The following is a 144179-nucleotide window of genomic DNA, read 5'->3' on the forward strand; positions in this document are numbered from 1 at the left end:
AAAAAATAAAAAACATATAACATATATAATGTAAATTTTAATTACAATGGAATTAAGATATAAATTTTAATTACTCCAGATTTTTTTACTTTTTTAAAGAAGAGTTTGGTTTTAATTCTTTGTGTAAAATTGGTTGTGTTAAGAGGTGTTTTACAATTTAGTATAAAGATATGTCATGTTAAATCGCTACATTTAAAATTAAAGTGGCCTAGACTCATCTTAACCTCAGACCTATCAAGGGTGGAGAGGGATCAAAGGTGTAAATATTTCCTCAAGTTATTAAAGTGGCCTAGACTCATCTTAACCTTAGACCTTTCGAAGGCGGAGAGGGATCAAATGTGTAAATATTTCCTCAAGTTTTGCACAAAAAAAAACTTCCTCCAACTAGCTATAACATTAAATTATTAATTCCTTAATAAAATACTTAGAGGGATCAAAGGTGGAATTAAGATATAAATTTTAATTCCACTAGATTTTTTTATTTTTTTAAAGAAGAGTTTGGTTTTAATTCTTTGTGTAAAATTGGTCGTGTTAAGAGGTGTTTTACAATTTAGTATAAAGATATGTCATGTTAAATAATTACATTTAAAATTAAAGTGACCTAGACTCATCTTAACCTCAGACCTATTGAGGGTGGAGAGGGATCAAAGGTGTAAATCTTTCCTCAAGTTATTAAAGTGGCCTAGACTCATCTTAACCTACCTATCAAGGGTGGAGAGGGATCAAAGGTGTAAACCTTTCCTCAAGTTATTAAAGTGGCCTAGACTCATCTTAACCTCAGACCTATCGAGGGTGGAGAGGGATCAAAGGTGTAAATATTTCCTCAAGTTTTTCACACAAAAAAACTTCCTCCAACTAGCTATAGCATTAAATTATTAATTCCTTAATAAAATACTTAGAGGGATCAAAGGTGTAAATCTTTCCTCAAGTTTTGCACAAAAATCCATGAGGTTTGAACCCAAAATCTTTAGGGACATAATTCCTCACATTCAAGCAAATTGCCAATCAAGCCACTCCCATACACTATATCAAAATAAATTTAACAACACTATATTTTAATTAGTAGTAACACATAACCTTGTAGATAACTTGTACATAAATGCAATATGATACTTTCCCTAGTTTTGAGAGGTGCATTCACTTGTATTAAAAGTAAAGTATAGCTACTGTTGCATATTTTTTCAATAATATATAATAAATCATATTAGATTTAAAATAATAAATTGTAAATGATTTAAAAAAATTAAAAATAGAATTAGTATTTTAAGAAAATATTTACTCACTTAAAATTTTAAAATTTTAAAATTACATGGCTCAAACTCATAATTTTAAACAATCTAAAAACACAAAATGTTAATGTAGAATAGTTAGATGATACTTGTTAAAAATATAAATGAGAAAAGAAAAATAAGGAGGTAGATAAGGGTGGTAAATAAAAGTCAAAGGATCCAAAATTTGTGCCCATTTCATAGCATGTTCATAAATTGTTGGGAAGTTCACAAATGATGTGAAAGTCTTTCTCTGGAAGCTTACCACTAAAGTTGCATAGAACCTCAAATTCTTTGATGCAGATTCAGTAGTTGGCCCTCCTGATTTAATGGAGAATATCTTCGGCTTAGCAGAGTGTTGGAAAGATCTAACTAAACAGGCGATGGATCGTGTCTAACTTTTATCTGGGAATATATATTCCCATATCAAATTGGAGATCTTGGGGCACAATTGGAATCACAGAACTGCTACTTGTGTTACCAAGTTTATGAATCTTTCAATGCTTTTGTTCTATAACTGGCACTAGAAGAAAGCCTTCGTCCTCAGTTAGGAATATATCGATTTTGTAGGGTTTAATTATTTCCAGTGAACTAAAACAAAGCTTCTCGATTAATGATACTTTTTGTGTAAATTTTTAGAGGGTAAATGATTTAACATTTTGGGAATTATTTTGGGCGTAGTAGTTGCTATGCTTATATTAACTGCAGTGATAGGCATTTGGAACTAGAATACTTTCTCTCGTTTGAAATATTGGGAAAATATTTTTGGAACTGGAGTATTGATATTTGGTAGCTTGGGAGGTACTCCAAGCCCTAGGGTTTGGGGTTTAGAGGTTGGAGCACCACAAAAGTGCTTTGTGGGCTTGGAACTCAAGGTGTGGGCTTTGCACCCAAGCTTGTGGGTGTGAAAACACTCGTGGATTTTGACATGTGATGCTTATAGATGATAGAGGATGTTGACACCTAATCATAGGGATTGGGTGAACAACTGTAATTAGTGTAAATAAATAATAGAGAAGATGGAGAGTCACCGGGAGATGAAATGAACAGTCACTCCCTCATGTATATAATAATGAACAACTTGAATGATTAATATGATTTGATTTGAGGATTTAACTCTTGGTCAGACATGGTATCAGATCCAGCGCCATTTTTTGCTTCCCTCTCTGCTTTGTAACTCCCTCATGTTCTTCCTATTTTGCAGAACTGTCACCTTCTCTGCATTCTATACACCTGTGCCATCGTTTCTCATAATGTTATACCTGCGTTATCTACGCTGCTTTTGTTTAACATTGCATTTGCTCTCGTTCATACATGCGGAGTAGGAATCAGATCCCAAGACTGCACGCCCCAGCCTTTGCCATTATTTTGAACACCTCCAATTGGTTCTTCACACCTTTCTGCGAAACTCTATTGCGACAACTTGGAGGACACCTGCATTGATCACCACATTCATAGACCAAAGCTTTCCGTTTGACAAGATATCCTTTTGAATTGAATGACAGTTCACCTCCATTAAGCTGGATGCAAGGGCATCTGTCGCCAATAGTGCAGGAGTGGTTTCAGCTTGCCAACAGAGTTTGAATACATAACTTTGCTAATGTACTCAAAATGTGGTGGCCCCTTATCATTAACATTGTTCACAAGACAAACAGACCCTAGCTCGGACTAGCCCTCTCCTTACACTCGGCACCAAGGGTAACCATGCTCGGCTTCAGCAAAATGCCTTCGAACATCACATTGTTCTCTGCTAGGTAGAAGAACACCTCTGGTATTCTTCGAACAAATCTGTTTATATATATTTTTTATGAAATATGGTGAATGCCCTTAAAGTCTGAATGGTGCCGTGAGCGTGGATGCATACGTTGTAATGCTAGCCTCCTCCCATAGTCACGCATACCTTTGGTCACTGCGGTTAGCCTTCTCCCATAGTCACGCATGCCTTGGTCAATGAGGGTGGGCCAAGGCAATGGGTCGACTATGTATGGGAGAATAGGTGGCACACCACATCTTCATCGGCAACCCCAGCAGCCTCCACATGGTATTTCAGTTTGAGAATAGGGTCGATTACCTCTTGGGATGCTTTTCAGCAGGCTTTTTTAGACAAGTTTGGTGAATATGTTAGCAACAACATCTTTCTATACTTTCCTTGCATTGGTTTACAATCAAGTTGAAATCAAGGAGGAAAAATTAGTAAGTTCGTGAATTTTTTAGGTAGCTTGAACCAGCCAAGTCTCATAGAAGAGTACTCAAGTATATCTCACACAAAATTTCCATCAGAATTATGTAGGTCCTACATTAGGTTAAAAAACGGGAAATGTAATAGCCTTAGAGGACAAGACTGGCCTAGTAGAATGGAGAGAATTCTACTTTCCATACATGATTTTACAATCAAGTTAAAATCAAGGGGATTGCACTACCATAGATCCATCTTAACCTTAGATCTTAACCTCTCAGCACTATTTTACATATAAAGTCAACCTTTTTTATGCCAGCTAGCCTTTTTTAGGTGTTACACACAAAAGTAATGAACATCTCCCCCCAACCATGCTATAGAGCTTCTCGCTTGCCATAGTGTAAAAGATTTTGATCAACAACTTAAACAAGAAGAATAATGATCCTTCATGAGAATTGTGGAACAAGATCGAATGGATAATAGAGGGCTTGGGAAACCTTGAAGCAATATGCTTCAACCACAACAGAAGATCTGTCAATCAAGTAGCCAATTCGCTGGCAAACAGGGCAGTATCAACTGCAAAAGGCAATCAAGTTTTGAATATTGAGGCCATTACAAACGATCATGGCCTATGATCACAAATATTTGGAATAGGAACGGAGGTAGTGATCATTTTACGATAAACGAAGACTGGAGAACAAAAGAGATTGCCCATTACGTACAACTCAAGTGGATCAATCTCGGAAGAATGATAAATCAGGGGCTGTGATGAAGGACGTAACCTAGAAATAAGCTCAATGAATATACAGGCAGAGATAGTCAGTGTTCTATACTGCAAACACCTATCTGTGGATATTAGCCTTGTTGACCATTTTCAATAAGGGATCAGAGATCTGTCCCCAATTCTTTTGATACAAGACACTGGTTCAACAAATTCATGGATTTCTCGGAGAGGAGGTAGAACTTCTAATCCAAGCAGCTTTGCAGGTCAACGTGAAAGAATTTAAAATGCGAAGGTATATTCAGTGGTGCAGAGGAACTTCAAGCAAGCCAGGTAAATTGAAACATAGATTTTATAACCTGGTGCAGAGGAACTTCAAGCAAGCCAGGTAAATTGAAACATAGATTTTATAACCTGGATTAGATTCTGGCAAATAGTCTATCAAGAATAAGGCCTAGAGTGGTTGAAATAGTTGATATTTGCGAATGGATTGAAAGGAACTCTTTACATAATGTGCTATGGGACTCCAACAACCTGAGGGAGAAAGCCATAAATCAAAGTCATCAGATGAAGCTCAGCCTCCACTGCAGTGATGACTGCAGTCACATCACTGTAAGACCCTACAGCCTGCAAGTTAGATTCTGGATCTACTCTGATATGTTCCATAGAAGTCTCAATTGAATTTTTCAGTCTATATATTATAGTTTCTGTTTAATTTTGTATATTGTTATTAACTAAACTGTTAGAGATTCGTATGTCTAGAAAACATACCCAGAGGCAATTTCGAAATGACTGAAGTAGATATCAAACTAAATATGCCTATAAAAATCCGCCCAGTTAATATCGGTGGCATGTTAAATTATGTGTCTAGAGTGGTGGGCCCGCTTTATGTATTACTGGTAACAATCAATAGGAGGCAAACAAGTTCGAAACAGAGAATCGAGTTTGATGAATTTGAACATTGAAGAGTATGGAATATATGTCTGTTAGAAACACTTACTTGGGCCCAGTACAACCCATGGTTGTTCCCAAACCGCCATTAAGCTTTAACACAAAAAGCTTGTCCAAGAATTCCTTTGTTTCCGATGAATCTGCAAATTTCATAAGAAACTATTTTTAATGCAGAGCTTTTGAAAATGGACCTGAGAATGATATTGTAGAGGCTAGAGAGAGAGAAATTGCCTCGGATTGCAGAGGCTTGCCGTTGGCCATAAATGTAGTTGCTGGAGCGATGAGGTTTAAAAAGACTTAGCATGAGTGGAGCCATGCTTTAAATTTGATGAGAAAGAGAGATGCTTCCGTCCCAACAAATCTCAGGGCCATTGATGCAGAGCTTTATCAGGTGTTAAGATGGACTTACAATGGATTGTCAGAATTCCATCTAAAGATTTTTTTTTTCTAAATTGTGTAGCATTTCTGGAAGATAAAGAAATTGCTGTGGAGACGCTGGTGCAGATGTGGGACGCGGAAGGCTTCCTCAACAAGTCAGGGACACCTTATTTTATGGATGCTAGGCGGCAATGCATTGATGAACTGGTAAGAAGGTGCTTGGTGGAGCGTGTGGAGTATATTGTTGATGGTAGTACTCCACGCTGTCCCCTTCAACTTGTAAGAAGCTAGACCAAATACTGGTAAAGCTATCTTTGGAGAACCCCCAGAATTGCTTATCGAAGTGACAGGAACACTTTTCCCTCCAGTACTTACATGAACACTGCCACCATCTGCCAAAACATCAGTTAGAGATCAAATGTGGAGTGAGAAAATCATAATTCAAACAACATCAACATGCTTTACTGATATGAAAACTATGTGAACAAAGTAGCAATAAGATGGAGGGAAAGAAAATAGAAAACAGATGAATCAAACATTTTAGTGGAGCTGAAAGAGAATGAAAAGTTAGGAAGCAGGCAGCCAGGTCTCGCAAGGTTGGACCTGTTGGTATCCTGTATATCGGGTACCTGTAAGGAAATTCTTGTTTTAATTAGATGGCGGTAGATAATGAAAATTCATCTAGACGTTACTGATCGCATTGAACAAAATCCAATAGAACAGGGATGCTTAATAACTAACTGGCCTCCACACCAACTTAATCAAGGATTGCACAAGTATAATTGATGGCATACCAAGCAATCGATAGCCAATTGATTGGAAACAGATCAATGCTTCTTAAGGTTTTCAGCTGTGGAAAGTCCTTGGCAAGATCTCCAATCTGCAACATCCAATTAACAGATATTAATTTTAACCTCGCAATTGAAACTACACCATGAAATAAAACATTCCTCAAAATAAATGCATAACCGAATCTTACCTTGTCAGCCAGAGGTTCACGACTATATGGAGTTGCTCGCCCAAAATATTGAAATGAAGGGCAACTTCTTCCTTCACCATCATCACTAGAAAAGCCTTTTTGTGCAGTTTTAGAGTGACTTCTATTGCCCCACCATATTTTGAGTCTCACTCTGCTTCATCACTACTACTACTACCTTTACTACCTATATCTCTATAATCATCACTTGCATCACTCTCGTCACCAAAGGACCTGCAAAAAAAAACAGAGCATGTTTAGGACTCAACTGAGCCAGCATGAATCACGTGTCCAAACGTTATCAAGTTTTAAATGATATTGCTCCAATGAAAGACATGTGCATTAACACTGAATTGTGACAGGCAAAATCTTGTCTCAGATATGACACAACTGATATAGAGAGCCGCCGAAGCATGCAATATTTTCATCATTTGGAGCAACATTAGAGCAGAATCGTTTGCAAAGATAGATTTCTCCGAAAAAAAATTGTTAAACAACAGGAGCTAAATTGTTAAAGTTAAAACAACAGGAGCTACGGTGTATATTATGCCTTATTTACCATATTATTATTTTACAAAAGCATTCAGCTGTGGTCAGATTTACAAAATATTAAGGAACCTCCCTTTGACATGACTTGCTATGAAAATAACTAGTGAATTGGATAATCTACCTGGTGCCAATATTAGGTCTAGAAGGGTGAGTGTAAAGTTGAATGGCAGAAAGAGACGGTACATAATACTGCATAACAATGTCGCTTCTATTCAACACTATCGGTACTCCAGCACCATATGCACTCCACTCGTTGAATGACTCCCACAGATCACCAAGACTGAAGAAGGGCATGGATTTGGCTTTAGAATCCCTCCATCCTTTCATGAATGTCTGTGAAACCAAGAATTATTCCTATTATCAATGAAGAGCCAATGACAGAACAGCTAGAAAACATTGTGTTGTTAAAAATACAGGGTTCATAACAAAAGATATCAAAATCCTAAAATGTACATTTAGCTACAAGCCTAACATTACTAGGGATAAAATAAATACACTTGGAATACTAGAAAATTATCGGAAATAGACTGGAGGCTCATCACAATAGGGTTTCAAAGCAAGTACCTTGGGCAGATACTGAAGAGGAACTGTTGGAGTTGTAGATTCCAGACAACGATCCAGATTACAACAGCACGCCTTCCTTCCAGAAGCGGCAGAAACAGGGGAAGACACGGCCCTTGAACAAGCGTCTTGGATGGTTGTTTAATAAAAGACTAACCAACTGCCTTGCCTCTAACAAAGACTTTTTTGGATCTGTTGCACCTTCAAGCTCATCCAAGCCACTGTCATGAAATTGAGTATCTGCAAAAGATTCTAGCAGTTTCAAATCAACCTCAATTCCCATAACAGCATTTGTATTGAACCGCTTTATTTGTGTAGCTTAATTACCGGCTATAACAGCCATTGGAGTTAGTATGAACTTAAATGTAAACTGGAGGCAATATCAGCAATGATCAGGCAGATCAGGCAGAATATGGTGATTTTTGTAAATTTAGGTTAAAACCATTTTTTATTTAAAAAAAAACTTAAAGCTATCTTGATTGAATGAGAGGTCTTCAAATTTAAATTTAGAAGAAACAGGTTAACCCTCTGAGATGCAGTATTAGAAAGCATAACAGCCCTTGATGCTACTATTCAGGCACTCAATTTTGGAGCTTAAATTAATAACATTAGGCCTTTTGGGGGTTTAAATAGAGACCCCTTGTCATCCAAGCTGTTGACCAAGTTTCTAACTGTATTATGTAAGGATCGATTCTCTATCAATTAAAACGGGAAATGCAACTAGTAATTCAGATCTCGGGTCAAATCATCAGTTTTTAGAAAAGCAGTCTACCACAAAATGGAAGACATTGTGGATTGCTACAACATATTCTGAACAGCCAATTAAATAGACTGCCAAAAAATACAAATTCTGTGTAGTATCCTTAGGAACTTATTGAACTGAACTATCCGACCACAACGTCCTGCAATTTTCTAACTGCAATGACATTTCTTCCTCTCTGTGGTGTCATGTTGGTGACTGGAAAAATTAAAGTCCTCTGACATACCATTATTGTTGTTGACCAAGTTAGGTTCACAGGTGAAAATAGTAATTGATTAAACAAGATGTCAGTCATGCAACTACCATGATGTTCTATTGAAAGTGGAAGAAGGAGCATTTTCAAAAGGGAAATAATCCTCATGATTCAGGCCTTATTCATAAAATGCAGGATAAGCATGGAGTTAGTTTGACACCTGACCTTAACCAGCTCTAGCTCAAAATCAATGCACACAAAAAACACCTCCAAGTAGATGGCACACTCAGTGGTTGCAATACTGACTTGAAGATTTAAGGTTTTCATCGGCTGAATAACAGCAAATGATGTGTACCATCCATCAAGGCCTTCGTGAACAGATAAAACCTGGACCACTATGTTTGACAAATTTTGAGCTTCGCTGTTCAGTCTTGTAGTAAAAGCAATTGATTAAGAAGCTTGCTTGATTGAAAAGCATGACATATATTGGACACGGCCCTGAATAAGGAGTCCTATGTCTCGAAATCGAGTTCCAAACTCTTTTTCCTTATGTCTTCAAAAACAGTAGTGGCATCTGCCTGTTTTCCATGACGGCAAAGGTTACTGATTAGAAAATTGTAAGTATCAATACGTGGCACCAACCTATTCTTTAATATAGCATCCAATATTTCAATCTCTCTGCTGAAGTCAACTATATATCAAGTGGGTGTCAAAAGATTCATATAGACAAGCTTACCAAAAAATATAGGGACCAGATGAAACTGCAACCACTGTCATATGATAGCCATATAGGCAACGTTTTCTTGGTAACATCCGGCAATATAACTTTTTGGGTTTATGTTTTGGAGTATGATGGACATATTCAACTAAGAAAATACAACACTTGGCCCTAAGTTCCTTTCTGCTGAGTGTTGCGCTGTTCGAGCATAAGCTCGATAGCCTATCCTTTAAAGCGCTTAACGAAATATAGCAGCCGAGAAATATAATAGCCGTAAGTGTCTAAAATCCTTAAAAATAGCTTGATCTGATCTGCATAGCAAAAGCCGCCATTTTCCAGCCAAATTTCATCGTTGAAATGCTAAATTAATTTGTCCCGGACGCTATTGAATAAGTCACAGACACTTCGAGCTCTAACAAGCCATATATAACCAAAATTCGCTATAGAGAGGCTAAATCTTTGGCTCAAACGATCTCCAGTAACAAATTGAGGGTGAAATGACCCATTTTCCAAACAAATTTTACCAATGAAATCTAAAGTTTTATACCATCTCCAAATTCTTCCAAGAAAAGAATTTACCATTAATAACAAAGCAGTGTATAATAATTCAAGAGCACATACTATCGCAGAAGCGCTTGAGGTTGACCGAGCTGCTCCTTGCAATTCGTTGAATCGACCAGCATAAAAAAGGCATGGAAGAAAAGGAAATTGCTGATGAAACCAATCTCTCTCAAGGCCCTCTCTCTCTGAACTCAAGAAAAGCAATAAATCTTGCAGATTCTTTGAATCTATGGTCTCATCAACACGTCTGAAAGGCCGAACGGCTGCGAAATCCCGAATCCCAAATCCCAACCTCAATCCCTATCCATCAGACAAAGAAATCACCGAGGTCGAACCCACAACATCGCCCTTATAAACAAAGAACACAGGATTTCCTGTAAGATTGGCAGATGAGTTATTGCACCAGTTCGTGGAAGAGCAGAACACGGAAAGCAGTTTTGGTGAGGGAGGATAGTCCGAGAACCTATATTAGATGTCAATTAAACAAGATTCCAATGCTCGCTGAATGTGGACGCCAACACCATCCATATGCTACTTATGGGATATTTAAGGAAAACAATGAATTTACTTTTCAAAAAAAATAAAAATTGGGATGACTATTACAACAAACTATGCTACAATGATTACAATAATACTGCCAGAGTAATAAGCTGTCCAAATTGTCAGCTAGTAAAAACATATTGATAATTGGAAGGCCTGATTTTTTTTTCTAAAAAGTTTTTCAAACTCCTATAACCCCTTCTTCCTTGCCTAAAGCAACCACTACTTTCTTTCAAAAATAAAATAAAATTGGGATGACTATTACAGCAAACTATGCTACAATGATTACAACTAGCAATTGCCCCAAAAGGTGCAAATAGAGGCCGATAGAAATGTTAAATTGAAAGAATTGTATTTTGGTTCAAAATAATAAATATTATAATAATTCAATCATTCAAACTAAACCTAGTCAATAAATTGCCCAAAATAAAATAAATCCTTAATCAAAATTATACAAATTATTATTTTTAGTTTCTACCATTCCATTACAGCTCTAGCACATATATAAAGATACACAAAGTAAAGTATTGAAACATGAATATATTCTCATAATAACTCTGGGTTGAAGATCCTGCCATAATTTGACAACAAGAAATCAATCATCAATATATTCTCATAGTCACTCTGGGTTGGAGATACCGCTACCTCTATTCTATGTTTCTAAAGCAAAATTCCTGCACATTCCACACTATCAGTATAAGTTATTATATTCACAATAGCCCCAAGCAACTTCTTAAAATCTCAATTCACAACTCCAGCAACATAATACTTTTCCTAAACATTTCCTTCAATGAAAAGATACATCCTCCCAAGATATGTCCAAAGTATGACAAATGAACAACACTGAATAATTTCAAATATATATCAAAGCAATAAAAACATAGCAAGCCACTAGGCCCACTACTTCAGCCATATTTACAGTCAACTATGAGAACACTAACCTAACAATAGTTGATCATACAACTCAAAAAAATGAAAATAATGTTCATGCTAAATTCTCATAATTTTTATCTTTTACTTTTTGTTAAAAACTCCCCAGAATAGGACAAATGCAAGTTTCATAATCATTAACTTGTAAGATTGGTCACAAGTTTATTTGAAGCGTAGTCCAGAGGGTTGTAGGGGTCTTTACACTGGGCGACACCGTCATGCACATGGCATCCAGCCATGGACAACGAAGGTGATCTTTAGAACAGAAAGTCTTGATTTAACACGGCCACTTTGATAGTGACAATGTGATCATCCAGTGAAAGAAGAACCAAATCATGCCAAGAGGGGTGACCACGGTTTAATTAAAATGTAATCACAGACCCAATTAGAAAGTTACACCTACTCTATGCCTACGGTATTCCTGAGATGAGAAAGCATGAAATTGGTTATAGATCGAGAATCCATGGGCATCACTCTGAGTTGGAGATACCACATCTATTCTATGTTTCTAAAGCAAAATTCCTGCACATTCCAAACTATCAGTATAATTTATTATATCCACAATAGCCCCAAGCAACTTCTTAAAATCTCAATTCACAACTCCAGCAACATAATACTTTTCCTAAACATTTCCTTGAATGAAAAGATACATCCGCCCAAGGTATGTCCAAAGTATGACAAATGAACAGTATTGAATAATTTCAAATATATGTCAAAGCAATACAAACATAGCAAGCCACTAAGCCCAGTACTTCAACCATCTTTACAGTCAACTATGAGAACACTCACCTAACAATAGTTGATCATACAACTCAAAAAAATGAAAATAATGTTCATGCTAAATTCTCATAATTTTGATCTTTTACTTTTCTTTTTCTACCACCTTGACGTATAACACAATAACAATCATATGATCAACATAAAGCTCTCTCTGCAACTTAGTCATCCCCAATAATTAACTACTGGGAATTTTGAAAACATAATTAGATAACTCACGTCATGGTTTGATCACTATTGGGAAAATATTGATAACTACTTTTCTAATCACGTTGAAGAAAATCAAATCATTCATCAACCAATGGAAGCAAATTGACACAAAATATCTTAATATTGACTCAGAATCAAAGGTTTTCTTTTCATTTTTTTCTTATTTTCTTAATCCGTTAACTCCACAGAGAACCTGATAGGACAAAAGTTGATCCTACACTAGCCACAATTTGTTTTAATGTAGCGAAAATCCCTTGGAGAAAATACTCGAATGCTCTTAACAATTACTCAAAAACCAACGAATGCTCTCACAGTAATAGCAATTGCCACCACCGGGCACGCAGCTTATCAGAAACCACTCTAGACAATATCCATTGTCAGCCCATCATCAATATTCAGTGTTTTCATGTCAAAAGTTTGGATTTAAATTAAATATCTACTCAGGCAGTCTAAATTGGATGATAGTCGTCTGCAACCACATCCACGAACTTTCGTCCCAGAGAACGAGCGTACCTGAATTGAAATCAAAGGAAGAGAAAAAACTGCACGACTTAAATTCAACCTGCAATGGTTTATGGCATTGCCGTGCTGACATAGAGTTTGGAATGCAGGACACTTCATCTCCTTCAGCATTTGCTCTTCCTCCTATTTAACAAATGGCAATTCTTCTTTTCTTTTCACTTTTTTTTTTCCATCAATTTTCTCTTACAGCAGACAAGCCAAAGGGTTACGCAAAAACCCATTCTCTCTTAAATATACCCTTTTGGATTGCCTCTAACAAAGACTTTTTTGGATGTTGCACCTTCAAGCTCATCCAAGCCACTGTCATGAAATTGAGTATCTGCAAAAGATTCTAGCAGTTTCAAATCAACCTCAATTCCCATAACGACATTTGTATTGAACCACTTTATTTGTGTAGCTTAATTACCGGCTATAACAACCATTGGAGTTAGTATGAGCTTAAATGTAAACTGGAGGCAATATCAGCAATGATCAGGCAGAATATGGTGATTTTTGTAAATTTAGGTTAAAATCATTTTTTATTTTAAAGAAAACTTAAAGCTATCTTGATTGAATGAGAGGTCTTCAAATTTAAATTTAGAAGAAACAGGTTAACCCTCTGAGACGCAGTATTAGAAAGCATAACAGCCCTTGATGCTACTATTCAGGCACTCAATTTTGGAGCTTAAATTAATAACATTAGGCCTTTTGGGGGTTTAAATAGAGACCCCTTGTCATCCAAGTTGTTGACCAAGTTTCTAACTGTATTATGTAAGGATTGATTCTCTATCTATTAAAATGGGAACTGCAACTGGTAATTCAGATCTCGGGTCAAATCATCAGTTTTTAGAAAAGTAGTCTACCACAAAATGGAAGACATTATGGATTGCTACAGCATATTCTGAACAGCCAATTAAATAGACTGCCAAAAAATACAAATTCTGTGTAGTATCCTTAGGAACTTATTGAACTGAACTATCACGACCACAACGTCCTGCAATTTTCTAACTGCAATGACATTTCTTCCTCTCTGTGGTGTCATGTTGGTGACTGGAAAAATTGAAGGCCTCTGACATACCATTATTGTTGTTGACCAAGTTAGGTTCACAGGAGAAAATAGTAATTGATTAAACAAGATGTCAGTCATGCAACTACCATGATGTTCTATTGAATGTGGAAGAAGGAGCATTTTCAAAATGGAAATAATCCTCATGATTCAGGCCTTATTCATAAAATGCAAGATAAGCATGGAGTTAGTTTGACACCTGACCTTAACCATCTCTAGCTCAAAATCAATGCACACAAAAACCACCTCCAAGTAGATGGCACACTCAGTGGTTGCAATACTGACTTGAAGATTTAAGGTTTTCATCGGCTGAATAACAGCAAATGATGTGTACCATCCATCAAGGCCTTCGTGAACAGATAAAACCTGGACCACTATGTTTGACAAATTTTGAGCTTCGCTGTTCAGTCTTGCAGTAAAAGCAATTGATTAAGAAGCTTGCTTGACTGAAAAGCATGACATATATTGGACACGGCCCTGAATAAGGGGTCCTGTGTCTCGAAATCGAGTTCCAAACTCTTTTTCCTTGTGTCTTCAAAAACAGTAGTGGCATCTGTCTATTTTCCATGACGACAAAGGTTACTGATTAGAAAATTGTAAGTATCAATACGTGGCACCAACCTATTCTTTAATATAGCATCCAATATTTCAATCTCTCTGCTGAAGTCAACTATTTATCAAGTGGTTGTGAAAATATTCATATAGACAAGCTTACCAAAAAATATAGGGACCAGATGAAACTGCAACCATTGTCATATGATAGCCATATAGGCAACGTTTTCTTGGTAACATCCGGCAATATAACTTTTTGGGTTTATGTTTTGGAGTATGATGGACATATTCAACTAAGAAATAACAACACTTGGCTCTAAGTTCCTTTTTGCTGAGTGCTGCGTTGTTCGAGCATAAGCTCGATATCCTATCCTTTAAAGTGCTTAACGAAATATAGCAGCCGAGAAATATAACAGCCGTAAGTGTCTAAAATCCTTAAAAATAGCTTGATCTGACCTGCATAGCAAAAGCCGCAATTTTCCAGCCAAATTTCATCGTTGAAACGCTAAATTAATTTGTCCCGGACGCTATTGAATAAGTCATAGACACTTCGAGCTCTAACAAGCCATATATAACCAAAATTCGCTATAGAGAGGCTAAATCTTTGGCTCAAACGATCTCCAGTAACAAATTGAGGGTGAAATGACCCATTTTCCAAACAAATTTTACCAATGAAATCTAAAGTTTTATACCATCTCCAAATTCTTCCAAGAAAAGAATTTACCATTAATAACAAAGCAGTGTATAATAATTCAAGAGCACATACTGTCGCAGAAGCGCTTGAGGTTGATCGAGCTGCTCCTTGCAATTCGTTGAATCGACCAGCATAAAAAAGGCATGGAAGAAAAGGAAATTGCTGAAACCAATCTCTCTCAAGGCCCTCTCTCTCTGAACTCAAAAAAAGCAATAAATCTTGCAGATTCTTTGAATCTATGGTCTCATCAACACGTCCGAAAGGCCGAACCGCTGCTAAATCCCGAATCCCAAATCCCAACCTCAATCCCTATCCATCAGACAAAGAAATCACCGAGGTCGAACCCACAACATCGCCCTTATAAACAAAGAACACATGATTTCCTGTAAGATTGGCAGATGAGTTATTGCACCAGGTCATGGAAGAGCAGAACACGGAAAGCAGTTTTGGTGAGGGAGGATAGTCCGAGAACCTATATTAGATGTCAATTAAACAAGATTCCAATGCCCGCTGAATGTGGACGCCAACACCATCCATATGCTACTTATGGGATATTTAAGGAAAACAGTGAATTTACTTTTCAAACAAAATAAAAATTGGGATGACTATTACAGCAAACTATGCTACAATGATTAAAATAATACTGCCAGAGTAATAAGCTGTCCAAATTGTCAGCTAGTAAAAACATATTGATAATTGGAAGGCCTGATTTTTTTTTCTAAAAAGTTTTTCAAACTCCTATAACCCCTTCTTCCTTGCCTAAAGCAAGCGATACCACTTGTAGTGTTGACTGTCGAGCTCTTGCTTCATTTTCCCACCTCTCTGAGGGGTTTTCAACACGGGAAAACAACCTCACAGGTAAATGACGACACACATTAATTCGGTTTTGTTATTATTTTTTGTTATGCGTCCCAATTTTCTATGGTTGGGTCTCTAACTTGCCTTTGTCGTGGTTTCTTACAGGTGGAGGAGCATCGGCCTAGTTCTTTATCTTGCATGCAGACTCAGAACAACAGGGTTTTGTCATGGTGGGTAAAATCTTTGTGCGATTTTGGTTTCAAGTCTTATTAATACCTTTGGTTGCCAATTAACTAAATCTTGGGCATTCCGGTTTCCCTGGTAGGTTACTCAGTAGCTCAACATGTTGCTTGTTAGTCTCCAACCTCTGTTGCTACCTAAAGGGTGGTACCATAGGTGCATTCCTAGTTATAGGGGTAATGTAATGCTCGAATTAGTCTCGATGTTATTATTTGTGTTGTTCTGAAAGCCAAATTTATATTACTATTTTCTTAGGGTTTGAAAGATTGCCTTTCTTTTAAAAGGGGTGATAGCCTCCAATAGTAACTTATTAATGTTTTCCCTCTTTCGTTAATTTTGAGGGCTTCACTTCTACAATGCTTAATAAATTTAAGCTTATAGTTTGTTGAACCTCAAAATTACCTTCCCCTTAACATTTGTTCTCACCTTTTTTTCTTGATTTCTCATAGGACTACAGATCCAATCAATGATAAATGCTAGATTTTGTCTTATGAAAGCATTAAAATGATCACCATATTATATTTTCATGTTCTTGCTATTTTAATAGATTTTTTCAAATTAGCTACAAAACGCAACCTATTCTGCCACTAACTGTGGGTTCCGTAGCTACTCCCATAGTTTGGCAGGTTACAGGTGTCAAATGAAGAACTGGGCTACATGGGCATCTCCAAAATCATCTCAACATGGATTCTATCCTACTCACTTGGTCAAGATTGATAGAAAAGCATGCCTAAAGTCATGGTCAAAGATGGAGTCAAATACGTTATCTAGTAGCAGTAGGAATCTTGATTTTCTCTTTCGTAGTTAATCAGGAGTCTAACAGTTATGTTGAAGAGTAAATGCAGATTAAGCCACTTGTAACTGATCAGAAGTTGAGGAGTTAATGTAGATCAGGCCACCTGTAGCTGTTCAGAAGTGTAACAGTCTTATTACAATGCGGATTAAGTCACTTGTAGCATGTCTTCTTATAAACAATCATGATAGATTCATATCAAGCCACCTGTAACAAGATTTTCTCTTAAACAATTATGTTATTTTTATATAAATATCAGTTAAATGAGATCGAGAAGTAGTGAGAAGCTAGAAGGGATTACAGGTTTTTTGTTAAAAACTCTGTTCAAACCTTGTTTTGTTGATAATACAAACCCTGTTTAGTCAATGGTGGTTTAAAAGTGCATCTTTAATTAGCTATCATCCAGCCACATCAGTTGCAACTGAAGGAGGTTTTTCACTTGTTGTTTTCATTTTAATTTCTAGTACTCTGTTTTCTACAAGTTTGTTTTCTCTAGTTTTGTTTCATTTCAGTTTGTAACCAATAGTGTAAGGATAAAAATCACAACTATGCAAGTCTTATTCTTCTAAGATATTGTATGAGAAATCACTAAATGAAAAATGAAGTAACGAGAATATACAACTGCTTAGCTTCTTACTATTTTTACTCATTTTCTTAGCATAGAACTATCAATTAGTTGTATTAGTAGATGTTCTCAAAACCATTCCGAAATGATGACAATTCTAACTTAATTGGTTGAATATCTAATTCATGCAGTGATTGAGCTTACTCAGCATAATGTCAGTTTTACAATCTGTCATCTTTTCTTTTCTGTTTTGAGGTCATTACTTAGTTGCATCACTTGACATTCCAAAAAATCATTTCAAGGAGATTGATTCTATCATGTTCCAAAGTTGAATGGTTGAATGGCTAAATAAATGCAATTATTGAATTACCTTCTGCATTAGTATTAATTTTGGTTATAAGAATTAGATCCATGGATTAGGACTAAATGGTAGATAAGATAGATGATTTGTTTCTCTTATTAGGTCCTAACTAGTTAAAAATGATTCTTGGTCCACTTTTAGGAGATTAGACTAACTTAGGAACCTATCCTTCCTTTGAAAACTCATTAGATCCATGTAAATCTCTTATAGATTGTATATTCTTAGACATCAAAGAACAGAAGCCCCCAAAACAAACATAAAAATACAAAATAATGAAGTAAGAGAAAAGTTAATTAAGCACATATAGTGCATCACACTTCATCAGTCTACAAACCTCGGTTGATAATTCATGCAAGCAATTTAGGACACTAAATTGATTGAACATAGTCCTTTTTTTCTGCACTAATGCTTTCTCCAGATCTTGAATTCAAAAGTCAGAGCTCTGGATTTTGAGGGTTCCTCTTTCTAGCTATAGTAAGAATTGCCCTCGCCTTGCTCAGACCACCCATTTTTTCCTCCAATTTAGCAGCTGAGAGCCATAGAGGAATGCACCCTGGACAGTTCTTGAGGCCTTGCTCATAGACCTCACGTGCAGCCTCCAAGTTCCCAAGACGATCTTCAAGCTGTCCTCGTATTAGCCACAATTTAAAGAATGCAGGATACTTTTTAAGCCCTTCATCAAGCAGTGACCTCTCCTCCGCAGTGTTTCCCAGCTCTGTTTCAACAATTGCTGAATTCATCCAGACTCTTTCTGTACCACCTCTCTCACAAGCCTTGGCGAGAAGCATCCTTGCTCTCTCAGGCTCATGATTTTCAAATTCCAGCTTGAATGCAGCTAACCAAATCTCCTCTGAGTTGGGTATTGCAGAATAAGCCTCCTGCAAAATTGCTCAAGCGGATGGGACATCCCCTGCAAGCCACTTTTCCTTAGCTCCCATCAGCCATATCACCTCTGCTCTCGGACAATATGTCACTGCTTTTCTCAGTAAGGCATCCAATGATTCTCTAGTTCCATGGCTCTTCTCTAGATGGGCAGCCTTAAGCCAAATACTTTTCTTAGCAACAAACACTGTAAGGGCATGCGCATAGATCGCATGTGCAGTTTCAATTGATCCCCTCTTCTTGCATTCCTCTGCATCTGCAACCCATGTTCTCTTTCTATCTTCCTCTTCAACTCCAATAGAAATTGTGTTGCGAATTATTGCCTGGCAAGTCACACCAGACCCTGCTCGCTCTGCGGCCTCTGCCTCCTTCATCCAAGCTTCTCTGTCAATCACTACTCCTTCCCTCTACAGGGACCTGATTCCCCTCTCAATAATCTTGCCCACCATGGTTGTGTTTCCATTGGCCTCCTCAAGCTTCGCAGCAGTGATCCAGATCGAAGGTTCCTTGGAAAGCTTCTCCCTAGCCTTGTTGAGAACCTTCTTTGCCTGATCGTATGTCTCAAGCCTTGTCAACGCAAGCCACAACTACACATGTAGTGGACAACACTCCACTACCCTGTGAAGCAAAATCCAGGCATCCTCCTCATTTTCCAACTCCACCACAGCCTTCCAAAGCCTCACAGAGTCAGGAATATGCTCCAGCTCCTTCCTCAGCACTCGGCTCTTGTTCGCATCATCATGTTCAAGCTTTGAAGCTTGCATCCACAGCTTCACCGAATTGGGGATCGCCTTTACACCGCACGCAATGACCGCTTTGGCTTCATCCGAACTCGCCAATCTACAAGCCTCCAACCATACATCTTCATTCTTTGGGCATTATTCACAACTTGAAATGTTCAATATAAAGAAACGAATCGTAAAAGCCGAACATTTAAGAAAAAATATTGAAAGGTTTACTGGAATCTGGAATTTGACTCTTAACAAAAAAAGAGGACCCATAATTCATAAAAATACGAAACAGACAACACTTTTGAATCAAATATCCTTCTAAATAAAAAAAATTTGCAGCCTACATAACTAAGAAGTTAAATCACCAAAATCAAATCTCTATAAATATGATGTTCTAATAGAAATGAAACCTTAAAGAGCTGACACTTCTCAACTAAATTTTAACTGAATTCTGATTAAATTCAACTCCCGAATTTGAATTAATAAAAAGGTTCTGCAGGGCAGGAACATACCTTTTTGAATCAAATGTCGTGCAGCCTGTATCTTCCCTGCAACCTCCTCTAGCCTCGCCGATGCAATCCAACCAGGAGGATGCTTCGGGTTAGTCTGCGTAATCGACTTGAGCAACAATCTGGCCTTTTTAATATCCGAAATCTCTGCATCACTGGTAATCTTCATACTCTTGAGATCAGTCAGATACCCCTTGGGATCCACTACAGTCAACCCTGAAACCGAATCAGATAGCCTATCGAGCTTCAAAGACAGCACAGTCCCTCTCCCCTCTCCAACAGCAGTGAGATCAGTCACCAACGTCTGTGCCTAGGGTGTCTCCGTGCCACCGGCAGCCCTGCTTTTCGGATCCAATGCACTGACGTGCTGCTTCTCTTGCCTGGCCTTCTCCAGCAATGTATCCGGAACTGGAACAAAACTCTCAAACCTCTTTTTCTTGTTCCGAAGCGAATAATCCCCAATCTCTGGTATGCTGTCCCACTCCTCGGTGGAGAGCGTATACAATTTCCTCTTAAGGTTTGCAAACTGCTCTGTAATTTTAGGGTTTGAGGCTATGTACTTCTCAATCTCCTGTTTCAGCCTTGCCTCCTGCCGGTCCTTGCGGCGAGAGTCCATTCTTTTATCAATGCTCTCCCAGACGGCATCGGCTTCCTTATCGTCCTCATCGTATTCGGCAGAGGCAAACAAACCCACATCGTTACCCTCAAATTCATCGAACTTCTGGTTCTCATCATGCCCCTTCTCGTTGTCTAATTCTTCCTCCTCTTCGGCACCCGCGGCATCGGCACTGCCCTTGCCTCACCCTCTGCCCGCTGACGCACCTCCTGTGGTAGTGGCGGAGTGGTCCGGCAGGTCCGGGGCGGCCCTCGCAGGCCCGATATCAGACCGCGTGGTGAACCCCGTGGCCCCTCGGCCCAGCCCGGCCACATAGTTCGTTGGGGATTTTGTGTTGAGAAACTCCAGCCGGGGCTGGGGAACAGCGGGCGCCTGCATTCTTCCTGCAACGAGGAGTCGCAAAGGCTGCAGCTAATAGAACAGGTTTCCAAGTGATCACTCTGTCAAGTTGCAGACCCTCTCAGCAGCGTCAACACCTCCCTTCGCCAGACGATTTGATTTCCTGCAGTCGACTGAACCGAAGTGTATCACACCAACACGATTCGTGAACCCCGTCAATTGGAAACAAAAACAGGATCCTGGGAAGGAATAGAGTCCAGACAGGAAGTATTTCCCACCAGAATGCTCATTGGTTGCCCAGACCAGCTATTAGTCGGTATCTAAGATTGTGCCATGACAGTTTGTACATGCAAAGGTTGAGGGCCTCGGGATTGTGATAAAGAGGACCCCGTGAGAATGTGTCTTAATATATATTTTTTTAGTTAAAATTTGATTTGCAACAAGGGAGAGGAGGCATGCTCGTTCTACAAAAAATTTAGGTTTCGTCAATGATGTGGGTGTGGTAAGTTCGTTGGTGCCCATAAGAAGATATATGGATGGATGTTACGTGATAGTACCAGCCTTAAGCTAGGTGTCGGTGGAAGTGAGCAAGGGACTTCATAAGTTAGATGGCGTTTTTTGTGAAGGTGACAAGGGATTTCATGAGTTACATGGTATTTTTAATGCAGTAGTAATGAGGAGGATCCACTAAATCTTCATCATCTTTGGAATTTAGTTGTTATTCACACGGTGCTTTGCTTTTCTTATAAGTGGTGACCAAATATTATGCTAAGGTGGGATTGTCTTTGGAGTAAATTTGTGGAGCTAGATCCATTGGAGATGTGATTCATTGGTTGGTTGTATGGTATTTCTTGTAATTTTTGGTAAGGAAAAGAAACCTTGCAAGGTTTTAAAGTGAAAGAAAAAGAGAATGTCACTAGTAGTTAGGAAGTTTGATAGTCAAACACATTTTAGAGTTATTTGAAAAATACTCCAATTGGTAATTTTATTGGTTGACACATCTCAGAAGACAATCTAAATGAATGGATACAATGCTAGTAGGCTCTAGTTTTTAGGTATGAGCCTATTTTTCATATTCTATCATGAGGGTGGCTAGGGTTTATTTATAGGAGCATTGAGGATGCTACACCAGTTTGGCTAGCAAATGGTTTCAGGTTCTCCATTCCTGTCCCTAGAGCCATGTGACCCTTGTTTTCATCTACGGGCGGAGATTGATATATGTATTCCAATTTGGATCAAGCTAAGAGGTTTGCCTATTGAGATGTGGACATATAGGACCATCACTGACATTGGGAACCTATTGGATAAAATAGTATCGATGGATGAATCCTATAAAACAAACCCTCATTATATTGTGGCTCATATTCATGTAGTGTGAATAAGTTTGTTTCTTAGCCTTTTCCCTCCTTTTGTGCAAAATTAAATGATCTCTCGCTTGGAGCATACTACAACCGAGATATCTTTTAATTTTGCACAAAGGGAGGGGAAAGGCTAAGCAACAAACATATTCACACTACAATGTATCAATCGTTATGTTAATAAAATGCACATCTCCATTGTGGCTATGCCCATTGATAAAAGTTGCATGGTATATTGGAGCTTATATGTTGTTGTGGACCACATCTCGTAACTAACGGGGAATTAATATTTTGTATAGAGAGGTATCTATGTGATATAAACAATTCCAAGGCACACAAATTTTACATGTATTTGACTTAGTAAAGGGCATTTTTGTTGGGAGGGCATGTGAAAGCGATATTGTGAGAGATTTTATTAATTTTGATATAGGAATGGGGAATGTTGAGCAGCAAACATCTTCACACTACAACCAATCAACCATTATGTTAGTAGAAAGCACCACTCCTTGTGGCTACCCATGTTGGCATAATGATCATGGTATATTGGAGCTTATATGTTGTTGTGTTGATGACATTCAATGAAGAATTATTTTTGTATAGAGAGATATTTATGTCGTAAAAGAAATTCCCAAATGCATAGATTTTAGGCATGTCCTACTTAATAATGAGCATTCTTTTAAGGAGGACATGTAAAAGGGGTACTTTTGAACATTACATAGATTTATTTTTTTTAACATATGGGGAGGGGAAAAGGCCAAGTAACAAACATATTCACACTGCAACCAGTCAATGATTATGTCAATAGGAGGCACCACTCCCCCATGGTTATAGATGTTAGCATAAGGATTGTGATATATTTGTTGAAAATTGGCAACAAGAAATTGCTAAAAGTAGAAGTGCTAAAAATAGCAGTTTGGGCATCAGTGCTGGATTGGGCAACGGGGAACAAATAGTGTGGCTCATTACACTTCTATTGACACATAATAACCAGGACTATCTACAAGTTTGCTCTTGAGATGTTTCTATTAATGACAATGTTCCTAATAGGTATTCCAAGCCTCATCAAGACCCAAGCAGCTGCTAAGGTACTCTGTTGTCACTCGTATCTACTAAGGCCTATGCGTGGAATAGGTCACCTGGCCGAAACTAGAATATATCTGTCTTTGTTTCATTCATGAGGAACTCATTGAGGATGGTGCCCTGTTGGTATGTAGTAGGGTAAAGCCACGCATACCGAATGAATGTTTACAATACCCTTGAAAGCAATTCTAGACTCTATATTTTTGTAGGTACAATGGTCTAAATTCGAGTGCAATCATTTGAGTAATTCATAGGCATTGCCTCAAACTGAGGATACATAAAGTTAGTGTGCTTGAGCTTGAAACTCTAGTCCTGGGGACTGTTTTGAGTAACTGTTGTGTGTTAATTTTTTTTACAAAGAGTAGGTAAGCGCAATAAGTAAGAGCAATAGCACCCCTAAGCCCTGGGGAGAACATGGGTTTACTCCTTAGTTAACACTGTTGCCTTCAGTGACCAACACATCACCGGATGATTTAAATGAGAAATTCTTTGTCTTTCCTCGTTGAGTAGAACATGCTGATATGATTTTGAAATACATTAGTCTATTCTATCACTTAACGAAGTGAGTAGAATATACTGATACGTCCTATTTCTTGAATAGCACAGGACTGATATGATAGCAAAGGCATCATTTTGGCAATCATTTTATAAGTCACTAGATATTGTCGGTACAAGCATCTAGGGTCTCCAAATGTAACTGTGTTGCCCAAAGACTCACTCTGCCTCTCCTCAAATTTGTAAACATAGTAGTATGCCAATGCTTCTTTCATTTTGTATGTGTAAGAGAATGTTTCGTCAAACTGCATAATTGTTTTTTAGTTTTATCCATCCCAATTATGTTGTGAATGCACAGGTTTTTGGTTCAACATGGATCTCTTATATCTTTGTACTTTTCCTTTACTAACTATTTCTAGTTACATTTAGAGGTGTCTTTTAAGGGATGAGGGGAATTACTTGGATTCAGTGCTGCCCACTCTCTATAGAGGTTTATAGTAAACTATGACACATTGTGATGTATATCGTTGGGAGTTGGAGCGGCAACAAAATCAGTTTTATGATTCAGTAGGTTTATGCTTCTTGGAAAGCTTTCAGCTGACAAAGAAAAAAAAGGGGAATGAAACACGCAACCAGTCCCTTTCCTTTTATTGGATCAACTGCTTTCTTTTTATGAAAGCATCTACAGGCTAAAGTAACTAGAAGTGGTCAAAAGTGAGTTTGGTTGGTTGGTAAAGTCAAACTGTTCTTAGCCCTCAACAAGGTTCAAATACCTCATAGGCATGTTAACCCCTCCTAGACTGTGCTGCATAATTGGGTTTTTGCAAAATTTTGGGCACTTAGGGTCAGACTCAAGTTTGATGTAATTAGGATTATACTCGAGTCCTGGCCAAATTTGGTAAAATAGATACTCAGCCATAACTGAAAGGCAGTAATATGCAGTGGAGTCATTCTATGAAATGATTCAATTTGGCATGTGAATCTCACATCTAAGGACCATTATAATCCCATGGATGGAGACTGATCAGGATTCAACCTGTCATCATGGAAGGAAACTGACCAGAGTTCAAAATGTTGTTTGCCCTATGACAAGTATCTACTTGAATCAAACACCACAAATAACTATTAGTGGAGTTGGGTATGGCACAACTACAATAACACTGGCAACAATAGCAATAGCAAACTATCTTATGAGATGGAGTTGATGTTCCCTGCCTTGTTGGGAATAATGGTAAGACGTAAGGGTTCTATGCACCTTTATGTATATTTTGCCCATAAACCAGGGTTCAATTGCTTTTAAAGCATCGATTATTAGCAACACCATCCATATGCTACTTATGGGATATTTAAGGAAAACAGTGAATTTACTTTTCAAAAAAAAATAAAAATTGGGATGACTATTATAGCAAACTATGCTACAATGATTACAATAATACTGCCAGAGTAATAAGCTGTCCAAATTGTCAGCTAGTAAAAACATATTGATAATTGGAAGGCCTGATTTTTTTTCTAAAAAGTTTTTCAAACTCCTATAACCCCTTCTTCCTTGCCTAAAGCAACCACTACTTTCTTTAAAATAGATTCAACAGGCAGATGTGAATTTTCAACTGCTTTTGATATAGATGCCCACCGGTCTCCATGCCTTGGTTCTGCAGCAATGCATCTCTTCAGAACATTCTGTTGGATCTCCTCATTTCCACGCTGAAGTTCAAACTTGTAGTATTGGGACCAAAAATCCCCATTGTCTGGTGCAAGAGTGACTGCCCTGTTCAACCAAATCCTGGCCTTATCGACCTTCCTATCATTCCAAAACAGCTTGGCAACAGCTGCAATCACATATGGATCATGATCACATCTCTTGAGTGCATCCATACTCTTGCTCTTTCTCTGAGGCCTTGGAGCCATCTCAATTGATGCTGCCCATAATATGCCACTGGTCGAGCACTCCTGTAACGCCTTAGCCATTAGGATCTCACTCTCTTTCTTATTGCCATGCCTTGATTCAGACCTGATAGCAGAAAGCCAGAGCTCTGGATTTTGAGGGTTCCTCTTTCTAGCTATAGTAAGAATTGCCCTCGCCTTGCTCAGACCACCCATTTTTTCCTCCAATTTAGCAGCTGAGATCCATAGAGGAATGCACCCTGGACAGTTCTTGAGGCCTTACTCATAGACCTCACATGCAGCCTCCAAGTTCCCAAGATGATCTTCAAGCTGTCCTCGCATTAGCCACAATTTAAAGAATGCAGGATACTTTTTAAGCCCTTCATCAAGCAGTGACCTCTCCTCCTCAGTGTTTCCCAGCTCTCTTTCAACAATTGCTGACTTCATCCATACTCTTTCTATACCACCTCTCTCACGAGCCTTGGCGAGAAGCATCCTTGCTCTCTCAGGCTCATGATTTTCAAATTCCAGCTTGAATGCAGCTAACCAAATCTCCTCTGAGTTGGGTATTGCAGCATAAGCCTCTTGCAAAATTGCTCGAGCGGATGGGACATCCCCTGCAAGCCACTTTTCCTTAGCTCCCATCAGCCATAACACCTCTGCTCTCGGACAGTATGTCACTGCTTTTCTCAGTAAGGCATCCAATGATTATCTAGTTCCATGGCTCTTCACGTGAATAGATCGCACGTGCAGTTTCAATTGATCCCCTCTTCTTGCATTCCTCTGCATCTGCAACCCATGTTATCTTTCTATCTTCCTCTTCAACTCCAATAGAAATTGTGTTGCGAATTATTGCCTGGCAAGTCACACCAGACCCTGCTTGCTCTACGGCCTCTGCCTCCTTCATCCAAGCTTCTCTGTCAATCACTACCTGTTCCCTCTGCAGGGACCTGATTCCCCTCTCAATAATCTTGCCCACCATGGTTATGTTTCCATTGGCCTCCTCAAGCTTCGCAGCAGTGATCCAGATCGAAGGTTCCTTGGAAAGCTTCTCCCTAGCCTTGTTGAGAACCTTCTTTGCCTGATCGTATGTCTCAAGCCTTGTCAACGCAAGCCACAACTCCACATGTAGTGGACAACACTCCACTGCCCTGTGAAGCAAATCCTCATTTGCCAACTCCACCACAACCTTCCAAAGCCTCACAGAGTTAGGAATATGCTCCAGCCCCTTCCTCAGCACTCGGCTCTTGTTCGCATCATCATGTTCAAGCTTTGAAGCTTGCATCCACAGCTTCACCGAATTGGGGATCGCCTTTACACCGCGCGCAATGACCGCTTTGGCTTCATCCGGACTCGCCAATCTGCAAGCCTCCAACCATACATCTTTATTCTTTGGGCATTCTTCACAACCTGAAATGTTCAATATAAAGAAACGAATCGTAAAAGCCGAACATTTAAGAAAAAATATTGAAAGGTTTACTGGAATCTGGAATTTGACTCTTAACAAAAAAAGAGGACCCATAATTCATAAAAATACAAAACAGACAACACTTTTGAATCAAATATCCTTCTAAATAAAAAAATCTTGCAGCCTACATAACTGAGAAGTTAAATCACCAAAATCAAATCTCTATAAATAGGATGTTCTAATAGAAATGAAACCTTAAAGAGCTGACACTTCTCAACTAAATTTTAACTGAATTCTGATTAAATTCAACTCCCGAATTTGAATTAATAAAAAGGTTCTGCAGGGCAGGAACATACCTTTTTGAATCAAATGCCGTGCAGCCTGTATCTTCCCTGCAACCTCCTCTAGCCTCGCCGTCGCAATCCAACCAGGAGGATGCTTCGGGTTTGTGAACAACCTTTCACTTTTCACTTTTTTTTCCATCAATTTTCTCTTACAGCAGACAAGCCAAAGGGTTACGCAAAAACCCATTCTCTCTTAAATATACCCTTTTGGTACGAGTTTTGACTCGCATTTTTTCATTTTCTATTGCAGAACTTTTTGAGAATGTTTATATTTTTATCTTTTGACTATATTGAGGAGATCATAGACGAAGATTTGTGAACAACCCTCAACTTGCTTGTTGACACACTCCACTGACTCCTGGTATTTTGCCTTACTAATGGCTATAATAAAAAAAAGCCATTCATAACCCAACTGATTCTTTCGTTTCAACAAAAACCCCATTGTTATGGATGTTCCTAGTTCATCCTCCATATGAAGAACCATGTGAAAGGAAAAAATCATAATCTGGATGTTTCACCTGATGTAATCTCAACGATTGATATACAGGATACCAACAGGTCCAACCTTGCGAGACCTGGCTGCCTGCTCTCTTTCAAGTCAAACTGCATTGATCACTAAGACTTGAAATCACTAATCACATCCTTATTGTAAATAAAAAGTAGCATATCATCTATGTACAAAATGCAACAAGGAAATGACCGCCATTTTGTTTTTAAGACACATAGTGATCCAATTTGGTTCTCTAGAATCCCAAAATTAACATGAAAGGATCAAACTTTTGGTAATAGATTCTTGGTCACTATTCAATCCCAAAATTAACATGAAAGGATCAAACTTTTGGTAATAGATTCTTGGTCACTATTCAAGACCATAGAGAGATTTCTTAATTTGCAAACGAATGACTCTGTCTTTTTCAACATAGTGCTCTATTATTGTTATATAATCTATCTCCTCCTCCAAGCCACCATGCAAGAAGAATGTTTTCACATTCATCTATTCAATATCTAAATCAAAAGCTCTTGCTTTAGAAATAGGGAATCTAATAGATATTAGTTTAGCGACTGTGGAAACAATCTCACCAAAGTTTATGTCCTCAACCTAGGAACATTGAAAGAGGAGCATAAAAATGTAGCTCTTGCAACTCCATAGCAATTGCAGCAATAATCTACCATAAATTAGGGTGGCATAGTAAAGAAAGAGAATAAATACAAAATTGTCTTTAGCCTTAACCTGAGATTCTGCTTGCCACAGTTTTTTCAATTTGGTTCATACCACTTCTAAAACCCTTATATTCTTCATCGGAATCCAAGGAGGCATGCAAGAGAAGGGACAGTTGTTCCAACGTAGCCACATCAGGTTTGGTGACTCTACCCTCCTCAGTATGCTTTCTAAATGACGATCTTCAGTTGCAACAAGTTGTAACTTCCTGAAACGATATGGTTTAGGGTCGATCAACTTCCTCAGACAGTGTCCCAAAACCTCATCACACCAATTTTTGAACCGTGTGACTTCTTCGTCTGAAGATTCTTTACGAACAAACTGTCAAACAACAAATAAAGAAAACAGAGCAACGAGTTTTTCTCTTTCAAGCAGCAAAAAACTAAAACAGAGCAATAGGTTAATGTTAGAATGATTCAAGTACTTACAGGCGATCTCTTAAGTATCTCTTAAGTACATATATTTGTATATCTCGAATAGATTGACACTTTATCTCTATTTGCTTTACAATCAAGTCCAGAAATGTTAGTCCATTTCGTACTTCAATGACGGATCTGCATATTAAATCGAATAGCTTAAATTTTAAGTCAATTTCAAAGAATTGCCAATCATTGCAAGGAAGAAAGTTTGCCCATTTTTTAAGACTGCCACATATATTACATTAGAAATCAACATACATGCACATCAAGATTCAAGATGGGGACCCATCTATGAGCCAAAGGGCATGCAATCCAAATCCCCCTTCGTACATAAGCAATGAAAGCTAGCATATCCACTCAAGATTGCCCTTTTTCTAACATCGTATCGAACTATGCCATAGAATAAGCCCCCACTGTTTTAGAGGTATTCGAAGATGTAATTTGGCCTTCCCATTAGATTAGAGGATTTAAATACAAATTAAAATAGATAGAAGGAAAAGGCAAACTGCTTGAATTTTTTTGGCAGCTTTAACCAAAAAAGTCTCATAGAACAGTACTAAATTATATCACACAAAATTTCCATCACAATTAAATAGGTCCTACAGTAGGCCACAAAAACTGAGAATGTAATAGAAATCTTATATTTTGATGGAGCATCAAACGACAAGCCTAGCCTAGAAGTAGCAGGGAGTTTTTGAAGAGGAAAATATACTTTCCTTGCATTGGTTTACAATCAAGTTGAAATCAAGGAGGAAAAATTAGTAAGTTCGTGAATTTTTTAGGTAGCTTTAACCAGCCAAGTCTCATAGAAGAGTACTCAAGTATATCTCACACAAAATTTCCATCAGAATTATGTAGGTCCTACATTAGGTTAAAAAACGGGAAATGTAATAGCCTTAGAGGACAAGACTGGCCTAGTAGAATGGAGAGAATTCTACTTTCCATACATGATTTTATAATCAAGTTAAAATCAAGGGGATTGCACTACCATAGATCCATCTTAACCTCTCAGCACTATTTTACATATAAAGTCAACCTTTTTTATGCCAGGTAGCCCTTTTAGGTGTTACACACAAAAGTAATGAATATCTCCCCCCAACCATGCTATAGAGCTTCTCGCTTGCCATAGTGTAAAAGATTTTGATCAACAACTTAAACAAGAAGAATAATGATCCTTCATGAGAATTGTGGAACAAGATTGAATGGATAATAGAGGGCTTGGGAAACCTTGAAGCAATATGCTTCAACCACAACAGAAGATCTGTCAATCAAGTAGCCAATTCGCTGGCAAACAGGGCAGTATCAACTGCAAAAGGCAATCAAGTTTTGAATATTGAGGCCATTACAAACGATCATGGCCTATGATCTCAAATATTTGGAATAGGAACGGAGGTAGTGATCATTTTACGATAACCAAAGACTGGAGAACAAAAGAGATTGCCCATTACGTACAACTCAAGTGGATCAATCTCGGAAGAATGATAAATCAGGGGCTGTGATGAAGGACGTAACCTAGAAATAAGCTCAATGAATATACAGGAAGACCAAAGATAGTCAGTGTTCTATACTGCAAACACCTATCTGTGGATATTAGCCTTGTTGACCATTTTCAATAAGGGATCAGAGATCTGTCCCCAATTCTTTTGATACAAGACACTGGTTCAACAAATTCATGGATTTCTCGGAGAGGAGGTAGAACTTCTAATCCAAGCAGCTTTGCAGGTCAACGTGAAAGAATTTAAAATGCGAAGGTATATTCAGTCGTGCAGAGGAACTTCAAGCAAGCCAGGTAAATTGAAACATAGATTTTATAACCTGGTGCAAAGGAACTTCAAGCAAGCCAGGTAAATTGAAACATAGATTTTATAACCTGGATTAGATTATGGCAAATAGTCTATCAAGCATAAGGCCTAGAGTGGTTGAAATAGTTGATATTTGCAAATGGATTGAAAGGAACTCTTTACATAATGTGCTATGGGACTCCAACAACCTGAGGGAGAAAGCCATAAATCAAAGTCATCAGATGAAGCTCAGCCTCCACTGCAGTGATGACTGTAGTCACATCACTGTAAGACCCTACAGCCTGCAAGGTAGATTCTAGATCTACTCTGATATGTTCCATAGAAGTCTCAATTGAATTTTTCAGTCTATATATTATAGTTTCTGTTTAATTTTGCACATTGTTATTAACTAAACTATTAGAGATTCGTATGTCTAGAAAACATACCCAGAGGCAATTTCGAAATGAATGAAGCAGATATCAAACTAAATATGCCTATCAAAATCCGCCCAGTTAATATCGGTGGCATGTTAAATGAAAATTATGTGTCTAGAGTGGTGGGCCCGCTTTATGTATTACTGGTAACAATCAATAGGAGGCAAACAAGTTTGAAACAGAGAATCGAGTTTGATGAATTTGAACATTGAAGAGTATGGAATATATGTCTGTTAGAAACACTTACTTGGGCCCAGTACAACCCATGGTTGTTCCCAAACCGCCATTAAGCTTTAACACAACAAGCTTGTCCAAGAATTCCTTGGTTTCCGATGAATCTGCAAATTTCATAAGAAACTATTTTTAATGCAGAGCTTTTGAAAATGGACCTGAGAATGATATTGTAGAGGCTAGAGCGAGAGAAATTGCCTCAGATTGCAGAGGCTTGCCGTTGGCCATAAATGCAGTTGTTGGAGCGATGAGGTTTAAAAAGACTGAGCATGAGTGGAGCCATGCTTTAAATTTGATGAGAAAGAGAGATGCTTCCGTCCCAACAAATCTCAGGGCCATTGACGCAGAGCTTTATCAGGTGTTAAGATGGCCTTACAATGGATTGTCAGAATTCCATCTAAAGATTTTTTTTTTCTAAATTGTGCAGCATTTCTGGAAGATAAAGAAATTGTCGCGGAGACGCTGGTGCAGATGTGGGACGCGGAAGGCTTCCTCAACAAGTCAGGGACACCTTATTTTATGGATGCTAGGCGGCAATGCATTGATGAACTGGTAAGAAGGTGCTTGGTGGAGCGTGTGGAGTATATTGTTGATGGTAGTACTCCACGCTGTCCCCTTCAACTTGTAAGAAGCTAGACCAAATACTGGTAAAGCTATCTTTGGAGAACCCCCAGAATTGCTTATCGAAGTTGTAGGAATTTACAGGGTAAGTTCCTCAGAAAGAACACCAAAAGGACACCGCTCACAACAAGATCACAGATCAATATGCCAGTGTTTTTGACGTGGTTAAAACCATCAAAGAGGGAAACAGTCCACGGCCTGCGCCAACGTGGCTACTACAGGCAATTTATTAATCAAAGAATGAAAATTTACATAAGCTTCTCTCATATACGGATTACCTGAACAATGACCCTCCATGCGCTTTAAATAGAACTCATGGACCAATCGGGTGTCAAGCCACGGATCAAGTGTCGGTAATACCGAGGAGAGAGTGAACCGTTGGATCACTACATATCGTGACCGTCGGATTGTAAGTTACAAAATGTACAACGGTAAAGAAACACACTTTACCTAACTCTATACCTAACTCTATACTAGACCAAGTTGAACTTAACTATATCCTATGTGTCGGAATATCCTAACATCCCCCCTTAAGAACAACTTGGGATAGGATTGAAGGATTTACAAATATGACACAATAGGAGAAGGAAGGAAGCACTAGAGCCTATCCCCCCTTAGTGACAACTTCCTGAACTCCAAGCATATATCGAAGTTTAGTGAACTTCGCCTCTGTGAGAGCCTTTGTGAAGATGTCTGCAACCTGATCATCTGTTGAACAATATTGCACTTCAAGAACATGGTCATGAATGAGCTTTCTGATGAAGTGCATGTGTAGTTCAATGTGTTTGCTGCGCTGATGCTGGACTGGATCTTTGCATAGCTGAATGGCACTTTGATTATCACACCAAAGTGTGGTTGGATGCTGCTGCTCAAAGCCAAACTCTGATAGGATCTGACGAAGCCACAAGGCTTCCTTACTAGCTTCCACGGCACCACGATACTCTGCTTCTGCTGACGAAAGAGAAATGGCAGCCTGTTTCTTACAAGCCCATGTAATAGGTCCTGAACCAAGAGTGAAGACATAACCGGCAGTAGACTTCCGATCATCAGGGTCACCAGCCCAATCAGAATCAGTGAAACCAACTAATAGAGGAGCTTCTTTGGCACTGTAATGAATCCCAAACTGTACTGTACCTCGAACATAACGAAGTATTCTTTTGGCTGCTTTCCAATGACTTTCACGGGGGTTTTGCATAAAACGAGCAACAAGGCCAATAGCAAAGGAAAGGTCAGGACGAGTATGGGTTAAATACAAGAGTTTTCCTACAAGTTGACGGTATAAGGTAGCATCAACTTCAGGAGAAGTACAAGAGACTGAAAGTTTGACTCCAGACTGAAAGGGAGAAGGGGCTGGCTTACAGTCTTCCATGTGAAAATGACGAAGAATATCACAAGCATACTTGGACTGGGAAAGGGAAATACCCTCCTTGGATTGCAAGACTTGAAGACTGAGAAAATAGTGTAAGTGTCCTAAGTCTGTCATTTCAAATTTCCTTTTGAGGCTAGACTTCACATGGTTTATAAGGTTGGGATCACTACCAGTAAGGATAAGATCATCAACATAAAGAACAAGGATGATAAGAGAGTTGCCCACTTTCTTGGTGTAGACAGTATTGTCAGAATGACACCTAGAAAAGCCAGATTCTAAAAGAAAGCTATCCATTTTGGCATACCAAGCCCGAGGAGCTTGCATGAGACCATAAAGGATTTCTTAAGTCGACAAACAAGGCTGGATTCTGTTTGTATGAAGCCAATGGGTTGTTCCATATAGATTTCTTCCTGCAAGTCCCCATGCAAGAAGGCAGATTTAACATCCATCTGATGGACTTCCCATTTTAAAGAGGCAGCAAGGGAAAGAACAAGGCGGATAGAGTTCATTTTGGCAACAGGGGAGAAGGTTTCAGTGTAGTCAATGCCTTCAACCTGTGAAAAGCCCTTAGCAACAAGACGAGCTTTATGTTTATCAACTTTCCCATCTGGTCCATACTTGGTTCTGTAAACCCATTTACATCTAACAAGTTTGCGTCCCTTTGGTAGAGGAACAAGATCCCATGTATCATTTGTCAACAATGAATGATATTCTTCATTCATAGCTGCTTCCCAATGTGGATGGCCTGAAGCTTCTGCAAAAGTGTTAGGATCATGATTTACTGGAGCTTGAGCCAGTAAAGAAGAGGCTCTTTCAAACTGAGAACGTGTACGTCGCTGATCTGTAGGATCATCGGCAAGATCACCTGCTGCATCCCGAGTAGCACGGACCCATCTCGGAAGTTGAGGATCCTGAGAAGGTGGGGGAGGATTGTCATCCTCACTTTCATCATCTGAAGAAGAAATGTTTTCAAAAGTAGAAGAGATAGGAGGAGGTGGCGCATCCGCCGGACTAGGCTCGCAGGCAGATTTATTTTCATCAAATTTTACATCTCTTCTAATGATAACATTTTTGGACTTAAATGGAATAAGTCTATAACCTTTTACATCTTCAGAATATCCAACAAAAGTACATTTCTCACTCTTAGGTTCTAAAGCTTTATGCTTTTCATCTGGAATATGGGCCCATGCTTCACTTCCAAAAACACGAAAGTGACTTACATCTGGTTTAATGGAACTCCAAGCTTCTTCTGGAGTGATATTCTTTAGAACCTTAGTAGGAGTGCGATTGATTATATAATTTGCACAATTAATTGCTTCGGCCCAAAAACTAAGACTGAGTCCTTTAGATTGCAGCATACAATTAGCCATTTCCTTTAAGGTGCGATTTTTCCTTTCAACTACACCATTTTGTTGTGGAGTGTATGGAACAGTATGTTGCATTTGAATTCCATTTTCGGTGCAAAAGTTGATGAATGTGTTTTTAACATATTCTCCACCATTATCAGTTCTTAACTTAAGAATTTGATGTCCAGATTGTTTTTCAACAAAGGCTTTGAAGGCCAAAAATGTGTTAAATACTTCGCTCTTGAGTTTTAAGAAGTATACCCAAGTGCGTCTGGAGAAATCATCAATGAAAGTTAAGAAATACTTGTAGCCAGAGAATGAAGCAACAGGAAGTGGACCACATAAATCACTGTGCACAAGCTGTAAAGGGGCTGAGGCGTGCCAAGAGGCACGTTTTTCAAAACTGTCCCGATGATGTTTTCCGAGTACACATCCGGAACAAACACCATCTCTGCAAGATACCATAGGAAGACCTGTCACCATATTTTCTTTACATAGATGTTGAAGGGAGCGATAGTTTAAGTGACCAAATCGCTCATGCCAAAGTTTGCTCACTTCATCATTATGAGCAACAAATACTGAGGGAAGATTTGATGACCCAAAGTTGTGAAACTTATACAACCTTGCGGAATCATCAGCAATACCAGTAGCTAGAATCTGTTTAGGATCTCTTAGATCCTTGATTACAACATCATGAGGTGAAAATTCAACAATTTTACCTTCACCTGAATGAGTTATCTGATATACAGATAGAAGGTTGCAGGATAAGGTTGGAACACAGAGATCTATCATCACCAACATATATATTTTTGGTGTTACAATCATTTAAAGAAGAAAACATGGCTTTGTTTTTGGCCATGTGATAAGAGGCTCCAGAATCAATGAGCCACTCATGAGAATGAGAAGAAGAAGATACATTTAATGCATAACCAGACTGAGATGATTGACAACGACATGCAGAAAGTGCCATTCCTGAAGATGAAGTTGAAGTTGAAGTTGAAGTTGAAGTTGAAGAATGCTCCACATGGATGTTATGTTTCTTCATTGCGGCTTCCATCTTCTTAAAGCATTTAGATTCTAAGTGGCCATCTCGATTACAAAAGTTACAATGTCTATCAGTCTTCTTCCATTTGTTTTTATTGGTCCTATCATTTTGCTGAAATGATCTTTCATTTTGAGGCTGAGTTTGCTTAGGACCCTTGTTTGGTTTAGGACCATTCTTTTTAGGATATGACTTCTTAGGATTCTTTGAATTTGGTTACTGCTGGGCGGCTAACGCTTTCTTGGAAGAGTTTCCAAGATTAAGAAGACCAAGGTGTAAGAGTTTTTCTTGTTCTCTTATTAAAGAATCACAAAAAGAGTCAAAGGAAGGGGCCTTGTAGTCTTTTCCTGGACAAATGAAAGCTTCCCTTGTAGAATGGAAGGTGGAAACAAATACAGAGTAGGCTGGTCCCAACTTAGTAAGGATGGAATAAATAAGGTTACTATCTTCTTTCTTAACCTTAACACCTTCCAAAAGATATCTAAGGGTCTTGAATTTGGACAAGAAATCTTCAATGCAAGAAAAATTATTAGGATCCAATGTAAGCAACTCATTTTCAAGTTGATGGGCTCTAATTTCATTTTTAATCCCAAAAACTTTAGTGAGTTGTTCCAATGCTTCATGAGGAGTCTCAAGTTCTGCAATATGGAATCTAAGATCAGGAGAAATAGACATCCCTATCAAACCACGTGCTTGATCTTGTCTATTTTCCCATTTTGCAGCCTTGTCTTCATCTTTTGGTTTCTTCTCTTGGTCTGTGGCTATTATGTAGAGACCTTTACTTCTAAGTAAATCTTCGATGTAGGATATCCATTGGAAGTAGTTAGTGTTGTCAAGAATGACTTGGCATGGACTTTCCATTTTAAAAAAAATTGAAGCTAAAGATGCTGAAAGTAAGTGTTCCAATGGAGAGATCTCGAAAAATTAGGCGGTTTTAAAAAAAACAGCTCTGAAAAAGGCTTCCGGATGAAGAAGTTATGGCTTTTTGAAAAAAAATTGTTGAAGTTGCCGGCAAAGTGCGTGAATGTGCGGAAATGAAAAAATCCGCCCCCACAAAATGGAGACTTGAACCCAAGACCTCTACTCTCTTAAAATAGCTTTGAACCAATTGATCTATACAAAAAATTTGAGAGAGAGAGAGAGAGAGAGAGAGAGAGAGGGGGGCCTTGGTTTGCGTGCTTGCCTTGAGAAAGCTCTTTTTCCCTACAAAACACAAAACACAAAACCCAACACGGACATGCAAAGAAAACGAACCTTATGGCTCGAAGTTAGCTTTAGCCAAAAAACAAGATATTTTAAAAAATGAACCTTGCGGCTCAAAGTTAGCTTTAGCCGAAAAACTAAATATTTTTCTCAATGTTTCTGATTTTCCGAGATCACACTAAGGTGCAGGGAAAAGAGCATACGCATGAGAAAAATCCTTCCTTTCTGTTTCTGATTTGCCCAGATCGCACAGAGTCGCAGGGAAAAGAGCATATGCAGAAATGAAAGGTATAGATCCGGTTAAAAAAAGCTAAATAAACTGAAACCGAAATAAGCAGAGAGAAAATAACAGTAAACTGCAAATAAACACTGTATACCTCCCGATCTGAAAAATGACGCAGCTAGGGCTACCGGAAACCTTTTCGCGTGAAATGAAAGGGGTTCCTCACTGGAACAGATGCTCCGAACGCAACAGAGCAGTCCTCTCGGCCCGAAAGCAGTCAGAAACAGCAGATCTAGGAAACGACAGTCGGATGCAGTTCTACCGGCTTCAGATTTGGATCACCAACGGACGCGGCCCTCAAATAGCTCTGATACCATGTAGGAATTTACAGGGTAAGTTCCTCAGAAAGAACACCAAAAGGACACCGCTCACAACCAGATCACAGATCAATACGCCAGTGTTTTTGACGTGGTTAAAACCCTCAAAGAGGGAAACAGTCCACGGCCTGCGCCAACGTGGCTACTACAGGCAATTTATTAATCAAAGAATGAAAATTTACATAAGCTTCTCTCATGCACGGATTACCCGAACAATGACCCTCCATGCGCTTTAAATAGAACTCATAGACCAATCGGGTGTCAAGCCACGGATCAAGTGTCGGTAATACCGAGGAGAGAGTGAACCGTCGGATCACTACATATCGTGACCGTCGGATTGTAAGTTACAAAATGTACAACGGTAAAGAAACACACTTTACCTAACTCTATACCTAACTCTATACTAGACCAAGTTGAACTTAACTATATCCTATGTGTCGGAATATCCTAACAGAAGTGACAGGAACACTTTTCCCTCCAGTACTTACATGAACACTGCCACCATCTGCCAAAACATCAGTTAGAGATCAAATGCGGAGTGAGAAAATCATAATTCAAACAACATCAACATGCTTTACTGATATGAAAACTATGTGAACAAAGTAGCAACAAGATGGAGGGAAAGAAAATAGAAAACAGACGAATCAAACATTTTAGTGGAGCTGAAAGGGAATGAAAAGTTAGGAAGCAGGCAACCAGGTCTCGCAAGGTTGGACCTGTTGGTATCCTGTATATCGGGTACCTGTAAGGAAATTCTTGTTTTAATTAGATAGCGGTAGATAATGAAAATTCATCTAGACGTTACTGATCGCATTGAACAAAATCCAATAGAACATGAATGCTTAATAACTAACTGGCCTCCACACCAACTTAATCAAGGATTGCACAAGTATAATTGATGGCATACCAAGCAACTGATAGCCAACTGATTGGAAACAGATCAATGCTTCTTAAGGTTTTCAGCTGTGGAAAGTCCTTGGCAAGATCTCCAATCTGCAACATCCAGTTAACAGATATTAATTTTAACCTCGCAATTGAAACTACACCATGAAATAAAACATTCCTAAAAATAAATGCATAACCGAATCTTACCTTGTCAGCCAGAGGTTCACGACTATATGGAGTTGCTCGCCCAAAATATTGAAATGAAGGGCAACTGCTTCCTTCACCATCATCACTAGAAAATCCTTTTTGTGAAGTTTTAGAGTGACTTCTATTGCCCCACCATATTTTGAGTCTCACTCTGCTTCATCACTACTACTACTACCTTTACTACCTGTATCTCTATAATCATCACTTGCATCACTCTCCTCACCAAAGGACGTGCAAAAAAAAACAGAGAATGTTCAGGACTCAACTGAGCCAGCATGAATCACGTGTCCAAACGTTATCAAGTTTTAAATGATATTGCTCCAATGAAAGACATGTACATTAACACTGAAATGTGACAGGAAAAATCTTGTCTCAGATATGACACAAATGATATAGAGAGCCGCCGAAGCATGCAATATTTTCATCGTCTGGAGCAACATTAGAGCAGAATCGTTTGCAAAGATAGATTTCTCCGAAAAAAAATTGTTAAACAACAGGAGCTAAATTGTTAAAGTTAAAACAACAGGAGCTACGGTGTATATTATGCCTTATTTACCATATTATTATTATACAAAAGCATTCAGCTGTGGTCAGTTTTACAAAATATTAAGGAACCTCCCTTTGACATGACTTGCTATGAAAATAACTGGTGAATTGGATAATCTACCTGGTGCCAATATTAGGTCCAGAAGGGTGAGTGTAAAGTTGAATGGAAGCAAGAGACGGTACATAATACTGCATAACAATGTCGCTTCTATTCAACACTATCGGTACTCCAGCACCATATGCACTCCACTTGTTGAATGACTCCCACAGATCACCAAGACTGAAGAAGGGCATGGATTTGGCTTTAGAATCCCTCCATCCTTTCATGAATGTCTGTGAAACCAAGAATTATTCCTATTATCAGAACAACTAGAAAACAGCTAGAAAACAGCTAAAACATTGTGTTGTTAAAGATACAGGGTTCATAACAAAAGATATCAAAATCCTAAAATGTACATTTAGCTACAAGCCTAACATTACTAGGGATAAAATAAATACACTTGGAATACTAGAAAATTATCGGAAATAGACTGGAGGCTCATCACAATAGGGTTTCAAAGCAAGTACCTTGGGCAGATACTGAAGAGGAACTGTTGGAGTTGTAGATTCCAGACAACGATCCAGATTACAACAGCACGCCTTCCTTCCAGAAGCGGCAAAAACAGGAGAAGACAGAGCCCTTGAACAAGTGTCTTGGATGGCTGTTTAATAGAAGACTAACCAACTGCCTTGCCTCTAACAAAGACTTTTTTGGATGTTGCACCTTCAAGCTCATCCAAGCCACTGTCATGAAATTGAGTATCTGCAAAAGATTCTAGCAGTTTCAAATCAACCTCAATTCCCATAACAACATTTGTATTGAACCGCTTTATTTGTGTAGCTTAATGACCAGCTATAACAGCCATTGGATTTAGTATGAACTTAAATGTAAACTAGAGGCAATATCAGCAATGATCAGGCAGAATATGGTGATTTTTGTAAATTTAGGTTAAAATCATTTTTTATTTTAAAGAAAACTTAAAGCTATCTTGATTGAATGAGAGGTCTTCAAATTTAAATTTAGAAGAAACAGGTTAACCCTCTGAGACGTAGTATTAGAAAGCATAACAGCCCTTGATGCTACTATTCAGGCACTCAATTTTGGAGCTTAAATTAATAACATTAGGCCTTTTGGGGGTTTAAATAGAGACCCCTTGTCATCCAAGTTGTTGACCAAGTTTCTAACTGTATTATGTAAGGATTGATTCTCTATCTATTAAAACGGGAACTGCAACTAGTAATTCAGATCTCGGGTCAAATCATCAGTTTTTAGAAAAGCAGTCTACCACAAAATGGAAGACATTGTGGATTGCTACAGCATATTCTGAACAGCCAATTAAATAGACTGCCAAAAAATACAAATTCTGTGTAGTATCCTTAGGAACTTATTGAACTGAACTATCACGACCAAAGCGTCATGCAATTTTCTAACTGCAATGACATTTCTTCCTCTCTGTGGTGTCATGTTGGTGACTGGAAAAATTGAAGGCCTCTGACATACCATTATTGTTGTTGACCAAGTTAGGTTCACAGGTGAAAATAGTAATTGATTAAACAAGATGTCAGTCATGCAACTACCATGATGTTCTATTGAATGTGGAAGAAGGAGCATTTTCAAAAGGGAAATGATCCTCATGATTCAGGCCTTATTCATAAAATGCAGGATAAGCATGGAGTTAGTTTGACACCTGACCTTAACCAGCTCTAGCTCAAAATCAATGCACACAAAAACCACCTCCAAGTAGATGGCACACTCAGTGGTTGCAATACTGACTTGAAAATTTAAGGTTTTCATCGGCTGAATCATAGCAAATGATGTGTACCATCCATCAAGGCCTTCGTGAACAGATAAAACCTGGACCACTATGTTTGAAAAATTTTGAGCTTCGCTGTTCAGTCTTGCAGTAAAAGCAATTGATTAAGAAGCTTGCTTGACTGAAAAGCATGACATATATTGGACACAGCCCTGAATAAGGGGTCCTGTGTCTCGAAATCGAGTTCCAAACTCTTTTTCCTTGTGTCTTCAAAAACAGAAGTGGCATCTGCATGTTTTCCATGACGACAAATGTTACTGATTAGAAAATTGTAAGTATCAATACGTGGCACCAACCTATTCTTTCATATAGCATCCAATATTTCAATCTCTCTGCTGAAGTCAACTATTTATCAAGTGGGTGTCAAAAGATTCATATAGACAAGCTTACCAAAAAATATAGGGACCAGATGAAACTGCAACCACTGTCATATGATAGCCATATAGGCAACGTTTTCTTGGTAACATCCGGCAATATAACTTTTTGGGTTTATGTTTTGGAGTATGATGGACATATTCAACTAAGAAAATACAACACTTGGCCCTAAGTTCCTTTCTGCTGAGTGATGCGCTATTCGAGCATAAGCTCGATAGCCTATCCTTTAAAGCGCTTAACAAAATATAGCAGCCGAGAAATATAACAGCCGTAAGTGTCTAAAATCCTTAAAAATAGCTTGATCTGACCTGCATAGCAAAAGCCGCAATTTTCCAGCCAAATTTCATCGTTGAAATGCTAAATTAATTTTTCCCAGACGCTATTGAATAAGTCACAGACACTTCGAGCTCTAACAATCCATATATAACCAAAATTCGCTATAGAGAGGCTAAATATTTGGCTCAAATGATCTCCAGTAACAAATTGAGGGTGAAATGACCCATTTTCCAAACAAATTTTACCAATGAAATCTAAAGTTTTATACCATCTCCAAATTCTTCCAAGAAAAGAATTTACCATTAATAACAAAGCAGTGTATAATAATTCAAGAGCACATACTGTCGCAGAAGCGCTTGAGGTTGATCGAGCTGCTCCTTGCAATTCGTTGAATTGACCAGCATAAAAAAGGCATGGAAGAAAAGGAAATTGCTGAAACCAGTCTCTCTCAAGGCCCTCTCTCTCTGAACTCAAGAAAAGCAAGAAATCTTGCAGATTCTTTGAATCTATGGTCTCATCAACACCTCCGAAAGGCCGAACGGCTGCTAAATCCCGAATCCCAAATCCCAACCTCAATCCCTATCCATCAGACAAAGAAATCACCGAGGTCGAACCCACAACATCGCCCTTATAAACAAAGAACGCAGGATTTCCTGCAAGATTGGTAGACGAGTTATTCCACCAGGTCGTGGAAGAGCAGAACACGGAAAGCAGTTTTGGTGAGGGAGGATAGTCCGAGAACCTATTTTAGATGTCAATTAAACAAGATTCCAATGCCCGCTGAATGTGGACGCCAACACCATCCATATGCTACTTATGGGATATTTAAGGAAAACAGTGAATTTACTTTTCAAAAAAAATAAAAATTGGGATGACTATTACAGCAAACTATGCTACAATGATTACAATAATACTGCCAGAGTAATAAGCTGTCCAAATTGTCAGCTAGTAAAAACATATTGATAATTGGAAGGCCTGATTTTTTTTTCTAAAAAGTTTTTCAAACTCCTATAACCCCTTCTTCCTTGCCTAAAGCAACCACTACTTTCTTTAAAAAAAAAATAAAAATTGGGATGACTATTACAACAAACTATGCTACAATGATTACAACTAGCAATTGCCCAAAAAGGTGCAAATAGAGGCCGATAGAAATGTTAAATTGAAAGAATTGTATTTTTGTTCAAAATAATAAATATTATAATAATTCAATCATTCAAACTAAACCTAGTCAATAAATTGCCCAAAATAAAATAAATCCTTAATCAAAATTATACAAATTATTATTTTTAGTTTCTACCATTCCATTACAGCTCTAGCAGATATATAAAGATACACAAAGTAAAGTATTGAAACATGAATATATTCTCCTAATAACTCTGGGTTGGAGATCCTCCCATAATTTGACAGCAAGAAATCAATCAGCAATATATTCTCATAGTCACTCTGGGTTGGAGATACCGCTACCTCTATTCTATGTTTCTAAAGCAAAATTCCTGCACATTCCACACTATCAGTATAAGTTATTATATTCACAATAGCCCCAAGCAACTTCTTAAAATCTCAATTCACAACTCCAGCAACATAATACTTTTCCTAAACATTTCCTTCAATGAAAAGATACATCCTCCCAAGATATGTCCAAAGTATGACAAATGAACAACACTGAATAATTTCAAATATATATCAAAGCAATACAAACATAGCAAGCCACTAGGCCCACTACTTCAGCCATCTTTACAGTCAACTATGAGAACACTAACCTAACAATAGTTGATCATACAACTCAAAAAAATGAAAATAATGTTCATGCTAAATTCTCATAATTTTTATCTTTTACTTTTTGTTAAAAACTCCCCAGAATAGGACAAATGCAAGTTTCATAATCATTAACTTGTAAGATTGGTCACAAGTTTATTTGAAGCGTAGTCCAGAGGGTTGTAGGGGTCTTTACACTGGGCGACACCGTCATGCACATGGCATCCAGCCATGGACAACGAAGGTGATCTTTAGAACAGAAAGTCTTGATTTAACACGGCCACTTTGATAGTGACAATGTGATCATCCAGTGAAAGAAGAACCAGATCATGCCAAGAGGGGTGACCACGGTTTAATTAAAATGTAATTACAGACCCAATTAGAAAGTTCCACCTACTCTATGCCTACGGTATTCCTGAGATGAGAAAGCATGAAATTGGTTATAGATCGAGAATCCACGGGCATCACTCTGAGTTGGAGATACCACATCTATTCTATGTTTCTAAAGAAAAATTCCTGCACATTCCAAACTATCAGTATAATTTATTATATCCACAATAGCCCCAAGCAACTTCTTAAAATCTCAATTCACAACTCCAGCAACATAATACTTTTCCTAAACATTTCCTTGAATGAAAAGATATATACGCCCAAGGTATGTCCAAAGTATGACAAATGAACAATACTGAATAATTTCAAATATATGTCAAAGCAATACAAACATAGCAAGCCACTAAGCCCAGTACTTCAACCATCTTTACAGTCAACTATGAGAACACTCACCTAACAATAGTTGATCATACAACTCAAAAAAATGAAAATAATGTTCATGCTAAATTCTCATAATTTTGATCTTTTACTTTTCTTTTTCTACCACCTTGACGTATAACACAATAACAATCATATGATCGACATAAAGCTCTCTCTGCAACTTAGTCATCCCCAATAATTAACTAATAGGAATTTTGAAAAAATAATTAGATAACTCACGTCATGGTTTGACCACTATTGGGAAAATATTGATAACTACTTTTCTAATCACGTGGAAGAAAATCAAATCATTCATCAACCAATGGAAGCAAATTGACACAAAATATCTTAATATTGACTCAGAATCAAAGGTTTTCTTTTCATTTTTTTCTTATTTTCTTAATCCGTTAACTCCACAGAGAACCTGATAGGACAAAAGTTGATCCTACACTAGCCACAATTTGTTTTACTGTAGCGAAAATCCCTTGGAGAAAATACTCGAATGCTCTTAACAATTACTCAAAAACCAACAAATGCTCTCAAAGTAATAGCAATTGCCACCACTGGGCACACAGCTTATCAGAAACCACTCTAGACAATATCCATTGTCAGCCCATCATCACAAATCAGTGTTTTCATGTCAAAAGTTTGGATTTAAATTAAATATCTACTCAGGCAGTCTAAATTGGATGATAGTCGTCTGCAACCACATCCACGAACTTTCGTCCCAGAGAACGAGCATACCTGAATTGAAATCAAAGGAAGAGAAAAAACTGCACGACTTAAATTCAACCTGCAATGGTTTATGGCATTGCTGTGCTGACATAAAGTTTGGAATGCAGGACACTTCATCTCCTTCAGCATTTCCTCTTCCTCCTATTTAACAAATGGCAATTCTTCTTTTCTTTTCACTTTTTTTTTTCCATCAATTTTCTCTTACAGCAGACAAGCCAAAGGTTTACGCAAAAACCCATTCTCTCTTAAATATACGCTTTTGGATTGCCTCTAACAAAGACTTTTTTGGATGTTGCACCTTCAAGCTCTTCCAAGCCACTGTCATGAAATTGAGTATCTGCAAAAGATTCTAGCAGTTTCAAATCAACCTCAATTCCCATAACAACATTTGTATTGAACCGCTTTATTTGTGTAGCTTAATTACCGGCTATAACAACCATTGGAGTTAGTATGAACTTAAATGTAAACTGGAGGCAATATCAGCAATGATCAGGCAGATCAGGCAGAATATGGTGATTTTTGTAAATTTAGGTTAAAATCATTTTTTATTTTAAAGAAAACTTAAAGCTATCTTGATTGAATGAGAGGTCTTCAAATTTAAATTTAGAAGAAACAGGTTAACCCTCTGAGACGCAGTATTAGAAAGAATAACAACCCTTGATGCTACTATTCAGGCACTCAATTTTGGAGCTTAAATTAATAACATTAGGCCTTTTGGGGGTTTAAATAGAGACCCCTTGTCATCCAAGTTGTTGACCAAGTTTCTAACTGTATTATGTAAGGATTGATTCTCTATCTATTAAAACGGGAACTGCAACTGGTAATTCAGATCTCGGGTCAAATCATCAGTTTTTAGAAAAGCAGTCTACCACAAAATGGAAGACATTGTGGATTGCTACAACATATTCTGAACAGCCAATTAAATAGACTGCAAAAAAATACAAATTCTGTGTAGTATCCTTAGGAACTTATTGAACTGAACTATCACGACCACAACGTCCTGCAATTTTCTAACTGCAATGACATTTCTTCCTCTCTGTGGTGTCATGTTGGTGACTGGAAAAATTGAAGGCCTCTGACATACCATTATTGTTGTTGACCAAGTTAGGTTCACAGGTGAAAATAGTAATTGATTAAACAAGATGTCAGTCATGCAACTACCATGATGTTCTATTGAATGTGGAAGAAGGAGCATTTTCAAAAGGGAAATAATCCTCATGATTCAAGCCTTATTCATAAAATGCAGGATAAGCATGGAGTTAGTTTGACACCTGACCTTAACCAGCTCTAGCTCAAAATCAATGCACACAAAAACCACCTCCAAGTAGATGTCACACTCAGTGGTTGCAATACTGACTTGAAGATTTAAGGTTTTCATCGGTTGAATCATAGCAAATGATGTGTACCATCCATCAAGGCCTTCGTGAACAGATAAAACCTGGACCACTATGTTTGACAAATTTTGAGCTTCGCTGTTCGGTCTTGCAGTAAAAGCAATTGATTAAGAAGCTTGCTTGACTGAAAAGCATGACATATATTGGACACGGCCCTGAATAAGGGGTCCTGTGTCTCGAAATCGAGTTCCAAACTCTTTTTCCTTGTGTCTTCAAAAACAGTAGTGGCATCTGCCTGTTTTCCATGACGGCAAAGGTTACTGATTAGAAAATTGTAAGTATCAATACGTGGCACCAACCTATTCTTTAATATAGCATCCAATATTTCAATCTCTCTGCTGAAGTCAACTATTTATCAAGTGGGTGTCAAAAGATTCATATAGACAAGCTTACCAAAAAATATAGGGACTAGATGAAACTGCAACCACTGTCATATGATAACCATATAGGCAACGTTTTCTTGGTAACATCCGGCAATATAACTTTTTGGGTTTATGTTTTGGAGTATGATGGAAATATTCAACTAAGAAATAACAACACTTGGCTCTAAGTTCCTTTCTGCTGAGTGCTGCGCTGTTCGAGCATAAGCTCGATAGCCTATCCTTTAAAGCGCTTAACGAAATATAGCAGCCGAGAAATATAACAGCCGTAAGTGTCTAAAATCCTTAAAAATAGCTTGATCTGACCTGCATAGCAAAAGCCGCAATTTTCCAGCCAAATTTCATCGTTGAAACGCTAAATTAATTTGTCCTGGACGCTATTGAATGAGTCACAGACACTTCGAGCTCTAACAAGCCATATATAACCAAAATTCGCTATAGAGAGGCTAAATCTTTGGCTCAAACGATCTCCAGTAACAAATTGAGGGTGAAATGACCCATTTTCCAAACAAATTTTACCAATGAAATCTAAAGTTTTATACCATCTCCAAATTCTTCCAAGAAAAGAATTTACCATTAATAACAAAGTAGTGTAAAATAATTCAAGAGCACATACTATCGCAGAAGTGCTTGAGGTTGACCGAGCTGCTCCTTGCAATTCGTTGAATCGACCAGCATAAAAAAGGCATGGAAGAAAAGGAAATTGCTGAAACCAATCTCTCTCAAGGCCCTCTCTCTCTGAACTCAAGAAAAGCAAGAAATCTTGCAGATTCTTTGAATCTATGGTCTCATCAACACGTCCGAAAGGCCGAACGGCTGCTAAATCCCGAATCCCAAATCCCAACCTCAATCCCTATCCATCAGACAAAGAAATCACCGAGGTCAAACCCACAACATCGCCCTTATAAAAAAAGAACACAGGATTTCCTGTAAGATTGGTAGACGAGTTATTGCACCAGGTCGTGGAAGAGTAGAACACATAAAGCAGTTTTGGTGAGGGAGGATAGTCCGAGAACCTATATTAGATGTCAATTAAACAAGATTCCAATGCCCACTGAATGTGGACGCCAACACCATCCATATGCTACTTATGGGATATTTAAGGAAAACATGAATTTACTTTTCAAAAAAAATAAAAATTGGGATGACTATTACAGAAAACTATGCTACAATGATTACAATAATACTGCCAGAGTAATAAGCTGTCCAAATTGTCAGCTAGTAAAAACATATTGATAATTGGAAGGCCTGATTTTTTTTTCTAAAAAGTTTTTCAAACTCCTATAACCCCTTCTTCCTTGCCTAAAGCAATCGATACCACTTGTAGTGTTGACTGTCGAGCTCTTGCTTCATTTTCCCACCTCTCCGAGGGGTTTTCAACACTGGAAAACAACCTCACAGGTAAACGACGACACACATTAATTCGGTTTTGTTATTATTTTTTGTTATGCGTCCCAATTTTCTATGGTTGGGTCTCTAACTTGCCTTTGTCGTGGTTTCTTGCAGGTGGAGGAGCATCGGCCTAGTTCTTTATCTTGCATGCAAACTCAGAACAACAGGGTTTTGTCATGGTGGGTAAAATCTTTGTGCGATTTTGGTTTCAAGTCCTATTAATACCTTTGGTTGCCAATTAACTAAATCTTGGGCATTCCGGTTTCCCTGGTAGGTTACTCAGTAGCTCAACATGTTGCTTGTTAGTCTCCAACCTATGTTGCTACATAAAGGGTGGTACCATAGGTGCATTCCTAGTTATAGGGGTAATGTAATGCTTGAATTAGTCTCGATGTTATTATTTTTGTTGTTCTGACAACCAAATTTATATTACTATTTTCTTAGGGTTTGATAGATTGCCTTTCTTTTAAAAGGGGTGATAGCCTCCAATAGTAACTTATTAATGTTTTCCCTCTTTCGTTAATTTTGAGGGCTTCGCTTCTACAATGCTTAATAAATTTAAGCTTATAGTTTGTTGAACCTCAGAATTACCTTCCCCTTAACATTTGTTCTCACCTTTTTTTCTTGATTTCTCATAGGACTACAGATCCAATCAATGATAAATGCTAGATTTTGTCTTAGGAAAGCATTAAAATGATCACCATATTATATTTTCAGGTTCTTGCTATTTTAATAGATTTTTTCAAATTAGCTACAAAACGCAACCTATTCTGCCACTAACTGTGGGTTCCGTAGCTACTCCCATAGTTTGGCAGGTTACAAGTGTCAAATGAAGAACTGGGCTACATGGGCATCTCCAAAATCATCTCAACATGGATTCTATCCTACTCACTTGGTCAAGATTGATAGAAAAGCATGCCTAAAGTCATGGTCAAAGATGGAGTCAAATACGTTATCTAGTAGCAGTAGGACTCTTGATTTTCTCTTTCGTAGTTAATCAGGAGTCTAACAGTTATGTTGAAGAGTTAATGCAGATTAAGCCACTTGTAGCTGATCAGAAGTTGAGGAGTTAATGTAGATCAGGCCACCTGTAGCTGTTCAGAAGTGTAACAGTCTTATTACAATGCGGATTAAGTCACTTGTAGCATGTCTTCTTATAAACAATCATGATAGATTCATATCAAGCCACCTGTAACAAGATTTTCTCTTAAACAATTATGTTATTTTTATATAAATATCAGTTAAATGAGATCGAGAAGTAGTGAGAAGCTAGAAGGGATTACAGGTTTTTTGTTAAAAACTCTGTTCAAACCTTGTTTTGTTGATAATACAAACTCTGTTTAGTCAATGGTGGTTTAAAAGTGCATATTTAATTAGCTATCATCCAGCCACATCAGTTGCAACTGAAGGAGGTTTTTCACTTGTTGTTTTCATTTTAATTTCTAGTACTCTGTTTTCTACAAGTTTGTTTTCTCTAGTTTTGTTTCATTTCAGTTTGTAACCAATAGCGTAAGGATAAAAATCACAACTATTCAAGTCTTATTCTTCTAAGATATTGTATGAGAAATCACTGAATGAAAAATGAAGTAACGAGAATATACAACTGCTTAGCTTCTTACTATTTTTACTCATTTTCTTAGCATAGAACTATCAATTAGTTGTATTAGTAGATGTTCTCAAAACCATTCCGAAATGATGACAATTCTAACTTAATTGGTTGAATATCTAATTCATGCAGTGATTGAGCTTACTCAGCATAATGTCAGTTTTACAATCTGTCATCTTTTCTTTTCTGTTTTGAGGTCATTACTTAGTTGTATCACTTGACATTCCAAAAAATCATTTCAAGGAGATTGATTCTATCATGTTCCAAAGTTGAATGGTTGAATGGCTAAATAAATGCAATTATTGAATTACCTTCTACATTAGTATTAATTTTGGTTATAAGAATTAGATCCATGGATTAGGACTAAATGGTAGATAAGATAGATGATTTGTTTCTCTTATTAGGTCCTAACTAGTTAAAAATGATTCTTGGTCCACTTTTAGGAGATTAGACTAACTTAGGAACCTATCCTTCCTTTGAAAACTCATTAGATCCATGTAAATCTCTTATAGATTGTATATTCTTAGACATCAAAGAACAGAAGCCCCCAAAACAAACATAAAAATACAAAATAATGAAGTAAGAGAAAAGTTAATTAAGCACAAATAGTGCATCACACTTCATCAGTCTACAAACCTCGGTTGATAATTCATGCAAGCAATTTAGGACACTAAATTGATTGAACATAGTTCTTTTTTTCTGCACTAATGCTTTCTCCAGATCTTGAATTCAAAAGTCAGAGCTCTGGATTTTGAGGGTTCCTCTTTCTAGCTATAGTAAGAATTGTCCTCGCCTTGCTCAGACCACCCATTTTTTCCTCCAATTTAGCAGCTGAGAGCCATAGAGGAATGCACCCTGGACAGTTCTTGAGGCCTTGCTCATAGACCTCACGTGCAGCCTCCAAGTTCCCAAGACGATCTTCAAGCTTTCCTCGCATTAGCCACAATTTAAAGAATGCAGGATACTTTTTAAGCCCTTCATCAAGCAGTGACCTCTCCTCCGCAGTGTTTCCCAGCTCTCTTTCAACAATTTCGGACTTCATCCAGACTCTTTCTGTACCACCTCTCTCACGAGCCTTTGCGAGAAGCATCCTTGCTCTCTCAGGCTCATGATTTTCAAACTCCAGCTTGAATGCAGCTAACCAAATCTCCTCTGAGTTGGGTATTGCAGAATAAGCCTCCTGCAAAATTGCTCGAGCAGATGGGATATCCCCTGCAAGCCACTTTTCCTTAGCTCCCATCAGCCATATCACCTCTGCTCTCGGACAGTATGTCACTGCTTTTCTCAGTAAGGAATCCAATGATTCTCTAGTTCCATGGCTCTTCTCTAGATGGGCAGCCTTAAGCCAAATACTTTTCTTAGCAACAAACACTGTAAGGGCATGTGCATAGATCGCATGTGCAGTTTCAATTGATCCCCTCTTCTTGCATTCCTCTGCATCTGCAACCCATGTTCTCTTTCTATCTTCCTCTTCAACTCCAATAGAAATTGTGTTGCGAATTATTGCCTGGAAAGTCACACCAGACCCTGCTCGCTCTGCGGCCTCTGCCTCCTTCATCCAAGCTTCTCTGTCAATCACTACCCCTTCCCTCTGCAGGGACCTGATTCCCCTCTTGTCAGGCGGAAAGAGTCGATAGTGTGGACACAACCAACCTCCCTAGGAGCCTAAGACTCTCTAGTGACAAACAAGACAAACAAGAGCAATCCTTCTCTAAACATGCATTTACTATACGGAAAATCAAGTGTTTAGATCCTACCTGTAGCCCCACGCTGTTGTAGCAGTCCAGCCTCGCTGATCCGGATGAGCTCCTCCTTCACTTTGAAACCTGCATCCACTAACAATCAAACGATTAAATAACACTTGATAATCTCATAGAATAAAACATATTTAACACATAGACCAAGGAGTACATGAAACAACTCATAAATAACAAGTTATTGAGAAGAATGGACTCATTTGCATTAATAGGTAACAAAAGGAACAATTACAACCTGAGCCTTGGTGTTGTGCAAGTCCCTCCCAGGGTCCATCAAGAGTTCTCCTTTACTTTGACAAAGCTCACCCACTTCCAAATAGAACAAGCAAAGATGGCAATCTCTCCTCACAAGCTTCTAAATGAGAGTCCTAATTCCTACAGCATCTACCCTTAGAAATGTTTAGCTTCCAACCTTCCCTCCTTCTGGCCCAATGCCTGTATTTATAGTGCTCAAGAGGAAGTTAATCAGGTCCACCATCAATGGGATAATCCCCTCTTTGGATGGGATAACTCCCTTATTGATGGGATAAGTTCCTCTTTGGTAGGGGTACATGAACCATCTGGAGGCGCTCAATACACGTCGAACAACCTTCTAGAATGCTCTAGAAATGATCACAAGTAACTTTTTAAAGATGAAACTTGCGCATTTTGACCTTTACAGGGGGACGCACCTGCCCCTTTACATACAGAGCGTACAAGGACGCAGCTTTTGTGAACATTGGGTGCGTACCCGCAGGTAAGGTTGAGAGAACCTGCGTACCCAAAGATAAATACATTTATAAAGACTTTCTCTCTTTTTGGAGTTTGACATGGAGAGCAGAGGCATAAGACTTGCCTAAGAGGATAGCATGACTGTTGATAGAGCCATACTAACTGTAAATAGCCATGGTGACATTTTTTAGTGTAACAGATTGCCCCCTAAAGTGCGAAGCCTGTAATAGATTAGGTTTTTGTATTATCTAGGAAGGGTGAAGCGCTTTATCATTTCAAGGATTATCTCGTGGAGAGCCTGGTCAGAGCCTGCAATTTTCAACACAAAATACATGTATAAGATTATATCATCACTGAGGTAGGCATTCCCATACTCAGATCAAAACTTTAACTAACAGACTAACTACTCTGATACAGGAATGATCTTGCAGTACATCATAATCATAGACTTTTGTAGACACATTATGGGCGCAACCATCTATTTATGATTAGTCTACTTAGATAATGAATACAAAACTCCTCACAGCCTGGATGGTGGAAACTAGATCCAGGGTCTTCATTTCTACTTCTCGAATTGGTACGATTCTAGCCATGCGATTAAATGAGTTGATGTCGAACATGGTAGAAACCACTTGATTACCAGTCGATGATGTAAACTGTTAACAAGTGTGAGAGAGACCACTAGTAATGTCAATGGTTCTCAAAGTACCCAGTACAATCCATGAGATGTGAATGAATGAGTTGATGTCGAACATTTCACGGAATCCTTCGATCGAAAGTCAATGATGTAAACTGACGTCAAAGGCGAGAAACCTGCCATTGATGCATGTAGACTTCAAGGTACTGACGATTTCTAAGTCATCTCTCTAGATAATGTGCTGATGTCGATAGAAAGCGACCCGTTGCAGGAAAGCCCACAACACGAAATCATTGTTCAAGTTGAAGAAATGTTGCTGTAAGGACTGACTCAGGGATGGTCAAATGGATGACAAGTATTTTGCAGATGAAAGTTTTGCTTGCAGACCTCTTGAACACATAACGACACGACAAATGGTTTGGTGATGAATGACTCAAAGTTAATCCCCGGAACTCGGCTGAAGACTTTCAAAGTGGTTTGATCAACTGTGAGGTAAAGGATTTCCCAACCCAGGTGAATGAAAAGTGTCGTGTCCAAGAGTGGTAATAAAGTTTCTTCTGAGACAAAAGATAACAAATAGGCTCATTCTTCTCTCTTTTCCCCCACCATTTCTGGCAAGTACCTCTTTATTTTTAACAAGCTTGAGGAGGATAACATATGCTTGATTATAAGCTCATCCCTCGGATGAGTCCAACCTAGTTTTGATTCGAACCCTAGGAAGGAGTGGTTCGTTCCTGTTTGTAATTGAACAGGTCCTTTACTGTGAAATGTTTAACGAGCCCAGTATAGGAGAAACTCGGCGTTTTTCAATTTTAGAGAGTCTGAAAAACTTAAGAAGACTCCAAGTTGAACTTTTTCGTAGATTTGTGTCCCTCAAGCCCGAAAAAGTATAAAATAATACCTGGGGGAACCGCTTGATCTTGCGACCAAGGAGTACTTTCATAATTAGTGCCACTGACCTGAAAAGTAAAAAGCGATCAAGGACACGTCATTTTATTTCCATATCGAGTTTGAAACGACAAAAACCCGGCAATCTTTTCCTGATTTTACAGTCAGAAAAGAGCTATAAGGGGACCGTCTTTTAATTCCGTTTTAACGAGTGTAAAAGAAACGCTCGACAATCTTTTCATATTTTAGGAGTCAGAAAAGGGCTTAAAAGATGACTCTGATATTTTGGTTCGTGAAAAATGACAATTTTCCCTCTAAATCCTTTTGTCTTGCACAAAAACGACACATTACTCATACCTGTTTAAGATAGGCAAAAATACATTGAAAAATATCCTTCCATGGTAAAAAATGAACAAACCTAGCATTCATTCATCCAAAAAACCTATAAAAAGACTTTTTACCATGTCATTTTTACCATTTTACTGTTGAGGTTGAAAAAAGGGCTTTTGGCAAGAAACTTCCCGTGGTCATTGCGGAGAATCCGACCGTCAGAATCGAACGCCGTCTCTTCCAGGTATTTCACAACATCCTCCTCTTTAATTTCATCCGATTAAAATTTTGTTTTAGGTTTTAGTTTTGGTTTTTGGGGGGTTTTAGGTTTTAAAATCCGCTCTGCGGGGGACGCAGGTGCCCTAAGGGTGACCTGCGTCCCCCGACCTTTTCCCACACAGGAAAAAGGTCGGGGTACGCAGCCCACCTTCAGGCCAGCTGCGTCCCGGCGCTCTGTGTCCTAAACGCGGGGTGCATCCCCCGCGAAGGGTGGAATTTGAAACCCCAAACCCCAAAAACAACCATTTAAAATTTCCCAAATAAATTCTAATCTATATTTCTTGGTGTGTAGGGCACTCACCATGTTGGATTGGAGAGAAAGAGAGCACGAGGACATTGATTTAGCCGCAATTAATCACCAACCTTCCATTGATGCCCTAAAAGCATGCGGACTATATAAATACTGGGCCATACCTGGCATGAGGGCTCAGGTGAGATTCTTGGAGTGGCTGGTTGAGAGATGGAACATTCATGAGCAATGCTTTTACATCGGAGGGCACCAGCTCGAGATAGAGCCCTCTGACATATACTTTCTCACTGGCTTGCCAAATAGGGGTGAACAACTCAATCTAGCCGGGACTAGGCCGGGTGGCCAATCCCTTGCTAGTCTCCGGGCAGACTGGTGCATACCCAATCAACAGCATGCGAAAGGCGTAGAAATCAAACACATCTCTCGGCGTGAACTCAAGGTTATAGCTTTCACGGTTACCAGAATTTGCGGTGCAGCCGCTTTACATATTGCCACCGGGTCCCAAATGCGGATGGCGATTGACTGTTTCCGAGGCACCATCTTCAACTGGTGCGATGCTGTGTCGGCCAATATGAAGGGCCAACTGACTAGGGCAAAGAACGGACAACTGAAGACCTTTGGATATGGGCCTCTAGTTGTGAGCTTTGCCTTAGAGAGAGTTCCGATGCTGATCCCTCAGCAACTCACTGTTGATATCTTGGGTCCTCGGGAGCCAAAGTTGATACGATGGGTTACGGTGATGGCCCGGCATCCTGACGAGGGCGCGGCAGTTGTTCGATTCCCTGATGGTTATTTTCACTGGTTAGAGGACCAGGTCTTTTCGATTCAGGACTTTCCGTATGCCGGAGTAGATTTTCGAGGTGATCCGGACATGGTTCTTCCACAGGGAGAACAATGGGACGACAGAGGTACTTTATTTTTCACAAGTTTTCAAATTATATATATTTTTTTGTTTTTTATATATATCGTCTCAAAACTGACAGTAAAAATTTTCAAAATGCAGATGTTGGTCCACAACGCCCAGCCAACCTCCGGCCTTTTGAGAGGAGACATCCAGTTTCACCGGTACCGGCTCCACAGGACACGGCTGCAGAGTCACTAGCTGAGTTGGAGCAGGATCTAGAGCGTCTGACGGTGGATATACCTGAGACTACCATAGATGATATTCCTATCAGACTTCAGCGCTATGTAGTCGCAGTCCCTGGACCATTTAGGAGGTTTTTGTGTAAGGTAGCCTGTGCAATGGTGTCGTATAGGGAGCACCACCAGTGATTGGCTAGTCACTTTTGTAGACACATATGACATTTTTGGCTTTTTGTACTTATCATTTTTGCTGATCATAAGGTGTTTTTCAACCTATGATCGAAGACGATGTATATTTTTTGACACACTCCTATCTATATATATCACTATTACCGGCTTATCTTGTTTAACATATGTGATGAAATGTTTTTAAATTTACTTGCATGATTATTGTAAATGTATGTCCAACATTCGAGAAGCAATTGCATCTGCTAATGTATTTAAAGACCTTGGAATGTGCTGATATTCAATGTAATCAAATTCACATTCCAAGAGACGCACTCTCAAAAACAACCTTAATAACACAGGATTTCTAATGGCATATACTCTATTAAGCTGTAATACAACAAGTTCAGAATCTAACCTCACTATCAAATGTCGAATTCCAAATGAAATAGATTCGGATAATAATTCAACCACTGCACTGTATTCTGCAATGTTGTTCGTCGTTTGACCGAGGCTTACCCCATGCATAGAAACTAACTCGTCAGAGGGCGAATAGATAACCCAAGCTGCGGAAGAGATATTCCGTGTACTACGACAAGCACCATCAGCAAATCCAATGTATGTTTGGAGAGGCGTCGACATCTGCAATATCAAGAGTAAAACCAAGATAAGCCAGAATAACGACGAAAAACACACTCTCTAACTAGGCACACTATCTAAACTAACAAACATACTAGCTAGAAAGAAAACCTAACCTAACTAAAATTCTCCATACCCACCATTTAAGCATAATACCTCTTAAGGTAAAGTCCATTTCTGGGTTTACCCAAAGAGTCCCCATCAAAATCTACTAGCTCATAGGCCCCTTTTGCTAGCTTTCGCTTTACAATGTAGGGTCCATGCCACATAGGAACGAATTTTCCAGCACCTAGCTTATCGTTAGCTTGATCATATAATAGCACTAGGTCTCCCTCCGAAAAACTTCGAGGGGTCACATTTCTATCACACTGAGCTTTCATTCGCTTCGCGTGAGTCTCGATTGCCAATGTAGCGTCACGTCGAGTCTCATCTAATTTAGCTAAGTATAATAAACGTTTCTCCTCTTCGAAAGTAGCTGGAAGTAATTCGACAACCATTTGAAGTGATGGGATTTCGCATTCAATGGGTAACACAGCTTCCAAGCCATAAACTAGCTAGAAAGGAGTGAACCCTGTTGAAGTTTTCACTGAGGTTCGGTATGCCCATAGCGCTGAAAATAACATGTTGTGCCAATTCGACCGATGAATACCAATGGTTCGTCGGATCATGATAACCAGAACTTTGTTGATAGACTCAACCAAACCGTTGGCTTGCGGATAATAAGGAGTAGAGCTATCGTGGCGCAAACCAAGTTGGCTTGTAAGCTCAGTCATCATGATGTTTCGAAAATGGCTCCCATGGTCAGTGATGATTGCTTGTGGGACACCAAACCTAGTTATAATATGATTGAATACGAAAACTGCAGCTGTTTTGCCGCTTGCGTCGAATGTAGGCATCGCCTCGGCCCATTTAGTAAAATAATCAACCGCGAGGATGATATACGCATGCCCCCCGGCCGAGTGAGGGTTACAAGTAATAAAATCGATACCCCATTTGGCGAATGGACCAACGGCAATTATAGGGTGGAGAGGAGCAGGTGGTGCGCGCATCTTGCGATCAAACACTTGACAGTTGTGGCACTTCCGGACTGCAATGATACAATCTTTAAACATAGACGGCCAGAAATAGCCGCGCAGTTAGCTGCGCAGTTCTAATGCGCATGGTTTATGCGCATACGAACATAAGGTGCAGATGTTAATTCCTGGTTCACGGTTGGATTAACAGCGAGAGGAATAATTGGTAACAGAGATTCGGAGAACAACAGTTATCTCTCATACGCTCAAAGGAGCACGGGGTTGTGCTGGCTGAGGTTGAGAGGTCGGTTGGGATCTAAGTTTGAGCAGCGGTCTGAATATATCGTTGCGCAGATTTATGGGTGTTTGGTACGCTCAGGTAATAGTGCAGAAAATTATATATATCCAGCAAGTTGTCTCGGTTGAGGAAGGTTGTGTATATGCAACAGCTTGTCTTGATTATCAGAATTTGGACAAGTAGTTTGGGTATATATAACGCAGGTTATATAAGTGTTTGAAAACGCTCAGATAACAGCGCCGGAAGATTATGCAGCAGGTTATCAGAGTTCGGGCAGCGACCGAATATATGGTTGCGTAGGTTTGTACGAGTGTTGGAGTCCTCAGACAAACACGCAGGAGCTTACATATACGCAGCCGGCTGCCGAACTGGATTAAGCAGATTATCGAAAGGGTTGTCACGTAGGCAGAGACATATAGTAGCGTGCAGGTTGGACTGCGCAGGTATGCCAGAAGACTGACACGTGGACAGCAGTGGATGTATCATTGTGCAGGTTTATGAGAGCGTGGAACGCTTGAATAAACAACACGAAGATTATACAGCAGATTGTCGGAGGACTGACGGAGGTTACAGTATAGCGCAGGTGTACTAGAAGGCTGACACGTGGACAGTAGCACACACGATTGTGTAGGTTTATATGAGCGCTGTCGCGCTTAGTTAAATAGTACAGAAGCTATACGCACGGTAGACTGTCGGGTTCTATCAAAAAAGGATTGGGTGTTGGCCGCGGACTTGCCCGGCAACACACATTGTATGTATATTGTATTATTTGAAAAGGTTCAATAATATATCGTTGGGCGAACTCGGTTGGGAGTTGCCCCTCCCGTATTATGCATGTGCAATTGTTATGGATGTGATTTAATTGCATGTTTATGATGAACGGTTGATTTATGAATGGTTAAACATGTTAATATGGTTTACTTAATTGAAGAAGTATTGAAATTAAGTATGTTGATGATAAAGGCGTAGTCCATAAACGCTTACTTAGTTAAAAGTGGGCGTTCGGTGGTGCCGCACCCCGCCCAAAAGAAAAAAAAAGATTGGGGGCGTGACAGTACACCTTCTGAGCTGTGACATACCCAGACATATGACCGCCACATGCTCCAGAGTGACAATCATTCAAAACCCTCTCAGCCTCTTCGTGAGTTAAACAACGTCGAAAAACTAAGTCTGCCCCCCGGCGATAAAGTGTATCTCCAATAATCTTTTATTGCTGGGATTGAAACCGAATTTTTCGACGTTCCGACTTTGAAGCTTCAGGCTGAAAGGTTTGGGTTTGGAGATAGATGATTATATCCCCGTACCACGAATCTAAAGTACTGATAAGAAACAAAGATTCGTCCGCAATGGACTCCTCTGCCACAGTTTCTGTGTCAGCACGCGGGAAATCACACATCAATTCCGCAAAAACTAAGGATTTCTTAGACTTGGACTTCTCAAACTCCAAGTCGAACTCTTGCAGGATAACGATCCATTTAGAGTACTTTCCCCTAGCAATTGTTTTGTCAAAATATAAATCATAGGGTTGCAATCCGAAATAACTGTAGTTTTACGGAGAAGAATGTAGTGACGAAAACGCTGGACAGCTTGGACGGCTGCCAGGGCCAATTTCTCCACATGCGAATATTTTAGCTCAGTGGGATTTAATGTCCTACTAAGATAATATATCACATGTTCCGCTCCGAATCCATCTTCTTGAACTAACACCATTCCAATAGTGGAATGCGAGGCTGCGAGGTATAAGAAGTAGTCCTGGTTGTAGTTGGGAGGATGCAACAACGGTGCATGGGTCAACGCGTGTTTAAGCACATCAAAATATTGTTGGGAAATCTCGTCCCAAAAGAATTGAGCGTTCTGTTTCAACAACCGTGTAAAACCTTTAGTGACCTCGGCGTAGTTTGGAATGAATCGGCGTAAAAAGTTCGCTTTCCCTTGCAAACTTTGGAGTTGGCGCAAACTCGAAGGAGGAGGAAATTTGATGATAGCTTCGACCTTCGAGGGATCGACGCAAATGCTGGCTTTTGAAACAACAAATCCCAGCAATCGACCCGTCTCTATACAGAACACACACTTGTGGGGATTCAACCGAATTCGATAATGCTTACACCTCATAAAGATTGCTCGTAAGTGGACAGGGTGATCAACTCGGTGTAAAGAATGAGTAGGCAAATCATCGAGGTACGGTTGCACAATGTGCTTGATGTCATAAAATGCGTAAGACATCGCCCGTTGAAAAGTGGCTCCGGCATTCTTAAGTCCAAAAGGTAATTTGCAATAAGCAAATGTCCCCCATGGACAAATGAATGCCGTTTTTGGTTGGTCGGCAGGTAGAATATTGATTTGATTATAGCCCGAAAAACCATCCATGAAGGAAAACATTTCACTTCCGGCACAATCATCAATAATTTGATCGATATAAGGCGTAGGATAATTGTCTTTTGGACAAGATCGATTTATATCCCTATAGTCGATACAGATTCTTATTGTTCCTTGTTTCTTGTTGACCGGAACAATATTCGATACCCAATCCGTTAACGGGATTGGATAAATGAAACCTGCTTTCAACAGCTTTTCGACTTCTGCTTTAATCGCAGCCGCTTTCCGAGGGTGAATTTGACGCAACCGTTGCCGGACGGGTTTAGCGTCCGGGTAGGTGTTTATTTCATGAACAACAATGGCAGGATCGATTCCCGGCATTTCCTCGTAAGACCAGGCAAACACATCGCAAAACTCTTGGAATAGGGCCTTGTAAGTTCGAATTTCATCTTCTGTACATGAGGCACCTATATGAATGTTTTCCTCAATTCCGGGCTTCACTGAAATATCAACGGGAATAGTGCGAGAAATATTCCCTAAATTCAACTCTGAATCAGAATGTTTCGTTGGATTCTGAGCGTCTTTGACATATTCAGTGGTAAAGATAGATGAAAAATCATTTTCAAAAGCATCATCCTTAGGTAAAAACGAAGATCTGTGATGAAGATCTTCCCATGGTAGATCATCTACACTTAGGATTTCGCGAAGTTGTTCGTCAGATGACACGACTTCGGGAAACGCTATCCGTTCTAAGGTTGATGTGAAAAGTGATTCTTCACTGACCACATTCATTTGGTCTATTTGGGTTGAACTCGAGTCGGTAAAAGACATGATGGCTTCATAAGCAATTTCATATGGACTCAAAGGCATAGCATCACCGAATGAGCCTATCTCAGATTCAGATGGGACAATCCAAGGATCATCATAAATAATGTTTTCTGATGTAATCATATGAATTGATGCAAATGAGGGGTCTGCGTTGATTGGAGGGAAAGGAAAAGTTCCCAGTTAAACGGAATCTTTAACTAAACCTACGCCAACGTCCCTATAAGGGATTGTCGTCTTATCGACATGCTGGATACTCTCTGAAGAGGCTGGGTCGGATGAAAAGTATGTCAGCTGATCAATTGTCACGATCTTACCATTATATGGAAACTTTATTACTCTGAAGACCGATGAAACGACTGCTGTCATAGCATATGACCAACTTCGACCCAAAAGAAGGTTGTAGTCTAGAGGGGCATCAACCACTTCCACATCCAGACTAACGGTTTTACCTTCTACCCCTATAGGTAATTCCTATAGAATACCAAACGGACGAAACCCACGGCCATCAAAGGCCTTAAGGATGGTCGGGGATTGGTTCAACGAAGGAGAACCAAACGATCTCCAACATTGAATCGACATAATACACGTAGAAGCTCCCTCATCAATCATAGTCCGATGAATAGGCCTGTTTTTGACTATCACTGGAATTTGGAAAGCCATTTGATGGGGTAGATGCGGTGTACTATTTTCTAGATCGAAGATTATCAGGTTCGGGTCCTGAACATCAACAGCTCTGATAGCCGACAAAAGTAATTTTCGTTGTGCTGGGCATGATTGCAGCACTTCTAAAGCCGACATTGCTGAGCGTGAAACAGCTAAGTCCTCAACAATGTTGTAATTCTGGGCTGCTCTCGCATGTGGATTGAAAGCAGACCTTCGAAGTACACCCTTGGCGGGCGATTTGATTACTAAGTCCGGGTTAGGTTTTTCGATCTGTAGTGGATCGGAACCAGGAGCTGAGGTTGATGGATTAGAATGAGAAGATTCTGCTTCTTTACCATCAAGAGGATTCTTACTACCATAATCTTGCGATCGAGTCGCAATCCTCACATGAGACATCATCAAAATGGGTTCTTCACTGGCAGTCGAGGAAGAACCTATCATCTTATTCTCCTGCTCTGGAAATGGATTTTTTAACACAGCAGGAGTGGGAGAACCTTTGACTATTTTCACAACCTTGGTCGGATGAGGGCAATCTCTCGTAAAATGATCCTCTTCACAAATAAGACAAGGATATCGAGGTTTGCGTTTTTCGTCATTGGTTTCCGACTTTTCCGTTTTCTCCTTCGGAGCCTTGTCTTCTTTAGCCTTCTTCTTTCCTTTCTTCTTTCCACTGTTTTTTGATTTGGCCGTAGATGATTCTACAACGTGAATATCGGCGGAAAGTTCAGGAGAAGACTCTCCTGTCGGAGAATCAGGCAAAGTGATTATAGGAGTAATTGAAGCCTTGGAAGACTTCTTCTTACTCTTTGTATTCACGATACCAATCATACCATCAGCGGCATGAGATCCCGAAGGAGCAGCAACGATTTGATTTGATTTTGGAAGATCTGGAATCTTCTCGTGTAACGTACCCGACTGAGTATAAACTAAGTCAAGGTACTGCGCCTGAGCAATGACTTGCTCCTCAGTAACTACTCCGGTCTTAGCTACATCTTCAGTAATCTTCGGTAATAATGATTTAACAAACCATTCAGCTAAGATTTGGTCCGGAATAAAAACTTTCACTAACCTTCTTCGACGTCTCCACTCATGAATGTGATCAGAAATATAAGTGGACGTTGATGGTTTTAGTGAAGTTAATAGTTCCGTGCTGTTATCGTATCTGACCGGCAACTGAAAATGAGTTAAGAACGAGGTAGCTAACTGGCTGAAATTGTAAAAAGAGGCCCGTGGTAACTCAATGTACCACTTGGCCGCGAGACCAATGAGTGTACGCTGGAAAAGACGTAAGCGGATCGAATCATCCGAGATAGAATTTGAAGCACACCAGAGGTGGTAAGTCATCACATGATTGGACGGATCCTCTCCAGACTTAACTTCGAACTTGGGTATATCACTGGGCAACTTATTTGGCATTGGCGGCCAGAACTGAAGATATTGAATTGGATCATTCGTTAGGCGCGTCAAGTCTGGTAAATCCAAAGTTGTGATAAACGGTAACTGCCGGTTAGGATCTCTAAAACTCTGGGTCACAAGACCAGTCCCAGGAGGAGGATATCCAGGATAACTAGGAACAGGAGTCGCATTAGGGATATTATATCCTCCTGGAAAACCAGGATTAACCGGACCGTACTGGGGTTATTGAGGTTGTTGATAAGTGTACCCAGGATACGGTTGATACTGGTAAACCGGCTGTTGGACAGCTTGCCCATGTTGGTACTGTCCCTGGTACGGTTGTTGAACAAATTGAGGTTGAGTAGTGACAACCGTACGTATACCAGGCTGACCTGTAGGCATCTGGACCGTGGTTTGAATCGTAGATCCAGACAACGGTAAAGATGTCTGAGGCGTGGTTGCAGAGACAGTAGAAACCGGGGCTGTCAATACTCCAGAAGTAAGTATGGTATATGTGGCGGTAGTTGCAGCAGCCGTTTGAGATGGAGTACTAGGTGCAATTGGCGGCTGAGTAACTACCGAAGTTACAGAAGTTTGAACATTTGACTGGACAGGTTGCGGTTGCTGGGGTGGACCAGAAACTACCAACTGTAAGCTTGGCTGCAACATCTGTTGACCTTGTGATGGATCCCACACTAACATTCCGGGGTATTGACCCGTAACAGGTTGAGGATACTGAGATCCATAACCGGATTGAGGATAGGATTGATAATTGAAAGGTGCAGTTCCCATACCTGGAACATATGACTGACCTTGAGGTGGTTGATAACCTTGACTCGAGTATTGACCTTGAGGTTGATAACCTTGAGGTAAATACGGATACTGGGGTTGACCTTGACCTTGAGGTTGATACCCTTGGGGTTGATACCCTTGGGGTTGATACCCTTGAGGTTGCCATCCTTGAGGTTGCCATCCTTGAGGTTGATATTGATACTGAGGTTGACCCTGGGTACATATTGAGGCTGGGGTTGACCTTGAGGCACGTATTGCACCATAGGTACATACTGACCTTGAGGTTGCCCCCCAGACACAATTTGCGTACCTTGAGGTTGCCCCCCAGGCGTTAACTGAGGCTGCCCCTCAGGCGGTAATTGGCCATCTTGAGGTTGGGAAACGGGAACTGAACCTGACATCATGTAAATGTCTCCTACACCCAATGGTATATTACCATTGTTTCCAGCTAATAACCCATGATCAATGGGTTGAGGAGATGCCCCCGCAAAGGTACCAGAAAGTGATTGATACCCGGTGGGAACAGAAGGACTGCCATGTAAGAAAGATTCAGGAGTTTGAGTAAACATGGACGACTGACCAGACATATTTACAGGAGTATAAATACCTCCAGGTGGAAAAGGAGTACGAGGTGTAGAAAAACCTACCCCTGAGTTGTCTAAATAATTGGTTAATGAAAGGTACCAAGTAGTACTTCTCGGAGGACTGTAAAAGATGGATTCACGCTCCCTTAGATCAATAGTAAGTTGATCCTCAAGGTTAGAGACGCCTATTTCTTCCTCTGGAGCAAGTTCTTCAATAGCAATCAGACCAGTAGGAAGATTTTCGGTGATAACTCGTTCTACTCTTGGTGAATCTGGAACACTAGAAGTCGGAGTAACAGGTTCAGATATTTCAGGTTCTTCGCCTGTATCACTAGCAGACGAAAAACTACCAACAAGCTCAGAAACTGTAACAGCTTCGGGATTATAACCTGTCTCTAGACCTTGGTAATCTGAATGGACTACCAAGGAAGATTCTCCTTTTTCAGGTGAACTTACTCTACTGCCACTAGGAGGAGTTACAAGGACCTTTAAACCTTCTAGATTACTGGGGTCGTCTCGAGGAGGTTCACCCCTAAGTCTACGGGATCTTCTCAACAATTCGGCCACAGAAACAACTTCAGGAGACTAGCCCCGAAGTCTACGGGACTGTCTCGGTAATTCCGCCACAGTTAAAAACTTTTAACTACTACACACGAAAACAAAATAAAATCTCAAATCAAACCACCTAAAGTCTCTAAAGAACCAAACAAATTTGAATCACACGCCTAAAGAATCTAGGGCGTCAAACCAAGCACAAACAGTAGCCTTCCAGACCGAAAACGCTAGTTGGAGATGAAACCCAACATCGCCGGATTCAGTACAGAAGTGGCGGGTGGAAAAGTTACCCCGGCAACCTGCTTAATGAATAGACCGGCACAAGTTCCTCCACTTTAACCGTCTCGAGTGAAGTGAACCCCCCGGAAAATCCAAGTGAGTCTAGCCGACGTCTGCTCTAGGTACAGTGGGATCTTCCCTCCACTGTCACCTCGGTAGAATCCTAAAGGTAATGGTCACTAAGGTTACCAATCGCAACAAATGCACCTGGGGGAACAGTCTACACTCCGACAGCACGCAAGGGCAGAGTATCAAGCTCAATCCCCTTGCCGGTTCGTTGACAATAATCCAAGGTTTACCGACAAGTGACCCCTGGCTCCTTGACAATGGTTAATCCGAGGTTTACCGTTTGTAATACGTGCGTGTCTGGCGTCGTTCCCAACGAGGGGGGATTGATCCCCTCACTGGTTCGGACACGAGCTCGTGCTTCTCCTTTAAGAGGAGCTTTCCCAGAGTACAAATGAGACAATTGGATTTATTCTATCACAAGATAAGTTACTTGTTTGGTTTTGTTGTCTTGGAGAGTTAATTACTCTCCTACTCCAAGACACTAGCCTGATCTAAATTGGTGTTTCAGAGCCCTAGTAAATAAAAGTTACTACGTTGATTTTACTTTAAGCGTTAATTTTATGGTTTTTCTTAAAGACAAAAGGTAGCGGAAGTGAAACCAATGGTGTGTAGACTCGACTCAAACCACTACAAAGATGCACCTAAGATGATTTACGCTACTTTTCTCTTTCAATGAAATTCCTAACTAAGAGAGTTGAGAAATGCAAATTTTATAGAAAACAACTTTCTTAGTGAAGACAATCAAAGAAACAATTCTCTTTATCTTTCCAAGCATACAAACATGACCACTCCTTACGTGCACGAAAAACTCTTTTTCTTTCAAAACTCTTCAAAGCTACTTGAAACAAAACTTTTCAAAGGAGATGTTTTTGTATTTTCTCTTATTTAATAAAGCATATAGATCTATTTTAACGAAAATCAATCTCAAAAGCTATAAAATCTATGAAAACTTGACTCACAAGAAAATCAAAAAGAAATTTACACTAAGCAACCTAACGAGGCAAAAGCCTACAAGGATGATTCTAGGTTGTTTTACTTGACCACAATCAAGTCAAGGACCAGCTAATGCAGAATCAAAAGACTAGTCAAAACAAAACTCAAATATTTTTGTTCTTTTTGTAAAATGGAATTCAATACTCAATCAACAAGCACTTCGAAATTTGCCAAAGAGACAACTCAAAGGTAAGTTGCTCTCACAGGTAGACTTTATGACAGGTCTAACTTCTAAGAATGCTGACAAAACCAGAGAGATCTAAGGCTTGACAACTTCTACCGCCAAAGTCACTACAAGACCTACTCAAAAATCAAACCGTAGGGCTTAAACATCTATGAAAACCACTAAAACACTCAATGCTATCGAAACAAGTTCAGGTGAAGATCTTTGACAAGAGACTAATGGATCTGGGCAGTAAAAACTAAGAAAAAGCAAAATCTAAGAGAAAAAATGCAAAAAATGGAATTTTCTTAAATTTTAGCAGGGGACGCAGGCAACTGGTTAAACCAGGTGCGGGCCCGCTCTGTGCACACAGCGACAGTGTGTACAGGGACGCACTGTGCAATACTCAGAGGGTGCGTCCTACTGGAAAATTCAAGAAAAACTAAATTGAATCTAACCCTAAGCTAACCCACCCAAAAACAAAGTCACAGAGCCAAAAACCAGAAAATAAATGACTTTTCTCAGATCAAAGTGGCATACAAAGGAAAAGACTTTCACATCAATGGATTCCCCAGTGGAGTCGCCAATTTGTCAGGTGGAAAGAGTCGATAGTGCGGACACAACCAACCTCCCTAGGAGCCTAAGACTCTATAGTGACAAACAAGACAAACAAGAGCAATCCTTCTCTAAACATGCATTTACTATACGGAAAATCAAGTGTTTGGATCCTACCTGTAGCCCCACGCTGTTGTAGCAGTCCAGCCTCGCTGATCCGGATGAGCTCCTCCTTCACTTTGAAACCTACATCCACTAACAATCAAACGATTAAATAGCACTTGATAATCTCATAGAATAAAACATATTTAACACATAGACCAAGGAGTACATGAAACAACTCATAAATAACAAGTTATTGAGAAGAATGGACTCATTTGCATTAATAGGTAACAAAAGGAACAATTACAACCTGAGCCTTGGTGTTGTGCAAGTCCCTCCCAGGGTGCATCAAGAGTTCTCCTTTACTTTGACAAAGCTCACCCACTTCCAAATAGAACAAGCAAAGATGGCAATCTCTCCTCACAAGCTTCTAAGTGGGAGTCCTAATTCCTGCAGCATCTACCCTTAGAAATGTTTAGCTTCCAACCTCCCTCCTTCTGGCCCAATGCCTGTATTTATAGTGCTCAAGAGGAAGTTAATCAGGTCCACCATCAATGGGATAATCCCCTCTTTGGATGGGATAGCTCCCTTATTGATGGGATAAGTTCCTCTTTGGTAGGGGTACATGAACCATCTGGAGGCGCTCAATACACGTCGAACAACCTTCTAGAATGCTCTAGAAATGACCACAAGTAACTTTTTAAAGATGAAACTTGCGCATTTTGACCTTTACAGGGGGACGCACCTGCCCCTTTACATACAGAGCGTACAAGGACGCAGCTTTTGTGAACATTGGGTGCGTATCCGCAGGTAAGGTTGAGAGAACCTGCGTACCCAGAGATAAATACATTTATAAAGACTTTCTCTCTTTTTGGAGTTTGACATGGAGAGCAGAGGCATAAGACTTGCCTAAGAGGATAGCATGACTGTTGATAGAGCCATACTAACTGTAAATAGCCATGGTGACATTTTTTAGTGTAACACCTCTCAATAATCTTGCCCACCATGGTTGTGTTTCCATTGGCCTACTCAAGCTTCGCAGCAGTGATCCAGATCGAAGGTTCCTTGGAAAGCTTCTCCCTAGGCTTGTTGAGAACCTTCTTTGCCTGATCGTATGTCTCAAGCCTTGTCAACGCAAGCCACAACTCCACATGTAGTGGACAGCACTCCACTGCCCTGTGAAGCAAAATCCGGGCATCCTCCTCATTTGCCAACTCCACCACAGCCTTCCAAAGCCTCACAGAGTCAGGAATATGCTCCAGCCTCTTCCTCAGCACTCGACTCTTCTTCGCATCATCATGTTCAAGCTTTGAAGCTTGCATCCACAGCTTCACCGAATTGGGGATCGCCTTTACACCGCGCGCAATGACCGCTTTGGCTTCATCCGGACTCGCCAATCTGCAAGCCTCCAACCATACATCTTCATTCTTTGGGCATTCTTCACAACTTGAAATGTTCAATATAAAGAAACGAATCGTAAAAGCCGAACATTTAAGAAAAAATATTGAAAGGTTTATTGGAATCTGGAATTTGACTCTTAACAAAAAAAGAGGACCCATAATTCATAAAAATACAAAACAGACAACACTTTTGAATCAAATATCCTTCTAAATAAAAAAAACTTGCAGCCTACATAACTGAGAAGTTAAATCACCAAAATCAAATCTCTATAAATAGGATTTTCTAATAGAAATGAAACCTTAAAGAGCTGACACTTCTCAACTAAATTTTAACTAAATTCTGATTAAATTCAACTCCCGAATTTGAATTAATAAAAAGGTTCTGTAGGGCAGGAACATACCTTTTTGAATCAAATTTCGTGCAACCTGTATCTTCCCTGCAACCTCCTCTAGCCTCGCCGACGCAATCCAACCAGGAGGATGCTTCGGGTTAGTCTGCGTAACCGACTTGAGCAACAATCTGGCCTTTTTAATATCCGAAATCTCCGCATCACTGGTAATCTTCATACTCTTGAAATCAGTCAGATACCCCTTGGGATCCACTACAGTCAACCCTGAAACCGAATCAGATAGCCTATCGAGCTTCAAAGACAGCACAGTCCCTCTCCCCTCTCCAACAGCCGTGAGGTCAGTCACCAGCGTCTGTGCCTAGGGTGTCTCCGTGCCACCGGCAGCCCTGCTTTTCGGATCCAATGCACTGACGTGCTGCTTCTCTTGCCTGGCCTTCTCCAGCAATGTATCCGGAACTGGAAAAAAACTCTCAAACCTCTTTTTCTTGTTCCGATGCGAATAATCCCCAATCTTTGGTATGATGTCCCACTCCTCGGTGGAGAGCGTATACAATTTCCTCTTAAGGTCTGCAAACTGCTCTGTAATTTTAGGGTTTGAGGCTATGTACTTCTCAATCTCCTGTTTCAGCCTTGCCTCCTGCCGGTCCTTGCGGCGAGAGTCCATTCTTTTATCAATGCTCTCCCAGACGGCATCGGCTTCCTTATTGTCCTCATCGTATTCGGCAGAGGCAAACAAACCCACATCATTACCCTCAAATTCATCGAACTTCTGGTTCTCATCATACCCCTTCTCGTCGTCTACTTCTTCCTCCTCTTCGACACCCGCGGCATCGGCACTACCCTTGCCTCACCCTCTGCCCGCTGATGCGCCTCCTATGGTAGTGGCAGAGCGGTCTGGCAGGTCCGGGGCAGCCCTCGCAGGCCCGATATCAGACCGCGTGGTGAACCCCGTGGCCCCTCGGCCTAGCCCGACCACATAGTTCGGTGGGGGTTTTGTGTTGAGAAACTCCAGCCGGGGCCGGGGAACAGCGGGCGCCTGCATTCTTCCTGCAACGAGGAGTCGCAAAGGCGGCAGCTAATAGAACAGGTTTCCAAGTGATCACTCTGTCAAGTTGCAGACCCTCTCAGTGGCGTCAACACCTCCCTTCGCCAGACGATTTGATTTCCTGCAGTCGACTGAATCGAAGTGTATCACACCAACACGATTCGTGAACCCCGTCAATTGGAAACAAAAACAGGATCCTGGGAAGGAATAGAGTCCAGACAGGAAGTATTTCCCACCCGAATGCTGGTTGCCCAGACCAGCTATTAGTCGGTATCTAAGATTGTGCCATGACAGTTTGTACATGCAAAGGTTGAGGGCCTCAGGATTGTGATAAAGAGGACCCCGTGAGAATGTGTCTTAATATATATTTTTTTAGTTAAAATTTGATTTGCAACAAGGGAGACGAGGCATGCTCGTTCTACAAAAAATTTAGGTTTCGTCAATGATGTGGGTGTGGTAAGTTCGTTGGTGCCCATAAGAAGATATATGGATGGATGTTACGTGATAGTACCAGCCTTAAGCTAGGTGTCGGTGGAAGTGAGCAAGGGACTTCATAAGTTAGATGGCGTTTTTTGTGAAGGTGACAAGGGACTTCATGAGTTACATGGTATTTTTAATGCAGTAGTAATGAGGAGGATCCACTAAATCTTCATCATCTTTGGAATTTAGTTGTTATTCACACGGTGCTTTGCTTTTCTTATAAGTGGTGACCAAATATTATGCTAAGGTGGGATTGTCTTTGGAGTAAATTTGTGGAGCTAGATCCATTGGAGATGTGATTCATTGGTTGGTTGTATGGTATTTCTTGTAATTTTTGGTAAGGAAAAGAAACCTTGCAAGGTTTTAAAGTGAAAGAAAAAGAGAATGCCACTAGTAGTTAGAAAGTTTGATAGTCAAACACATTTTAGAGTTATTTGAAAAATACTCCAATTGGTAATTTTATTGGTTGACACATCTCAGTAGACAATCTAAATGAATGGATACAATGCTAGTAGGCTCTAGTTTTTAGGTATGAGCCTATTTTTCATGTTCTATCATGAGGGTGGCTAGGGTTTATTTATAGGAGCATTGAGGATGCTACACCAGGTTTGCTAGCAAATGGTTTCAGGTTCTCCATTCCTGTCCCTAGAGCCATGTGACCCTTGTTTTCATCTACGGGCGGAGATTGATATATGTATTCCAATTTGGATCAAGCTAAGAGGTTTTCCTATTGAGATGTGGACATATAGGACCATCACTAACATTGGGAACCTATTGGATAAAATATTATCGATGGATGAATCCTATAAAAAAAACCCTCATTATATTGTGGCTCATATTCATGTAGTGTGAATAAGTTTGTTTCTTAGCCTTTTCCCTCCTTTTGTGCAAAATTAAATGATCTCTCGCTTGGAGCATACTACAACCGAGATATCTTTTAATTTTGCACAAAGGGAGGGGAAAGGCTAAGCAACAAACATATTCACACTACAATTTATCAATCGTTATGTTAATGAAATGCACATCTCCATTGTGGCTATGCCCATTGATAAAAGTTGCATGGTATATTGGAGCTTATATGTTGTTGTGGACCACATCTCGTAACTAACAGGGAATTAATATTTTGTATAGAGAGGTATCTATGTGATATAAACAATTCCAAGGCACACAAATTTTACATGTATTTGACTTAGTAAAGGGAATTTTTGTTGGGAGGGCATGTGAAAGCGATATTGTGAGAGATTTTATTAATTTTGATATAGGAATGGGGAATGTTGAGCAGCAAACATCTTCACACTACGACCAATCAACCATTATGTTAGTACCAAGCACCACTCCTTGTGGCTACCCATGTTGGCATAATGATCATGGTATATTGGAGCTTATATGTTGTTGTGTTGATGACATTGCTTAACCAATGAAGAATTATTTTTGTATAGAGAGATATTTATGTCGTAAAAAAAATTCCCAAATGCATAGATTTTAGGCATGTCCTACTTAATAATGAGCATTCTTTTAAGGAGGGCATTTAAAAGGGGTACTTTTGAACATTACATAGATTTATTTTTTTTAACATATGGGGAGGGGTAAAGGCCAAGTAACAAACATATTCACACTGCAACCAGTCAATGATTATGTCAATAGGAGGCACCACTCCCCCATGGTTATAGATGTTAGCATAAGGATTGTGATATATTTGTTGAAAATTGGCAACAAGAAATTGCTAAAAATAGAAGTGATAAAAATAGCAGTTTGGACATCAGTGCTGGATTGGGCAACGAGGAACAAATAGTGTGGCTCATTACACTTCTATTGACACATAATAACCAGGACTATTTACAAATTTTCTCTTGAGATGTTTCTATTAATGACAATGTTCCTAACAGGTATTCCAAGCCTCATCAAGACCCAAGCAGCTGCTAAGGTACTCTGTTGTCACTCGTATCTACTAAGGCCTGTGCATGGAATAGCTCACCTGGCCGAAACTAGAATATATCTGTCTTTGTTTCATTCATGAGGACCTCCTTGAGGATGGTGCCCTGTTGGTATGTAGTAGGGTAAAGCCACGCATACCGAATGCATGTTTACAATAGCCTTGAAAGCAATTCTAGACTCTATATTTCTGTAGGTACAATGGTCTAAATTCGAGTGCAATCATTTGAGTAATTCATAGGCGTTGCCTCAAACTGAGGATACATAAAGTTAGTGTGCTTGAGCTTGAAAATCTAGTCCTGGGGACTGTTTTGAGTAACTATTGTGTGTTAATTTTTTTTACCAAGAGTAGGTAAGCGCAATAAGTAAGAGCAATAGCACCCCTAAGCCCTGGGCAGAACATGGGTTTACTCCTTAGTTAACACTATTGCCTTCAGTGACCAACACATCACCGGATGATTTAAATGAGCAATTCTTTCTCTTTCCTCGTTGAGTAGAACATGCTGATATGATTTTGAAATACATTAGTCTATTCTATCACTTAACGAAGTGAGTAGAATATACTGATACGTCCTATTGCTTGAATAGCACAAGACTGATATGATAAGAACAGTCTTTATCTCCAACACACGATTGAACTAATATGTGCAGTTTTGTTTCCTCATTGGGCATAATATTAGCATATGGCTGCTCGTGTTGTTTTGGCTCACCCTCTCTGTTCCTAGCTCATTTCCTTTGTTCATTATACATACTAAATGGCTGTGGATTTGTGTATTATATCGACTATTGATCCATTACTGTTCAGTGTCTTATCTTTGGTGAATGCCTTTGTTTTGAAAGTTTAGGTTTCATAGTAAATTTTTAATGGGCTCTGAAATAAGGCACATTGAAATCTTGGACACTTGTTTCATGCCCAAACCAGTTGTATCTTCAATAAATACACAGTTCTGGCCCACTCTGTATAAATCTGCTTCTCAGACAATATTACATCTCCCTCATTATACAGGTTGTGTTCTTACATGCATAGCAAAGGCATCATTTTGGAAATCATTTCATAAGTCACTAGATATTGTCGGTACAAGGATCTAGGGTCTCCAAATGTAACTGTGTTGCCCAGAGACTCACTCTGCCTCTCCTCAAATTTGTAAACATAGTAGTATGCCAATGCTTCTTTCATTTTGTATGCGTAAGAGAATTTTTCGTCAAACTGCATAATTGTTTTTTAGTTTTATCCATCCCAATTATGTTGTGAATGCACAGGTTTTTGGTTCAACATGGATCTCTTATATCTTTGTACTTTTCCTTTACTAACTATTTCTAGTTACATTTAGAGGTGTCTTTTAAGGGATGAGGGGAATTACTTGGATTCAATGCTGCCCACTCTCTATAGAGGTTTATAGTAAACTATGACACATTGTGATGTATATCGTTGGGAGTTGGAGCGGCAACAAAATCAGTTTTATGATTCAGTAGGTTTATGCTTCTTAGAAAGCTTTCAGCTGACAAAGAAAAAAAAGGGGAATGAAACACGCAACGAGTCCCTTTCCTTTTATTGGATCAACTGCTTTCTTTTTATGAAAGCATCTACAGGCTAAAGTAACTAGAAGTGGTCAAAAGTGAGTTTGGTTGGTTGGTAAAGTCAAACTGTTCTTAGCCCTCAACAAGGTTCAAATACCACATAGGCATGTTAACCCCTCCTAGACTGTGCTGCATAATTGGGTTTTTGCAAAATTTTGGGCACTTAGGGTCAGACTCAAGTTTGATGTAATTAGGATTATACTCGAGTCCTGGCCAAATTTGGTAAAATAGATACTCAGCCATAACTGAAAGGCAGTAATATGCAGTGGAGTCATTCTATGAAATGATTCAATTTGGCATGTGAATCTCACATCTAAGGACCATTAGAATCCCATGGATGGAGACTCATCAGGATTCAACTTGTCATCATGGAAGGAGACTGACCAGAGTTCAAAATGTTGTTTGCCCTATGACAAGTATCTACTTGAGTCAAACACCACAAATAACTATTAGTGGAGTTGGGTATGGCACAACTACAATAACACTGGCAACAATAGCAATAGAAAACTATCTTACGAGATGGAGTTGATGTTCCCTGCCTTGTTGGGAATAATGGTAAGACGTAAGGGTTCTATGCACCTTTATGTATATTTTGCCCATAAACCAGGGTTCAATTGCTTTTAAAGCATCGATTATTAGCAACACCATCCATATGCTACTTATGGGATATTTAAGGAAAACAGTGAATTTACTTTTCAAAAAAAAATAAAAATTGGGAGATTTGGTTAGCTGCATTCAAGCTGGAGTTTGAAAATCATGAGCCTGAGAGAGCAAGGATGCTTCTCTAGCTGGGCAGCCTTAAGCCAAATACTTTTCTTAGCAACAAACACTGTAAAGGCATGTGCATAGATCACACGTGCAGTTTCAATTGATCCCCTCTTCTTGCATTCCTCTGCATCTGCAACCCATGTTATCTTTCTATCTTCCTCTTCAACTCCAATAGAAATTGTGTTGCGAATTATTGCCTGGAAAGTCACACCAGACCCTGCTCACTCTGCGGCCTCTGCCTCCTTCATCCAAACTTCTCTGTCAATCACTACCCCTTCCCTCTGCAGGGACCTGATTCCCCTCTCAATAATCTTGCCCACCATGGTTGTGTTTCCATTGACCTCCTCAAGCTTCGCAGCAGTGATCCAGATCGAAGGTTCCTTGGAAAGCTTCTCCCTAGCCTTGTTGAGAACCTTCTTTGCCTGATCGTATGTCTCAAGCCTTGTCAACGCAAGCCACAACTCCACATGTAGTGGACAGCACTCCACTGCCCTGTGAAGCAAAATCCGTGCATCCTCCTCATTTTCCAACTCCACCACAACCTTCCAAAGCCTCAGAGAGTCAGGTATATGCTCCAGCCCCTTCCTCAGCACTTGGCTCTTGTTCGCATCATCATGTTCAAGCTTTGAAGCTTGCATCCACAGCTTCACCGAATTGGGGATCGCCTTTACACCGCGCGCAATGACCGCTTTGGCTTCATTCGGACTTGCTAATCTGCAAGCCTCCAACCATACATCTTCATTCTTTGGGCATTCTTCACAACCTGAAATGTTCAATATAAAGAAACAAATCGTAAAAGCCGAACATTTAAGAAAAAATATTGAAAGGTTTACTGGAATTTGGAATTTGACTCTTAACAAAAAAAGAGGACCCATAATTCATAAAAATACAAAACAGACAACACTTTTGAATCAAATATCCTTCTAAATAAAAAAACTTGCAGCCTACATAACTGAGAAGTTAAATCACCAAAATCAAATCTCTATAAATAGGATGTTCTAATAGAAATGAAACCTTAAAGAGCTGACACTTCTCAACAAAATTTTAACTGAATTCTGATTAAATTCAACTCCCGAATTTGAATTAATAAAAAGGTTTTGCAGGGCAGGAACATACCTTTTTGAATCAAATGCCGTGCAACCTATATCTTCCCTGCAACCTCCTCTAGCCTCGCCATCGCAATCCAACCAGGAGGATGCTTCGGGTTAGTCTGCGTAACCGACTTGAGCAACAATTTGGCCTTTTTAATGTCCGAAATCTCTGCATCACTAGTAATCTTCATACTCTTGAGATCAGTCAGATACCCCTTGGGATCCACTACAGTCAACCCTGAAACCGAATCAGATAGCCTATCGAGCTTCAAAGACAGCACAGTCCCTCTCCCCTCTCCAACAGCCGTGAGATCAGTCACCGACGTCTGGGCCCAGGTTGTCTCCGTGCCACCGGCAGCCCTGCTTTTCGGATCCAATGCACTGACGTGCTCCTTCTCTTGCCTGGATAAAGATCAGTTGGTGGATAAGCTCTGTACAAGCTGCAAGGTAGCACTGTTGTTGATGGGTGCAATAGTTCTATGGTTCCTCAAAATGGAGTAGAGAATCTAGTGGTCTCTGGAGAGAAGACCATGTTGTGGCATCAAAGGCTTGGACATATTGGAGAGAAGGGCCTTCGAATACTTCATGGTAAAGGTATGGTAGAAGGTATGAATAATAGCTCTCTGGATTTTGATTTCTGTGAAAATTGTGTATATGGGAAGCAGAATCGGGTGAGTTTCCCCTCTGGTGGTAGGAGGACGAAACATATATTAGAGCTTGTGCATAGTGATGTGTTTGGACCTGTGAAGGTTCCATCACTGGGTAAGTCTGTGTACTATGTATCATTCATAAATGACTTCTCAAGGAATACATGGATATATTTTCTTAAGAAGAAATCTGAAGTCTTTGACAGGTTTAAAGAATTTAAGGCTCTGGTGGAAAATCAGACAGAGAAAAAGATAAAGGTGCTAAGGACAGATAATGGTGGAGAATTTTGCAGCAAGGAATTTGAAGAATTTTGTAAGAAGTGTGGTATAGCATGATAGAAGACTACTCCATATACACCTCAGCAAAATGGAGTCGCAGAAAGAATGAACAAGACGTTGATGGAAAGGGCAAGAAGCATGCTCAGTGGTGTCGGGTTAGGATAGGAATTCTGGGCAGAGGCGGTGGATACTGCATGTTACCTGATCAACAGATCACCTTCATCAGCGTTGGAGGATAAGACTCCACAAGAAGTATGGACTGGTAAGAAACCCTCTCTTTCACATCTAAGGGTATTTGGATGTGATGCATATGTACATGTTCCAAAGGAGAAACGAACCAAGTTGGATAGTAAATCTGAAAAGTGCATCTTTATTGGGTATAAGGATGGTTTAAAGGGTTATAAGCTTTGGAACCCAGTCACACAGAAGGTTGTGTACAACCGAGATGTGTTGTTTAGAGAGGTAAAAGATGTTATTCAACATGAAGTCCAACCAAAGGAACCTGAGAAGATAGAGTTTGAGCCAAAGGAGGAAGAATCAGACTCTGCATCAGAGGAGGAATCAGAAGATGAAGAGCCACAAACTCCGGCTGTGAGAAGATCAGTTCGAGAAAGAAGGAAACCAGAAAGGTATAGTCCATCTGCTTTCAGCTCAAATTTTGCTTTGCCTGTTACTGATAATGATCCCAGAACTGTGAAGGAAGCAGTGGATTCAGAGGATGGAAAACTCTGGAAAGAGGCCATGGTCGATGAAATGGCATCTTTGCACAAAAATGAGGCTTGGGATCTGGTGGAGTTGCCAGCTGGAAGGAAACCCATTGGCAGCAAATGGGTGTTCAAGAAGAATACAAATGCAGAAGGAAAGGTGGAGAAATACAAAGCTCGATTGGTAGCAAAAGGTTATTCCCAGGTGCCGGGAATTGATTTTGGTGATATTTTTTTTCCTGTTGCCAAGGTAACTTCTATTAGATTACTTTTATCTGTTGCTGCTGCTTTTGATTTTGAGGTAGAACAGATGGATGTGAAGACATCATTTCTTCATGGGGATTTGGAAGAGGAAATCTACATGAAGCAACCTGAAGGCTTTGCGGTGAAGGGTAAGAAAGAACTGGTATGCAAGTTAAAGAAGTCTCTGTATGGGTTAAAACAGTCACCAAGGATGTGGTATCAGAAATTTGATACATTTATACGGGGACTTGGCTTCACTAGAAGCAAAGCAGATCATTGTGTGTATTTTAAATTAATTGGTGACCGTATTATTTATCTGGTCTTGTAGGTGGATGATATGTTGCTGGTTGGAAATGACAAAGAAATTATCCAGGATTTGAAGACCCAATTGTCCTCCAAATTCGACATGAAAGATCTTGGTGCTGCAAACTATATTTTGGGCATGGAAATTAAAAGAGATCGGTCAAAGAGGAAGCTCTCGTTAAACCAGAGGAAGTATGTCGAGACAATACTCCAGAGGTTTAATATGCAGGATAGTAAACCGGTGAAGGTTCCTATTCCTGTAGGTGTGAGGTTATCTGTTGAACAGTGTCCCAAGACACAAGAAGAGGAAGAGGACATGTCCCGTGTTACATATGCAAGTGCAGTGGGTAGCCTGATGTATGCAATGGTCTGTACTAGACCAGACATTTCACATGCAGTGGGAGTATTGAGCAGGTTTATGTCAAAACCTGGGAAGGAGCACTGGACAGCAGTGAAGCGGGTTTTCAGGTATTTGCGTGGCACTAGTGATTATGGTTTGTGCTACCAAGGAAGACCAGGATTGGACAGAGTGTTGGATATTCATGGCTTTGTTGATGCAGATTGGGCTGGAGATCTGGATCAGAGAAGATCTACAAGTGGGTATGTGTTTAACCTATTTGTAGGTGCAGTCAGTTAGATGAGTAAGAAACAATCTGTAGTGGCACTATCAACTACAGAGGCAGAATACATGGCAGCCACTCATGCAAGCAAGGAAGCAGTTTGGTTGCAGAGATTGTGTTCAAGTATGGGGTTAGTACAGGGAGCTATAAGAATAGACTGTGACAGCCAAAGTGCAATTTTCTTGGCAAAGAACCCTGCTTATCATTCAAGGACAAAGCACATTGATGTTTAGTATCACTTTGTGAGGGACATGATAGAAGACAGAAAGGTGTTGCTAGTAAAGGTGGACACTTTGAAGAATACTGCAGATGCATTGAAAAAATCTGTGAGCTCTGAGAAGTTCTCTTGGTGTAGAGAAGCAATGGGAATCTCAGGGCTGAAAAAATGACTAAGCTCTCCTGTGGCCCCCTGTGGAAAGAAAAAAACAAGTGGGAAATTGTTGGGTTGTGTTATATTCTTTCCACGTAGTTAATAGGGGGTTTGAAGGGCACAGGACTGATATGATAAGAACAGTCTTTATCTCCAACACAGGATTGAACTAATATGTGCAGTTTTGTTTCCTCATTGGGCATAATATTAGCATATGGCTGCTCGTGTTGTTTTGGCTCACCCTCTCTGTTCCTAGCTCATTTCCTTTGTTCATTATACATACTAAATGGCTGTGGATTTGTGTATTATATCGACTGCTGATCCATTACTGTTCAGTGTCTTATCTTTGGTGAATGCCTTTGTTTTGAAAGTTTAGGTTTCATAGTAAATCATTAATGGGCTCTGAAATAAGGCACATTGAAATATTGGACACTTGTTTCATGCCCAAATTAGTTGTATCTTCAATAAATACACAATTTTGGCCCACTATGTATAAATTTGCTTCTCAGACAATATTACATCTCCCTCATTATACAAGTTGTCATCTTACATGCATAGCAAAGGCATCGTTTTGGAAATCATTTTATAAGTCACTAGATATTGTCGGTACAAGGATCTAGGGTCTCCAAATGTAACTGTGTTGCCCAGAGACTCACTCTGCCTCTCCTCAAATTTGTAAACATAGTAGTATGCCAATGCTTCTTTCATTTTGTATGCGTAAGAGAATTTTTCGTCAAACTGCATAATTGTTTTTTAGTTTTATCCATCCCAATTATGTTGTGAATGCACAGGTTTTTGGTTCAACATGGATCTCTTATATCTTTGTACTTTTCCTTTACTAACTATTTCTAGTTACATTTAGAGGTGTCTTTTAAGGGATGAGGGGAATTACTTGGATTCAGTGCTACCCACTCTCTATAGAGGTTTATAGTAAACTATGACACATTGTGATGTATATCGTTGGGAGTTGGAGCGGCAACAAAATCAGTTTTATGATTTAGTAGGTTTATGCTTCTTGGAAAGCTTTTAGCTGACAAAGAAAAAAAAGGGGAATGAAACACGCAACCAGTCCCTTTCCTTTTATTGGATCAACTGCTTTCTTTTTATGAAAGCATCTACAGGCTAAAGTAACTAGAAGTGGTCAAAAGTGAGTTTGGTTGGTTGGTAAAGTCCAACTGTTCTTAGCCCTCAATAAGGTTCAAATACCTCATAGGCATGTTAACCCCTCCTAGACTGTGCTGCATAATTGGGTTTTTGCAAAATTTTGGGCACTTAGGGTTAGACTCAAGTTTGATGTAGTTAGGATTATACTCGAGTCCTGGCGAAATTTGGTAAAATAGATACTTAGCCATAACTGAAAGGCAGTAATATGCAATGGAGTCATTCTATGAAATGATTCAATTTGGCATGTGAATCTCACATCTAAGGACCATTAGAATCCCATGGATGGAACTGATCAGGATTCAACCTGTCATCATGGAAAGAGACTGACCAGAGTTCAAAATGATGTTTGCCCTATGACAAGTATCTACTTGAGTCAAACACCACAAATAACTATTAGTGGAGTTGGGTATGGCACAACTACAATAATACTGGCAACAATAGCAATAGCAAACTATCTTACGAGATGGAGTTGATGTTCCCTGCCTTGTTGGGAATAATGGTAAGACGTAAGGGTTCTATGCACCTTTATGTATATTTTGCCCATAAACCAGGGTTCAATTGCTTTTAAAGCATCGATTATTAGCAACACCATCCATATGCTACTTATGGGATATTTAAGGAAAACAGTGAATTTACTTTTCAAAAAAAATAAAAATTGGGATGACTATTACAACAAACTATGCTACAATGATTACAACTAGCAATTGCCCCAAAAGGTGCAAATAGAGGCCGATAGAAATGTTAAATTGAAAGAATTGTATTTTGGTTCAAAATAATAAATATTATAATAATTCAATCATTCAAACTAAACCTAGTCAATAAATTGCCCAAAATAAAATAAATCCTTAATCAAAATTATACAAATTATTATTTTTAGTTTCTACCATTCCATTACAGCTCTAGCACATATATAAAGATACACAAAGTAAAGTATTGAAACATGAATATATTCTCATAATAACTCTGGGTTGGAGATCCTGCCATAATTTGACAACAAGAAATCAATCAGCAATATATTCTCATAGTCACTCTGGGTTGGAGATACCGCTACCTCTATTCTATGTTTCTAAAGCAAAATTCCTGCACATTCCACACTATCAGTATAAGTTATTATATTCACAATAGCCCCAAGCAACTTCTTAAAATCTCAATTCACAACTCCAGCAACATAATACTTTTCCTAAACATTTCCTTCAATGAAAAGATACATCCTCCCAAGATATGTCCAAAGTATGACAAATGAACAACACTGAATAATTTCAAATATATATCAAAGCAATACAAACATAGCAAGCCACTAGGCCCACTACTTCAGCCATCTTTACAGTCAACTATGAGAACACTAACCTAACAATAGTTGATCATAAAACTCAAAAAAATGAAAATAATGTTCATGCTAAATTCTCATAATTTTTATCTTTTACTTTTTGTTAAAAACTCCCCAGAATAGGACAAATGCAAGTTTCATAATCATTAACTTGTAAGATTGGTCACAAGTTTATTTGAAGCGTAGTCCAGAGGGTTGTAGGGGTCTTTACACTGGGTGACACCGTCATGCACATGGCATCCAACCATGGACAACGAAGGTGATCTTTAGAACAGAAAGTCTTGATTTAACACGGCCACTTTGATAGTGACAATGTGATCATCCAGTGAAAGAAGAACCAAATCATGCCAAGAGGGGTGACCACGGTTTAATTAAAATGTAATTACAGACCCAATTAGAAAGTTCCACCTACTCTATGCCTACGGTATTCCTGAGATGAGAAAGCATGAAATTGGTTATAGATCGAGAATCCACAGGCATCACTCTGAGTTGGAGATACCACATCTATTCTATGTTTCTAAAGCAAAATTCCTGCACATTCCAAACTATCAGTATAATTTATTATATCCACAATAGCCCCAAGCAACTTCTTAAAATCTCAATTCACAACTCCAGCAACATAATACTTTTCCTAAACATTTCCTTGAATGAAAATATACATCCGCCCAAGGTATGTCCAAAGTATGACAAATTAATAGTACTGAATAATTTCAAATATATGTCAAAGCAATACAAACATAGAAAGCCACTAAGCCCAATACTTCAACCATCTTTACAGTCAACTATGAGAACACTCACCTAACAATAGTTGATCATACAACTCAAAAAAATGAAAATAATGTTCATGCTAAATTCTCATAATTTTGATCTTTTACTTTTCTTTTTCTACCACCATGACGTATAACACAATAACAATCATATGATCGACATAGAGCTCTCTCTGCAACTTAGTCATCCCCAATAATTAACTACTGGGAATTTTGAAAAAATAATTAGATAACTCATGTCATGGTTTGATCACTATTGGGAAAATATTGATAACTACTTTTCTAATCACGTTGAAGAAAATCAAATCATTCATCAACCAATGGAAGCAAATTGACACAAAATATCTTAATATTGACTCAGAATCAAAGGTTTTCTTTTCATTTTTTTCTTATTTTCTTAATCCGTTAACTCCACAAAGAACCTGATAGGACAAAAGTTGATCCTACACTAGCCACAATTTGTTTTAATGTAGCGAAAATCCCTTGGAGAAAATACTCGAATGCTCTTAACAATTACTCAAAAACCAACGAATGCTCTCACAGTAATAGCAATTGCCACCATTGGGCACGCAGCTTATCAGAAACCACTCTAGACAATATCCATTGTCAGCCCATCATCACAAATCAATGTTCTCATGTCAAAAGTTTGGATTTAAATTAAATATCTACTCAGGCAGTCTAAATTGGATGATAGTCGTCTGCAACCACATCCACGAAATTTCGTCCCAGAGAACGAGCGTACCTGAATTGAAATCAAAGGAAGAGAAAAAACTGCAGGACTTAAATTCAACCTGCAATGGTTTATGGCATTGCCGTGCTGACATAGAGTTTGGAATGCAGGACACTTCATCTCCTTCAGCATTTCCTCTTCCTCCTATTTAACAAATGGCAATTCTTCTTTTCTTTTCACTTTTTTTTCCATCAATTTTCTCTTACAGCAGACAAGCCAAAGGTTTACTCAAAAACCCATTCTCTCTTAAATATACCCTTTTGGTACGAGTTTTGACTCGCATTTTTTCATTTTCTGTTGTAGAACTTTTTGAGAATGTTTATATTTTTATCTTTTGACTATATTGAGGAGATCATAGACGAAGATTTGTGAACAACCCTCAACTTGCTTGTTGACACACTCCACTGACTCATGGTATTTTTCCTTACTAATGGCTATAATAAAAAAAGCCATTCATAATCCAACTGATTCTTTCGTTTCAACAAAAACCCCATTTTTATGGATGTTCCTAGTTCATCCTCCATATGAAGAACCATGTGAAAGGAAAAAATCATAATCTGGATGTTTCACCTGATGTAATCTCAACCATTGATATACAGGATACCAACAGGTCCAACCTTGCGAGACCTGGCTGCCTGCTCTCTTTCAAGTCAAACTGCATTGATCACTAAGACTTCAAATCACTAATCACATCCTTATTGTAAATAAAAAGTAGCATATCATCTATGTACAAAATGCAACAAGGAAATGACCGCCATTTTGTTTTTAAGACACATAGTGATCCAATTTGGTTCTCTAGAATCCCAAAATTAACATGAAAGGATCAAACTTTTGGTAATAGAGTCTTGGTCACTATTCAATCCCAAAATTAACATGAAAGGATCAAACTTTTGGTAATAGATTCTTGGTCACTATTCAAGACCATAGAGAGATTTCTTAATTTGCAAACCAATGACTCTGTCTTTTTCAACATAGTGCTCTATTATTGTTATATAATCTATCTCCTCCTCCAAGCCACCATGCAAGAAGAATGTTTTCACATTCATCTATTCTATATCTAAATCAAAAGCTCTTGCTTTAGAAATAGGGAATCTAATAGATATTAGTTTAGCGACTGTGGAAACAATCTCACCAAAGTTTATGTCCTCAACCTAGGAACATTGAAAGAGGAGCATAAAAATGTAGCTCTTGCAACTCCATAGCAATTGCAGCAATAATCTACGATAAATTAGGGTGGCAAAGTAAAAAAAGAGAATAAATACAAAATTGTCTTTAGCCTTAACCTGAGATTCTGCTTGCCACAGTTTTTTCAATTTGGTTCATACCACTTCTAAAACCCTTATATTCTTCATCGGAATCCAAGGAGGTAGGCAAGAGAAGGGACAGTTGTTCCAGCGTAGCCACATCAGGTTTGGTGACTCTACCCTCCTCAGTATGTTTTCTAAATGATGATCTTCATTTGCAACAAGTTGTAACTTCCTGAAACGATATGGTTTAGGGTCGATCAACTTCCTCAGACAGTGTCCCAAAACCTCATCACACCAATTTTTGAACCGTGTGACTTCTTCGTCTGATTCTGGTTCCTGAACATGATAGAAATAACTGAGGACATGAACCATCCTAATTCCCGCACCTCGGTTATTACCTGCAGATTCTTTACGAACAAACTGTCAAACAACAAATAAAGAAAACAGAGCAACGAGTTTTTCTCTTTCAAGCAGCAAAAAACTAAAACAGAGCAATAGGTTAATGTTAGAATGATTCAAGTACTTACAGGCGATCTCTTAAGTATCTCTTAAGTACATATATTTGTAAATCTCGAATAGATTGACACTTTATCTCTATTTGCTTTACAATCAAGTCCAGAAATGTTAGGCCATTTCGTACTTCAATGACGGATTTGCATATTAAATCGAATAGCTTAAATTTTAAGTCAATTTCAAAGAATTGCCAATCATTGCAAGGAAGAAAGTTTGCCCATTTTTTAAGACTGCCACATATATTACATTAGAAATCAACATACATGCACATCAAGATTCAAGATGGGGACCCATCTACGAGCCAAAGGGCATGCACACCAAATCCCCCTTCATACATAAGCAATGAAAGCTAGCATATCCACTCAAGATTGCCCTTTTTCTAACATCGTATTGAACTATGCCATAGAATAAGCCCCCATTATTTTAGAGGTATTCGAAGATGTAATTTGGCCTTCCCATTAGATTAGAGGATTTAAATACAAATTAAAATAGATAGAAGGAAAAGGCAAACTGCTTGAATTTTTTTGGCAGCTTTAACCAAAAAAGTCTCATAGAACAGTACTAAATTATATCACACAAAATTTCCATCACAATTAAATAGGTCCTACAGTAGGCCACAAAAACAGAGAATGTAATATAAATCTTATATTTTGATGGAGCATCAAACGGCAAGCCTAGCCTAGAAGTAGCAGGGAGTTTTTGAAGAGGAAAATATACTTTCCTTGCATTGGTTTAACATCTCCCCCCAACCATGCTATAGAGCTTCTCGCTTGCCATAGTGTAGAAGATTTTGATCAACAACTTAAACAAGAAGAATAATGATCCTTCATGAGAATTGTGGAACAAGATCGAATGGATAATAGAGGGCTTGGGAAACCTTGAAGAAATATGCTTCAACCACAACAGAAGATCTGTCAATCAAGTAGCCAATTCGCTGGCAAACAGGGCAGTATCAACTGCAAAAGGCAATCAAGTTTTGAATATTGAGGCCATTACAAACGATCATGGCCTATGATCTCAAATATTTGGAATAGGAATGGAGGTATTGATCATTCTACGATAAATGAAGACTGGAGAACAAAAGAGATTTCCCATTACGTACAACTCAAGTGGATCAATCTCAGAAGAATGATAAATCAGGGGCTGTGATGAAGGACGTAACCCAGAAATAAGCTCAATAAATATACAGGCAGACCAAAGATAGTCAGTGTTCTATACTGCAAACACCTATCTGTGGATATTAGCCTTGTTGACCATTTTCAATAAGGGATCAGAGATCTGTCCCCAATTCTTTTGATACAAGACACTGGTTCAACAAATTCATGGATTTCTCGGAGAGGAGGTAGAACTTCTAATCCAAGTAGCTTTGCAGGTCAACGTGAGAGCTTTGCAGGTCAGCTTTGCAGGGCCATTGACGCAGAGCTTTATCAGGTGTTAAGATGGACTTACAATGGATTGTCAGAATTCCATCTAAAGATTTTTTTTTCTAAATTGTGCAGCATTTCTGGAAGATAAAGAAATTGCTGTGTAGACGCTGGTGCAGATGTGGGACGCGGAAGGCTTCCTCAACAAGCCAGGGACACCTTATTTTATGGATGCTAGGCGGCAATGCATTGATGAACTGGTAAGAAGGTGCTTGGTGGAGCGTGTGGAGTATATTGTTGATGATAGTACTCCACCCTGTCCCCTTCAACTTGTAAGAAGCTAGACCAAATACTGGTAAAGCTATCTTCGGAGAACCCCCAGAATTGCTTATCGAAGTGACAGGAACACTTTTCCCTCCAGTACTTACATGAACACTGCCACCATCTGCCAAAACATCAGTTAGAGATCAAATGCGGAGTGAGAAAATCATAATTCAAACAGCATCAACATGCTTTACTGATATGAAAACTATGTGAACAAAGTAGCAACAAGATGGAGGGAAAGAAAATAGAAAACAGATGAATCAAACATTTTAGTGGAGCTGAAAGGGAATGAAAAGTTAGGAAGCAGGCAGCCAGGTCTCGCAAGGTTGGACCTGTTGGTATCCTGTATATCGGGTACCTGTAAGGAAATTCTTGTTTTAATTAGATAGCGGTAGATAATGAAAATTCATCTAGACGTTACTGATCGCATTGAACAAAATCCAATAGAACAGGAATGCTTAATAACTAACTGGCCTCCACACCAACTTAATCAAGGATTGCACAAGTATAATTGATGGCATACCAAGCAACCGAGAGCCAACTGATTGGCAACAGATCAATGCTTCTTAAGGTTTTCAGTTGTGCAAAGTCCTTGGCAAGATCTCCAATCTGCAACATCCAGTTAACAGATATTAATTTTAACCTCGCAATTGAAACTACACCATGAAATAAAACATTCCTCAAAATAAATGCATAACCGAATCTTACCTTGTCAGCCAGAGGTTCACGACTATATGGAGTTGCTCGCCCAAAATATTGAAATGAAGGGCAACTGCTTCCTTCACCATCATCACTAGAAAAGCCTTTTTGTGCAGTTTTAGAGTGACTTCTATTGCCCCACCATATTTTGAGTCTCACTCTGCTTCATCACTACTACTACTACCTTTACTACCTGTATCTCTATAATCATCACTTGCATCACTCTCCTCACCAAAGGACCTACAAAAAAAAACAGAGCATGTTCAGGACTCAACTGAGCCAGCATGAATCACGTGTCCAAATGTTATCAAGTTTTAAATGATATTGCTCCAATGAAAGACATGTACATTAACACTGAATTGTGACAGGAAAAATCTTGTCTTAGATATGACACAACTGATATAGAGAGTCGCCGAAGCATGCAATATTTTCATCGTCTGGAGCAACATTAGAGCAGAATCGTTTGCAAAGATAGATTTCTCCAAAAAAAAATTGTTAAACAACAGGAGCTAAATTGTTAAAGTTAAAACAACAGAAGCTACGGTGTATATTATGCCTTATTTACCATATTATTATTATACAAAAGCATTCAGCTGTGGTCAGATTTACAAAATATTAAGGAACCTCCCTTTGACATGACTTGCTATGAAAATAACTGGTGAATTGGATAATCTACCTGGTGCCAATATTAGGTCCAGAAGGGTGAGTGTAAAGTTGAATGTCAGCAAGAGACGGTACATAATACTGCATAACAATGTCGCTTCTATTCAACACTATCGGTACTCCAGCACCATATGCACTCCACTCGTTGAATGACTCCCACAGATCACCAAGACTGAAGAAGGGCATGGATTTGGCTTTAGAATCCCTCCATCCTTTCATGAATGTCTGTGAAACCAAGAATTATTCCTATTATCAATGAAGAGCCAATGACAGAACAGCTAGAAAAAATTGTGTTGTTAAAGATACAGGGTTCATAACAAAAGTTATCAAAATCCTAAAATGTACATTTAGCTACAAGCCTAACATTACTAGGGATAAAATAAATACACTTGGAATACTAGAAAATTATCGGAAATAGACTGGAGGCTCATCACAATAGGGTTTCAAAGCAAGTACCTTGGGCAGATACTGAAGAGGAACTGTTGGAGTTGTAGATTCCAGACACCGATCCAGATTACAACAGCATGCCTTCCTTCCAGAAGCAGCAGAAACAGGAGAAGACACAACCCTTGAACAAGCGTCTTGGATGGTTGTTTAATAGAAGACTAACCAACTACCTTGCCTCTAACAAAGACTTTTTTGGATCTGTTGCACCTTCAAGCTCATCCAAGCCACTGTCATGAAATTGAGTATCTGCAAAAGATTCTAGCAGTTTCAAATCAACCTCAATTCCCATAACAACATTTGTATTGAACCGCTTTATTTGTGTAGCTTAATTACCGGCTATAACAGCCATTGGAGTTAGTATGAACTTAAATTTAAAAAGGAGGCAATATCAGCAATGATCAGGCAAAATATGGTGATTTTTGTAAATTTAGGTTAAAATCATTTTTTATTTTAGAGAAAACTTAAAGCTATCTTGATTGAATGAGAGGTCTTCAAATTTAAATTTAGAAGAAACAGGTTAACCCTCTGAGACGCAGTATTAGAAAGCATAACAACCCTTGATGCTACTATTCAGGCACTCAATTTTGGAGCTTAAATTAATAACATTAGGCCTTTTGGGGGTTTAAATAGAGACCCCTTGTCATCCAAGTTGTTGACCAAGTTTCTAACTGTATTATGTAAGGATTGATTCTCTATCTATTAAAACGGGAACTGCAACTGGTAATTCAGATCTCGGGTCAAATCATCAGTTTTTAGAAAAGCAGTCTACCACAAAATGGAAGACATTGTGGATTGCTACAACATATTCTAAACAGCCAATTAAATAGACTGCCAAAAAATACAAATTCTGTGTAGCATCCTTAGGAACTTATTGAACTGAACTATCACGACCACAACGTCCTGCAATTTTCTAACTGCAATGACATTTCTTCCTCTCTGTGGTGTCATGTTGGTGACTGGAAAAATTGAAGGCCTCTGACATACCATTATTGTTGTTGACCAAGTTAGGTTCACAGGTGAAAATAGTAATTGATTAAACAAGATGTCAATCATGCAACTAACATGATGTTCTATTGAATGTGGAAGAAGGAGCATTTTCAAAAGGGAAATAATCCTCATGATTCAGGCCTTATTCATAAAATGTAGGATAAGCATGGAGTTAGTTTGACACCTGACCTTAACCAGCTCTAGCTCAAAATCAATGCACACAAAAACCACCTCCAAGTAGATGGCACACTCAGTGGTTGCAATATTGACTTGAAGATTTAAGGTTTTCATCGGCTGAATCACAGCAAATGATGTGTACCATCCATCAAGGCCTTCGTGAACAGATAAAACCTGGACCACTATGTTTGACAAATTTTGAGCTTTGTTGTTCAGTCTTGCAGTAAAAGCAATTGATTAAGAAGCTTGCTTGATTGAAAAGCATGACATATATTGGACACGGCCTTGAATAAGGGGTCTTGCGTCTCGAAATCGAGTTCCAAACTCTTTTTCCTTGTGTCTTCAAAAACAGTAGTAGCATCTGCCTGTTTTCCATGACGGCAAAGGTTACTGATTAGAAAATTGTAAGTATCAATACGTGGCACCAACCCATTCTTTAAGATAGCATCCAATATTTCAATCTCTCTGCTAAAGTCAACTATTTATCAAGTGGGTGTCAAAAGATTCATATAGACAAGCTTACCAAAAAATATAGGGACCAGATGAAACTGCAACCACTGTCATATGATATCCATATAGGCAACGTTTTCTTGGTAACATCCGGCAATATAACTTTTTGGGTTTATGTTTTGGAGTATGATGGACATATTCAACTAAGAAAATACAGCACTTGGCCCTAAGTTCCTTTCTGCTGAGTGCTGCGCTGTTCGAGCATAAGCTCGATAGCCTATCCTTTAAAGCGCTTAACGAAATATAGCAGCCGAGAAATATAACAGCCGTAAGTGTCTAAAATCCTTAAAAATAGCTTGATCTGATCTACATAGCAAAAGCCGCAATTTTCTAGCCAAATTTCATCGTTGAAACGCTAAATTAATTTGTCCCGGACGCTATTGAATAAGTCACAGACACTTCGAGCTCTACAAGCCATATATAACCAAAATTCACTATAGAGAGGCTAAATCTTTGGCTCAAACGATCTCCAGTAACAAATTGAGGGTGAAATGACCCATTTTCCAAACAAATTTTACCAATGAAATCTAAAGTTTTATACCATCTCCAAATTCTTCCAAGAAAAGAATTTACCATTAATAACAAAGCAGTGTATAATAATTCAAGAGCACATACTGTCGCAGAAGCGCTTGAGGTTGACCGAGCTGCTCCTTGCAATTCGTTGAATCGACCAGCATAAAAAAGGCATGGAAGAAAAGGAAATTGCTGAAACCAATCTCTCTCAAGGCCCTCTCTCTCTGAACTCAAGAAAATCAATAAATCTTGCAGATTCTTTGAATCTATGGTCTCATCAACACGGCCGAAAGGCCGAACGACTGCTAAATCCCGAATCCCAAATCCCAACCTCAATCCCTATCCATCAGACAAAGAAATCACCGAGGTCGAACCCACAACATCGCCCTTATAAACAAAGAACACATGATTTCCTGTAAGATTGGCAGACGAGTTATTGCACCGGGTCGTGGAAGAGAAGAACACGGAAAGCAGTTTTGGTGAGGGAGGATAGTCCGAGAACCTATATTAGATGTCAATTAAACAAGATTCCAATGCCCGCTGAATGTGGACGCCAACACCATCCATATGCTACTTATGGGATATTTAAGGAAAACAGTGAATTTACTTTTCAAAAAAAATAAAAATTGGGATGACTATTACAGCAAACTATGCTACAATGATTACAATAATACTGCCAGAGTAATAAGCTGTCCAAATTGTCAGCTAGTAAAAACATATTGATAATTGGAAGGCCTGATTTTTTTTTCTAAAAAGTTTTTCAAACTCCTATAACCCCTTCTTCCTTGCCCAAAGCAACCACTACTTTCTTTAAAATAACTTCAACAGGCAGATGTGAATTTTCAACTGCTTTTGATATAGATGCCCACCGCTCTCCATGCCTTGGTTCTGCAGCAATGCATCTCTTCAGAACATCCTGTTGGATCTCCTCAGTTCCATGCTGAAGTTCAAACTTGTAGTATTGGGCCCAAAAATCCCCATTGTCTGGTGCAAGAGTGACTTCCCTGTTCAAGCAATTCCTGGCCTTATCAACCTTCCTATCATTCCAGAACAGCTTGGCAATAGCTGCAATCACATATGGATCATGATCACATCTCTTGAGTGCATCCATACTCTTGCTCTTTCTCTGAGGCCTTGGAGCCATCTCAATTGATGCTGCCCATAATATGCCACTGGTCGGGCACTCCTGTAACGCCTTAGCCATCAGGATCTCACTCTCTTTCTTATTGCCATGCCTTGATTCAGACCTGATAGCAGAAAGCCAGAGCTCTGGATTTTGAGGGTTCCTCTTTCTAGCTATAGTAAGAATTGCCCTCGCCTTGCTCAGACCACCCATTTTTTCCTCCAATTTAGCAGCTGAGAGCCATAGAGGAATGCACCCTGGACTATTCTTGAGGCCTTGCTCATAGACCTCACGTGCAGCCTCCAAGTTCCCAAGATGATCTTCAAGCTGTCCTCGCATTAGCCACAATTTAAAGAATGCAGGATACTTTATAATCCCTTCATCAAGCAGTGACCTCTCCTCTGCAGTGTTTCCTAGCTCTCTTTCAACAATTGCTTACTTCATCCAGACTCTTTCTGTACCACCTCTCTCACGAGCCTTGGCGAGAAGCATCCTTGCTCTCTCAGGCTCATGATTTTCAAACTCCAGCTTGAGTGCAGCTAACCAAATCTCCTTTGAGTTGGGTATTGCAGCATAAGCCTCCTGCAAAATTGCTCGAGCGGATGGGACATCCCCTGCAAGCCACTTTTCCTTAGCTCCCATCAGCCATAGCACCTCTGCTCTCGGATAGTATGTCACTGCTTTTCTCAGTAAGGCATCCAATGATTCTCTAGTTCCATGGCTCTTCTCTAGCTGGGCAACCGTAAGCCAAATACTTTTCTTAGCAACAAACACTATAAGGGCATGTGCATAGATCGCACGTGCAGTTTCAATTGATCCCCTCTTCTTGCATTCCTCTGCATCTGCAACCCATGTTCTCTTTCTATCTTCCTCTTCAACTCCAATAGAAATTGTGTTGCGAATTATTTCCTGGCAAGTCACACCAGACCCTGCTCGCTCTGCGGCCTCTGCCTCCTTCATCCAAGCTTCTCTGTCAATCACTACCCATTCCCTCTGCAGGGACCTGATTCCCCTCTCAATAATCTTGCCCACCATGGTTGTGTTTCCATTGGCCTCCTCAAGCTTCGCAGCAGTGATCCAGATCGAAGGTTCCTTGGAAAGCTTCTCCCTAGCCTTGTTGAGAACCTTCTTTTCCTGATCGTATGTCTCAAGCCTTGTCAATGCAAGCCACATCTCCACATGTAGTGGAAAGCACTCCACTGCCCTGTGAAGCAAAATCCGGGCATCCTCCTCATTTGCCAACTCCACCACAGCCTTCCAAAGCCTCACAGAGTCAGGAATATGCTCCAGCCCCTTCCTCAGCACTCAACTCTTGTTCGCATCATCATGTTCAAGCTTTGAAGCTTGCATCCACAACTTCACTGAATTGGGGATCGCCTTTACACCGCGCGTAATGACCGCTTTGGCTTCATCCGGACTCGCCAATCTGGAAGCCTCCAACCATACATCTTCATTCTTTGGGCATTCTTCACAACCTGAAATGTTCAATATAAAGAAACAAATCGTAAAAGCCGAACATGTAAGAAAAAATATTGAAAGGTTTACTAGAATCTGGAATTTGACTCTTAACCAAAAAAGAGGACCCATAATTCATAAAAATACAAAACAGACAACACTTTTGAATCAAATATCCTTCTAAATAAAAAAAACTTGTAGCCTACATAACTAAGAAGTTAAATCACCAAAATCAAATCTCTATAAATAGGATGTTCTAATAGAAATGAAACCTTAAAGAGCTGACACTTCTCAACTAAATTTTAACTGAATTCTGATTAAATTCAACTCCTGAATTTGAATTAATAAAAAGGTTCTGCAGGGCAGGAACATAACCTTTTTGAATCAAATGTCATGCAGCCTGTATCTTCCTTGCAACCTCCTCTAGCCTCGCCGCCACAATCCAACCAGGAGGATGCTTCAGGTTAGTCTGCGTAACCGACTTGAGCAACAATCTGGCCTTTTTAATATCCGAAATCTCCGCGTCACTGGTAATCTTCATACTCTTGAGATCAGTCAGATACCCCTTGGGATCCACTACAGTCAACCCTGAAACCGAATCAAATAGCCTATCGAGCTTCAAAGACAGCACAGTCCCTCTCCCCTCTCCAACAGCCGTGAGATCAGTCACCGGCGTCTGTGCCCAGGGTGTCTCTGTGCCACTGGCAGCCCTGCTTTTCGGATCCAATGCACTGACGTGCTCCTTCTCTTGCCTAGCCTTCTCCAGCAATGTATCCGGAACTAGAACAGAACTCTCAAACCTCTTTTTCTTGTTCCGAAGTGAATAATCCCCAATCTCTAGTATGCTGTCCCACTCCTCGGTGGAGAGTGTTATCACTCAGGTTGTTCCCTTTGACTCCTAAGGGAATACGACCGAGGTAACCACAAACCAACTTTGGATTACAGGTTCTAGCCTACCTGCAATCAGAGAGTGCTCTCTCTTTTGATTTAGCTTTGTTTTTAGGATTTTAGGCTAGTTATGAAGTATAAGGTTTTGTTTGAATTTTGGTTGTCATCTGTTGTTTGAAGAAGGGCTTGCAATGATCAAAGAGGGTATATTCCATTGGGCAAATGGAGTCCATGACTGATTATTACTTAGTGTCTGTGATAAAAGAGTGTTATTGCAGAGCCAGATAGGTATCCATGATACAAACCTTTGATTTGAGAGGAAATAGTATAGAACCACACCATGAAAGGCAACAAAGATTTCTTTCTTGGTGATACAGAACATAAAAGGCTAAATCTTATTCCAGAGCAAAAGGGAATTCTCGAATAGAATTTACCATAAAATTAGAGTAAATAGGAGCATTTAAAAATTCCATATTTACAGCTAATCTTTGAAGAAAACATAGTTAGCAGGAATGATTGAGTTTAGGGTGTCTTACTGGACAAATCCTGAACTATTCATTTTCCTTCCTACTAAGAAAACATATATCATAGATGAGTTATGTAAACATATAAAACACAGAGACAGTTAGGAAAACACTTATTGTATCATGAGAAAACATGAGAGTCCTGCAACAGCAACCAATCCCATCACAACATGTCCAAGCATAGCCAAGTTGAGAAAACCAGCGGCTTCTTGTATTATACTTCTCAGAGCATACAACCGAGTTCTTCAGAACAAATAAACAACAACCCCCAAATAAGCTAAGCGGGGCGTATATATACAAAATTGTCTTTACAAAATATCTGAAAATGAGTCATCGACTCATAACTTTCTCTACCAACTCTCAAAAATAGTGGATACAATAGTTATTGCTATTAAAGAAGATTGATTACAGCTAGTCATTCCTGTCAGAGATCTTTTGACTTTTGGGGCGTCTTGGGACGGCTGAGCACCTTTGCATTGATTTTGAGAATTAGTTTATGCTGCCCTGTCATGATGTTGCTGCGTTGGACACATTGATTGCATTATCCAGCTGTACCCAGTCACTGCCTTTTTTATCTAGCTGTCTTCCACTGTTGCTTTAAGTAGATTTGATGCATGAGTCATTTGAAAATGCTGACTTTAGGCCAAAATTAATTTATCAAAGTATAGTTTCTATCATACTCCTCCACCATTATTCAGTGGGCAATTGGTGCCTCTGCATTTTGATTAGAATTTCATCAGCTTCAGTGTATTTGTAATAATTGGGAGTAACTACAAAAAGGTGCCTGATCTCATGCTCAATAAAAAATAGATTTTCCATCTTATCGTAAAGATCCTGCCCAGATGGGGGCCCTGCTTCCTCTGGAGCGCTTGCAGATGCTGTTATTTGATTTGTTACAAAGCTGTTGACCCTTTTGGCATAATTTTCATGTGATAACAATCTTCCAGCACTCGTCACCAAACTGGGGAGGCCCATGTTATGCAAAACTGTGATTTTTGCAATAAATTCATTTACTTCTGCTTGTATTTCCTGACACTTTCTCTCCAATGACTGGACATAACTTCTCAGGGTAAGCACCCTTTTAATCAACAGAATAGTATCGGTTCTGTCTCTACTGCCCATTCCTGCTAGCTGAAGGCCAGTCCGATTGTTAAGGACATTTATCATTCTGTTGGTTATTTCAGACATGCTCCCTAAAGATGCCCTGGCTCTTTGATTTTCAGCTTGAGCTCTGCTCAGAAGATTCATTTGTTCATGAACTGTTTCGATGGATTGCCATTGATCTGTAATAGATTGGCCAATTTTAGCCCATAGAATTTTCTTTACATAAGCTATAGTTTTTTTCATGGTTAATTCATTTTCCAGCTCCTTTATCTTCTTTTCCAGGGTTCTAATTTCCCTTGTCCTCTCAGCCACATTCTGCTTTGATTTATCATATTTCTCTTCTAGTGTAGCCAATTTTTCTTTTGCTACCTTTAGTTCTGCCATCTGTGCCTCAAGAGCCTCCAGTTCCTTCCTCATATTCTGCATGTCAAGGCTGGGTGCCTGCTCTGGTGCTGCCAAATCTGGTTCTGGTGCTGAAGGGCCTGCTTCTGATGTCCTTTCTGGGGGAGGAATTATTACTTGAGGAGTATCCTCAAGATTTATAACTTGCTGAGGTGGCTGAGACACCTGTTCTCCTTCCTTTTGCTTTAAGGCTGCCTCTAAAGCACCTTCTGTTTCCACTAGCCTTTTGTGCAAAGCCACCAGCATAGCCGTCACATCTTGATCTTTTCTTTGCTGGGCAACATCTTCAGTCTGAGGGTGAAGGGTTGGTGGTAGCTTAACCAGCTTCTTCAAAGCTGCTATGTCCTCATCTTTCTTCTTCATTAATGCTTGCACTCCCTTAGGGTCATTTGGATCATGGCCCAGTTCTATGATGATTTCTTCCAAGGACTTGATTCTGTTATCCTTGGCTTGAGAGGAAGCTTTCTCTAGCTCCAATTGAGAAGTAGTGTTATTTAGGGAGTTCTGCAACCTATGTGCCAATAGGGTCTTATCAGCTAGTGTAGCATAAACCATCTCCCCTGTTTGTTTGTGCAGTTCTATCTGATCCATAGGATGGATGTCCTTGGCAAAGACCTCTAGGTTGGTCCTGATATAGTCGGCAGCTGACTGAGGCTGCAGCATGGTGGGCCTAAAATGACTAAGAGTCAATTTTCCCTCTTGAATATCATAGGCCGACATAAGCCTTTCTTGATTGGTTGGCGCCATCTTGAGCAGCTGGTTTTAGAGTTGGATTCTAATTGGCTCATTTCTTGATTTTATCTCTATAAACTGCTTCTTGATGCTAGACTCAGACCTTGTCCGCTGCCCTGATGAACTAACTTCTCCTCCATGCTGTATTTCTTGTTCCTGCTGATAGGAACTGGCTGATGTTTCAATGTTGGGAGGTAGCATGGTACCAGTGGGTCTTTCAGGCATCTCCTCCTCAGAAAAGGGATTCAACCTTTGTCTTTTCTCACCTTGTTGATCTGTTGAAGTGGTGAGAGGAGTTTCCTCCTGCCTGTCTCTCTTCCTTGTTCTTTCCTCATTAGCTGGAGTTTGCAGCACCGAGGTTTCCACTGTTACCTCCTGCCTAGGAGGGACCTTTTCCTGAGTTTGTTGCTCTGTATTTGAAGGTGCCTCAGCCATTCCTTCTTGTCGTTCTGCTTGCTGCTCTATGTTAGAGAGTGGCTCCTCTTGTTGCATATCTTTTCCTTTAGCTGTAGTTGCTGCTTGAGTAGAGGCTTGGGCAGATTGATGGGGAGTAGTAGAAGAGGAAGCAGCTACTCCAAGATGCTTGAGTACTGGGGAGCAAACTTGTTCAAAAAATTCCAAGTCAACTGATTTTTCTAACTGCTTCATTTCTTTTTGTGCCATTTCTTCCCTAGAACATGCTTCCACTAGGGTGCCCTCCTTCCATTCTAACTGATTTGCATATTTTTCAATGTGTGGGATGCTGACATGGTCATAGCTCGCAAGTCTGTATCTGACTCTTCTAAGACTTATAAAATGATTGGGGTCATAGGGTGACCAAAGGAAGCTTGTTTGCAGCTGGAAGCTCTTTAGAATTTTATCTACCTCTTGCCATGCTTCTTCTCTTTTGTTGAAAATGAATGGGCCCAGTTGGTGTTTGATTTTGAGCTGTGCTTTCTTATTTCTGCTATGAAAGTGAATCATGTCTGCATTTCCAAATTGCCGGAAATACTCTAATGCAAAAGTCTCATGGGGACATACTTTGGCAGTCTGTAAGGGGCTAGCTCACAGCCATATATTCTGATTACTATGTGGTCTTGGTAGAAGTACCAATCTCCAATGCTATAATTCTTTGAAAGCTGGAGGATCTTCTGCATATCATCGGTGAGTCTAGGAGGAGGAGAACTCTGTAGCAGAGACAAGGCTGGATAGATGAACAGATCAATGAACTCACAATAGCTGTATGGGGAGCAAGAGATGTGGTGACAAACTGATGACCAAAATACCACTGACCTCTTGTTTCCTTTTGCATCCAGCTTTCTCAAGGAGACAGGGAAACTATCAGGCTGAAAGTATAACATTAAGTGATATATATAAGAGGTGTATTTGAATACCCTTTCCCTCTCCAGATTCATGAATTTCTCATGAATATTGTCAGCAATGAATGTGGCATAATCATACTGGGGCGCAGGAGGCTGCCCTGGAGTGAACATGGATAACATCACCAAGGTTGTATCATCTACAAACTCACTGGTATTGAATCCCAGAATGCAGGAGATTATGTCCACTAGCAGTCTCCCTGTATCATTGAACCAGACATGTAGATAGGGAGAAGGTTGTCGGGGCTGATATTCTGGTTTCATGAACAACTAACCAATCTTTGTGACCTCTGAGCTGGGAAATTTGGCAGCTTCTTGTAGCAGAAAATTCATAGAAAGGGGGACTAGAGGTCTAGTTGGTTTAAAGTTCAACATCTAATTTATGGATTGTGGAGTGACGTGGAATAAAACATTCCCAGATGAACTCAAAACTGCTCTCTGTGAGGGGTCATAGTGTTCACAACACTGATGGATGAGGTCTGGGAACACATTGACTTGAGGTAGGTAATAAATGGGCAAATTAGACTCCCAGATACCTATGTCATCAGCACCACTCATGTATTTATCCCTCAGCTCACAAACAGTATGTACATGATACTTGGTAGTTATCTCAACTGTCTCTTTAATTTGATGATCCATGTCAGCAAGGGCCAGCCAGTCTAGGTTCCTCTGTGGGGCACTCAGGGGAGTAATGTTCAAGGCCACAGGGGTCTCCATGCTTTAATTATCCTCTGAACTGGATTTATACCTGAATTGTGGATGAATGTGGTGAGTTTTGACAGAGAAAGAGATTTTCAGGGAGAAACAGGGTAGCTTTGGCAAAATTGAGGTGAAATGCTATCAAAGGAGGTGAAACAGGGTGAATTATCTTGCTGTGGCACGCCCTGCGACACGAAAACTCTGTGAAGGGTGTGGGTTAAGCACAATGCAGTGAATGAGGGGACTTTGATGAATTTGGGACCTCCAAGGGATATTAGTTCAGTCTTTGAAGGTATAGGAGTTCAGAATGCCGGATGGTGGTTATTTTGCGTTTTTAGCTTGTGAAGACTGAAAAAACCAGTTGGTGGGAGAAACAGGTAAATACCTGGTTATGGCGCGACGGGAGGCAGATGACCATGCGGAATTCCAGGCGGCAGCAGCTCAAGGACGAATTTCTGGAGGTTGGCAGAAGAACGACGTAAACGCATGCAAGTTACACAGAGTGCTAAAATATGTGAAAAATACAAAAAACCATGACTTTTGCGCGATAATATGGAAAAATTGGTTTTTGGCGCCTTTTTGATGGATGACGTCAGCATGACATCATTGGTGGGGTCGGGTACGGCGGGATGACGTGTCAACTGGTGATTGGTCGACGTGGACGAGCGACGTGGCGGACAGGTCGGAACAATGGCAGAATGGAAGCTGACGTAATGTTGATGCGGCAATGGCGTGGTGGTGATGCAGGGATGACGTAAGGCGGAAAGGCAATAGCGGTAAGCGGTTTTATCGGACCGCTTTTGGTACGGGCCCGGTTTGTGTCGGAGGTCGCCCGATACAATGAGAAATGGACACGCGTCCACGGACAGACGTCATCTTCTGACATTTTTCGGGCGCTAAAGGACGGCGATCGGGGGCGGTCCGAAATCGCCGAGGGCCGTCGGATGGGAGGGCCCGGATCCGACGGATGACGGGATGCGGAGATGTCAGAGCGATACGGCGGGGCCCGTATAATAAACAATTGTTATTTGTGGAAAAGCGCGCCAGGACAAAACTTTGGATAAATGAAAATTGTGGGTTTTCTGAGGTTTTCGGGGATAAATGGTAAACGATATATCCGTTTATAAGGTGCGCTTAGGGTTATTAAATCAACCGGATGTTGATTTAATTCCCAAAAATAAAGTGTGAACAGATATTCCATGGGACTCGGACTTTCTCCCACTTCCAAACTTTGGGATATATGGCTAGATTGCCAAAGGGGGGGAAATATATATATTTCTGGGATTTTTTGCACAATAATGCTATAATAATAGGGAATGGGAGAACTTAGGGAGCTATATAGTAAAATTAGGGGTTAATATGAATTTTGAAATGTGGGAGAGAAATAGAGGGCTAAGTTTAAGGAGTAAACTTAGATTTAGAAGCAGATGAGGGTGAGGAATGATTTTACACAAGAAATGTGGCTTCTTGTGTAATAGGAATCAACACCTTGGCTTGATGTTGCCATAATCAAAAGGTGATATTAGTACACAATGAGGAAATCCCATTGGACCTTTAGGGAATGTTAGAAAGATGTTTTGTGGGGAATGATTGGGGAGTTAGACATGCTTCACTGTGTTGTTACCAAAATGTTGAGACAGGTGAACCTTCTCTTGTCAATATATGCTTTCTGCCAAGGCCAACAATATAACTGAAAACAAGCTTCTGCAACCCCTTTCTACCTACCCTTCTTAGTACCTAGCATTTTTTGTTACTTCAGGGAGGGTGCACTTAGACTTGCAAACCCTCAATTGCTCTTTTTCTTTTTCTTTTCTTTTGAGTTTCTATCTACAACTACCCTTATCACTTCCAAGGGCCCAGATTAAGCAGTTGGGAACCTTCATTCTCTACCTGATCTGCTAATCTGCCAAGATTAGACAGTTTGGACAGATTCTCTTTCTCTATTCTACAACATCAATTTAAACATGGCATGATCCAGATTAGGCTGTTGGATCACCCATCCAGAAGTAGGACACTATCCAAACTATATACAGACATGTTCTTCCACAGAAATATGGGATCTTTGCATCATCAAAGTAGAACATATTTGGAATTTCCTCTGCCAATCATGAAAAATGAAACCTATTGGTATAGGAGGCTAACAGAGAGCGTATACAATTTCCTCTTAAGGTCTGCAAACTGCTCTGTAATTTTAGGGTTTGAGGCTCTGTACTTCTCAATCTCCTGTTTCAGCCTTGCCTCCCGCCGGTCCTTGCGGCGAGAGTCCATTCTTTTATCAATGCTCTCCCAGACGACATCAACTTCCTTATCGTCCTCATCATATTCGGCAGAGGCAAACAAACCCACATCGTTACCCTCAAATTCATCGAACTTCTCGTTCTCATCATATCCCTTCTCGTCGTCTACTTTTTCCTCCTCTTCAGCACCCGCGGCACCGGCACTGCCCTTGCCCCGTCCTCTGCCCACTGACACGCCTCCTATGGTAGTGGCAGAGCGGTCCGGGGCAGCCCTCGCAGTCCCGATATCAGACCGCGTGGTGAACCCCGTGGCCCCTCGGTCCAGCCTGGCCACATAGTTCGGTGGGGGTTTTGTGTTGAGAAACTCCAGCCGGGGCCGGGGAACAACGGGCACTTGCATTCTTCCTGCAACGAGGAGTCGCAAAGGCGGCAGCTAATAGAACAGGTTTCCAAGTGATCACCCTGTCAAGTTGCAGACCCTCTCAGCGGGCTCTGTCTGTGTCCTCTGTGTGCTCTAATACGCTTGTTGGGTCGCTCCTCTTACTTCTTCCAAGCATGCATTACATGCGATGTCGCTTCGCTGCAGCTCCTTTGGGATTCGGCAGTATCTTTCAAGGACTTCTAGCATATATGAAAGCCTCCCCTGCACCTGTCTCTTCATAGACCTGTTCTGCTGCCCTTTGGCTGCATTTTGGAGCCTCCGTAGTCGCGTTTTAAGGCTCTCTTGACAGAAATTTAAGCCTCTCCTTAAGTACGGATTAAGGCTCCTCTTGACCTGTGATTAAGGTACCTTTGGACTGCGTGTAGAAGCCTCTTTTCACCACGGCTTGATCTCCTTTAGGATGGTGCGTATAAGCTCCTCTTGATTGTGGATTATAAACCTCCTCTTGCTGTGTATAAAACCACTTTAAGATCTGTGGCTGGTCGGTGGGAATAAGGATGCCAAGTAGTCGGGTGTTGATTTATGATAAGTAAAAGAAGCTACCATTATAAACTGGAGCAAGGATGAAGTTATTTAGGAGAAAATTCATCCCTCTAGGCAACCCTTGTCCGACGTGTTTGGAACCTTACCGATCCATTTACCTTACAATTTCGAAATGTTCATTGCGGTATAATTAGTTTATTGTTCTTATCAAAGGATTTGGCCAAAAAATATCGAGTCATAAGTTAGCTACAGTGATCACCTACATAATGGCATAACTGGAATGGATCTATTTCTTAGGGTTCTCTGTGGGTTACCTTGAGTATGAAAGAAATATCATGATAAAAGGAGTCATCTGTTACTGCAATCTATTTCACCTTGTCTATGCAACAAGATCAAAATTAAATTGGTCAGTAGGGCAACCGATATTGTCATGCTTTTCAAAGGTCATGGGTGAATCCTTGAGTTCCCAACTTTTAACTGTCCATGAACTATCTTTTCAAACTGTTTCAATTAACCCTTACAGGGTTTAGTTCTGGTAGTTGGTTAGATTTCAGATTTATCAATGCGTTTTGGCTTGCTTCGAGGTTTTGAATCTGGCCATGGGAAGGTTTGAATGGCTTAAACTAGTATTACTACCAATAATTACCATTCCTTGCATTTCTCGACTATGACTACTCTCGTAGCTAGACTTTGTCCTTAAAACAGAGTACGATCATACACATCATATATGCAGATGTAGCAATACGAAGACTAATGAGTTACAAGTAGTTGTAACTAAACTCAGGGATATTCCAAGCCACTTCTCTGCAATATTATTCAAAAGTGTGTAATTCTTCTCGTCATGAAACTTACACGGATAGTATTGTCTGTAGGAGAAGATCAGAAATGTGTTACTCATCCTTGTTCACTAAAATAAACACAGTAACTTTTATGACTGACCCAACTAAGGTTTTACTTTCTACTGTGGTTCAGGAAATATACTTATATATATGTATATCTATATTGAAGATAGACTAAGTTCTAGTAGATCGCAAATTGTTGGTCGACATGTACAGATAATTACAAATAAGAGTTAAAATACTGATTGGTTCTAGTCTATCCAGTGGATTAGTTGGTTGGATATAAAAACATTGGTTGCAAGAAATAAACCTTGTGTGCACTGGTTGAGTTGCTATCGAACCCCAGGTGTAACATCTTGATGTTCAAAATTATTGTCAGAGTTGTGAGAGATTACAAAGTACCAGTAAAGTTGATCTAAGCATTTGCTAGTCACATGCAGCAAATACTAATCTAGGATCATAGCAAACTTCGGGCTAATTTATTAAGTAATGGGATCCCGTTAAAGTAAATGATGCTGGATTATTACTACTGCCTCAGGGTTAAGGTTTCCTTTGACATACCTTTGTAGGGCATTCTGCTTGTTGGTCAATGGTTGGGTCAAATTTGCCTGGTTGTCCATTGGGGAAAATTGAAGGTTAAGGGGGATATCTTCACCTACTTGCTTGTATGCCATCAACTAAACTACATCTTGAGATATATGTATGTGTATACAAAAAAAATTACAAGTGGAACAAGAGGCAAAGGAAAAGTCCTATCCTGGTCGCTCAAATGCATATTAGGGATAAATATCCTAAGCTACAACCCTTTGTGGTAAAGGGAAACTGCTCAAATTCATAACAATTCCATTAAAACCAAGGAAGAGAGACCCGCTCAATATTATAAAATTGACTCAATCAAATTTGAATGAGAAGGCTGCAAGCATCAATAATAGGAATCAGAGGAAATCTGTAGACTAGGTGCCCAACCTTCATTCATTATCCATGCCTTTTGGAGATTACAAGTAAAACAAAGATTGAATATCAAAGGCAAGGATCAACTCTCTGCGAATCCAACCCCAACGCAGCCTGTTTTCCCGGTGTAAGTAAGTTCTCTAGATAAGGATGAATAAAAGACAAATCCACAATAGGAAGCCTACTTGAGAGTGATTGACCACCTTGTGTTTATGTTTACAATATACGAGTCATTTAATGGAATTAGGCAAAGAAACTTATCAAATTCAATTTTGTTGATATCTAGTTAAAGTCTTACTTAATCTGACATACATTGGGTTATTGAATTTCAACAGTCTAGACTATTAACGGACCTCTGCTGTGAGTTTTATATTGCATAGATAAATGAAATCTAATGTCCACCAATGACCAAAGCAGTAGGTCAATAGACAATAAAGATGTACGCAATGAATCTAATGGTGATGAACTAGATAAAAGTAGAAGATGACGACACTCCCTTGTCTCCTATAAATAAATCACCAAGGAATTCAGGCAAATCACACTGCCCACATCTTAACCTAGAATCTGCCAAGGAATTTGGGCAAGTCTGTATTAGAAACGATAGTTGTCACTCCAAAATCACTACAACCTAAACCAGGGATAGTAGGCATAGATGACAAGGATATGGAAATGGCAGCGTTGCGTTGGACCTGAGCGTTAGCATTATTCAACATGGTAGTATAAATGTTATGACACCAGCACTGGCCAATACTATATCGGCATGAACTGTTACACAGTTTGGCATCTGCATCGTATTGACAGAGTTGTTGCCTATGTAGAGGAGGCCCAAGCCATTACTATTCGAAGGAAATCCTGCGTTAGTCTCCAGACCTGTGTGGAATTTTACATAGATACCAATAAGTACTTACAAAATGCCATTGATAATCTTGAGGCAGAGGAATGCATAATTAAGAGTTACGATGAGTTACATAACCTTCCAAATAAGCGAATCTAGAATGCTTGCAAAAGTCAGGCTGCAACATGTGTTACGTAATTTGCACACTAAGAATGGGGCAGTTACAAGAATAAAGAATTCAAGGTGTACAAACCTGGGCATATTGCGAGGGAATCAACAACACAAGTCAGAAGATACCAGAGCTATGCATCATTGTTAAAATTTGACCTCCTTTTCGAGAACAGTATGCAGTAAGATCCAGAGTAGAGAATTTGAAATATATCAATTCAATTCAATAATAATAGCATTCATGGACAAATAAATACTATCCATATAATTGATTAAGAGTCTGAGGGAAACCAGGCAATATCAAGAAAAGAGAAGTTAACAATAACGAAAGTTGTTCCATGCAGTACAATGACAAAAATGGAATATCATGGATCTAGTAGTGAAAATCCATCAAGGTGAAGCCAGAGAGCACACCGATATGTATATATCACTTGAGAATAAAAATCCATGATAGTATTGATAATGAGTAGAACAGACATATTGACTCAAAGAGTAGAGTACACCAAATCAAAACCCCAGGTTGGGACAATAAGATACACAATGCTGACTTGAGAGATGTGATCCGAGAGAAAGGAAATCACCGGGATACAAAGCAACTCAAGGAGAATTAAGACCTAGGCAGAAAAATCATGTGAAACCTAGAAAATTGGTACATTAAGGTGGGCATGGAGATTTGTAATATCCACTGAGTGATCTTACTTGAATAGAATAACAATGGAGGGAAGGAAAAAAATTCCTAGGAACAAGATAACGAATCAACAATGGTCTTTCAATTATCAGAAATTATGATCATGTATTAGACATGTGGAAATTGAAGCTCAGGTGTTAAAGAAGGTGTTCTCAGACAAAAAAAAAATCAATGGTGCAACATGAGAGTTGGTGGAGACAATCCTGGAGGATATCATTATGTTGAGCACAGGACTAAGCTGGAGAAGACCCGTCCTAAGTCTGAACCTGACAGAGACTCATAACCTGATTGGTGTTATGATTGAGTTGATAAATGCTAAATATTTTTATCAATAGTTGTTTGATGTTAGTTGTAGAGACAAAGAAATATCTGAATCAAACTCTTTCAAGGAATATTTTATGTTAATTCTTATTCTTGTCTTGTCAATATTTGAAAAGGTTGCTCATGTGGATAAGACACCATTGTTGGCCATGAAAGGATAAAACACTAAACCAGGAATGCCCAGACCACTTCATTATACTACTAATTGTGAGGGGGAGGACAATGGTCCTTCTTTAAAGAAAAAAAATGCTTATGCCTCATAGTTTATGCCCTCAGAGTGATATGGAAGAAGAGGAAACATATTGGTGCATACGAAGCAAGCTTTCCTCAGCTTGCGGATTATAAAAACTCTTTCAAAGACCCACCCAATTGTGCCATATTGTTGGGAAATCACAGTTTTATGATAGTTGGAAGCAATTTTTGAAGTTTTGAGTCTTTTGGTTGTAAGATTAACTAAAGGGGTTTGGAAGATGAGAGATCATCAAATCAGAAGAGTGCGACTTTTATATTCACTAAGGGTTAAAATAAAGTATATGCATAAAACTTATACTAGCACCTTCTAGTGGAATTGATAGTGCATTAATCCATTGCTTGCCATTATCTTGGTTTTGGTACCACCTCATAGCATATTCAGGTCCAAATACTATTTTCCATGACGGAAAGTTGAATCTGTTTCAACTCTAATTATTATTGAGGGGTTCCACAAGGATATCACATGAGCGTTTATGATGCCCATTTTAACATAGATAGCCACCTATGTCAAGATTCTATTTTCATGTTATTTATTTATGAAATGTTGACGCATCTGGCATGACACATAAAACTACTTATATGACTCTGTTGGTGAATTTGAAATTGCTGATAGAGATGGTTGATATATGGACTACATGTATGACTCACGCGGTGATGGATTAGCTGATACATAACTTATCAGAATTTTTTTGGATCGCATATAGCCCAATGTGGTAAAGCCTAAAATCTCTATCAAACTGAGAAAATCAGAGCGAAAAGCAGAGTTTTCTTTAAAAAAAAGGGAATGCCATTTTCATTATGTGTGTGCTACACCACTATCCCAGAGTATTATGCCGCTTTACAACTACTTTTAGAACCTCCCGTGCCACGTCCCCATCGCAAAATCGCAACCGCTGGATCCACTCCCTGAACTATCAGAATGCATGCTTTCTACCTCAGAAAGACCACGCAGACCAAATGTCCCTTACACAGGAACAATGAACCAAAACAGGCAAGGGAAAAAGGGTGGAATTCAAATAATGTTACAACCGGACTTATAGCTATCGGTTCCGCAACATAAATCGCAATCGGCAAACGGAGCATATGGGAACCCTTATGAATTAAACCTTACTCGATTGTCGATTTGCCAATTGCCGACTCTCCCCAGACGCGATAAATCATCAAGCCATATTTTAATAAGGAATCGGGTCCGCTTAACTCATCGCAATCGGAGTTTGTAGTTGGAAACCCCCTGTGAAGAATTACCGATGGGCAGGTGCAGCACAGCCGTGAACCATAATATATATAGACCGTCGAGTCCGTGACTTTATCGCAATCGGAAAAAGGGGAAGCTTTTCGAAGAACGACCCCCTGGCATCGCCGATTGCTGAAACGTCGATGGGCCGACTCCTCCCACGAATGCGATAAAATATTCAACCGACCCTAAAGTTGTCATCGGGTTTGAAGGGTATGTCACAATCGGAGGTTTAGGAATGGCACTTAATAACACCCGCCGATAATATTACTCCGCTGTTTCTCTAAAAAGCTGCTATTCCAGTGTGACCGCCGCTCTCCCTATTTATGCTCCTCTTACCTTGTTGTTCCACCGGTTCACGTGTGACTCCTCTGCTCAGAAATGCTCTGTCGGGTATACGATATAAACATGTGATTCCTCTGATCTGAAAAAAAAAACTCTGTTGGGTACACAATATAAACATGTGACTCCTCTGCTCAGAAACACTCTGTTTGATATGCAATATATGTATGTGTAATTCTTACTGCTCTGATAATTCTGTTGGTCATGGATTGCTCTGTTATGAATTCTACTTCTATTTTAAAATAGCTGGGCTTGCGGAAATAAGCCAACAGATAAAGATACCGATACTAATGAATGGATATGATTTATTTACATGAATGATTTCGTGAAATTGTGATATGAACAACAAACTTGGCACATGGACATTGGGCATAATAAACATGATGTTTAAAATCATGTGGCTATATTATTTGTGGATATATATACATGCGGGGATGAGAACTGAATTACAGGTTGGAAGGAATTGTATGATAGCTCAGAGCTACTCTTCCATTGAAGGAAGGTTGAGACATCTCATGAAAAGGTATAATGTACATTATTCTTCTGCATTGATATCCACGGGATATGCACTCTTATGACACGAGTAAATGCATGATGGCCGGTGGCAAGACGACTTGACTGGATTATTTGATGACAAGTCCAACCAGCTCTGTAGTGTGGTCCGTGCTCTGAAGGAGGGGTGGAGGTGTTTCCCACCGTGTATCCTCCGAAACCTGGAATTGTGGGGAGGACAGCTGAACGCTCCCCCGAGACGTGTGATGATGATTGCCAGACGCCTGCTGGGGAAAGTTTGGTCGAGGCATTCGACGCTCCCACCATGTCGGTTTATCAGTGGTCAGTATGGCCTTTGCCACTGATAAGGCAGCAGAGGACAGATAGGGTGGGAACGGAAGTAGGCCAGGGTGAATAGGAAGATATAGATCAGTTGGAGACTCTTGATGGGAAGAAATGTCATTGTCGGACTTATCCGATTTTATTGCTATAACTCTCTCTGGTTGCTATGCTTTCAAACTCCTTGCATCTTTTCATTCTAACTTCGGGACGAAGTTTTCTGAAGGAGGGGTGTATGTAATGCCCCACTTAAATCTTATCCTACAAATTTTGTTAATGTTTACATTATCTAAAAATATTGAGAAATATTGGTCTAATATAAAATTCATGATTTCCATTAATCAAATTCCCCACTTACCTTTTCAAATTGAATATTAGGTAGGATATGGTCTCCTTGCATTATTTCAAATATATATATATTCATTTCACATCACCCAATGTACCCTCACATTTACTAAGGAGAGGACATGGTCCTCTCCATGTAATTACATCTCACATTCTCCAATGTACCCTCACATTTACTTGGGAGAAGAAATAGTCCTCTTCATCTTATTATCAATATATATATTCATTTCACATTCCCCAATGTACCCTCACATTTACTAAGGAGAAGACATGGTCCTCTCCATGTAATTACATCTCACATTCCCCAATGTACCCTCACATTTACTTGGGAGAAGACATAGTCATCTCCATTTAATTATCAATATATATATATATATATATATATATATATATATATATATTCACCTCACATTCCCAAATGTATTTTATTTGGGAGAAGACATGATCCTTTCCCATTAAATTCTCAATTTTATATTCATGTCACATTTCCAAATGTACTCCTAACTTACTTGGGAGAAGAGAAGTCAACTGTAAGGATGGATGAGAAGTTAATGACATTAATGAGAGGTGGTTGAGATGGAGAAGGGAAGGAGGGTATAAAAAGGGAAGGGGGAAGGAAGAAAGGGGAGGTTGGGGGTCTTGCTTATGATTGTGGGGGTTGGTTGTGATTGTGTGGACTTGTTATGATTTTGAGAGACCTTTGAAACCTATGGAGGTTTCTTGGGTTTGAGAGGAGGAAAGTATTGTTATCTGGTTTTTCACATTCTTCTTGAGGACACACTATATCTGGTTGGACTTGGGCATGGAGGGCTAAGGAACCTGTGGAGGTTTCCTGGGCTAGGAATTTATTTCCTAGTTGGCTGGGAGGTAAATCCGATTGGGTCGGTGAGAAGGAGCGTTCAGCTGGAGCTATAAGTCAAAGGTATCATCATCAACCACCGGAACAGGTATTTTTGCATGGACTACTCTTGTTAAGTTGATATCAATGGAATGCTCACCTTAATTTATGTTGCTTATGATAAAATGATAAGATGTTAAATGTTTAAAGCTATGTGAGAAGGTCAGTAAGCTCCTTTTATTACTTTTAAATCAGCAGGAAAATAGATCTGTTAGCGTATAATAGATTGAGGCTCTAATAATAGGAATAAGGCCCTTACATAGACTAACTTTTCTCTGGATATAGAATGATGTATTAGAGAAGTGTATTGAAATTGTACATACATTTTGTCTTATATGAATGATACACTTTAAAAGAGTTGCATATCAACTATGTTTGTGATATATTTTTTGTAATTTTACTAAAGTTCATGAGGTAAATGTCCATGTAACACCCCTAAGTGACAAGTGAATTACCAATAATTACATTTACATTTTTCATGTGGAAATTAGAAGAACTTGTGTTAACATTTAAGTAATGTTATTTTATTAAATAATTAAATCTCCAAATTCTTGAGGGAAGACTGGTTAACAAACTCTAACCTCCATATAGTTAGAAGAAGCAGTTACAACTCTCCCGTGAAGATAAAAGAGATTCATTAGTGGAAAGAAAGGGGTTCTATTTTCATTGTGGAGAAAGGGGAGAAAAAAGGGATTGGGAAACATAGGAGGTATGTTACCAATCAGAGTGGTCATGAGTTGGTGAAGACTTGTGGGTAGAGTCTGTTAAGAGACTAGAAAGGATAGACTGGACTAAGGTCTTGAGGTCTTCGATTAGACAATAACTGAATCTACTGTCTGGAGCAGAAGCTCAGGGAAAGAAGCAGACATAATTTCCCTTTTCAAAATTGGGAGGAACGGTCTCAGCCCTGTGGAAATTTGAGAGAGCTGGTGAAGACTTGTGGGCAGACTCTGTTAAAAGACCAGAAAGGATAGACTCGACTAAGGTCTTGAGGTCTTCCATTAGACAATAACTGAATCTACTCTCTGGAGCAGAAGCTCGGGGAAAGAAGCAAACGTAATTTCCCTTCTCAAAATTAGGAGGAACGGTCTCAGCCCTGTGGAATTTGAGAGATTGAAAATTTACAGATAAGTATTTGTGCAAATATATATATATATATATATATATATATATATATATATATATATATATATAGATATAGATATATATATTTACTTAATTAGGAAAAAAATCTTATAGTCTGCGAATGAAATGTGATGATTATATTATTTATTGTTTAGCCAATACCAGTGTGGAAAGTCATGTTGCAAGGAAATAGTAGTTAGTTTGAAGGATTATACTATAACTAGAATTATAGAAAGCTTAGTAGCCTGTAGATGGAAAATAGAATCTACATGGAGTAGTCAAATTTATGGTATTACTTGTTACTGTTATTTCATAAAGATACATCAATATGTGATGTACATTTAGTTTCAATCTATGGAAAGAAAGGATAGACCAAACAGTAGGACCGAAATAAGCATCCAATTTAATAACAAGCTATTCTAAGCTCTCGAATTAGTTGTCAAAAATAACTATACATGGACTGGAAACTAAGCGAGAACTGAATTGAAAATTGGTAATTATTTCAATAGTAAAAATATATTACATAATATAACGTATTTCCCTTTTCCTCCCCAAGTCAAATATAGTCATTTTCTTTTGACCATTAGGATCGCATGTCTTCTTATTTAACTTACTTCCTAGATTTTTTTCTTCATCTTGTCCTGAAGATGAACCACACCGGTTGGTTCGAAACGCGTCGACCAAAATCTTCAAAGTGATTTCTTCTGAAAATGTTTTATATATTCAAGTATAAAGCTTGTAAAGGTGTCCTGTTTAGCCAGAAACACAGAGGATTAAACTCAAATGGAATCCAGATTAACTAAATTACAATATTAACTCTGGACAGTTCTAGATTCTAATATGAATACAAAACCTTGAAAACACAAATTGTACACCGAACAAGAAGGGAGGGAGTTGAGACCAGGGCAACCGAAAGGGATTCAGCTACCGGTCCAGTCTCCCTCTTAACTAATCCATATAATAGTATTAAAATATATAGGGAAGCATATAAATGTAAATGTACAAGAAAGCATAGAGATAATCTTAAGATCATAGCCATACACCTTAAGCAACATGGAATCAAAATCTCAGTATGTTATACTGTCACAGCAAATATGTGATACTCTCACAGGGCCACATGGCCATTAACCAACTGATATTGATTGAAATATCAATTGCTAAATTCATTACCATAAGATAGTGCCTCCATACCTTTAATGGATGAAATAGAGCACATAGTTCCAAATCATAGGCAGAGCATCGTTTTTCATGTTCTTTTAGCTTTCGAGACTCATAAGAAATCACCTTCCCATTTTGTGTTAATACAGCCCCAACACCTTCTATACATGCATCTGTGAAAATGATAAATTCCTTATTTGGGTCAACAATCCTTAATACAGGGGTAGTGGTTAATAAATGTTTTAACTTCTCAAATCTCTACTAACATTCATTGGTCCATTTAAACGTCCTTCCCTTCTTTTGTAAGGAGGTGATGGGATATGCAATTCGAGAGAAATTCTCAATGAAATGGCTGTAACAGCCCGCCAAACCCATAAAGGATGGTATATCAGCCACGTTTTTGGGAACTGGTCATTCTATAATAGTCCTAATTTTCTTAGGATTAACATTTATACCTTCAACTGTAATAACATGTCCCAAGTACTGAATTTGTTCTTTGTAAAAATCACACTTGCTACACTTTACATACAGCTCATGATTTCTTTACATTTGTGATACTATCTGTAAGTGTTCCTTATGTTCTTCTAAATACTTGGAGTAAGTCAAAATATCGTCTATAAATATTAGAACAAATTTATCCAAGAAAGGGTGGAAAATGCCATGCATCAAACTCTTGAATGTCACGAGTGTGTTAGTTAATCCAAAAGGTAGAACTACAAATTCATAGTGGCCGTACCGATTTCAAAAGGTTGTTTTACAAATATCTTCTTCCTTTACCTAGATCTGATGATATCTCGATCATAAATCAATCTTGGAGAAGATGGTTGCACCCTTGACCTAATCAAATAGGTCATGAATTTGAGGTAGAGGGTATTTGTTTTTAATAATTAACTTATTAAGTTTCTTGTAGTCAATACACAATCGCAGTGTACCATCTTTCTTTCTTACAAACAATATTGATCCCCCCAGGGTGACACATTGGGGCGTATATACCCTTTATTGAGTAATCCCTGCAATTGCATTTTAAGTTCAGTTAACTCTGGAATACTCATATGGTAAGGGGCTTTAGACACTAGTGCTACCCCAAGGATTAATACAATTGTAAAATCAATATCTTGCTTCGGAGGCATCCCTATAATATTTTCAAGAAATACATTTGTAAATTCCTGAATTACCAGTATGCTTTCCAGAGTAGAAATTTTCTCTTTGGAATTGGAATACCCAACTTGGACAACGTAAATCATACAACCCTTTCTAATACATTTACTTAGTTGGGAGGCAATGATGGGACACAACCTCATGAGCTTTTTGACTCCTTGGATTTCTTGCCAAGTACTGTCCTCAGCAAGGTAATTGATGGTCTTGTCCTTACAATTTACTAAGGACCAGTGGCTTTCTAACTAGTCCATTCCAATTAACAAATCATATGAACCTAAAGGTAGTACGCTCATATCTATTTTTGTAAATTGGCCACCTATGTCCACAGAAAAATTCAAAACTTTGGTAGTTATGCTTCTCTTAGCTTCTTGTAGCCAGTTGTACTAACCAAGGGTTTTTAAATTTATGTGTTTGCCAACAACATCTTTCTACCACTTTGGGACTAACATAATTCAAGCTTGCACCCGAATATACCAGAATAGATATATATTGAGTAGTCAACTTACCTTCCAATTCTATCACAGTAGGTTGGTAATTAGCTTGTCCTTCTTCCAATACAGCGTTGATCTAGGGCATGCTCCTTGCCACCTCTCCAACCATGGATTCCTCTTGTATATTAGCAACTGGTTCTGGTTAGGTATGTTGAGGATAATTCTTGTAATAATGAGGTCTCCCACAACCCCATCACTGCAAGGGGGGTTTCTGTCCTTGACTCGGTTCCGAGTTGCTATATGCTTCCATTAGCTTATTATCTCCTTTCCACCTGATCTTTTGTTGACTCTTTCCAGGTTGTTTACTTGATAAATTCCTTTGTATATTCTTGAATTTTGTGGGTTTCGTTTCTCGAAAATGATGATAATTCTTTGTCCTTTCTTTTGAGACGACATTTTTCCCCAATCTCCCTTCTGCTTTACCCGATGATAACACATTCAAGCCTTTTGAATGGCTTCATCCATAGTCTTAGGACTATCAAACTCTATTCTTTCCTTCATATGTGCAGGTAAAATACTCAGAAAGAGTTGTACCTTAGATTTCTCCTCTCTGATATATGGCACGTACCTTAATAAAGATGTAAATTTTGTCACATATTCATCCATTGTCAACTGCCCCAAATTCACATCATGAAATTCTTTGGCTTTCTCATCACAGAATTGCTCCATCGGGTATTTATTTATGAAATGTTTCTGGAACTCATCCCATGTTACATCCTGGTCCTCTATTCCATGCATGATTTTAAATTACTCCCACCACAAGGTGGCCTTACCCTGAAGTTGATAAATGGCCAATCTAGCCTTAAGGTGACTATCATATTCATAAACTTGGAAATATGTGTTCATATTAATAATCCAAGCTTCTACAACTTCCTCTGCCTCCCCATCGAAGAATGGAGGCTTAATTTTTCTAAAGTCTCCTTGCAGTTCCAGTTTCGGTTTCTTGGTCTTCCTAGGTTTGGACACATTACCAAATTCTTCCTCATGGTCCATTCTATTTTTGTCAAATTTTTGGGTGTGGATCCCTTCTGGAGTATTTTCAATTGGATGTTGACGTTCTTCTTCATCATAGGTTCTATGCTCAAGACTAGGTCGAGAGGTTCGATGATTCTATTTGTTTGAGAGGCTCTTAAGAATTATTTCCCTTTCTCGCATTAAACTTTCACTATTTGTCCTAAGGTGCACCATTTTAGATTGTAGTTGTTGAATGGTTTCAAGCAACCTAATTTTTTGTTGTTGATATTCTACACCCAGCTGCACTGACAATTCTGGATTCGTTTCAGGGTTCGGCATTGAGCCTGTTCCTCGACCTTGAAATCCTCTTCTCATCGTGGTTTGTCTACCTGCTTACTTCCTTCTCTGTGCACAATTCAAAACATTTACTGTTATCATCATTGTCCATTCAGGCCACATTATTAAGAGCTGAGCTCTGATACAACTTGTCACATCCATAAATCAATTACGTTAATCTTCATAAAAAAAATATTATAATTATTACCCTACCTAACAAACGTTTCCTTACATCTTACTTAATCGCGACTTATCAAACATTATTACATAGATTTTTATTGTACATTTTATAATATATAATTCGTAGCACATAGGTTGACATTGATTACTACATGTAAGTGATTTTCATTCTCGTTGCATTGGCACTTTAACCATTGCATTTCCATGTCTTGATTTTATATGGGTGGCCATCCAGCCCTAGGCTCTGGAATTCTCGGTCATGATCTGGATTCCTCTTGAACATTGATTTGCTAACTCTAAATTGTACAGTTGGATTTGATCGAGGGTTCCTTTCAATAACCGCTCAACCTAACCCCGTCCTCAGCATTCCATTTGCATCGCTTGTTCAGGAAGGGTTTCTCTCTTCATATGCTTTCGGCGACGGCAACCCTATAACACTTCCAGCAACCGATACCACTTGTAGTGTTGAATGTCTAGCTCTTGCTTCATTTTCCCACCTCTCTGAGGGGTTTTCAACACTGGAAAACAACCTCACAAGTAAACGACGACACACATTAATTCGGTTTTGTTATTATTTTTTGTTATGCGTCCCAATTTTCTATGGTTGGGTCTCTAACTTGCCTTTGTCGTGGTTTCTTGTAGGTGGAGGAGCATCGGCCTAGTTCTTTATCTTGCATGCAGACTCAGAACAACAGGGTTTTGTCATGGTGGGTAAAATCTTTGTGCGATTTTGGTTTCAAGTCTTATTAATACCTTTGGTTGCCAATTAACTAAATCTTGGGCATTCCGGTTTCCCTGGTAGGTTACTCAGTAGCTCAACATGTTGCTTGTTAGTCTCCAACCTCTGTTGCTACCTAAAGGGTGGTACCATAGGTGCATTCCTAGTTATAGGGGTAATGTAATGCTCGAATTAGTCTCGATGTTATTATTTGTGTTGTTCTGACAACCAAATTTATATTACTATTTTCTTAGGGTTTGAAAGATTGCCTTTCTTTTAAAAGGGGTGATAGCCTCCAATAGTAACTTATTAATGTTTTCCCTCTTTCGTTAATTTTGAGGGCTTCGCTTCTACAATTCTTAATAAATTTAAGCTTATAGTTTGTTGAACCTCAGAATTACCTTCCCCTTAACATTTGTTCTCACCTTTTTTTCTTGATTTCTCATAGGACTACAGATCCAATCAATGATAAATGCTAGATTTTGTCTTAGGAAAGCATTAAAATGATCACCATATTATATTTTCATGTTCTTGCTATTTTAATAGACTTTTTCAAATTAGCTACAAAACGCAACCTATTCTTCCACTAACTATGGGTTCCGTAGCTACTCCCATAGTTTGACAGGTTACAGGTGTCAAATGAAGAACTGGGCTACATGGGCATCTCCAAAATCATCTCAACATGGATTCTATCCTACTCACTTGGTCAAGATTGATAGAAAAGCATGCCTAAAGTCATGGTCAAAGATGGAGTCAAATACGTTATCTAGTAGCAGTAGGACTCTTGATTTTCTCTTTCGTAGTTAATCAGGAGTCTAACAGTTATGTTGAAGAGTTAATGCAGATTAAGCCACTTGTAGCTGATCAGAAGTTGATGAGTTAATGTAGATCAGACCACCTGTAGCTGTTCAGAAGTGTAACAGTCTTATTACAATGCGGATTAAGTCACTTGTAGCATGTCTTCTTATAAACAATCATGATAGATTCATATCAATCCACCTGTAACAAGATTTTTTCTTAAACAATTATGTTATTTTTATATAAATATCAGTTAAATGAGATCGAGAAGTAGTGAGAAGCTAGAAGGGATTACAGGTTTTTTGTTAAAAACTCTGTTCAAACCTTGTTTTGTTGATAATACAAACTCTGTTTAGTCAATGGTGGTTTAAAAGTGCATCTTTAATTAGCTATCATCCAGCCACATCAGTTGCAGAGGGCCCTTGCACTGAAGGAGGTTTTTCATGCAGTGATTGAGCTTACTCAGAATAATGTCAGTTTTACAATCTGTCATCTTTTCTTTTCTGTGTTGAGGTCATTACTTAGTTGCATCACTTGACATTCCAAAAAATCATTTCAAGGAGATTGATTCTATCATGTTCCAAAGTTGAATGGTTGAATGGCTAAATAAATGCAATTATTGAATTACCTTCTGCATTAGTATTAATTTTGGTTATAAGAATTAGATCCATGGATTAGGACTAAATGGTAGATAAGATAGATGATTTGTTTCTCTTATTAGGTCCTAACTAGTTAAAAATGATTCTTGGTCCACTTTTAGGAGATTAGACTAACTTAGGAACCTATCCTTCCTTTGAAAACTCATTAGATCCATGTAAATCTCTTATAGATTGTATATTCTTAGACATCAAAGAACAGAAGCCCCCAAAACAAACATAAAAATACAAAATAATGAAGTAAGAGAAAAGTTAATTAAGCACATATAGTGCATCACACTTCATCAGTCTACAAACCTCGGTTGATAATTCATGCAAGCAATTTAGGACACTAAATTGATTGAACATAGTTCTTTTTTTCTGCACTAATGCTTTCTCCAGATCTTGAATTCAAAATTATGGTAATGAATTTAGCAATTGAGGTTTCAATTGATATCATTTGGTTAATGGCCATGCGGCCCTGCGAGAGTATCATATATTTTCTGTGACAGTCTAATATACTCTGAGATTTTTATTCCATGTTGCTTAAGATGTATGACTATGATCTTAAAGATTATCTCAATGCTTTCCTGTACATTTACATTTCTATGCTTCCTTGTATATTATAATACTATTATATGGATTACTTAAGAGGGAGACCGTACCGGCGACCGAATCCATTTTGGCTACCCTGGTCTCAACTACCTCCCTTCTTGTTCGGTGTACAATATGTGTTTTCAGGGTTTTGTATTCATATTAGAATCTGGAACTCTCCAGTGTTAATATTATAATTTAGTTAATTTGGATTCCATTTGAGTTCAATCCTCTGTGTTTCTGGCTCAACAAGACATCTTTACAAGATTTATACTATTGAAGTAATTACTAATTTTCAATTCAGTTCTCGCTTAATTTCCAGTCCATGTATAGTTATTTTTGAAAACTAATTCGAGAGCTTAGAATAGCTTGTTATTAAATGAGATGCTTATTTCGATCCTACTGTTTTGGTCTATCCTTTCTTTCCATAGATTGCAACTAAATGTACATCACAGATTGATGTATCTTTATGAAATAACAGTAACAAGTAAGACCATAAATTTGTTGAAAAGTGTGCAACAAGAAATGCTTGTTGAGAATGCAACAAGATGATGGAGTTTAGTGAAAAGAGTCGCCTTCACTAAGTGGGCCCGCAGGCAATTTATGGCGCAAGTTTTATTTTTGGATCATAGCAGGGATGATCACAGCAGGAGTGATCACAACAGGAGTGATCATAGCAGGAGCGATCACAGCAGGAGTGATCACAGCAGGAGTGATCATAGTCTATTTTTAGACTGCTAGTCAAAAATAGAAAAGTCAAATATTATTGTCTCATAATAATATTTGGACTATAAACTTGATCTTATTCTCTTGGAGCACTTCAGTTTGTGCTACAGATGTGGCACATGCAGCTGTCAGAAGGAAGTACGCTTTCTTTGTGGGTCAGTTGAGTTGTTGCATGCATGACTTCAGTTAGAACTCAATCAGTTGAGTTTGGTGGAGTTGATTGTAGAGTTGATGGAGTTGTGTTCAGTTTGACTTGGTTAAACTAGTTGTAATTAGTCTAACTGCAAATAGACTAATGATGAGTTGTTAAACTAATTATTAACTCATAATGCAACTATAGAATACATTAGTTAACTCAGTTGCATGTCAGTGCATGTTCAGTTCAGCAGGGATAGATGTTAGAGGATCAGATTGCTATCAGTTGTGACTATAGTTGTGCATGAGGATTTGCACAATCAAAGGGATTGAATATGCCAATGAATTGGCGAATACCAAGTATTATAGCCTCTGCTCACGTCTTTCCCAGTGTGAGTGACTCTTTGGAGGTTAAATACGAGTTTGGTAAACCATTCTAATTCATTCTCAGCAAGTATTGTGCAGTGGAGGCAGGCAAGAAGCGGAGGAGATTTGGAGATCAAATCGGAGTTGTATTGTGTGTAACATGTGGAGATAGTACTGAGTACTTGTGAGGAGTATTGTACTATGTATTGTTACATGTTCTCAATCAATATAATATACATATAGTTTGGGTTTTTAGCAAGATGCTTTCCCCAGGAAAATACTGTGTTGATATGTGTGATTGATGCTTCTATGTGTGCATGTGAATGTTTCTGCTTCTGTAAATTGATGATCAACGTAGAGGAGGTTATGTATTATGCATGTTCCGCTTATAAGTGTATAATTAGGATAATATCTGTGAATATGTGTCATATTATTCAAAATTTCTACATGGTATCAGAGCTACTTGATTTGTAGAAGAGATTTTTACAGGATATCAAGCGAGGATTGATCATCAGATCTATTATTCAGAAAGTGTTTACATTTTATTTCTTCAGACAGAGTCTGTAATCGGGCCAGGTATCCTCTGGATTCATCCTTCTTTTGGAAGGTGAGATATCTAGTGAATGCCCAGACAGTCAATCTCTGTACAAGAAATACTTTGTTCTCACGAATTCTAGATCGGAAGCGGTTGAGTTTTGAGCTGGTGGAATTCGAATTTAATTCCAAAGCAAGAGCGAAACTCAGAAACATTAAGTGTGAGAATAGAGACAGTATGCCCCAGTATCTCACGAAGTTCACCCAATGCCGGGATGAGCTGGGAAGTGTGGGGGTGACTGTCGGATGAGGATGGTGAGTCTAGCACTCCTTGACCTTCCTAAGAGTTGGCATAGCTACCAGGACTTGGTGAATAGAAGGGAGAAATTGCCAGGATGGGAGAGACTTTGGTCTGATCTTGTGTAGGAGGAGATTAGACGGAGCACCAAGGACGGTTCTTCATCCATGCAGGATGAGGAGAATTGTGCCTTAGCGAGTAAGGTGAAGAAGGGGAAGGAGAAGGTTTCTCTTTCCGAATCTTGTTCTTCCAATGATGGGAAGAAGGTTGACAAGTCGAAGGTGAGATGCTTTCGTTGTCATGAGATTGGTTCACGGGTCAGGAACCTGTATGCTCTTGAGGTTCAAGATGCATGCGAAGCCTTGAGCAACGAGGCAACCGATGGAGACTTGGTGGTTGAGAGGGAGTGTATACTACCTCTCAACATGCAGAGCCAGAAGAAGTCTCAGACAATTGTGGAGGAGCCAGGATTGGTGCAACAACTTCAGGAGGTTGTGGAGGAGCCACAACAGGGGGAGCTGAGAGGAGATCAAGTAGAGACATCTACTCATGTAGAGACCTCCAGTAGGGGGAAACTCCGAGCCAGGTGGGCTGAGGGATCGCATGCAACCATACCTCCAGGTAGGAGGTGGGGTGATGTGGATTGATCGTCCCAAGGAGGAGGGGTAGGATCCTTGAGGTACCCAACCTCTTGGATGAGACCTTGTTACGGGAGCCCCAATGTGTAGTAGCAGGAACTGACTGATTGGGTAGAGACAGATGTGGATGGAGCGGCAGCGAGAGCGACAGTGCAGGGAATCCCAGGTCAGCGCATAGCTACCAGGCTGCAGCAATGCGAGAGGCACAATTGTTTTGCACAGTGCTAGGTGGCACATAGAGGTGTGTAATGGTGCGAGATGCATGGAGATGTTGCAGTAGCGCAGATGTCAGAGAGGGAGCACTTGTCAGCAGTAGGTAGAGCTTCAACATTAGAGGATGTTTCTAGCCCAACAGGGAGGTCAGTTGGGAGGTGCAGTGCGGATGCAATGCTGGGAGATAGAACTAGCAGCAGCACAGATGCAGTCAGAGACTTTGGTGACAGAGCAAGTGGACTGGCCAGATGTGTTGCATGGAGAACATTCCAGAGTTACAGGATCAATTTTGAGAGGAAGCATTTCTTGTTGAGAGGGAGTGTTGAAAAGTGTGCAACAAGAAATGCTTGTTGAGAATGCAACAAGATGATGGAGTTTAGATGATGGCCTTCACTAAGTGGGACCGCAGGCAATTTATGGCACAAGTTTTATTTTTGGATCATAGCACGGATGATCACAGCAGGAGTGATCACAGCAGGAGCGATCACAGCAGGAGCGATCACAGCAGGAGTGATCACAGCAGGAGTGATCAGAGTCTATTTTTAGACTACTAGTCAAAAATAGAAAAGTCAAATATTATTCTCATAATACTATTTGGACTATAAAATTGATCTTATTCTCTTGGAGCACTTCAGTTTGAGCTACAGATGTGGCACATGCAGCTGTCAGAAGGAAGTACACTTTCTTTGTGGGTCAGTTGAGTTGTTGCATGCATGACTTCAGTTAGAACTCAATCAGTTGAGTTTGGTGGAGTTGATTGTAGAGTTGATGGAGTTGTGTTCAGTTTGACTTGGTTAAACTAGTTGTAATTAGTCTAACTGCAAATAGACTAATGATGAGTTGTTAAACTAATTATTAAATCATAATGCAACTATAGAATACATCAGTTAACTCAGTTGCATGTCAGTGCATGTTCAGTTCAGCAGGGACAAGTGTTAGAGGATCAGATTGCTATCAGTTGTGACTATAGTTGTGCATGAGGATTTGCACAATCAAAGGGATTGAGTATGCCAATGAATTGGTGAATACCAAGTATTATAGCCTCTGCTCACGTCTTTCCCAGTGTGAGTGACTCTTTGGAGGTTAAATACGAGTTTGGTAAACCATTCTAATTCATTCTTAGCAGGTATTGTGCAGTGGAGGCAGGCAAGCAGCGGAGGAGATTTGGAGATCAAATCTGAGCTATATTGTGTGTAACATGTGGAGATAGTACTGAGTACTTGTGAGGAGTATTGTACTATGTATTGTTACATGTTCTCAATCAATATAATATACAGATAGTTTGGGTTTTTAGCGAGATGCTTTCCCCAGGAAAATGCTGTGTTGATATGTGTGATTGATGCTTCTATGTGTGCATGTGAATGTTTTTGCTTCTGTAAATTGATGATCAACATAGAGGAGGTTATGTATTATTCATGTTCCGCTTATAAGCGTATAATCAGGATAATCTCTGTGAATATGTGTCATATTATTCAAAATTTCCACAAAATTTGACTACTCCATGTAGATTCCATTTTCCATCTACAGGCTACTAAGCTTTCTATAATTCTAGTTACAGTATAATCCTTCAGACTAACTACTATTTCCTTGCAACATGACTTTCCACAATGGTATTGGCTAAGCAATAAATAATACAAGCATCAAATTTCATTCACAGACTATAAGATTTATTTCCTAATTAAGTGTATATATATATATATATATATATATATATATATATATATATATATATTCACAAGTACTTATCTACAAATTTTCAATCTCTCAAATTCCACAGGGCTGAGACCGTTCCTCCCAATCTTGAGAAGGGAAATTACGTATGCTTCTTCCCCCCGAGCTTCTACTCCAGACAGTAGATTCAGTTATTGTCTAATGGAAGACCTCAAGACCTTAATCCAGTTTGTCCTTTCCGGTCTCTTAACAGAGTCGGCCCACAAGTCTTCACCAGCTCATGACCACTCTGATTGGTAACATACTTCCTATGTTTCCCCATCCCTCTTTTCTCCCCTTTCTCCACAATGAAAAATAGAACCCATTTCTTTCCACTGAGAATCTCTTTTATCTCCACGGGAGAGGGTTGTAACCGTTTCTTCTAACTGTCTGGAAGTTAGAGTTGGTTAACCGGTCTTCCCTCAAGAATTCTGAGATTTCATCATTCAATAAAATAACATTACTTAAATGTTAACACAAGTTCTTATAATTTCCACATGAAAAATGTAAATGCAATTATTGGTAATTCAGTTGTCACTTAGAAGTGTTACATGGACATTTACCTCATAAACTTTAGTAAAATTACAAAAAATATATCACAAGTATAGTTGATATGCAACTCTTTCAAAGTGTATCATTCACATAATACAAAATGTACGTACAATTTCAATACACTTCTCTAATACAACATTCTATATCTAGAGAAAACTTAGTCTATCATTCAAAAATATAATATTCATTACAAAAGGAGAAACTTATTTTTACACAAAACACTAATTAAAGACATAAATGTATTCAAGTTAAACATAGTGAGTTGTTTTAGTTCTAAAAGTGGTAAGCCTAGTGGGCTTAGTAAGAGAAATATTAGTTGAGCATATATGCTCTGTGTATTGTTTTGGAGACTTAAACTCACATGCTTTCAAGTCTTTTGATGTAATTTTAGTTATTTTCACCTTCTCAACATCATTTTCCCTTTTTGCCTTTTGCAAAAGTAAGAACATAATCAATAAATATGCAAATTGATATCAACATATTAAAAAAATGGATCCATAAAATGAAATATGGTTGGATATAATGAATAGATGGTGACCATGCAAAATGGAAGAATACACAATGCATTGAAAAACTATGTAATTATAATGTATAATAAAGTATATGTCAATGTATTATGAGCTATGGTATAGGGTACAACTTACCTCTCCTAAATCCCCTTGAAGAGGAGTTGAACATCGTAATGGTTGCGAACAATGTGGCTTTGGTGCATCACTTCTACGTGGATGGCTTTGAGGAGATGCATATTCCTTATTCTAGACACAAAAGAGTAAATAGATATATAGTTATGAATCTCAAACCAAATTAGATGTAAAAGTTAATTAACATTCATAAAGAATTATTTAAATATATACTTCATCCATCTCACTTATATTCTTTTCAAGACCATGACCATGTTATGGGGTTTTAAAGGATTGTAATGGTTCCAAAAACAATACCTACATCCATTCTCCTTCTTATTAAAAAATACCTACATCAATTATAAATAAAAAAAATTGGACAACAAAGTGTCTCTACTAAGCTTAAAAGATTGCAAATCTAAATCTCCAAATATATAAAAAATAAAAAGCTGAATCAAAAGACGATTAACAAATTTTGAGTAAGATATTTCCTTTTAATTTCATAAAACAATGAATCTTCTCCTCATGCTACTTATAGATATAGCCTCTATAATAGTTCTCCTTATGGAAAAAGGCTTATCAACATACATCATTATTATTTTAGATAATTTGGTAATATGGACAAAAACTATATAACTATGCTATTGGTTTGATTTCCTACTAACAAATTCAAAGACAAGAAAATGCATCATTTTAATTAATTAACATTCACAAAATTAAAAATAATATATCCAACTTTTATATATATATAAATAATTAATTAATTTAAAATTATATAAAATATTACTTAAAATTCTTTAGAATTAATATTTGTTAAATTTAGAAAATTTTATTTGAATTTTATTTATATATTCCTTTAGGAAAAAAAAAGCAAAATTATTGAGTTAATAAATAAAAAATATATCCCATATAAATATTATAAAATTAATAACCAGTATAATGAAGAAAAGTTATAAAAAATATCATAAATTCAATATAAATATAAAAAATACAATTAAAAAAAAATAAAAAATCATATAGACACCTCTCATACTTCACAAAAAACGAAAGCATCTATCACCTCACAACAAAACCAGAACACATTTATCACTTTAAAGCCTCTCATTTTAGTTTAATATTGGAAATTTGCCATATGATTGAGGATTAATATTACGTTTTAATTTCCAAATATGAAAACATGTTATAACGACTGATTTGTTTACAATGTTGAGGATTTACGATTATAAAGGTAAAGTTCTCTGAATTTTGATTCCATTAAATGATTTACATTAAATATTAATCCACATTTTATTAACTTAGCGATGGGAAATGCATATGTATGTAATCCAGAATAAGATAATCCAGAATTAGACAGAAAAAAGATTATATTCAAGAAGCATTAGGTAAGAAAATAACACTTGAGAAAGTAGCTATGAAAATCACACGCGAAATATAGCGAGGTTAACAACAATTAATTTCCTTAATATTGAGAAACATGAACTCTTACCTGTATTTAATCAGATCATTATACGATTTGTTGGGAGGAATGCACGCAGTTGTACATAGCATTATTAGATAAAATTCAAGGTTGTACTACGCACCTGCTACAATTTTTTTTCCACCTCGAAGAACAATATTTTCCCTGTGGCTACTGTTATCACCCCAAGAAACTCACCTAGGTTGTATATCAGTGATGCTCAGGAACATTAAAAATTCAACAATTTTGTTGGATAAAATGATTAATAAATGGAAGATGTGCAGCACCTTTAAGCCAGATAACCACTCCTACTATGATTTACACCAGACATGGGTGAAGACCCCCAAACTACAAGGCTTTCGACCACCAACTACTCACAGCTTAAAGTAAAAGTGATGATGGAGAAGACTAATTACACCAGCAGATGCACAGGACCCTGTGATGGCCAGCTGCAACCAGTTAGAAGATCTGTGAAACTATTGTTTAACACACAGGCAGGGTGACAACTCCCTGATATCAAACAATAGCAATCTGCAAGAAATTTCAATGAACCACTAAATTATAATACAGAGGTGGGCTGACAGCCCCTCTAATATTAAAAATCCACAACACATCAAATAAATGCAAGCAGGCACAACCTAGAACATAGAAGAAGTGAAAAGCGAGCAGGTGATAGCAAAAGAAGCTTGTATTAGTGGAAATCAAGACCAGAAGTTGCAGGTCTCATAGTATTAACAGTCTCCAGAAGTTAAAAGGCTACAATAAGCTCTCATTCATCAAACACTCATCAACCTGTTACATTTTGTTAGTGTTACAATACAAATCATCTCTGTCAAACCATGCGTGGAGGAGCCCATAAATGGCCACCAACCATATTTACATTCAGGAATGGGCCGCTGATACAAATCTGGCTGTGCTGTAAATGGATTTGACCTCTCTGTTGCTCTGCAGTCCTCTTATGGCGTGAAATACCAATGGAACCATAACCATTGAATGCTCTGATCAGATAAGCGGTGTCCTGCTTCCTCCTCGGCCATACTGTTGATTAAATGCAGTCGCCGAACATTAAAATGGCTCCATCATGACTGTTTTGCTTATTAAACAGTGAAATACTGTCAAACTGCTCATTCCCGCCCATTAATGCTTCACTTGGACTCCACAAGGTTCATTCATGGCTTAATCATTTATCGGGTCCGTCATTTGGGCTGCAATGCATATCTTAAGCTGGCCGATCCTCTGTTTCTTTTATATTTGAAAATACTCATAAAACTGCTGCAAAATCACGAAAAATGGCTTTGGCGGATTTGAATAATATATATATTTTACTTCTGAACCCTTTCGGATCCGAGACCCATCGCAATCGGCAGCTGCCCAGGCATCCCTTGTATTTTCTTTATATTTCCTTATACACAGAAAATGCGCTCAAAACCATTGAAAATGGCTTTAGCGCGGATTTGAAATTTTAACAGACATCATTCATAAGATATCGGGTCCGACCCATCGGATCCAAACTTTGTCGCTATCGGCACCCACCAAGGCTTCCTTTGTATTTTCTTTATACAAAGAAAATACATACAAAACAATGAAAATGCGAAGGGCGCGGATTTGAAAAATTATGAAATGGAGCGCTGTGCATATATCGGGTCCGGCCCATCGGCCCGCACCATAACATATGGTAAAGCCCCTGCCGATAGCGATACTGCCGCGGACCCGAAATGATATAAAATGGAGTGTTGTATGGCCATCGGGTCCGGCTTATCGGGTCAGAACATGATTTATGTTAAAGCCTGCCCCTTTGTAATCGCCGATAGCGAAATGCCGACGCGATCTGGACCGTTGATCGGCCAGATCCAACGACTGAGATTGAAGCGGAGCTTTAAGCCTGTAATCTTGGTTTTTACATAGTTTTTGGGGTATTTCCGCCTCCCGATAGTGTATTTCTGCCCTCCAAAGGGCTTTCCCCTTGCAATTTTTTCGATCGGTGGAAGACTTTTAGCCATGATTTGAGAATTTGAACAGCATCAATGGATCCTTTGGCATGATTATAAGTGTGTTTGCAGCCTTTGAGAGTGTTTGAATCCATTTTTTATTCTTTTGTACAGCAAAGCTAACACTGGCTCCTTCTGGGGATGTGATCCTCCCTGTGAGGTCTCAAGAACCTGCAGATCAATGCCTTTCCAGCAACAAACAAATTAGCCAAAATTCCTAGTGTTCCATTGGGCATGGAGTCTACTACAACTACACTAAAAACTGATAGAAGCAGAATATTTACAGCTTTTAAGGCCAAAAGACCTTAAATCACATAGTTCTTCAGAAACCGCCCATTAACTGGGCCATCAAAGACTGGTTCTCCTCCCATACTTTTCAGTATGAAGGTATTGTTCCCTTGAATCTGTGAAATAATGAAAGGGCCTATCCAGAGAGCATCAAACTTCCCATGATTGCCTTTCTTTTCTTTAAAAGCATCCCATTTCATGACCAAATCCCCAATCTGGAAATTGTTTCTTTTTGACTTCTTGTCAAAGGCTTCCTTGATCTTTTGCTGATGTGTTGTAGCTTTTTCAATCAGCTGCTCTCTGATCTGATATAATGTTGTTAAATCAGTGACTCTATTGGCCATATCATCTTCTTCATTCTGCGCTGTTTGGAGCAACTTTGCCACAGGAAGGGTAAGCTGAATTGGAAAAATAGCATCAGTACCATATACCAGCTTGAAAGGAGAGCAGCCTGTAGATCTCTTAATGGTCACTCTGTCCGCCCAAAGTGCATACTTCAGCTTGGCATCCCAATTCTTCTTATTATCCTCTAACAACTTCTTAATAATCCTGATCAGACTTTTATTAGTGGATTCTGCTAGACCATTCCCTTGGGGGTAATAGGAGGTGGAATGGACAAGTTTAATGCCGATTGAATCACACATTTCCACCAAATCTTTTGCCTTGAAGGCTGCTGCATTATCTGTTATAAGCTTATGTGGGCAACCGAATTTGTTGAAAATGTTTTCTGATAAAAATTTCATTACCACATTATGATCAACCTTCCTTGTTGGGATTGCTTCAATCCATTTTGTAAAATAATCAGTGGCAACTAATATCCACTTGTGCTGGCCACTGGAATGTGGGTTGATTTCACCAATGAAATCCAAGCCCCACTGCTGAAAAGGTCCTTTTGCAATTATTGGCTTTAGGGGCAGGGATTTCAACTGCTGCTTACCTTCAAATCTCTGGCACCTATCACAAGATTTAACAAAAACAAATACATCAGAAAATAAAGAGGGTCAATAGTACCCGGCTCTGAGAATCTTTTGGGCTGTAGTTCTCCAATAATGATGTCCTCCACACATGCTGTCATGGAATTGTTGCATAACTTCTATTGACTGTTGTTTATCCAGGCATCTTAAAATCACTCCAGATGGATCCCTCCAATAAAGCAAGCTACCATTGGTGCAATATTTCGTTGCCTTGAGCTTTAACGTTCTTGCTTGACTTTGAGAAAATTCTGAAGGAACTTCTAGCTTTAGCAGGAACTTAATTATTGCAGCATACCAGCTACATGAAGCTAGGTTCTCAGCCACCGACTGTCCTCTTTGCGTTTCAGCTATTTCATGCTCTTACATTTGACCATTTTCTGCTACATTGCACAAGAAATCGATGTCCAAAAACCTGCAATTTTCTTCAGCCAACAGTTTAGCAAGTCCCTGACCTCTTACCAGCTTGGTGGGCTTCAGCTCTAAGTTGAATTCTATCATTTTTGCAATCCATTTCGCTCTTTTTCCATCAGCATCAGGCTGCGTTAAGACATCTTTTATTGCAGCAGAAGGCACATATGCAACTATTTTGGAATGCAAGATGTATACTCGGAAAGCTTTCAAAGATTTGACAAGTGCATAAGACTGCTTTTCAATTATGTCATACCTTAGTTCAGCATCCCTCAGATTCTTGCTGAAAAAGGCAACTGGATGCTCTTGGCCTGCTTCATCTTGCTGCAACAGTACTGCTGCAATGGTATCCTTAGAGGCAAATGAGAACAGATGAAACTCCTTGCTATAATCAGGACTTATTAAAGTAGGAGCTTCCACAATAGCCATCTTGATGGACTCAAAAGATTTTCTGGCCGCATCAGTCCACTTTACCTCTACTCCCTTCTTTAACATGGAGGTTATGTGCTTAACCAACTCAGCAAAATTAGGAATGAACCTCCTCACAAAGTTAATTTTGCCAAGAAACGACTGTATATCTTTCTTTGATCTTGGAAGAGTCAAGGCCTGAATCGCTTTGACTCTTTCTGGGTCAATCTGAACACCTGCAGCAGACACTACATGCCCCAACAGTTTCCCTTCTTCAAAAGCAAATTGGGACTTTTTGGGATTGACTGAAATTCCAAATTTCTTGCATTTTAAAAACACCCTTTTTAAATGCTGTAGATGATCATGATGGCTGCCATAATAAACAGTTATGTCATCAAGATATATCAGCACAAATTTATTCTTTTCACCCACAAAAGCAATATCCATAGCGCGCTGAAAGGTGGCTCCAACATTCATTAGCCCAAATGGCATTTTTCCATACATGAACGTGCCCCAAGGAGTGGTAAATGCTGTCTTTTCTTGATCATCTGGATGCACAACGATTTGATTAAAGCCTGAAAATCCGTCTATAAAAGACATTACTTTGGCACTTGAGACTTGCTGCAACAAATGTTCCATTTTTGGCAGAGGATAATTATCCTTTTTGGAGCATTTATTTAGATTCCTGAAATCGACACACAGTCTGATTTCTCCATTCTTCTTCCTCACAACAACCAGATTTGCCACCCATTTAGAATATCTGAGAGGCACTATTATTTTAGCGGCCAACAACTTTTTAATTTCTTTCTCCACCAGAGGAAGGAGCACAGGATTCATTGGTCTCAGCTTTTGTTTGAAAGGAGTAGTGTCTTTCTCAAGCGGAATTTTATGCTGAATTATATTCTTGTCATATGTTTTCAGATCATTGTACTCCCAAGCAAACACATCAGCAAACTGTCTCATTAATTTGCAGTATTCAGCACTCTGGTCAGCAGATAGATTAGTAGACAGATTTATAAATTTGGGCTGACCTGGACCTCCTATATTATGCTTGCAAACTACAGATTGATCTTCTTTTTGGGCAGCTTTGTAAGGCACATCATTGTGGTCAAACAATCTCTCAAGAGGAATTAGACCCTTAGGGATATGGTTACTAGGAAGCTGGACTATGCTATTCTTGCCAATCTTATTTCTAAGCTGGGACTTGGGGTCTTCTAACAAAGCATCATTATTTTGGTCAATTTGCATTTCAGAGAACTCATCAATGACTTGAAGGAACCTATTTAACTCATCATCATCATCAAAAACCTTCCAATGGTGGACATTATCAAGCACAGAGGGTCTATATTTTATTTGTACCTCATAAACTAGTTTGGGAGGCGATGGAGGGATGAACAAACTAGCAGAGACAGCAAGGGAATCAGCAAGCTGATTTTTGGCTCTAGGAATATATGAAATGCAGAAAAAATCAAAGAACTCTTTGACTCTCCATACCTCATTTCTGTAAGCTCTCAGCCTTGGGTGCTTTGCTTGGAATGTTTTATTTACTTGCTGAATTATCAGATCAGCATCTCCGAACACCTTCAGATTTTTTATTCCTCTATCTTTGGCTTCATGAAGGCCCAACAGCAGTGCTTCATATTCTGCTATGTTGTTTGTCACCTGAAAAACCAGCTTCAGAGACAATTGAACTGTTTCTTGTTGTGGAGATACTAGCACCACCCCTGCTCCTGCAGTCTACTTGGTACATGCTCCATCAAAGAACATCTCCCAAATCTAACCACCTGTATCATGCTCAGCCTGAGCTGTTGGTTTCCTGATCTGCAATGCAGCCTTCTGAGATTCTTCTATTTGGAGAATGCAAGCTCCAAAATCAATGTCCACTGCATATATGGGATGATTTGTAGGATTCTTCTCATCACTAATGATGTATGCCAGCGATGCTTCTCTATATAACCTCCCGCTTTCTCCTCCAAACACTGGAACAATTGCATAAGATAAATCATTCTGCAATGTCCCTCCTAGCCTCTTAATCCACCCTCTAGACAACAACATACCAAAATTAGGAGGAACATCAGCCACCACTATATCCATCATCATACTTTTCATGGGCAGCTGGGTTAAGGTAATGGCCAGATCCTTAATTAATCCAAGGCATTTTACCTTCCTTAAAAAGAGAACAAATCATGATAAGGTCTAGTGATATCAAGGCCTAACTCTTCCATGACAGTTTTAGGCATTAAATTGTGACTGGCCCCTGTGTCTAGCAGGCAATGGTGGAGGATTTTATCATGGATAGTTAATGAAACATAGAAAGATGGAGAACTATTATCAGCAGGTTCAATCATGGGGCTAAGCATGATAGCAGGCTTGTCATCTTGCAAATTGATAGAATCAATGGAGGTTTGTTTAGACTCTAGTTCAAGGGCCTCAAGGATGGGCTTCCTAAACAACTCACTCTTCACCAACTCAGCCAGAGGTACAACTATTTTCAATTTTTGAACTTCTGATTCAAAACTAAAAGAAGAGAGTACTTTATCAGCGGTTTTTACCTCTTGAACTGGAGCTTTGAGGGTAACAAAATCAGCTGCTGGTCTTCTTTGCCTGCTATTCTGTGGCATTGTTTGAGCAGCTGCTTCTTGTGCAACATTTTATTTGACATTCTTTGCATTGGATCTTAGATTATATCTTTGCTGCTGCTCACCAGATTGCAAAACAGCACCACTGTCCCACCTCTGACTGTTTTGCTCTTGCAGCAATGACTCTTCATATTCGGCCAATGTTAAAAATGCAGCGCTGCCTTTATCCTCCAAGCAATGAATTTCATCCTCATCTTCTTCAAATTGTTCCCCCTCCATGACTGCATTCTGAAAGGGAGCTTTTACTTTATGATCTTCTTTTGATTCTTCATCCCTTTGCATAATTTGTAGCTGCTCATTTGCTTTTCTAAATGGGTTTGGATTTCCTGGAGAAAATGTGTTTTGCTGCCTTGTTTTGCCTGAAGTCTGCTCAACCTTTAACTTAGAAATTTCAGCAGCCAATGACTCTATCATCTTAGTCATTTTGTCTAATTTAGGCTCTGAAGTTGATGCAGGGGAAGAAGAAGCCTCACCTCTCGGCCTTCTTCTATCAACTCGACTCTTTAACTTCTCTGCTACCAAAATATTGGATTCCACCTCCAGGGCTGCCTCTTGCATATCACCTAGAGTAACACATCGTCTTTCTCTCAACAATAAGCAGAAATCAGAGTCAAAGGCATTGGCATATGTGAGTTTAGCAGCAGTGGGGGTAGGCTTTACCTCAGCTGGTATCTTACTATACATTCTATTAAATCTTTTATTGAAGTCAGGCAAAGACTCACCCTTTTCTCTTTTCAAGTTTCCAAACTCTGTATGATAATACAACAAGTCCTTCTTATCTCCCCATTGCTTCAAAAATGCCTCATCTAATGCTTCAATATCTGTTATAGATCTCTGGGGTAATTCTATAAACCACTTCCTAGCCTCTCCATCAAGGCTCTGGACAAAAACTCTCATCCATACATCATTCTCACTGATATCAAAATTGTTAGCATAACTGTAAAAAACTTCAAGATGTTCTTCTACTGTCACTCCCTTTGTTCCAGTAAATTTGGGCATATATTTTTGATATTCTCCTGTAGGCATGGCATTTAAAGGTGCAGGCAAGACCAAAGGTCCATATCTAGCAGCAACAATCCTTTCAATCCTAGTAGGTGCCTGCTGTCCTGCCATGTTTGGAATATGTGGAAGAACACTAGCAGATGGAGCAGTAGGAAATAATTTAATGGATGGCAGAGATATTGGGATGTTTTGGACAGTATGGAAAGCTTTCTTTGGACTGAGATTCAAAGGGGAACTAAATGGACAAGGAGCTTTATGAATCTCTGCAGGTATTTCTTCCGTAGCAATACTAGGCTCTAAATCTTCAAACTGTGTATCCTCAACTAAAAACTTCTCATGCAGAGACAAATAAGATTTCTTGGGCTTACCTGATCCTGATGCTCCTTTCTGTGATGTTTTCTTTGGGTTAACAATCTTCACAGGGTCAGGCACTGGAACAACAGGAGACTTCTGCGGATTTCTTCTAGTATGCCTCACAAACTGAGCCAGAACTTCAAAGTGGAGTCACCAAAGGATGGTCTTCCACCAATGGAGTTGCCAGACAGAAAATTACAACCAATACTGTGTTCAAACCTTGTCTATCATCAAAGCTTGAAACTATGTCGTCTCCCAGGGAAGCTGAGCTTCGATTCTCCTCTCACCGGCAACGACGCCAATTAATGTTATCACCCCAAGAAACTCACCTAGGTTGTAAATCAGTGATGCTTAGGAACATTAAAAATTCAACAGTTTTGTTGGATAAAATGATGGATAAATGGAAGATGTGCAGCACCTTTAAGCCAGATAACCGCTCCTACTATGATTTACCCCAGACATGGGTGAAGACCCCCAAACTACAAGGCTTTCGACCACCAACTACTCACATCTTAAAGTAAAAGTGATGATGGAGAAGACTAATTACACCAGCAGATGCATAGGACCCTGTGATGGCCAGCTGCAACCAGTTAGAAGATCTGTGAAACTATTGTTTAACACACAGGCAGGGTGACAGCTCCCTGATATCAAACAATAGCAATCTGCAAGCAATTTCAATGAACCACTAAATTATAATACAGAGGTGGGATGACAGCCCCTCTGATATTAAAAATCCACAGCACATCAAATAAACGCAAACAGGCACAGCCTAGAACATAGAAGAAGTGAAAAGCGAGCAGGTGATAGCAAAAGAAGCTTGTATTAGTGGAAATCAAGACCAGAAGCTGCAGGTCTCATAGTATTAACAGTCTCCAGAAGTTAAAAGGCTACAATAAGCTCTCATTCATCAAACACTCATCAACCTGTTACCTTTTGTTCTGAGTATATATAGTGTTACAATACAAATCATCTCTGTCAAACCATGCATGGAGGAGCCCATAAATGGCCACCAACCATATTTACATTCAGGAATGGGCCGCTGATACAAATCTGGTTGTGCTGTAAATGGATTTGACCTCTCTGTTGCTCTGCAGTCCTCTTATGGCATGAAATACCAATGGAACCATAACCATTGAATGCTCTGATCAGATAAGCGATGTCCTGCTTCCTCCTCAACCATACTATTGATTAAATGCAGTCGCCGAACATTAAAATGGCTCCATCATGACTGTTTTGCTTATTAAACAGTGAAATACTGTCAAACTGCTCATTCCCGCCTATTAATGCTTCACTTGGACTCCACAAGGTTCATTCATGGCTTAATCATTTATCGAGTCCGTCATTTGGGTTGCAATGCATATCTTAAGCTGGCCGATCCTCTGTTTCTTTTATATTTGAAAATACTCATAAAACTGCTGCAAAATCACGAAAAATGGCTTTGGCGGATTTGAATAATATATATATTTTACTTTCGAACCCTTTCGGATCCGAGACCCATCGCAATCGGCAGTTTCCCAGGCATCCCTTGTATTTTCTTTATATTTCCTTATACACAGACAATGTGCTCAAAACCATTGAAAATGGCTTTAGCGTGGATTTGAAATTTTAACAGACATCATTCATAAGATATCGCGTCCGACCCATCGGATTCGAACTTTGTCGCTATCGGCACCCACCAAGGCTTCCTTTGTATTGTCTTTATACAAAGAAAATACATACAAAACAATGAAAATGCGAAGGGCGCGGATTTGAAAAATTATGAAATGGAGCACTGTGCATATATCGGGTCCGGCCCATCGGGCCGCACCATAACATATGGTAAAGCCCCTGCTGATAGCGATACTTCTGCGGACCCGAAATGATATAAAATGGAGTTTTGTATGGCCATCGGGTCCGGCTTATCGGGTCGGAACATGATTTATGTTAAAGCCTTCCCCTTTGTAATCGCCGATAGCGAAATGCCGACGCGATCTGGACCGTTGATCGGCCAGATCCAACGGCTGAGATTGAAGCGGAGCCTTAAGCCTGTAATCTTGGTTTTTACATAGTTTTTGGGGTATTTCCGCTTGCCGATAGTGTATTTCTGCCCTCCAAAGGGCTTTCCCCTTGCAATTTTTTCGATCAGTGGAAGACTTTTAGCCATGATTTGAGAATTTGAACAGCATCAATGGATCCTTTGGCATGATTATAAGTGTGTTTACAGCCTTTGAGAGTGTTTGAATCCATTTTTGATTCTTTTGAACAGCAAAGCTAACAGCTACCCCAGCTGCAACATTTTTTTTCACACCGTTTCCACCAACTCCCCCACACACGCGACATCCCGAACCAACTTCATGAAAACACCTGTAGATGTGCGTAGTATGCATCTCCAAACATGTAGGTACTATTTATGTTTGGTGGCTTCGACAGTGGAAGCGAATACAATATTGGCTTAGAAAATGCGTCTTCCCCGACATCGAACTGCAATCTACTCCACTTAAATTCAAAATCCATATTCGAATTCAAATTGAATATTGAAATCCAAACACGATGATGTCACCTCAGCATTGGCAGGCTTTTGCTCCCGCTTAAATTCAATTCAAACTTCAGACACTTTGTATGCATAGCTGGTACAGTCGTCGAACGCTCTGGAAGCCCATGTATGTACTCCTCCATTCTTTCTGCCATTCCATGTACTCCTCTGCGTTCTCTCACATTCTGAGATCCAAAATTTGCTTCCTCGGAAGTATCGTATTCGCTTCCATGGCAAAACGACAATTTCTGGTCCCAAGTATTTTATGATTTTCCACTCGTAATCTTTTTGGCACGATGAATTACCGTCACTCACATTGCATGAAACTATGCAGCGAAGATCATTATTCTTTATAGAGCATGCACAATGCAACTAATTCCACTTTTTGATTTTTTTTTATTTTTATTTTTCTGAAGAGGAGGATGAACTAGACTGTTATACTTCCCCAATACATGGGAATCTGGAACCTGGAGCAGCCGTTGGTGTTCTGGCTTGCTTGGAATTGGCTAGTCACGAAGGTAGGCCAAACTACACATTTCGATTTTCTGAAACACAATTTGCAGGGTGATCCACACAGATTTCTCAATTTTCATGCTGCCCTCCCTCTTATATTTCATTTCAAATTTTGAAATTTCCCGCTTGGCTAGCCCAGTCTGAAATATATGTCCCACCCAGTGTTTAAAATTGAACACGTAAGAGCCCTTCATAGGGGCTTTGGCATGTCACAGAAGTAGGGAGGAAAACTTCATAGTCAAAAGAAATTTAAAATTTGAGTTTTGCAAGTTTAAAAAAAAATTGAAATAATATTTTAAAATGTTTTAAGAAGGGTTGTCAACCCACAGAATTTTTTCTTAAATTTCAATTTTACTGAGGTCCATACTCTATCCCGACATGTCTCCGACTCACCGAGTCACCACAGTGGTTACCACTCTTCTTTTTTTCATTCGTTGAGAAAGAGCAGTCTCCGAACCTGCCCCTTACATTTCCCTTTGGATGTCACCTACAAAAGGGGTTTCATATGATGCTTGCCTATATTATACAACGTTAAACCCCTCTACTGCCAAATTAGTGTTGCTTCAAGAAGATGATGTTGTGGTGATCAGAGATTTCCTAGAGTAGGTGAAGGTAGCACAAATATTAAGAGAAAGTCCCAAATTTTTCATCTGCCATGCCAATTTAAAGCGTTTCGATGAGTATGTTTCTCCACTTTTTGTAGAGCATGAACTGCAGATGGAGCACCTCTATTTTATGCTTCCTCTATTTTATGGAGCACCTCTATTTTATGTAGAATCCTCTGACAGCCTCTGATATGGCTTCCCTAGCCATAAAAACCAGCGTTGCCATGGATCGAAGCCACAACTGCTCCCGAACTCATAGATTTATATCTTTTGTTTGGAGCACCGAAGTTGGAGATGAATGTAGAGATTAGTGATCATAATGGAAAAATGAGGAATGCATTGATAATTTCGAGAGGGTTAATGTGCATGATGGAATCTGACCCTGCGACGCCGGCATAGGAACGATGAGAAGGAATCTGAGAACTATTGAGGAGGTGGCCTTCGGTTATTGACACAACAACTTCACTTTTCAACTCCTGGTCAGTAAACCTTATCCTCCACAGATGCTCCTGGTTAGAATCAAGTTTGAAATTAGATTTCCCTCCAAACTCAGTGCTAAGAAGAATGCTAGAATCAAGAGAATTCTGGAAGGCCATGCTTGACATTGTTGTTTCAAGTTGAGCCTCTTTTATTATAGATACTTAACAAAACTGAAATAGATATAACAAAAATAACTGATTGTAGTTGCGAGTTCCTCCACCAAATCATAAAAGTTACCATTTGTATATCTTCTCAGTGAGCTGAAATAAGTGGCCAGAGTTATATCTACATTTTTCATTGAGTCCTACTGTCTATCAAATGAAACCTCCTTATTCTTTAACTTCACTGGAGTACCAATGATGTAAGCAGTTCCAAGCCGATGATATGATTTACTCTATGTACACTTAACACCAAGACAATACAACCATCCAAAGCCTTTGGTATGATTTTGTATCTAGCTAACCATGTCTCAATAAAAGTTCTTCAGACATGAAGGCAAAATAAATAGAAAATTTTCAGTTGTCTTAGTGTTGGAATTTCTTTGGAAAAACGCATATTGAATCTTCAAATGCCACATCTATTTCACTCATCATTGGAAAACTACCAAAGGCACTCTTTTAGTCCAATGTAGCATGTTTGTAATTACAAATCCCATTAACCATAATTTGATCATCCATCAACAACATTGCCTTTTACTATTTGGATAACATTGTATTTGTTACATATATGTTCTTCATCAATCGTATCAATTTAATAGCAAGTTCCCATACCACATCAAATGACTCTTCGGAAAATGGCATTTGTACTGTGAAATCATCTTATTGAGGCTCTTTTGCCCCATGTTTTCAGAGTTTAACCTTCAATTGCACGTTGAGATGTAAAGTTTTTCTTTCATCTCAAACTAATTCTGTTTTGGATGTCCTTACACCAACCTCTGTGTTATAGACATTTTTGTGCCTCGCAGCATGGAGCATGAAATGTCAATAATTACAGGGATCCTCAGTCCCTAAACATGTTGTTCTTACCCCTAAAAGAACAAGGTCATCAAACAACAGCACTTCCAATCAGTTCTCCACCTGAAAACACTTCAAAACAGGCTTATTTTGGATCATGTCAGCTGCTCCACTGAGCTTCTGCGCTGGAATGCAACTGTCCCTCTTTGTACCTGCGCTGGAAGTCAAAAGTAATGAAGGCTACCTGCGCTGGGCGAGATTGGCCAAGTGGCACAGTCATCCTGCAAGGTGTCAACTGCCCAGGAAGCTTCCAAACTGACACTTGGTTCATAAGATTCGCCCTGTGATGAGTAAGAGGTACTTGATCACCATGTGTAACCAAGGATCTCCAAGTGGACTCAAGAACTGAAGATTAACTGAAGAGGGAGAGGACACTAGTCAGCTCTATGCCAGCCTCAAGCTGACTCATCCTCTCTTCTTCTCTCCTATATATAGAGCTCTTCTATGAGGTCTAAGGGGGCTGGAATTTTGTGTAAAGCAAGGAGGTGCTGTTGGATTACAGTTAGAGCTATTGGGTGATTGTTTTACTAGAGGTGAAGAGGAGAGTTCTTGCTGCTGGGGAGGTGTCGCTGGATTGGAGCCATCATTGGTTGTAACCTTCTCAGAACCCTGTTACTTCTATCAATAAAGTTTTGCATGTTCTCCTATATACTTGTATTGCATTGATGTATTGTATTTACATGTATATTTGATTCACTCTAATCCATGCATCAGTTATGAGTACTTGTATCTTGTAGTTTCCTCTCTCGTTTTGTGCAGGGCTTGTGTGTAGCTGGACCGGCAAAGAGAGCAAGGAGCTGGGAACAAGAGACAAAGAGAGAGGATCAAGATCGACTAAGCGAAGGATACCAGGTTGGTTGATCATTTCTTCCCCCTCTCTGTACTTTCATAAAGGAAAACATCAAAGCTTTACTTTCAGTTGTTGCTAAAGACTGTCACCTTTAGAGTAGGGATAGGGTCATCTGCATCGGATACTTTTCCCCACAACAAACTGGCGACTCTGCTGGGGAACCTAGTATCTTGTTGGTGTTTGTAGTATTTTTCTATTCATTTCTTGAAGAAAAGAGTACCAAATCGAAAAGCTTTTGACTATATCAAAAGCGAAGTAGAGGGACTGCTACTCTTGCTCATTTGCTGAGAAAATTCAAGATTTGAAGAGCTTATCTACAAAAGACTCTTTACTCTTTGTGATAGATCTTCATCCTCTTGATCATACCTTAGCCTATACTTGACCTATAGCTTTTTATTTCATCAAAAACAGTGCATTTTTGAGCTTTTTATGACCCGGAAAACTTTGTAGACGAAACTCTCGTGAGTCAGTGCAGGCTGTACACAGGCAGCCTGCATTACAGCGCAGGTACTCCCTTCGGGAACTGCGCTGAGAGTGAAATTGGCAGACTAGAACCTGCCCTGGTCCAGTTAGCCCTTGTCTTGCTCAGTCTTCCTATTGTGTCTTGGCCCTGTTTGCACTTGTTTTCGGCTGATTGCTTGCTGGTTATTGTACTTGCTGTAAGCCACTTCTCCTTGACATTATTCCGCCTCAGTTGTGTGATGAAACTGTGAATGTTCTTTCAGTATTTCTTGTTGCAGTTACAGTTTCCCGTTGTGAAAAGCGAACCAGTATAGCTGTGGCCTCTTAGATCCTGAACTGTAAAAGTGTCTTTGGGATCTGAAGAGTTAGTTTTATTACTGTTCATGGCTGTTTGAGTTTGTTTGTTTTTCACTTTATGGTTTGAATTCATATATTTTTAGTGTTGAAACAAGTACCTGTAAAGCGTTTTTTCATTTTAGAAAAAATTGGTTTGTTTACGCTTCAAATTGAATTCGAAAGTCATACAACAGTTTTCCTTTTGACTACATCAACATTAAAGGGAAAGAAAAGAAATACATGCATCTTGCATTTGCATTTTGATAAGTTTGGGTGTCTGATCTAGGAGAAAGTGCATTAGTTTGTGCTTGGTGCTCTGTGTGGAAAGATATTGTTTTTCTCTCCCCTCAGTAGTTAGGATTTTCAAAGCTAAAAAGATTGTGAAAGCTTGCTTATCATTTTAGCTGCATTTAGGAATTTGTACCAATACATCTCGTGGTGATCCTGAAAGACAAACTGATAAACAAGATCAACTTAAAATATATTGAATGAATCTAAAAACGCATTATAACATAACGCTCACAATAGAGGTCTAGGTAGAGACGTGTTCCGGCGTCGTTAAACGTAGTGACTGTCGATCTCTACGAAGGTGGGTGATTCCTCCTGAGGGACGATAGCACTAATACGGACTTGTGCTCCCGCGTACCGTCGCGTATATTGGGAGACCCCTATAGGCAATTATCCTTTATCCTTAGGAAGCCGTGTCGACCGCCCTACTAATTGCGATGCAGTGAACACAGCATTCACGAAGATCGACCACCCGTACCGTAAAACGTATTCTGTGGTTTCGCGAAAGGTTTGGCACACCCTCTGCCTAGATCTCCAGAGCAGTTTCTTTTGGCCCTTTTCAAAATCTATAACTGAAAAGGTCCAACCGAGAATTTGTCACTTCGGGCTCGTTAATACATCGAAGGCGACTAGAGTCATCTTTAGCTTTTTCTCGACTCTTAAAACATGAAAAAGCAAAGTTGTGTCTAAAAGCGTCTAATAAAATTCATTCAATACGGAAACATAATTCCCCTTTTTGTATTTTAGTTGATCAAGTAATCCGCAACCGTGGAGGAAAGTCAATTAAAACTCCGTCGTTCGGGGAGACTCGCGAGTCAACCACCTTCGTCTCCGGAACCGAGAGTAGTACGGACGAAGCGAACTCGCTTGACCAGGTCAAAATCTCCTTTTAGAGTTAGAACGGAAGTTCCAACAACATCTGAGATTCTGGTCACTCCCAATATTTCTGGAATCCCTGCCTCTATTGAAGAAGTTCAACAACAACAGAAGGACAGTGGTATTGATCCTAGTCTGAAGACAAGTACTTGCATAACTGAACCAGTTCCATCTGAAACCGGTCCACAGAGTCTTGTTGTTCAAACGACCATCGCTGTCGAAGCAACCCCTTCTTCGGCACCAGAAATCTTTTACGGACCTGACGGTCTTCCTCTTCCTCCTGGTCTGATTGCAATAGAGGAAATCGTAGAGGACCAGCAAGCAAATACTCCAATTCATTTTGGAGTAGGTACCCCTCTTTTTCCTTCTGCATCAGAAGTTTGTCTATCACCACCAGAAGTTCCTGAAGAATCATTAGGATGTTTATTGGATAGACTTAAAATGTCTGAACAACCGTCGACATCTAGAACTGTGCCAAACGACACAGCGACAGCAGAAGTTCCTGCTGCCAATCCAACGATGTTTGCCGGCATACCAGCCGTCCCGACTAGCTCTCATCAGCTAGAAGGAGTCCACCCAGGGACTATTATGACAACTTGGTTTGTTCCAGTTTGTTCTTCCGGTATAATACCCGGTAATTATTATGTTGAAACTATACAAATTGATCCCTTTGGGAATCAGTTTGGGCCATCCAGTCCTCAAAGGCCATCTATACCCTTGAGCTCCGGATTGTTACCGTATGGGGGGCAATATGCCCTTTCACTTCCCCTTCCGGGGGGATACCCATACGGTAGTTTTCAACAACATTCAGGTTTGACTGAAGTAACGACGAGTGGTTGGGTACCTATGTTACCCCAACAACCAAGAGTTGTATATTCCATGCAACAGGGTGTACCTATGTCTAGTATCCTGACGACGCCAGCAATTGTAACCGTGTCGCAAGTTCAATCGATGCCTGTTGTATGTCAACCCCAAGTTGTAATACAACAGCCTATTGACCCTGCAACACAACCACAATCGCCAATTGTCGGGACGACACAGATACAAACGGGAACCATAACCCCGCATCTTGGTCCGTCGGTTAGTGTCGCACAGCAAAACATGGCTTCACAACCATGGATGGTGCAATACCAACAACCTCAGTTTCAACAGGTGTACCAGGGATCTGAGCAACAGATCTTTGCGAATAGTGGGCAACCCTATATTCAGAACGGGTTAAACCAACCACTTTACAGTGGCCAAGCCCACCAGCCGTATCAGTCATATCAACATCAGTTGCATTATGCTGGTATGCAAAGACCTACTGCTCAGGCGATTCCATCGTATCCTGGGTACGCCTCGCCAAACCTGAATCAGCAGTTGCCATTCGTGGCGACCCTAGAATTACCAGATTTACATCGATTAACGAACGATCCAATCGCCTATGCCCATTGGTGGCCAGCGATTCCTCACAAACTTCCTTCGGACATTCCTAAATTCAATGGAAATCCGGGCGAAGACCCGTCGAATCATGTGATGAAATTCCATCTGTGGTGTTCGTCGAATACCTTGAATGATGATTCGATAAGACTTCGTCTTTTCCAGAGGACATTGACTGGTCCGGCGGCCAAATGGTATATTGAATTACCTAGAGCCTCTTTCGACAATTTTAGTTCCCTAGCCACGACTTTCTTAACACACTTTCAGTTACCTATAAGGTACGAAACTGGAACAGAGATCTTGACCAATTTCAAGCAGACAACGGCCACACATATATTAGATCATATACATGAGTGGCGTCGTCGTCGCAGAATGGTAAAGACCTATGTTCCAGATCAGCTATTGGCTGAGTGGTTTATAAAGTCGCTTCTGCCTGCTATAACAGAAGATGTGGCCAAGGGAGGCGTCGTAACAGAGGAGCAAGTTATTGCTCGTGCTCAATATTTGGACTTAGTATATACTCAGTCGGGCACGCTCTATGATAAGATACCTGACGCCCCCAGACCGGAATTTTCAATCCCTCCTCCTCCCGGATCAAATAGTGACTCTCATGCCGGTGATGGCGTGATTGGAACTGCAAATGCTAAGTCGACAAGGGATTCAGATAAGAAAACCTGTAAGACTTCGAATCAAAAAGCAAATCAAGAGATTCTTGCTTCGGAGGTAAATGCTGTATCTACGGATAAAGGCAAAAACTCCAAACAACCAGGAAGCAAGAAGAATCAAAACAAAGGGAAGAAGAAGAAACAAGGAGAGTCATCTCCTCGAAAAACCTCTTCAAGCCCTCCTCGAGATAGGAAACCACCTTATGGGTGTCAGATATGTGATGAGGATCACTGGACGAGAGAATGTCCATACAAAGCTGATCTAAAAAGATTCTTAAAGAGTTCGCAAACTCCAGCTGTGTTAACTGATCCGTTTCCCGATCGAGGAAAAAATCTGGTTGGTAGTGGAAATGCTTCACCGTCGCAAGTGCTTATGTTATCGATATCGAAGCAACAGGATGATGCTTTAATTTCGACAAGGAACAAAGATTACGGGAATCCACAGGTGTCGAACGATAAAGGTAAAGATCAACCTAGCAGTTCGACAACAACTTCGGCAGAAGTTGTACCCCCCATCACACATGAATTAACAATAAAACCGCCAAAGGGAGTAGTACACAAATCGACATTTAATCCTCGTGCTAGAGCGGCACAACATTATAATATAGTGGAAGATTTGGCGCAATCGCCATCTGCTATGTCGACTCTTGAGGTACTACAAAATTGCCCATCCCAAAGGCAGGCATTGTTATCAGCAATTGATGGGGTGGATCCTAAAAATTCCAATCTTGTATCCTTTGATCACAAAGGATATGATCCTCAGTTACCAGCTCAACTAGCTTTCCTCATCCAAGTGAAAGCCCTCAACAAAACTGTTCATCGAACAATTATTGATGAGGGGGCATCGACATGTATTATGTCGATGAGTTGCTGGAAAACTTTAGGATCTCCAACCTTGACGCGATCATCAACAACATTAAAAGCATTCGACGGAAGGACATATACCCCTTACGGTATCCTTAGTAACTTGAGGGTTGAACTAGGGGGAAAAACAGTAGAAATAGATGTTGAAGTCATCGATGGCAATCTTGACTATAACATCCTACTGGGAAGACCATGGATTTAT

The 144179-nt window shown here is 39.4% G+C and overlaps 1 protein-coding gene and 5 pseudogenes across 3 annotated transcripts; all 6 read right to left on the reverse strand.

Annotated features, from left to right (window-relative positions):
• Nucleotides 1–18272: 18272 nt before the first annotated feature.
• Nucleotides 18273–20955, reverse strand: LOC149237255 (protein STABILIZED1-like; annotated as a pseudogene).
• Nucleotides 20956–25250: 4295 nt separating this feature from the next.
• On the reverse strand, nt 25251–70115 carry LOC149237256 (protein STABILIZED1-like; annotated as a pseudogene). The gene is made up of 5 exons (XR_016246285.1): nt 69043–70115; nt 68230–68691; nt 50756–51511; nt 33588–33592; nt 25251–25990 (listed from the first exon to the last, which is right to left on the reverse strand). The product of XR_016246285.1 is annotated as a protein STABILIZED1-like (transcript).
• Nucleotides 25949–29296, reverse strand: LOC149237257 (protein STABILIZED1-like; annotated as a pseudogene). The gene is made up of 2 exons (XR_016246284.1): nt 27495–29296; nt 25949–27140 (listed from the first exon to the last, which is right to left on the reverse strand). The product of XR_016246284.1 is annotated as a protein STABILIZED1-like (transcript).
• Nucleotides 70116–74755: 4640 nt separating the features above from the next.
• On the reverse strand, nt 74756–80272 carry LOC149237258 (protein STABILIZED1 pseudogene; annotated as a pseudogene).
• Nucleotides 80273–85660: 5388 nt separating this feature from the next.
• On the reverse strand, nt 85661–88649 carry LOC149237259 (uncharacterized). Its single transcript, XM_089369215.1, has 8 exons — nt 88634–88649; nt 88471–88546; nt 88310–88385; nt 87867–88078; nt 87200–87350; nt 87015–87100; nt 86758–86849; nt 85661–86612 (listed from the first exon to the last, which is right to left on the reverse strand). Exons 1-8 carry the CDS (start codon nt 88647–88649, stop codon nt 86290–86292), a joined length of 1032 nt encoding a protein of 343 aa, XP_089225341.1. The 3' UTR covers nt 85661–86289.
• Nucleotides 88650–91158: 2509 nt separating this feature from the next.
• LOC149237260 (protein STABILIZED1-like) lies at nt 91159–101409 on the reverse strand (annotated as a pseudogene).
• Between the last annotated feature and the right edge of the window lie 42770 nt (nt 101410–144179).

Source organism: Pinus tabuliformis, chromosome 8 (assembly GCF_031772625.1).
Source record: "Pinus tabuliformis cultivar Carrire ecotype Pingquan chromosome 8, CPIR1, whole genome shotgun sequence".
Lineage (NCBI taxonomy): Eukaryota > Viridiplantae > Streptophyta > Pinopsida > Pinales > Pinaceae > Pinus > Pinus tabuliformis.

What these genes read in the sequence shown, in the direction of transcription:
- LOC149237259 (XM_089369215.1), bottom strand. An exon ending in GGACCTAATATTGGCACCAG is followed by an intron (nt 87,351 to 87,866) that starts GTAGATTATCCA and finishes GTGATGAAGCAG; the next exon opens with AGTGAGACTCAAAATATGGT. An exon ending in AGTTGGCTCTCGGTTGCTTG is followed by an intron (nt 86,850 to 87,014) that starts GTATGCCATCAA and finishes ATTTCCTTACAG; the next exon opens with GTACCCGATATACAGGATAC.